The sequence below is a fragment of the Chrysoperla carnea genome, chromosome 3 (genome assembly GCF_905475395.1).
Source record: "Chrysoperla carnea chromosome 3, inChrCarn1.1, whole genome shotgun sequence".
Classification (NCBI taxonomy): domain Eukaryota; kingdom Metazoa; phylum Arthropoda; class Insecta; order Neuroptera; family Chrysopidae; genus Chrysoperla; species Chrysoperla carnea.
In genome coordinates, this window is record NC_058339.1 from 19,715,929 (window position 1) to 19,860,107 (window position 144,179).

General features: G+C 28.4%; 4 protein-coding genes across 6 annotated transcripts; 1 reads left to right on the forward strand and 3 right to left on the reverse strand.

Annotated features, from left to right (window-relative positions):
• Positions 1–7,806: 7,806 nt before the first annotated feature.
• On the reverse strand, positions 7,807–8,739 carry LOC123295810. Its single transcript, XM_044877270.1, has 3 exons — positions 8,671–8,739; positions 8,422–8,570; positions 7,807–8,195 (listed from the first exon to the last, which is right to left on the reverse strand). The coding sequence occupies exons 2-3, from the start codon at positions 8,563–8,565 to the stop codon at positions 8,052–8,054; spliced, it is 288 nt and encodes a 95-aa protein (XP_044733205.1). The 5' UTR covers positions 8,566–8,570; positions 8,671–8,739; the 3' UTR covers positions 7,807–8,051.
• A 12,339-nt stretch (positions 8,740–21,078) lies between these two features.
• LOC123294788 lies at positions 21,079–84,593 on the reverse strand. The gene is made up of 6 exons (XM_044875933.1): positions 84,301–84,593; positions 34,418–34,520; positions 24,620–24,697; positions 24,344–24,529; positions 23,938–24,132; positions 21,079–23,616 (listed from the first exon to the last, which is right to left on the reverse strand). Exons 2-6 carry the CDS (start codon positions 34,512–34,514, stop codon positions 21,578–21,580), a joined length of 2,595 nt encoding a protein of 864 aa, XP_044731868.1. The 5' UTR covers positions 34,515–34,520; positions 84,301–84,593; the 3' UTR covers positions 21,079–21,577.
• An 11,222-nt stretch (positions 84,594–95,815) lies between these two features.
• LOC123295593 (rab5 GDP/GTP exchange factor) lies at positions 95,816–108,109 on the forward strand. Of its 2 annotated transcripts, XM_044877000.1 has the most exons (7): positions 95,816–95,860; positions 104,268–104,379; positions 104,441–104,638; positions 105,126–105,450; positions 105,991–106,148; positions 106,225–106,481; positions 106,961–108,109. In XM_044877000.1, the coding sequence occupies exons 2-7, from the start codon at positions 104,286–104,288 to the stop codon at positions 108,104–108,106; spliced, it is 2,178 nt and encodes a 725-aa protein (XP_044732935.1). In that variant the 5' UTR covers positions 95,816–95,860; positions 104,268–104,285; the 3' UTR covers positions 108,107–108,109. The 2 variants fall into 2 exon arrangements, with proteins under 2 accessions (XP_044732935.1, XP_044732933.1); XM_044876998.1 differs by lacking the exon at positions 95,816–95,860 and having other exon boundaries at positions 104,064–104,379.
• Positions 108,110–108,761: 652 nt separating this feature from the next.
• LOC123295528 (NIF3-like protein 1) lies at positions 108,762–110,395 on the reverse strand. 2 transcript variants are annotated; one of them, XM_044876908.1, is made up of 4 exons: positions 110,365–110,395; positions 109,931–110,197; positions 109,477–109,763; positions 108,762–109,079 (listed from the first exon to the last, which is right to left on the reverse strand). In XM_044876908.1, the coding sequence occupies exons 2-4, from the start codon at positions 110,179–110,181 to the stop codon at positions 108,811–108,813; spliced, it is 807 nt and encodes a 268-aa protein (XP_044732843.1). In that variant the 5' UTR covers positions 110,182–110,197; positions 110,365–110,395; the 3' UTR covers positions 108,762–108,810. The 2 variants fall into 2 exon arrangements, with proteins under 2 accessions (XP_044732843.1, XP_044732842.1); XM_044876907.1 differs by lacking the exon at positions 110,365–110,395 and having other exon boundaries at positions 109,931–110,358.
• Positions 110,396–144,179: the final 33,784 nt, after the last annotated feature.

The following is a 144,179-nucleotide window of genomic DNA, read 5'->3' on the forward strand; positions in this document are numbered from 1 at the left end:
TTACAATTTTTATTTTGAATATTTTAATAAATTTTGAATAAAAAATCAAAACCCCTTTAATAATAAAATGAAAATATATTTTCAGTCACCTATCAAAAAAGAAAAAAAAATTAATGAGTTCGTTAACCTAGTAACTAGTAAGTGTTGAATGGACCTCGAGGTATCAATACATTAATACTTAATAATTGCTATATTAGTCAAAATATGCAAACATCGGTATAGTAGTGAACAAGCAATGAACTTGAATAAATTAAATTTTTTTTTTATTAAAATTTATGTCATATTCATAAAATATATTTAAAATTTATGTATAGCTAGAGTTCCAAAAAATGATCCTATCCCAAACCATTAAAGATTGTATATGTTCTTTATATAGACTCATATAATAATAATAATATTGGTGTTGGTGAAAAGCACATGCAAAAATGTCTCCACTATGAAGAAAAATATTCGCATCTGGTATAAGCTCCGGTTTAAGACAAATCTGCGAATCAAAAGTTTGAGGGATACATAATGAGATACATATGGTTGCTATACTCATCCTTCTCTATTCTTTTGCTCCTTTCCATCAAATGAACGATGGGGGATCTAAAAAAACTTGACACTCGACAGAGGCATTCACAAACTCATGACCATGTACCCTCGTGTTACCACGTCAAAACATTCTTGATCTCTTGTGTTTGATTCTACTTATCGTGATCTCGATGATAATTTGGCTTTTATCTCCGAATCTGGAAAAAGGCTTAAATACGCTATCACTTTAAAGATCATTGTAGTCGCGATCACCAAGATATATTTTAGCGTAATCTCTGGTAAAGCTCCTGATGATATCCTTGTTTATCTCAAGTTTTCTTTTCTTCAGTCAGCAGAATTTCCGAAACAGAAGACTTTGTCCTCACTGCTGTTACAGCTACTAATATTAACTACCAAAAAAAAAAAAAAAACGTAAGGAACGAAGCGGTGTCCACCAATGTGCAGAGCATGCAAATCTCAGTCGGTGAGAATGATGTACCTCATTTCGACATACCCTTCAGTTGTCTCGATCATCTACATACATCGACATAACATCGGCCGCTGTGTGCTGTAATATTTCCGGAGACACAAGTATAATGGTGGTATATGCCATCGGGCTGTGTACATCCGCATAAATGACCAGTTCGAAAGAATAGCAAAAACGAGCAAAGGATCTTAGCATCCCATAAGAATTACGATAGTTACACCTTGGTCAGTGGCCAGTAGCCAGGATGTAGTAGTTGAGAAAGAAAATATAATAGAATCGTGAATACTCAACTCGAAAAAATCGTGTTAATATACATTTACAGAAGCTTTGGTGGTTACATTTGTCGACTTTTTATTTCGTAGACTACTTTATTGTCGTTTTTCTTGGACATTTTGAAATGCAAGAATATAATTCAATTCCAAAATAGATTATATAACGCTACCTTCTGCTACATCTAGCCATACATACTTGAATCAAAAGTTGTGAAACAGGATTTTAATTTTAGTAATTACAATCAACACTATATTCATCATCTGATAGTTTATAGGCAATATACAAAACTTTTCTGTAATAATATTGCTTATATGTTTTACATATTGTATATTTTAGGTACATGAATATTATTGTTAAAAATACTACTTTTTAAAGTAATCGTTTTTAAGTAATAGTTTTTCTAGAAATAAAAATTTTTATTATTAGTGATGAATTGCATACCGCATTTAGATCGATTTTATTCCGTATCTCAAAAACTATTCGACTAGTCAACAAATGCACCCGATTTTTGTACATTTTGGGTCAAAATTACATTACATACTGAGTTTAATCGAAATTGGAGATTGAAAAATTTTCCGATTTTTTTCAATTTTTTTAAGGGGCCCCCTTTGAAAAATCGAGAAAAACGCAAAAGAAAATTTTGTTTCGGAATTTGATGAAACTCGGTGAGTGGGATAATTTTGATCCAAAAAGTATAAAAATCAGGTTAATTTAATGTTTGGACCTATAGAAAGTTACATTGTCAGGGAGTATCATGGGCAAAAACTTCATTTTCAAAAGAGTTCCTCATCGAAAAATTCAAATCCATAAAATTGTGAATAAAAGAGAGGGTAAGTGAGGGCTATAACGTGGTAGTTTTTGTTTTAAAAAGTAGAAATTTCCCAGCAAAGCGGGCGGGTATCTGCTAGTTTTTAACATAAAATTTCAATACCAATAAATTTGTTTTGAATTGAATAATTTTTAAACAAAGATATCAAATTACTCACTTCATTATTATTCATAACCATATGATTAAAATTTTTCTCTGCTTGTAATAAATATTAGGTATGTACATATAAATAATGCTTGCCGTAAAATAAATATTCAAATATTATTTATATTGAAGTAAATGTATCAAAATATACGTGCACATTAGTGATGTGTCGAATATCCGTATGTGCAGAAATCTGGAGAACATTCCAATAAATCCGGAGAATTACCACCGGAAAAAAAGCTAATTACTTAAAGCTATAGAGTATTTTTACCTTTACATCGAATAGTAACACTAGCATAAGGTGTTCTGCTATTAACGACTACTTTTTTAGGGGTTTACAAAAGTAATGGAATGGGAGAAGGGTTCGGAAAATTGAAAGCTGGAGAATATCAATAGAAAGTATTGATTTAAACCATATTACGGGCTTGACTTATTCTATACAATTATATAAGTAATATTTGTTAAATGTTAGCCTAATTTTGTATAATATTTATGTTATAATAATGGCCCTTTCAAATTTAAATTATCCAAATTTAAAAATAGCCTTACAATTAAGAATGCGTTCTTGACAACACTACAACAGCCTCTCTAATTTCTCTTCTTGAGATTCTTGCTATTCGTAGGACTTATTTATTTATTTTTGTCTCCAAACTCTCTAGTAGTAAAATGAATCCATTGATCGACACCATGAATAGAACCTCTTATAAACTTATAAACAATTTTTTGTATGAGGCAAATAAACTCAAAGTTTGGGCATTTTTAACCCAAACAAACGGTGAAGGAAGGAGAGCCAATATAATCAAACACAAGGAGAAGAGGAAAAGGCCCAAAGAAGAAGAAACGATTCCTCTTCTTTACCCGGTTCATTGACTTACTTGATCTATCCACTCTTTGGCTCTCCCCAATTTGAAGTCCGTTGATGTCAATGCACTCCTGTTGTTCTTAAACATCCTCAAATTGTTCATGTAGTAGCTAGAGATACAGCAATTTCTTTTTAGGTATCACAATGGATTTTTTGGTCTAAGTTTAACGGTTCTAAAGGCTGATAATTCGTACCTGCAGATCTAATAGATCATAAGCTCATGCTGAAATTTTTCAGGTGAAATTACCCACCAGAAATCCTGTCGAAAAAGATGATCCGATATGTAAAAGTAAGTTTAAGCACCATGGCGTTAGTATTGCAAGGTACAGGCGTACCCACTCTTTGTATGCGTAAAGAAATAAATCCGATAAGTTAGGTATCGGAAGTTACAAAAAAACTTTTGTCGCCCGTCAATTTCTGAAGCCCTACTTGTTTATTTTTGTACGGCATTTATGTAATTCGCTTCGAATACTTATGCAGAGTAAGTATCCAGCAACGTCGTATATATTTGCTTGTGCAGGGATAAGATATACCAAGAGGTATGACCTGTACCGCGTAAAACAGAACCATGGTGCTTAAACTTACTTTTACATATAGGAGCATCTTTTTCTACATGTTTCCTGGTGGGTCATTTCATCCAAAAAAATTTCTGCATTGGTTTCTAGTCTAAAAATGCTAATAATCCTTTTCCGTAACTATGAATACACCTTGTTGCCGATCCGGCAGATCTTTAAGACACATATGTAATAAAAAATATACAATAAATAAATAATAATAATATATTTGTTTATGTATAAGAATATTTATAAAGAGACGTGTAGTGTAGGGTATTTTATACAGGGAAGAGAAAGTAAATTTATAGTATGGGTATATATGTATGAAATAATATGTATCTGGTTATTATATGTATATTAGTATATTACATATCTACATACAAATGAGAAAAAGAAGTGTAAGTGATTCCAACACATATGAAGTTTATAATGTAGAAAGTGACAAGGTGAACTTGTGACTTGGGTGAGACATTGTATTAAACCATAGAAATGGCGTGTTTGTTATTCAATGCATTTTATAGTTAATACTTTTAATTGATTTTCAATAATTTTAATTAACTTTATAAATCCGTATGTTTTGCAATGATCCCTGGAATCTAAGATCTTCAGATCTGCAAGTACGCAACTCTAAGAAAGAACGCAAATAATAGAAAAATAAGAGGCTTACGATACACAGCTTATTGGTCAACGTGTTCGATTTTTGTATCTGGTGCCTTAGTTGTTTAACTAATACTCCGAAAAAATTCCAGTGCCAATTTGCTTGCGACTATTTAGAACCTTAAAATTCACTTTGAATAAAGGTTTCAATTATAATTTCATGAACGTATTTCTTTTTTTCTGATAGTAAGCCAATTCTTAACTACTAGGTTCCAGAAAATCTGAAACCCACGGTTAATTTTGTTTCTTCAATATTCCGAAGTATTCCGTCTAATCGACACAATTTTAGATTTAGAGTAAAAGATTTCTTCAAACCTTTCTCTCTCTAAAAACCTTAAATTGCATTATGAGTAAGCGATTTATAAGGGTTTTTCATTTGCAATGATAGAACTTTATTTTTTAAAAGAGTAATTTTTGCAGCAATTTGTGTGATTTAAAACCCACTAAATGTAACCCATAACTATACCGAGAGACATTAGCGAAAAGATACAATATTTCGATTACTTGACCACACCGATTCGCTTTAATTAAGGTTACTGATAGTGTTTGCGCAAACTTTCATGGACCTCCAATCAATCTTCACGTATCAATGGCTTTGACGTACGCATGCGGTTGATTCATTTAATTCATCCACTATTTAAAAAAATATCGTGCTAAGTGTGATTTCTACTATCTACTGGCTGGTGTAGTATATGGTATATGCATGAAGGAGATGCACTCAGCCTCTCAAAATAACTGAGGAGCTGATAAATGTAATTATTAGCGGAAAAGGTTGTAAAACACATATATGGTATCACAATGGGTTCTATAGCCTAAGTGTGTCCTTCTTGGACAGCCAATATAACCTAACAGCATGTGTCATGAGCCTTCTATGAAAACTGTTGTGCTTTTTCGGGCAATGCTATGTTTTTTGTGCAAACTCTAATACGAACGATGACTTCTTACTGATTTATACGTATTCTAATTTTTTTTATATAGAGCAATAAGAAGAAGAAGTCCAATAATCTAAATAAAAACCAATAAGAGCAAAAAAGATGTGAGGACATTTACGACCTTATTCTATCGGACTTCTCAATCAAATATGATGACATGTAGCAATATTTGTACCTACATGCATAGTTTCATGTATAAATAATTGTATGAATGTGTATGTGTATTCTAGGTATACGGGTGACTACAAGACAACAACTTTCACCCATTATTATTTTTTATTTTATTTTATTTTTATTTTTTTAAATATTAATTGCTTTTATAGATTGTTGACAAAAAATAATTCAAGTATAATAATAAAATGTATGTTCAAACTTAGAGATTCGTAGTGTCAATAATGATACATTGATTTATATTTTAAACAGAGTTAATCGTAACTTTTGTTCAGAAAAATCTTAAGGGAGTATTCTGGTGTAGAAGAAGCCTAAATTACAGGCCCTTGTAGTCATCTGAAACGGAAAATCGGCGATTTCAGAGTCATACATTGGGCCTTTTTTTACTTCATATGCAATTTCTTGCAAAGTAATTTCTGCTAATCGAGCTGTTTTGAAATAGCAAAAGTAAGCAGTTCAGAGGGATCAATACGAACTTCTATACCAGAAAATTCGCTGTATCTCCGAAATTAATTCGAATTTTGAATCCTTGAGGGGCTAGCCTTTAAACAATTGATTCTTACGTTTTAATATTTAGAAAAGACTAATATATGCACCGAGAAAACACTTTTTATTATCTTTTGTTCACCTAAGTATAAGTCCAAATTGTAGAGACTCGAGAGAATAATTTAATTTTATGATTTCATAGATTAACTCTATGAAATCACCACGGTTTGAGCCTCAAATAGGACAAAAATTCCTCTAACAGAGTTAGGAAGTTTGGCTAATAATAATATGTGACCGTTTTGCAGTTTTCATGTTAATTAGCCACTCCTGAACAGCATCTAGAGTTACAGTAACGTCCGACCTTTTTCCACCTAACCCAATTTTTTCAACATGTCGTCTGGCAAATAATGGTGCTTGATCTTTTTGTTTACTGATCAAATTTTATTTATTATGTATTCATAATAATTCATCTATAAGACGTATAATGTATGATTATTATCAATATTGTGTTTATTATATGAAATGTATGACAAATTCTAACAAACTATTCAAATATTTAATAGTTTAAATAATTTAATATGTAAATATTAAATTGCAATATTTATTTAAATTTCAACAATACTTAACTCATGAATAAATAGAACTCAAAGAGTAAAGAAATAAATAGTATGGATATTATAATAGTACATATGTAGCCTGAATAGAAGTTTGAAGCTCCGGGAAACGAGGACACATCTTCGGTGGTTTGAGTTTTCTTATCAGTGGCTTTTCACATATTCCTACTGCGTTCTCATCGATAATCTACGATGTATTTTACATAAAACTAATCGCGAAGCTATACGAAAAAGACACTTGAATTTTAGTAGTGGTATCAAGAGTCAGTGACTCAGAACAGATTAGTTTTAATATTTCTTTGACATTTTATCGACATATCGACAGTCGACAATTTGTTGCTCGAAAAATTTGCTATACAAATTTATTTATACATATGAAAGAATTGCTTAACGTCTAATATTCATATTGACAAACAACAAGGGAAAAAAAATCGACATAATTATGCCGGCCTTTCGTCCGCCATGTATTGGGTTGCCGAAAATTTTCAGAATTTTTCTAGAATGTTTTTTTGTTTTTCGAAAATGTTTTACAACACCAGTAGTTGAAGCTACCTGTTCCTTTCAACTCCTTATATTTTATAGCTTTGGAGAAAATGGACACCAAAATAAACAGTGATGTTTACGAAAAAATGTTTAAAACAAAAGTTTACTTTTTTATAAGGATGAATAAGAAAGAACTTTTTGTTCTATTTCTAAAGATTTACATGATGGGTCCTACCCATTTGACCGAGACTCAAGACTCAATTGACATATAATGCTCATTCACGAACTTTTTACGTCCTGAGCACGCTATATAAATTTCAGCTTGATATCTCTTTTCGTTTTTGAGTTATTGTTTCCACAGACGGACAGGCAGACAGATAATCAGAAATGGATTCTGTAGGTGATTTTATGGACATTTATACCAAAATTTGGTTCGTAGCATCAATATACAGAAAAATTCCGTACGGGATGGCTGTGTCGAAATCTTAATACCAATCGAAGCCAATAACAATTATATAACGTTTTGTTCAAAAATTTGGTGATAAAAGTCTCAGGAAGGCCATCGGTGCTCATCCGTTCGTGTTTCGCTAAACATCCTTGTCAAAAAAGATTCCTCAGAATTATTTCTACTTTGGCGATTTACATTTCCCCCGCGATTGGGGTTACGAGATCGAATCTATTTTCCCGTATATATGCTAGACCTTATTTTTAAAATAATAAAACTGTCACAATTTGATTTTAAATATTTATTTTAAAAAAATATTTACAATTTAAAAAAATAAAAATAAATTTGTTACATGTTTAAGATCAAAAATTGGCACTATAAGTGGAAGAATAAACAGGCAACAATACGTGAGGTGAAATCAAATGAAGACAAATAGAAAATCCAGATAAGAATATGAAGAGAAAAATATAAATAAGAAATAGAAGAGAAATGTAAATAAAAAGTTAAAGACGAAATGAAAATAACAAGTTTCGAAAGTACTACGATTTGCAGAGATAGAAAAAAAAAATAAAAATGAAAATTAGACAGTTTAGGAGAAGAATTAATTTTGACCTATTTTATCAATTTGTCCTTGGAGATTGTTGATTACTTCTGAAGGTACTTGATCACCTAAAATTTCGAATAAGTTGATTTTTTGATTTCCAGGTATTTGTTCATATGCAGCTAATTCAATTCCTTCTTGTACCTAAACAAAAATAATGAAGATAAATATAAAAAATTAAATTTTGTAACATTACAATTAAAATGAAATAAATTTTTAAATTATAGTAATAATTTTTTTTTATTGTAGCAATAATAATATTTAACTATATTTTTATGTAATTTATAATTTAGTTTTGTGGTAATTTTAATTTGTGGTAAACTTGTTATATAACAATTTAGGTAGTTAACAAAAAATATTTTAAACCAACCTTTTGGATTTCTGCATCTTTTGGAATTAAATATGTGTTTTGTGCTTGACGAATTGCTTCTTTACTATATACAGCCCCATCTTTTTGTGGTCGTGCTAAACTGACAGCAACAATTCCAAGTAATACCAATACTGCCAATTTCATTTTGCCTAAAACAGTTAAAATCCAAATTTCACTTTTTCTTCAAATTAACACAACTAATATTTTCAGGAACTAATTATTATTTTTGATCTCAAAAACACAACTCACCTGATTTAAAATATTCAGGTGCTCGATCGAATACTGAATGTAATATCAAAGATTAAATGAATCGGTGTAGACTTTATATAACTTGAGCCCCCAGAAATAAATAATTTCTGTCCCTTCTTACAACATTTTAATGTTTTTTTTTATTTTTTATGAGCATATTTTTACTCTCACTTATTAGAGATTCTTCATATTATAATCATATTTGAATCATTACCACCTCTTAATTCGGCCGCGTCTTTTTTTTTTTATTATTTTGTTTTGTTCATGTTTTAGTTTTATTAGAGAGTTTGTAGAGTATTGAAGATTTTATTTATTTATGTGATTATAATTGTGTAATTTACAAAAAAAAAATACATTTTTTAATACATTTATTTTATAAATTATCTGTAAAATTTACCTTGAGAAAATGCTTTAAATTTTTTAAACAATTGTTTTTAGCCATAATAAAATATTATATCGTGATTAAATACCAATTTCTTTAATTTTTTATGTTTTTTTTTCGAATAACTTTCATCCATAATTTCATTTTATCCGTTTCCGTGTTCATTTCTATACACTATAGATGAAATATGGCAGAGTATATTAAATTAAGTCCCAAGTTTGTAACGCTTAATCAAACAAGCGTTACAAACTCTAAAACGAAATGAGATATCAAGTAGAAATTTTTATAACGTTGTCAGGACGTAAAAAGTTACTTTTAGTTCGTAAATGAGCAACATAGGTCATAAGTTAGGTCACAAGTTATATATTATAAGCGGGTGGGTAGAGTTTAAAAACTATTGGACCAGTCATCAAATGCACCCGATTTTTGTATTTTTTGGGTCAAAATTACCTTATATAATGAGTTTTATCGAAATTAAAGATTTAAAAAAATTATCATTTTTTTGCAATTTTTTTAAGGGGTACCCTTTGAAAAAATCGAGAAAATCGCAAATGAAATTTTTATTTTGGAATTTGATGAAACTTGGTGGATGGGGTAATTTTGGTCCAAAAAGTATAAAAATCAGGTTAATTTAATGATTGGATGCAGAGTTTCTGAGATATTGCAATATTTGGATCGATTTTAGTCCGTATCTCAAAAACTATTCGACCAGTCAACAAATTCACCCGATTTTTGTACTTTTTGGGTCAAAATTATCTTATATACTAAGTTTTATCGAAATTGGAGATAAAAAAATTTTTTTTTTTTGCAATTTTGTAAGGAGTTTGTTTCCGCGAAGGTACTCATTCCGAAACTTTGGAAAACTTTAATAATTGTTTATAAATAATAATTTTAAGCCCAAAAATTAAAAACCACTAAAATCAAACGGTAGAATTAGGTAATTTTCAATATTTTAATGATTCTCAGTAGTTATTATTATTATGTATCTATATATTTGTGTACAACTAAGTACACACTTGTACATATTTTTGAGCGATTATTTTTAATCTGTAGATAAAATTTTCTAATTAAATTATATATTCCTCACTGATATACTTCGACTCAATTCGTAGAACAACTTTATTCTTCAATACGTATATAAATTACATCATGCCCGCTCTTTTTAAGTTCCATACCCGACCAAACAACAAAAATAGGCCATAATTCTCAAAATCGGTTCAGTTTGGAGAATGCTGTTAAGAACATGGTAGTGTTTTTAGTTATATTTCAAGTATGGGGTGGAGTTTCGCATCCAAGACATTTGCCGAGGGTTTTAAATTTTGTTAATTTCACTTATTAGTCATATTTCTCTTGAAAATATAAACTTATACAATATATCGACGGGGAGGATTGCAATGGTTTGTAGTTCTAGCTCTATCTCAATTGAAATTGATTCAAAAATTCATATTAGACATTATTAGACAAAGTAGATTAAATTAAACCTTTTCAATATCTCACCTTTTATAAGGGTGTGGAGGTGGACATAGCTTGATAATAAAAATAAAAATATACAATTCATATGCATTATTACTCTTTAATATAAGTGACCAAACAAGATCACAACTGTTGGTGGTGACCTGGTTATTCTGAGAAGAGAGTAAACCTAATATGATGGTGATGAACGATAAGTTGAAGAAACTGCTTGAAAGTAGAGATACGTTTGTAGACCCCAATACACGATTGTAGGTACAATATATCATTGATTTTAAATCTACCTAAAACATATATATTTTAGGATTCCAAACCAAATTTTTTTTTCCCTTTTTTTTTTAAATAAAAAAAAATATTGTGAAAACACAACACAATCACTGCTCCAAACTTCAGTTGAATTTCCATATTCCAACTTTCTTAAAGAACCGAAATTGAAGATGAATTTAAAACTTTGGGCTTTAAAAACATATCGAATGAAATACATTTTAAAAAAAGAGTGTGTGTACTTATGTACACGCGTTAGAAGTTATACTTCTTTGGCGTATGAAAAAAATTTAAAATAACTCAAATGCAGTAGTAATCAACAATAAATATTAAAATCAATCAAAAAGATTTTGTTAAAGATTTGTCAAGTAATCTGTAATATAAATTAAAAAGAGATGATTAAAATTATTCGATTCGATTCACAAAATGATAAAATATTATTATCTAAAGTAATAAATAATAAATAATAAATAATTAAATTTTATTATTATTTGATTATTTGTTAGAAAAATAATAAGTTCTTTAGAAATATATCTATATATTATACTTACAAAATTAACCTCTAATATTTGAAAACACTGTAACTATACACTGTACTGTAACTATATTCAGTGTTGATATATTTTTTTATTATTTCAATTCTGTGGCTAACTTCATCATGTCGTTCGTGCGCGCGCAGCTCACAAATTCACTCTCATCCAAACGCGCCAAAAGAAGTATAACTTCAAAAAAGATTTCCTAATAGCTTTCTAACGTTGGCCTCAAGAGGAACATCAAAGTTTTGAAAAAAGAGAAATTTGTTTGGTCTATACTTCCGGTTGGACCTTAAAAGATGTTGTATAAATAATTGTTTGATGAGAATCCTACAAAAAAAATTTTTGGTACATCTTTACATCCCAACATAAAAATATTGGACCTTTATAGCTTAGAAAAATTTTGATTTGATTTTTGCTATGCACTTATCTCCAAAACTATTTTTTAAAAAAAATGTAGAAAAAGATGTGTAAAAAGAACGTAAAATTCTCTATGAAAAAGTTTCTTTAAAAAACTCTAACATCTCTACAGTAACTTATGTTACTCTAGAGATGTAAACTTTTTTTAGTTTATCATATCCCACCAAACATTATATAATGTGTTCAAAAGTTTACTTTGTTTGTATGATTTGATTGGTTAATAAATAAAACATGATGAAGTAAGCTGATATATATTTCATTTGAAAATAATTTTTCCCTTAGTCACGTATACATGTAATTTACATATATTATGGAAAAGCTATAAGAACAGCTACGGTGGAAGCGACGGGAAGAACAATTTTCCCATTTTCAGCTTTCTTTTGATTAATCTTTTTAAATTCATAAATATAGTTCCATGAGATAATATTATGTACTTTTATAGAAATGCATAATTACTCTACTGAACTCTTATCGCGTCCAATTCATGTTTATCTGATATTTTATTATTTCAATGTTATTATTGTTTTACTTTACAAAATAAACAGCTTTTACAAGTTTCATTTTTATTATCTTTAGTTCCGTGTATTATTTTGTTTTTCTATAACAATTTAAACAATTTTAGCATCTATGGTTGTTATTGCTTGCTACTAAATGTTAGTCAATATTATTAGATACATTTAAATGCTAGCATATTTTAGTATTGTAATAAATAATTTAGGTTCTACATAATAATTTTAAGTCAGAAATTACTTTAAGGCCAAGGACAGTAGTAATGAAATACAGCCACAAAAAATTTCCTATTCAAACCAAATAACTAAATACATTGTAAAGCGATAATAAAAATAAATAATTGACTGAGTTAATTGTTGAAATACCATGTTTAAACAGTGCAATCGTTTGTTTTTTGGCGTCACTTAAGTGCAGAAAGATATCCACTCTTAGATAGCCACACATTCATAACTGATATTCCCATATTAATACATATTATTAATCCTCGTGTGTAAATAGTGAGGTTTACAAAAAAATATTTCAAGTAAAAGATGTTTATTTTTTTATAAGAAACATTCTTTACATTTAAACTTTTGTTCTATTTCTAACGGTTTACATGATGAGTCCAACGGACCCAAGACCTAATTGATCTATGTTGCTCATTTACGAACTCGATCTCACTCTGTTATTCATAGATATTCTCCTCTGTTTTTCATAGATAAAATGATTTTTTAACTCTATTTTTTTCATGACTAACTCTATTTTCTTTTTGAAATTATTTTCTACTTATTGTTCAACTAGTTACAAAATCAAGTTTAGCTAGTTGTTTAGTTTTTAAAAAAATATTATTTATTTTCTACTTTTTAGGTCAGCTAGCTATTTAAAACTATATTTAGACTGAAAATCATCCACACATATTTTAAAAATAAATGTCTTACTTGCACCATCACCATTTTTCTATTTACTAAATTTCTTAAGACTGAAATTTCAATTCAATCCGACGATTTAAAGTGGATGGAATCACGTTTAAAGATTCCGTTACATAGATATATACCAAGCTAATAAAAGCGTGTTTATAATTCGAAATCACGATTTTGTTTTTTTCGAATACGTTACAAAATTAAACGATCTCCCCATTGTTATTACTGATGACTACGACCTTGTATTTAACGTTAAAATTAATCATAATTATTTTAATAATAGTAATTATGATTACCTGTTTTTAAACATCATAACATCACAATAGGTACCTATATGTGTATTTATACCATGTATAAATGTAATATATATCAAGGTATACTAAGTTTAGTCCCAAGTTTGTAACGCTTAAAAATATCGATGCTACGAACAAAATTTTGGTATAGATGATCATAAAATCACTTCATTAGTCAATTTCCGGTTGCCCGTCTGTCTGTCTCTCAAAAACGAAAAGAGATTTGAAGATGAAATTTTTATAGCGAGCTTAGGATGTAAAAATTGAGGTCAAGTACGTAAATGAGATAGATCAATTGGGTCTTGTAAACCGTTAGAGATAGAACAAAAGTTTAAATGTAAAAAATGTTCCTTATAAAGAAATAAACAACTTTTGTTTGAAACAAATTTTCGTAAACATCACTTTTTACCCGTGAGGAAGCAAATTAGGTGCCAATTGTATAGTATGTATTATATGAGAATTCTCAGTTATGTATATGTGACATGTATGCATGTGTAATGTTACAGTGTAAAAGATACTGTAATCAACACTGTCTATATATGGTATTACAACAATTAACTCAGTCAATTGTTTGTTTTCTCTTGTCTTAAATTCAGAATAGAACACATCAAGTCTATCATATAATGAAGATGAAATAATAATAAAAATTAATATTTACTACGTTATTATGGCATTGTACTTTTAAAAAAAACCTGATTATTTCTTACTTCTTTTTTAAGTTATAGTTAGTTATTATTAGCTGCTGGCTGGCTGACTGACTGCTGCATTATGCAATTTAAAATATAAATTTAGTTATTCAATAATAATAAATGTTAAATAAGTAAATAAATCTAATGATGTTCATGTGTTTAGATGAATATTATGAAAATTGAAAGTGTTATTGTATTTGAAATTTTGTAATTATTTTTTAATATTAATTTTTGTCATTAGAATTACTAAATTTATGTTAGTAAACAAGTGAAAACAAACAATTGAATGAGTTAATTGTTTAAATACCATGTACAGATAGTTTTGATTACACTGCCACATTACACATACATAACTGTTATTCCCATATAATACATACTATATAATTTGCGCCCTCACGGGTAAACAGTGATGTTTACAAAAAAATGTTTCAAACAAAAGTTGTTAATTTTTTATAAGGAATATTTTTTACATTTAAACTTTTGTTCTATCTCTAACTGTTTTCAAGATGGGTCCGTAGGAAGATTCAATTGACCTATGTTGCTCATTTACGAACTCGACCTCAGTTTTTTCGTCCTAAGCCCACTATAATAATTCCAACTTGATATGTCTTTTCGTTTTTGAGTTATCGTGATGACAGACGGACAGACAGACAGACAGACGACAGACAGGCGGACAACCGGAAATGGACTAAATAGAGGACTTTACGAACACTTTTTTCACCAAAATTTTGTTTGTAGCATTAAAAATTTTTAAGCGTTTCAAACTTGGGACTAAACTTAGTATACCTTGAGATATATTACATATATACATGGTATAAAAACTTATGTTCAAAATTATCCACAATTAAACGTTTTTCAAATCAAAAAAACACGGCAAATAATCAATTCTCTGATTTTGGGTAGTCATAAATTAATCGCGATATTTTGTAAAATGCTAGAACTACTAAATTTAAAAAAATTCATAAATAATTCACTCATAAACTTGGTTACTTATTTTACAAACTCTATAAATTGACTATTATTCTGCATAATTAACATAAAATGTTAAGGAATTTTTATTAACTACTTTCATTAAAATGAATACAAAGGTGATTCTCCTTTTAGCTTTTACTTTGAAACAAGCGCACCCAATATAGCAAAATGTGTATGTCTGTTTGTGGCATCGTTGCGCCTAAACGGATGACCCAATTTTAATTTTTTTGGTATCATTTGAAAGGTAATTTAACGGAAAGTGTTCTTAGCTAGAGTTTCAAGTGCAAGCTTAGGGTTCCATATCCGAAAAAAACTAAAAAATTGGTGATGATCTTCAAAATCTATTCAGTTTGGAAAAGGCATGACATATAATTTTAAAATAGAAATAATTACTATGGAAATGAATTGTCAAATAAACCTGGCTCAATTCATTTCGAAAAGTGAAATGGTAAAATAATTAGGTAATTCAAAACAATAATTCAAAAGAACAAAGTCAACTCAAATATTTCATTTTCAATTAAAATATTTCCAAAAATTTGTCCCAAAAAATGATAGCTCTCTAAGTATCCTTTTCATCTCTTCGGATGTCCTTGACTATCACTTTGATATTGATTTAACAAGGAGTGTTATAAGTTTAAAGTGTTTATCTGTGCGTGTGTATGTTTCTCAGTGTCATCGTAGCCCCTAAACGGTCGAAACGATTGAGAATATTTTATAGCTAGGTTTCCAAAAATCGGTTTAGACTTTAGAAGAATAAATAGTATTTGTCGGGAGTTTTTTTAAATTTTCTAATTTCCACTTGTTCATAAAAATTTAGGTAAAGTAACGACTTACTGAAAAAAAAAAAAAATTATTTTAAATATTAAAAGTCTTTATTTGTTCATCGACATTTACAACATTACTTAAAATTAAATTTATAATTATAATAATACTTTGAAGATGATTTATTTTAATCTATAATAATAATAAGTTCTTACTTATCATATCATACATTTACAATTAACAACATCTTGAAAAAAAGATATGGCATTTCTATTTATTGGTTTTCAATTATTTTTTATTATTTATAATAAAAATAATCCAATTGTGAAACAAAAACAATATAGTTTTTAAAGCAATCGTAAAATAAGAATGTCAACTTATTAATCAAATAATTATTTCATTAAAGACGCTTTTTGATTTTAGTTTGAAATATAGTATTAAAAAAAAATTATAAAATATTTTAATTTATGATCGGATATCAGAATCCTATTCGATTCCTACTTTTTACAAGAGTTAATAATTCATCGTATTTTAGTTTGTTTTTCAAACAAACATGGATTGTTGTTTTTCTTATTGATCCTTATTCATTTTTAAGTTCTACACAAAAGGGTAATTGCCGTTAAAATTTTATTGCTTCATAGATTCATTTTATTATAATTATGTTTTAAGGACCCCGCAATATTAGATAGGAAAATATTTAACACTGCTTCTTCTTTGAATTTCGTAACATATTCTTTAAAAAACAAAAATTTAAAAACAACACTCTTACATTAAAAAACATCTATATGCATGTAGTTATACATATCTGTATATGTATTTGCCTATACACACATAGGCATATATTATACAAATAAGTACATTTTCCAACTTTAATTTAGCTATAACATGAAATCCTGTCATTTTCATGACTTGTGACCATGAGAACTTTTCTTTAGGATGACTTAAACTATCATTTGCCAAAGTTTGAAAAAGTTCAGAAATTCAGATTACATATAATTTGTGCGAGGTCTAACTTGTTTCAATATTTCAGTTTCAGTAAACTCTAGCGATACTGTTAAAATTAGTTTCAATAGTTAAATTTTCATTATGTTTCTGTACATTCGTTAAAAGGCATTAACATGGCATTTCATTTAAAAATAAAAAGAACTTAAATGAAATAAAAAAGAACTTAATCATCATTCAATCGAAATGTCTAAAGTTTATTAATTAACTCGCTACGTATGAAGAATAAAGTATCAATTAATATGAAAGTTCCAACCGTAAAATTTGAGAATTTACATTTGAAACCCTATTAGCCATACCTTTCCATAAAATAAATTATTAATAAAAACTACCGAATTCAAAAAACTAAACTTACAAATAAACATATTACGCGATACATCTACTCTTTATAGCTCGAATCTCAATAGGTAACTCGCATTCCCCCAATATTTTCAAATCACATTCTTTTCTCAGTAGTGTTTGCTCTTATTGTTGTTACCTCTACAAGTTGCACCAGGCACCCGGTGCTAGTAATAATAACTTTTCTATTTGACACAATAGTAATCTTATCCCAGAAAAAAAAAAACTGTTTATTCCGGTATAACGAAGCCACACAATAAATTTCAGCAGTGTGGACTTTTAAGAAGTAAATAGCCTGCCTAAAGCTTTAGGGTTTCAATTGTAAAATTCCAAAACTTAAAATTTGAAAAGAATAATAATTTATTATAAATAAATCCAAATTCATTTTTACAATAAATTGACGGAAGACACTAAAATGAATAATAATAAATAGTATTTTATAAATATTTAAATTAATACATGTAAGTATATATCAATCAGATATAAACTTAAATTACGAGAAATAATTCTTAATTAATCTTTTTACAACGTACACTTAATATAGATAGAGCTTAGTAACAATGGCGAAATAATTAAATTCTAAAATAGCTAATATTAAACTCAAGTCGAACGTATTTTCTATTTGTTATTCCAAGTTTCAATTAATTTATATGTAAAATAAATCGTGATATTGATGTAAATACTTGCATTTAATTTTCTTGGGCGTAAAATATGCCAAATGAATAATTAAATTCTATAAAATTCCAATATTCTCTTCCTCTAGTCTAGACAACAAGCACCATTTTGTGAACAAACCTGATATCAATCTCGAAAAATTATGATCAAGATGTCATTTGATTCAGAATTACGTTTAGAAACTATTCGGACACAAATGAAGAGGAATTTGGTCCAACAAGCACCATTTTGTGTACAAACCTGGTATAAATCTCGAAAAATTATGGTCAAGGTGTCATTGGATTCCGAATTACATTTAGAAACTATTCGAAGAAGTTTTGGACACAAATGAAGAGGAATTTGGTTTTTTGTAAATATCTCGGAAACTACTAAAGATATCCGAAATTTAAAAGATCTTTAAAGAGGAGGAAATATATGCTACGGAAGAGTCCTGCCTCCTGAAATTCTACCACCCATATTCATAATTTAATTTTAGAGGTGAAGATAGCGCTAAAAGATTATTTTATTTATCATTATTGTAAGTATTGTTGCTAAAAAATAATGTATTTTGTCTGTGAATTGTTTTATTTCCGCGCTATTTTCATCTATAAATTAGAGAGTTCCGGAATGCTGGATTTTAATTAAGCAAATTTCCCGCTCTTTAAGTATCTTTTTTTAAATTTCAGATATTCTTAACAGTTTCTGAGATATTTACAAAAAGCCAAATCACCTCTTTTTTGTTATTAAATTGTTAAAAACTTTCGTAATTATTAGGTACCATAACCTCTTCATTTGTGTCTTAAAAATTTTCTAAACATAAAGTGGGAAATTGCTAGCGGTACAGCAACTTTATTTAGGGTTGCCAGTAGAAGTTATTTCTCTGGTAACGTAGGTTATTCAGAAAAAATTCTAATACTATATATCGAATAATAAATTTTGACTTCCTGTTCTGTCCATGTTACCCTTTGACAAAATTTAGAATCAAATTGATTTTCATGGATTATAGAATGTAAACTTAGAATAACAAACGAAACATAAAAAAAAATCACTAAATCTTCCTAAGAATTAAAAATAAAATTATTGAGGTTTTTGATGCAATAGCTGTTTTGTTATTAACATTATTCCTTAAATAATTATTAATTCTGTTCTAAAACATAATGAGCAAATTACTTCTTTTAGTTAAAATCTAAATAATTAAAAATAAAGAGATTAATGTTGTATTATATACACATAAATAGATTCAATTTTTATTTTAAATCCTAATCATTTAGGATTTCAAAGTGCATTTAATAAATATTTGTTGTTTATTTTAAATTTTTTTTTACTAAATATTTTACTTTTTTCTTACTTTTACTACGTTAAAATTTATTACTATTTCACATAAAAATGACTAACATTTTATAATCAGTTTTGTTTGTAGTCCTTTTACAAATCCAACTGTTAGATTGCTAATTGTTTACGAGATACTAAAACCCACTGGAAACACCTTATATTTCAAACGAGACTTATTAAAAATCGACCCAACATAGCTCAACCCTTTATAAATTGGTAGACACAAAACTAAATCAAATGAGATCGAAGTACCTTTTGAAATAATCTTTTAAAGTTAAAATGTTTCTCTATTATAAATTGTCCTATCCCAATTCGAAACTGTCATAATTAATTATCCCATCTTTTCCACTATTCTAATTAAAATGATATATAAATTTTCCGCTCAATGTTTTCCTCCCTTTAATTCTATAGTATAATAGAATTCCGGCGAAAGAAAATTACCTATTTTTCGATACCTTAAAACCAACCCGTGTGCGTTTAAGAGACACACTTTTATGATAGTTGAGTATGGTCGAGCTTGAAAAGGTGTCCGTGGCTTTTAGCATTTCGTAATTGTTATAAACTGTATATAGTTTACTTCTTACAATATTATTCATTTATCCACTCTCGTCACAAATTTTACAGCGCTGACTCGGAGGGCTGAACTCTTAAAATTTCCCCATTTTATGCTTGAGCAACTATGAATAAATAAATTAAAAATTTCATAAAACCAATCTTTTTTTAAAAATATCTTTTCGCTTTTCTTTTACGACGCCGTGTGTGCTGACACTTTGCCAGAGTCAGCGCTGGTTGTTTATTTGTGAAACAAGGCTATCTAAAATAATATACGATAAGAATTAGTCTTTATACAGAGTACCTTGGCTAAATCATATATTTTAAAAATATATATTTACTAAAATTTACTTATGATTAAAATTTTATAATTATAGAATTTCCTATAATAATCATACATAGAAAATCACTTTTCAGTCAAAATAATATAAAATGTGGGCAATATTTTACCATAATACATTATTCTTAGTCCAATCAATTTTCATTTGCTGTGGCTACCTTTATAGCTTGTAGGTATACATGTTTTACGAGTATACTTAACATTAAGTATCGAATTATTTGTGACTTTTTAAATTAAAATTTGGATTTTAATAACAAAAAAAAACTTCACATTGGATGTCATGCGTAAAAATATAATTTCTCTAATCCTATCTTCAAATAATCGTGAGTATATAAAGTCAGTGAAGATATATTCATTTTAGTTCTTAAGGTCCGATTTCATGGTAACGCTTAACGCTAACTTTTAGCGTCAAATTTAGTGCCATCTAAATAAAGGCTGCGTCAAACTGTATCGTCTAGCGTCAAGTTGACTTATCGATCTATGTTATTCCCTAACCTATTTGGATCAACAACAACACATAGTTATATTAATTTAATATGTCTTTTATTATAATCTATTATAAATAATTATTAAGTAATATCTAACAAGCGCAACTGTTTGTCTGGAGTATTTTAAAACTGTTTCATAATATCGATTGTAATTCAGTTCGATATAACATTTTTAGCGTCAAGTAAATGATACCAGCGCCAATTAATTGAACCTCAAATGTATTCAGTTTTATCGCTCCTTTTTAACGCTAAAAGCTAGGCGTCAAGTGTCACCACGAAATCAAACCTTTGAAGCGATTGGAGGCATTATTATTGAACAATTTACAAAGTTTTAATTTATTTTTTGTTTACATAATATTTTGATAATAAATCAACTTAGAATCGTTCAAGTTTAATACATTTAATTAATTCGAATTACCTAATTTATTCTTAAAAAGACAAATCAGATTCATAAATCAAATTTATAAATCTTATTTAAATATTTAAAAATCAATATGCCAACGGAGACAAAAAAATTAAAATTCAGAGTGCAAGACTTCTTCAAGGAATTGTTAAATTAGCTAGTATATTCTTTCCTATAAAAGAAGTAGTTTTTTGATAAAATTCATTTAGCTTACGTTCCTTTATAAATACCCCGATGCTGTCCCGTATGATAACGCGCCTTCGTTGATAATGCTAAATACATAATAATGAAGTGAAAAACCGTTAGCAGATGCTGTAAACCATACGGAATTCAATAAAGTAACGCAACCTTTCGATAAAATTACTTGCAACGGAGATAATTTTAGAACTTATTCTAAGAGAAATTGGGACAAACAAGAGGTCAACAGTTCATATAAAACAAGTTTTTTGTATATTTTACAGCTCAACTGTCCACAAAATTATTCTTCAATTCCAATAAATGTGAGTTTCATTATAAGTAATTCACGTTATTGAAAATCATTCAATATATTATCAATTGGACTAATCAACAGTTTATAAATTAAAATTTTAACAAAATATGCAATTACTTAAAACTTTTCGCTTGTTTATCAAGGAAATCTTTTAAAATATTTAAGACATTAATATCCAATGAATCTGTCGATTCATGTAATTTAAATTTTGATATTGCATCACTAACTTTCATTAACAATTCATTTTCTTGACTAGTTCTATACGGTACTACTTCTACGGACGATTGTGTTCCGTTTTCAGCGGATAAACCGTCTTCTGATGATGATACAATTTGGCTACTATTGTTTAACGATCCATCATCAGTGTTTTCATCGCTACCATTTTGAATTGCTTCATAACTCTTTGTTACAAGATCAGTAGAACTGGTGTTACTTGTTTCAAGCATTTCAACGTCTTTTAATTCATATGAATTATTACTTGAAACTTCTACTGATTTTTGTTCACTTGCACTGTTTTCATCGTTACTTGATGTATTCGGACCTTGAGTTACCAATAATTCAACATCACTAGATACTGCTGAGTCAGGATTATGATGCATCATACTTGCATCTTCGTAAGACATGAACGAAGATAATTGTGTTTTTTCTGTTACTCTTTCACCGCTATCTTCATCTTCTTCCACAGTTTCCTTCGATTTTAATAATGTATTTTCTGTGGTAATTGTTTCGAGTAATGAATTTTTTGTACTTATCCCGTCAAAGGATGAAATATCACTATTGCTGCTGGCTGTTGAGGCAAAATCAGAATAATCTTGTGTGCTTATGTCGAATTGTGTTTTATTTTCTTCATTTTGATCATTATTCGTCGTATTTCCGATATAATTTAAAATGTCAAATATATCAGAAGTTAATAAAATTTTTGAATCATCTGATTTCGTAGAAATTTCATTAACGGCTGTTGAAGAAGAGATTTCTTCATCAGTTATTTCATCCACAAAGTCTGTAGGAGCGTGGGTCTTCAACAAACTTAATGGTAAAGCAGCTTTCGCATTAATCAGAGGATTATTTGATGGGACGCCATGATCAATATGAGATGTTTTGTAAGAATCCAAGTCTTCTTCATTTTGTTCGTTTAATATGACGTCTACATCATCTGGTAATGGTGGATATGCTGGATTTCGTTCAGCATTTTCATTAATTTCATCTTTCGATTTTTCATGTTGGATTGGATTGTTATTATTTGATACCTCATCAACGTGTTCACGTTCCTGTTTCATTGACGATTCAAGTAATAAATCATCCTCGACACTAGATGTTGATGAATACCCTTCAAAGGAAATTGGAATTCTTGTTGGACCCTCTGATGTTATTTGATCTTCGATAATTCCATCAATCAATTGTTTTTTAACTGAAGTTATTGATGTCGGTAGTACTTTTTCTTGACTATCCTTGAAAATAACATCTGTATTGAGCTTAGCCATTTCATCAGTTTCTTTTAAATATGCTAAATTTTCCGTGGTTGGAGTTTTATAGGTTGATTCGGATGATGAAATTTTTGGTTCTTCTGTTGATGAACCAAAATTATGAAAATGTTCGTTTTGTACATCGTCAACTCCACCAATTTGTAAACCTTCCGCACCAATAACATTGATAAACGAGGCAGGTGTGCTACTTAAATCATGTCCTGGTTTTATTTGACCACCTTCGTAAATGATTACATCATTACCAACACGAATTACAGATGCCGGATGTTCATACGATTCATTTTCGGGATATTCGTTTTTAATTTCTGCTTCTGTTCGTACTTTTTCTACATCGTCTTTAATTTTCGGTGAATTATCACTGTTTTCGTTGTATGTATTAGCAACATTAATTTCACGTTTTGGTGGAGCAATTACTTCTTTGATTGTAATTTTTGGACGTGATTCGATTGGCAATTCTTTTATTATGCTTTTCGTAGAGCTTTCCTGAATTTCAGCTGATTGTACTGCTGACGCATCTTCAAAAGATGTAATTTGGCCAGATTGTGCAGATTCATAAGATGAGTTTATTATTTCGTCAGAAGGTATTTTACCTGCATTTGATTCATCTAATTCAAATGTTTCACTGCTGCTACTACTTGGTATCAATTCTGTTGATGATGAAACATGATCTAAAACATTATATTGTTAATTATTAATAAATCGTGAATTTTAATTAAGTCCAGGGGGGGGGCTCGTCAAACGAAGCCATTTACAAAGTTTCAGTTGGATGTTAATTATTATTTGTGACTAGCTGAACTAAAAGGTAGAAAATAATTTCTTTAAATTAAAGAAATCATTATATCGTAAAAAAGCGTGGGGTGCTAAATTTCAATTGTTGTAAATATTTTATTGACAGATATTGGTAAAAGTATTTAGTAAAATTTAAAGTAACAACCTTAAAAATTTAGCAGAAACATTAAATTCACTGTTTAATTATTAATTATATTTACCTCTTGGAGGACAGTTATCATATTTAGGACAACATTGACCTGGAACTTGAACTGGTTCACAATCATCTCTTGTATAACATCCAACGTCGTTGCATTGAATTTCCCCACCACGGCAATAACAAACTTTGCATGGGCCGTTTGGAGTTTCTTCTAGTCGTTCTCCATTTGCATATGTTCGATTTCCAAAAGTACATTCTGCACAAAAACATGGTAGAGTAAACAAATTTGAAAAATGAAATAAAAAAAACTAAAATTTCGCGATTTATTTGAAGTGGTGAACTGAGGGTGGTTAGTGCGGTTTTCAGGCAATGTAATGGCTATTTTGAGAGAGTATCGCACAAAGACTCTCAAAATTCGTGGTTAATGGAATGTAGAATTGTAAAATTTAAACAAATATTATATTTACCACATTGATAACTTGGGCAGCAAATATCAGGCCGATGAAGTGCTCGACATCCTGGATTCGGAGGTGGACATTTCATAGGACTACATTCAACACCAGGTCCTCGACATTCACATTGTTCACAAGGGTCTGATGATCCAACAGCTTCACCCGTTGCATATACAACATCTCCCACCAAACAATAATTAGCTGTAATTAGTGTTAAAATAATAATTTTTATTTGAATTGTAAAAATTATATAATATCAAACCCCTAAATAAGTATTTTATATAATATTACCTTTTGCTTGTTTGACAGTTACTTCTTCCGGGTAAATTTCTCGTATTAATCGTGATGCTCGTTCTTCCGTAAAAACAACTGTAATAAAAAAAAAATTAATATTAAAATATATTTATTTATTATTTTTGTTTTCAAACCAATTTTATTTTATTTAAATTAATTTTTAAAAATATCGTTTAATATTCGTGAATAGTAAGAAACACTTGTTTCCGACCAGGGAATGATAAAAAAGAATATAATCCAAATTATTCAGTAATTCAAGATTTTAAAGAAGTTCTAAACTTGAAACTTTAAGTATTTAAATATTAGACGCTTATAAGTACTTGTTTCTAACAAGGTTTGCTTTTTGGTATTTTATACAGCCCAACTTTCAGATTTTTTAAATTTAACAATTGTGACGCTTAGAAATGTTTATAGTAGAAACAAAATGTACAGTATTCGCACCATGCGTGAGTTTTAATTTAGGCGTTTCCATTGTAACGATACACTACTTTAATTATAGAATTGTATGGATGCATATATAATTGTATGGATTGCATTTATGACTTACATTGAAAATTTAATATTATTGTCTCACAAATTTAAATAAACAATTGTGATAATTTACATTTGAAAAATAATATTTGTGCAATTTGATTTCTGATTTTCACAATTTTTAATGCATTAAGTTTAATTAATTAGTGTTTTTCAATAATTTTAATGTGACATTTTCTATAACATTAACATGTAAAGAATTGCAAATTAGTAACATAACATAACAGCCTCCTTTATCGCAAAAATTTTTCACTGGAAGCGCTGACATCGTTTTTATTGTCTCTACCATGACTACGCACACAATGAATTAATAAAATTGCTTAATTAGTGCATTTTCATATATCTGCTCCTTATTCCGTCGGCCAATCTGTTTATCCATGCATTTCATATCTCAAAAACGAGAAGAGGTAATAAGATAGAATTTTAATCGCATTTTCTATATTTATATATTCTGTAAAAATAAACTCTGTTTCGAGCAAAATTAGACTATAACTCAAGGTGGAATCCATAGAAGTTTATTTTTCAAAGCGCAAGACCTAAATCAGCAGTTCAAAGATATAAAAGTTCGTTTTTAAACCTTGATATAAAGCTTGGAACTCGTTAACTCTATGGATTTACCATAATTTGAAAGTAGTTGATGAATAAGTTCACAATTCGCTTATTTGGTAACTACTTTTTACAGAATATATAAAAAAGGTGTTTCAACAATTAACTCTTCCAGTTGCTATCTCCACTGGTTATTTTGGTAGTTTTAGAATCATGCTGTTTTGTTTATCAAACATCTTGGGTACATTTTTTTCTTTTCGTGGTGCGAGCAAAGCTATTAATTTTGTATAATAAAACCTATTGTGATTGTGAGAAATGACTATTTTTTACTTTTTACATTAACTATATGGTTAATAAAAATTTAATTATGGTTAATTGTTAATTCTGAACTACTTATCAGGTAATAAACAGATTGCATTGTTACCATTTATAATTGTTTAAACAGTGAAAGTATTTCTGTTTGTATACTAACAATTTAGCTACATTTAACTACTTATAAAAGTTTGTATACGATAACTTTCATCAAAATATTATTAAACTACTTTTCGGTGGTTTTTAGTAAAATGCTTAAAATCTAATTCTTTTTGAAGGTGCGCAATAGCCTTTTTCGACCGGTCGATATTTTTTTACTAAATATCAGAGACATTTCTGTCACCCATTTTCGAAATATTTCAAAAGAATCAATTGAGTATGCAGTTTATATAATAAAATTTTAGAAATACTCTTTTCATGACATCAAATTTTTCTTGTAAATGTAAAGCCAATGAAAATCTGTCGAATAGCCTTTAACATCACAGTGCTTGAAATGAAGTTAGCTTGAAATTGTTTTTTCGGACATTGAGACTTTTTATTGGTGCCAAAAGATTAAAATTGTTAAATATCTTTTGTTTTTGGTTATTTCTAAGAAAAATTATTGAAAAACAAATATGTTTTTAGCTTTTTCGACTATTGGAATTGTTTTTTATTTATTTTTTATCCGTCAAGTGCATTAAAGCTGAAAATTGTTTGACTATAGAATATAGTTTACCTATATCTCAATATAAGGTCTGTGTTGGTTAGACCATTTTGGCCAACAATTGGCTTCAATATCACTACCTGTGTGACATAGTTTGTTCATCCTCTGCACCCTCTAATTAGTGACACAACATTCTAATTTATTTGTAATTATTGTAAATTTTGTGTTAAGGCCAAGGTTAAATTATAAATCATGCTTAATCGAGTGTTAAATTGATTCAACTGTGTTATATATGTGCTCGCTATTGTTGATTTTTACTGACAAATATTTAAATATCTGCAATCATTTTATTTGGTAATTTTATTTTTTTCACATACATCAAATTAAATAAAATTTTAGTCACTTAAAAATTTCAAATTGGTACCTATAATATTTGTATTATTTGAATTGAGAATAGGCAGTATCTTAGGCGATATCTTGTTAACTTTATTTTATTTTCCATCCCTTTTAAATTAAACTTAATAATAATGGAAGTGGATTTGATTAATGTGTTGATGTACCTATCGATGTATGTCAAGCATATGTCATTTTTATATGTCATTTATTGATAAAAAAGTTTCAAGCAAAAAATACAATCATCCATACTAACAATATAATACCTAATAATGGAAGAGCCAGGCCAAAAAGAATTCGTTGAATTTACTAAAGTTGATCGTTTGAGGTTTGGTTATAGTAGTTGTGTACACACACATACTGCGGTCAGTCAAGCGAACGATAGAACAGGGATCAGATATACGCTATCGACACGGTGCAGTTTTACGTGGTACTAAAATGAATTTGTTAAAGCTGAAAATTAAAGCTGACCAGCCTTGTTCTAAGATTTTACTGACTGACTGTCAGAACTGTTATCTATATGCAATATTCAAGCTGTATAACAATTTTCAGCTTTAATAAATTCATTTAAATACCACGGAAATCAATGGATTTTATTTTTTTATTGTTAATAAATAAGGGCTGACTGACCAGCCCTGTTCTAACGTTTAACTGGCTGACTGTCATAACTGTTATCTATATGCAATATGCAAGATGTATAATAATTTTCAGCTTTACTAAATTCATTTTAGTACCACGTAAGACTGCACTGTTTCGATAGCATATATCTGACCCCTGTTATATCGTTTGCTTGACTGACTGCAGTATGTGTGTGTACACAACTACTATAACCAATCCTCAAATGATTAGCTTTAGTAATTTGAACGAATTATTTTTGGCCTGGCTCTTATATTAATGCTTTATTAGCAAATTAATGATTATTAATGAATTTGTATTTTACTATGATTTTGATTGTTCTACAAAAGAATTAATATTATTATTATTGTTCACATTTTTATTATGATGATAGATAAAATTTCCATGACCTACTACTACAACTGCCAAATTAGTACAAAAAATAAAATAATATTATTTTGTTATTAATAATAAATATTTAATAATAATAATAATATCCAATACAAATAATAAAAATTTTTTATTATATTTATTTAATAGGTTATTAAATATTTATTTTATTTCAATATTATTTATACTCGCACAATATTAGTGACTATATTAGTTTAATAATAATTAACAAACAATGAGTTTATAAAATATTGAAGGAGAAATTGTCTATGATTTTAGAAATGAGAAAATAACATTTCGGAATTTATAATTTTTCAGTTTGTGTGACGACAATGAATTAAAAGGTAGTAGAAATTGCATAAATATTATTTGTATACCCTGTTTATATGTAATATATATCAAGGTGTACTAAGTTTAGTCCCAAGTTTGCAACGCTTAAAAATGTTGATGTTACAAACAAAACTTTTGCGTAGTTGTTCAAAAATCACTTAGAGAGTCGTTCTTTGGTTTTTTGTCTGCCTGCCCGTCTTCTTGTCTGTCTGTCTGTCCGCCTGTGAACACGTTAACTCAAAAACGAAAAGAAAAATCAAGCTGAAATTTTTTTAGCATGCTCAGGGCGTAAAAAGTTAGTGTTACTAAAACCTATTAATCGGTTAATTGCAAACTTTGTTTCCACCTAAAATTCAAAAGTCTCGGTAATAATTAGATGTATATTATGTAGATCAAATCAATTTAATAATTTCTCATAGAATATCTTTTGTAAGAAATAACATTAGAAATAAACGATAGTGCATAATTTAGAATAGCTTAAATGGATATTCGAAGAAAAGTTGTAAAAAATAGTTTTTAAAGCTGTTCTTTTAGAGATTGGTGCAATTTCTTATAAATTTTATTTTGAATTTTTAAATATAAAAATGATTCCACCTTGAATATTTTTAAAACTTTTTATATGGTACATTAATTTGTAGAATAAAATGCGTGTGCATTGATATCAATGAAACATTATAATAAACTGATGTTTATGTTATTTGTTTATGCCCATTCATATGTTTGATTAAAATAAAAAATTAAATAAGTTCGTCTCGCAGGAACTGCGTAAATTAAGCAAATTCCCTCTTTCAAGTAATGTTGGTGCGTCAGTTCGTGGTGATCCCTTCCACCTCGAAAAGTGAACTCCAAGCGTTGGTCAAAGAAAAGCAGAAAGGCTTTTTGGTTGCTTACAGTTTTGACGCTCTAAACGGGGTAAACCGGACTTGAATGACTTGACAGGACAAAGAATATTTTGTGGTGATATTTGTTTATAAAATTTCAAATGGCCAAATTGGACGGGTAACAGTAAGTTAAAACTAAAATTATCACTCGGGAATTCCAAGAATAAATAATAACTTTAACTGGCTTGCATGAAATTACCAAAAAAAAAAAAAAAAAAAACAAGGAGAAGTAGAAACCTGTTTTATGTATTGCTGAATATTATGTAAATCGTTGAAAATCATTTTGACAAAAAATGGGGAGTTTGACTGACGATCAAACATCCGTGAACTCGACCCGAATCAGTCCGAAACAGAATCGGCCATAAGTGGTTTTATATACTTTACAAAGTCTATATGTATATTTATCTAATAAATATGTGACTTTTCTGATCTATAACTTTACTTATCATAAAATTTTCTTTTATTTGACCCAGAAACCACCTGCTTATAAAAAAACCTGATATCGGGAAAAACATTTTCTACATATTCTGCTTTCGACTGATACCTTACGAAACGATGTCTGAACAAAGCACCATCCATATGCAATTTTAAAAAATAGCTAGGGAAAAATTTGGTTGACATTATCCTGCCGTTTTTAACTACACAATTCTAATACATAAAATTTTATAATCAATAAAATCAATAAAATTAATCATTAAAAATATAATTATGATTGTCGTTGTTCTTGATTAAATATTAAAGCCTTGATCTAGAATGTATGGAAACAGTAATTATTTCTTACTGTGACAAACACAAAGTTTTAGCGTTATATTACGCATAAAGTAATTATCTTGTTTATTATATTTTATAATAAAGAATAATAGATGTACAATATATATACAGAGTGATTCATTGATTCATCGTACAATCATAAGAAGCAAAATAGTTCATGTAAACATTTGGTCTGTTTGGCACATTGTAAAATTGTTGGTTGAATATAAAAAACATTTTTTTATTTTCATTTATAGTGTGTTCATTAAAAAAGTATCCACCCATAATAATTCTTGATCTGCTGCGATTGTTGTTTTCTTCAACTCCACCCATGTCAACTTTGAAATTTCAAATAGCACCCTCTACCATGTAATACCTCATATAAAAAGGAATACAATTATCTCTTCAATCATGGTTCTTAAGAACTACATAGAAGATGAAAAGTATGAACGGTGAAGGAATAAAACAAAAAATTTTCTAAATACCATTTTGGAACATCTCCGGCGATATCTAAATCGACATGTTGTCACTCAAAACAATCGACATGTTTTTACTCTTTACATCAGGTTAAAAGTTGTTAAGGGTGGATACTTTTGAAGTGAACATACTGTATATAAAAATATCGTGGCACTGTGTTTGTGATCGCACCCTCCGAAATGGCTCGATCGATTTTAATGAAATTTTTTAAACATTGGCTAGGCATGAGAATAGGTCGTAAAGTATTTTTCACCGTTCTGCAACTCTGGTGATTATTTGTCTAGTTCAGTAGCTATTGTAGCTTATATACAGCAGCTGTTTCTACTTCGATATGTCAGCCATAGAGCAATGATATACTTGCTTAGTGAGATGAGAGTGTGGCGTTGAGTGTTTCAATTTGGCTAACTTTGGCAAGTGTACTAGGAGAGGATACTTTGCGATATTGTGAATGGAGTGTAACAAAATTGAATGTTTATTGATGGTAATAAAACTTGAAATTATAAAAAATAAATAATATTGAAGTAATAATTTTATTTTGCACGTTACTTAATTTAATGGTTGCCTATATAGACATAGACATGGCTAATGCATAATGATTTTATTTTGTGGTATATTCTCTAAAAATAAATACAATTCACGGTACACTAGTCAAGCACATATCCTATCCTAGCTCTCTATAGTTTATACTAGCTATAGCAAGGCAACACAAACATATAGTACAGGTAGTAGCTACATATAAGGACTAAAGATTAGTTGCACTTTTTTCAAGTTCACAGATAGTCTTCATCAATTTTCACTTAAAGAACACACGTTTAGCGGATCAAATTCATCGTACAAAATTGGTTTGAAGTGATTTCAATTTGTCAGGAAAGTCACAAATGGTCAATAAATTTTGTAATTGGGTCAAATTTGACGTCTAAACGACCACATTTTTTATAGAAATGGGCTGACATTTTCAGACCCCAAATTTCGCAACTTGGGATGATAAAAAAATGGAGCTACGATATAGGGCAGGCTTTGTTATGCGACTTTTCCTCTAAGTTTATAAAAATTTTCTCTATAAGTAGGGTGTTTTATACCCAAAAAAACACGGACTTTAAGCATAGTAGTATTGGACTTTCTAGTAAATTATACATCCAATTATCTATGTAATTTTATATTAGAAAAATTTTAATTTCATATTAGAATCAACGAATTTGTTTCGGTTATGTGTAGGAAAACTTTATCTTTATTTTGGAATCGCTTTAGTGTTATTGAGTTAGGTGATATAGTACTTAGAATACTTTATCGCTCTGTCTTTTGAACAAAATTCGAAAGAAGTAGATAGGGTCTACTTTGGTGCTGGGAAACAATCGTTTTTATATAATACTAGCTGTTTCCCGCCCGCTTTGCGTGGCGTAAAATATACCCGCTTTGCTGGGCAATATCCCCACTTGCACCCCTCCCTCCACATTTCCTTGCGTTGGATAACAGTTTTGTAATGTACACGTCATGCTCTTTTATTTGATACCCCACTTAGGTATATTTGTAAATATTCGATATTTCCTTCCCACTTTCTCGCTACACCTTTCTACCTTCCGAAGGTTAAAAAATTTTCTAAATGTAATTTAAAACATTCTGACCAGTTTTGAACTATTAAAAGCCATAATTGAAAAATATGAATTTTTTATTCATGAACACCCCCGCAACCCCCCTTGTGAGTGGAATTTCGTAAAATCCGTTCTTAGCTGACCTCTACTTGGCAAAAGGAATATTCCTCCCAAATTTCAAGTCTCTAGGTCTTATAGTTCCAGACATATCGTGATGAGTGACTATCTATATCTATAGAAAGTCTCCTATATATATATATAGATAAAAATTGCCTTCCAATAAATCTATTAAACTTAAAACATTTAATTGCATAATACTTATAAACAAAATAATAATTAAACACTAACTCTTGGACTAAAATTCATATAACACTTTAGGATGAGGTTTTTTTGTTATAATTATAATTACAAACCTATAATGACATCGCGCAATTACTGCATCGCGATCGGGTCATATTTATAGTAAAACCTAATTATAATAAATACTGATTGTTGAAGATTTGTTACAGTAAGCGTTTGCTTGCCGGTAAATACAGATAGATCTTCACCAGCTGAAATTCATGGGAAGTTATATCTTGTGTATGGATCTACCGAAATTATCAGGTACGGTGAGAAAAGGTGAGACACGACCTTGCATAAGTTCGCATAACAATTTTTTACAAAATTTTGTAATACGTCTGTCGACACAATTTTATTTCTTCGTTAAATATTTTCTTCCACTTAGAGAAAAAATTACGCATAGTTGGTAAATTTGGCTACCCACAATTTTTTGCGTGCGTTGCGATTCGTGGCCTATAATTTGACCACCATTGGTCTCAAACATGACACTTAAAAATAACAGCAAAAAAAATTGTATGGTGAAAAGGATCTAGCTACCTGATTAGACCTGCAGAAAAAAGTCAACCTATCACAACTATTAATTAAATTAATTTTTATTGTGACGGTGGAAATCGAGCCCCCTACCCTAGGTATACCGCGAAAGGAATTGGTTACGCCTTACCCAACTGAGCTACTAAGGTTGACATATTAGAGGTTAAAATTTAGTGTTAAAAAATTATATACGTAAGCCCACGTATTAGCGTTTAATGTGATAATTGTATAAATATATTAAAATCAACAAAATTGCACTAATTTGTATATATAAAATTAATCATGAAATTCACATAAAATAAATTATATTTTGGCTGATTAAAAATTCCAATGACCTTCTCTCATTCAACAATAATAATAAAATTAAATCAAATCAATTTAAAACTACATGTTTACAAACGATGCGTTTTATGTGCAAAAAAGTTTGAAACCTTGATTTACGTAAATTGTATTAATTAGATGAAACCCGTTGAAAAGTTAACGGCATTACCAGAAATCTTTAAAAAGAGCTAAGAAATCGTCTTTGCATTATTTTTAAACAAAGATTTATGAAATTAATTTCAGTTTTATAAGTATTGCACGTTTGGAGATTTGGAAAGGTATCCGACCATCGCACTTAGTACAAGCTATATAATTAAATGTATAATGTTCCATATAATTAAATATATGTATAATGTACAAAATTTTATCAAATTTTGTTAAACCAAGTATGTAATCCTACTATATTTATGCGATATTTTTCAAATTTTTGATCAAAATTCACCTAGCTTTAATAGGTTTCAAGTCCTGGTCCCGGAATTCAGCAAATAAGTGGTAGCTAGGGAAAAACTGACTTCGCAGCTAAAAAGTTTTATCAAAAAAATCGAATTTATTAACTTTGTGACGTTATCAGAATCCAAAAAATTCAATTTTGCTCTATCACATCCAAATTCTAACCAATTTTGATAAACCAAATTTGTAATCCTACTAAATTTGGGCAATATTTTTCAAATTTGTGATCAAAATTCACCTACTTCTAATAGGTTTCAAGAATGTGGAGCCCTGTTCCCGGAATAACAGCGAATTGTAATTTTAAAAGAAATTCTGTAGTTTTATAAAAAAATTCGCATACTCCCACGAGATAAAATATATATATCTACGTTAACGAGTATTATTTATTTGTTTATATTTTTAACAAATTCAGTGTTTATCAATAATATTTTGCTTTTTGTTTGTTTATCTGATATGAATAAATTTTATACATATAACTAACGGTTAAACATATTGATGTCAAAATATTTGTGTTAAATAAAAAAAAATATTATTAAAAAACAAGTGAAAACAAACAATTGACTGAGTTAATTGTTGAAATACCAAGTATAGTATATTTACATTAATTTTTAGTCATGTTTTTCTCGAAAATCTGAGCCTATGAACTGTATAGTAGGTTATTATAATATCTTAACGAACGAATAAAAAAAATTCTTACCTGCTCTTGTGTCTGCAAATTTTATACTTTGTAAATATATACATAGAACTAATAACGTGTGTATTGAACTAATAATCGAATTTCTTCGTAATATCATTTTGATCTGAAAAGAAAAAATCTAATTTTATTAAAAGTATAATAATTTTGTCTAGATTTATTAAAATTTAGTAAACGAAGCGAACGTGACTGAGTATTACATTTTGTACATGGTCTTTAACTCGAAATATTTTATCAAGCAAAAAATTATTTTATCGGAACGTTTTATTGGCAGATATTGGCCAAAGGAAAGTCTTATATATGTATTATAAAATATCTTAAAAAGCACCCCATGTTTTATCATTCAATTTTTTTTTTTAATTATAGAAATTATTTTCTTTATTTTAGTTTACTTTGCTACGAAAGCGTGTTTTTTAAACTAGTATTGTCTAGTTTTTTAGATCGATCAATCATTAAAGCATGAATTTTAATTTTTAAAACTTTAATTTTGTGCGTGTGTGTAAAATATACAAATTCCTCAGTTGAGCTTGCTAGTAGTCATATGCTCGTCTCAAAGTGTTTTCAGATATGAATCAGCAAAATTTCACCGACATTTTGACTTGGGTGAAATTAATAAAAGCGTGTTAAAAAGTAAAGTTTTTTGGACAGGCACATTCTTTCCAAGTTCTTATACTTTAAGAAAAATTTGATTCAAACCGGTATTGGAATAATTAAAACGATATTACAAAATAATGATATAAAAGAAGGTATTAAGTGTTTTAATTCTGTTGTTAACAGTAAGTAAAAACTATAAAGAGTGAATTCCCATAAAAGAACGTTAATTTGTCTGTTGTCTGGATGAAGATACCTATGGCTTACAATTACACTTATACCATCTTTAAAAAAGGTATGATGATGATGATATACTACTTGCTGTTGGTTGCTTACTTGCACTGCTACCATGTTAATGCTAATAATAATAAGCCAAGTGGAACAACATTCCTACATGATTTTAAATATAATCAATTATTATACGGATGAATAGCATGGATATGATGCTGTGAATTGACGATGAGTGTTGTTGGTACATTGTAATCTTCTTCTGTTGCAAATAAATATTGTAGTAGGTATTTAAAGGGAGTTGTGACGAAAAGGTTTCTAGATAACTTATGTAGTGGAGAGCCGTAAGATTTATACCTCGGAATCCAAGAACAATCAATGAATCTTTATAAATACTGTGCGACTGCATTGTTTAAAGCTAACTTAAAAAAGTTAAAAACAAAAATTTTTGCAATCTTGGCCAGGGGGTGGGAGTCACTTATGCTGAAAATGACAACGGGAATCGATAAAGGAAAAAATTCTAAGCAAAAAGTGTCGTTGAAATATATTTCGAAAAGTCAATACTTTCCGAGTTACTGGCAATTGAAATTCGGAGTATTTAACGTCAAATAATAGAATAATTTGACGAAAACTTTATTAAATGCTATAAAAAACCTTGAAAATGAAAAAGTTTCAAGTCATTTGCATAAAAATTGACGGAGTTGATGATGAAAACAAAGTGTATGGGATCTTTCCTTTTATGTTTTATTCAGTACAAAAACTGATGAATTTATCACGGGAACAAAAATTAATACTTGCCGCTTTCCAATTAACTTTCTTTAGGTACTGGCAACAGGCTCAAGAAGGTTTAGCAGTTTCGGATAAATGTTTTTTGAAATATTGCAACTTAAATGCAAAAATTGTTTAGAAAAATACAAAAAAATGTCTTTATCGTTAAATAAGTCGAAAAGTAATAAATAAACTTACAGAAAAATATTTTATTTTCTAAACTTTTTTTCGTAACTTTAATATATTGGCACCCATAAATTTACGAAAGCATGGAAAACATTAAAAATTTTTGCTACGATTTTGCTTTTCGTACGATAAATAAAAAATGATTTGCCTTGCTCGCATGTATTGCAACTGTGTGCCAGAACTCTCTTAAAACAAACAATCTTAAATATAGTTAATACCCAATCTCATCTTAAATGTTTGCTGTTAATATTATTTTATAGTAAATGAAAACAGTACAACGTGATACAAGAAATTGTGCAATTTGTGTTTGGTTAAAGTCAAACTTCTATTTTATGTCTTATTTCCTATTTTTCGGCAATACACTTAGCCTTTTTTCTTTGCTTACTAGAATACGTCGTCGATGTATTTTAGATTGAGTATCTAATATATTTTCTACAGAAAAAATCATAAAATTATAACATAGGAGGCACCAAAACAAATTCGCTTATATTTCAAGTTGTTATATAGTTTTATTTCTCTTAAGCTTTATTCAGAATCGATTTTGAGCCCAATTTAACAATAATAATGTAAGAATTAAGATATTCAAGCTTAAAGAAATACTAAATATTACAAGTTTATTGCAAGTATGGTATAAAACATATTATGGTGGAAGCGCACGGTATATAACATTCTTGTTACAAATAGATATGTATAATGTACTGACTTGCGCTTCCACCATTATGAAGACTATATATTTTATTGTTTTAATGGTTGTATTTAAAAATTTTGAAAATTCCTATTTCCATCAAATTTATATTCAGTCTTTGCAAGGCGGGTAGGACTATTGTTAAATATTTAATGTATCGCTAAGGCTAAAAAATCATATTTTCTGTGCCAAAAGTTCTTAAGACACTGAGTACGCACATAGTATAAAATATCTACGTGAATCACACGACTATTTAGCCAGACTGTTTAATATTAATTGTGTTTCTTGTTTTATACAATTTTTTGTTTGTTTTAAAGTTAAATTGAAACTCATCGATCAGTCGTCAGCGTCACATTACAAATAGTTTTAATAAAATAAATACTTAAACCTAAACAAATATAATTTACAATTGATTTTTTTTTGTTTTTTTGTATTTCATCTCGATTCAAACTAGTTATCTTTAAATTTACCTTGGAAATTTATGGAAGTATGTGCGTTTTTATAATTATAAAAGATTCTCGTAGTTTCAGAAGCAGGGTAGTTGGTCACAATTCAATATCGGTTAACAATTATGAATATTCTTAAAATTTCTTATTGGGGTAATTTAGTGAACAGTTATTTTGTACTGAACTATTTGATTAATTTTTAAATTAATTTTTGGGAAATTTCTAGTCGAGAAATATATTTCTCATATTACAGAAGCCTTATTTTAGTCATAAGGAAAAACTTTACTTCAATCAAATAAACAAAAATGACTTGAAACAAATATACATTAAAATAAAGACTTTGGATCTGAAACGTTATGATCGCTTGAAGAAGTACTAATTAATCCATTTTTGCTGATCCGGCACATCACTATAACATATACACCAATTGAAGAAGATTTGCATTATTTGAGAGCGCCAATTCATCTTGATATGACACTACCATTAAATGATAAAAAATTAGAGGCTAAATTCCATAAGTCTGTTAATTTTGAATACCTACTGATAATAACCAAACTAGTTTGCATTCTTTAGCTACAACGTTTGTTTTGTTTTGTTTTTTTTTTTTAGGTTTTTAACTGTTGTTTCTCCAACAAAATATCTCTAATAATATAATAGGCGCCAGACATTTATAATATAATAAAAGATATGTGTATTTAGTCAACATCCAACTTATAATGAAATTGGTTTCGGTACAACAAATAAAAATTAGTGAAATGTAAGTAATTATCTACACACAACAATTATTTTAACCTATACAAGTTAGATAAGGTAATTATTTCACATTTGTATGAAAAAATTTTCGATTTGTAAATTTAAAGACATAAATAGTATAGTACAGGCAGAGGGATTTTACCACGGGATAATTAGGATAAAAATAGTTGTTTTAAAGAAAACATTTTTGAGAAATATAGTATAGAAAATTATTTCAAAAAAATCGGAAAGGTGTGAAAAAGTCGGTTTTTTCCATTAAAAAGACGCATTTCATTTAAAAGCAAGAACCATTTTACTTAAAAAAAAAAAAAACTAAAAATAACCATTCAAATCAAAAGATTTGAAAGAGAAAAATTTGCAGGAAATCCAGTCTCTTTTAGCTTTTAACGGTATGCCTAGGGTAGTGAGTTCGATGCACGCTGTCACAACAAAAATTAATATAATTAATAGATGGGATGGGCTGGTAGAGTGCATGGTATATGCATGAAGGAGGTACAGTCACCCTCTCAAAATCATTCACGGAGAAGTGATAATATAACATGAATGATGAAAAATGGTTAGTTTCTCAGCTAGCTTTCGCTATATTAAACGCAAATTTCCATAGAAACCAATTGGTTCACAGCCTCAATGGAGGTTAATACGTCACTACCGTTTTATTTATTATATTTGAATTTGTGGCAAAAAAAATTAATACAATTTTTCTATTATTAATCTTTTTGATGCATAATGGAACCGTGAAAATGCATATAAAAACGGGAATTTATGGGGCTATGGGATTTTATAAACTCTTAAAATCTGATTTTAACCACCAATATAAACGAATAATTTTGGATCTAAAGTCCCCAAATTTTCGTGTGTGTCCCCACATACGAATCTGTACGAATCGGAAAGTTTTCGCCCTATCTAAGAAATTAAAAATAGATACATGTATTTATATAGATATATAGAGAAACAAATACTATAATTATTGCAAAGCGTATAGTTTATAACAGTAACGAACGTGATTAAAATTCGCAGAACATAATAATGAAGAATTAATTCAAGGAAGGGTACTCTAATATATCAACTTTCATTAAATAATACAAATAAATATATTGGTACCTCGCGACTAACTACTTACTTAGGTACTAACTATACACACAAACCATACATTTATTATTATAAATTATTAAATTATATTATTTAATATTTACTGTACAGTTAAATTATGTTATCATGTCAGTTTTATATTCTAAATTATATCTGGGAACAATTAACGAATCGGTCAAATTATTAAGATGTTAAATTAGCCAAGCTGTTCAAAGAAATATGCTTTCATTTTAATGATTTTTAATGATAGAATAAGACTGAAAATTATAATATTAAAGTATCAATTCGATTTATTTTATTTAGTTTTTGAACCATGTATATATGTAATATATATCAAGGTATACTAAGTTTAGTCCCAAATTTGTAAGGCTCAAAAAAAATATTGATGCTACGAAAAACATTTTGGTATAACTGGTCATAAAATCACCTAATTAGTCCATTTTCGGTTGCCTGTCTGTCCGCTTGACAACACGATAACTGAAAAACGAAAACAGATCAAGCTGAAATTTTTACAGCGTGCTAAGGACGTAAGGAGGTTGAGTTCGTAAATGAGCAACATAGGTTTAAATGCAAAAAACTTGACTTGAATGAAAAATGACGAAATTTCAAGATATTGCATTATAATTTTACCGAATTTATTACATTTACAAAAGAATGTTTTTAATAATTTCTTCTATCTCTTATCAGTTTTGAAGTTTTCATCAATTTCTTCTCAGTTTTGTTTATATGAGTTGACTTTAAATATCAAATTGAAGACTAGAACCATTTTCCTCCCCAGGGACCAAATAGCTTTTTCTTTGATCATTATTATCTAGTGTACTCAATTTCTAAGATTATAGGTGGTGCTGATATTTTTTGAAAATCCAGTAAGAAAAAGATATTATGACAAATGACGTATTTTCAATAGTTAACTGGTTAAACTGTATATATTATTTTAATTCTAATATCATATTTTTTTCAATAAATTTTAAAGAAAACAAAACTAGTTCAAGAAGGTTTGTAATAAAAATTCATTGCGCAAAATGATTTGTAATTAAAACACACATTGACAATATCCTTTATGAACCAAATTAATTAACACTTTTTTTTTGTTCTTTTAACTTTGTCTTTGATAGATAATTTATTTTCAAATTAATTATTGTAATCAATATTTATTTATTAACGTATAAATTTATTATTATATTAATTATAATTTATTTTTATATTCAAGTAAGGTTATACAAATTTTTGTGGTATATTATAAGTAATCATAAGGAAATAAATAAAATTATTTAATTTATTATGTTCAATGTTCTTTTGTGTAGGTTTGTAATAGATTTATTGAGTTATAACTTGCACTAGCTTGATACCCGCCCGTTTCAATGGGTTCAAAAATACAGACCACCAAACTTTTATAAGCCTTCACCAACCTTGCTCTCACTTATCTTCCTTCCATAACATTCGAAATAGGTATAGAGATTGTTTTGTACAAGTAAAATATATGTACAGTTTTCAATTGATAAAAAAATGTAAAATAGTCATAATTCATTAAGTATATCAGATGGCATAAATTGTATCTCGTGCACCAATTTTACAGAAATGTTTAATTTAGCTCAAAAATGATGTTCAAGACAGCGCAGTAAAATGTCAAAGACAAATTTAATTGTTTTATTTAATATATCTTTATAAATTATAGCTTATGAGTTATTCTTATATCTTTGTAAATTGTAGCTCATGTGTTATTCAGATGTACGATGTATATTATTGTTTCATTCAAATCTATTCAGTAGTTTTTGCGTGAAAACGTAACAAATAAACAACCAACCATCCTTACTTTCACATTTATAATATACTAGCTTGATACCCTCCCGATTCACTGGGCTTAAAAGAAACAACCATCGCTTTATAGCCTCCACCTCTTTAGATCTAACTTATCCCCTTCCATAACACTCGAAGAGATTGTTTTATTCAGCTAAAATATATGCAGTTTTCAATTTTTTTAAGTGTAAAATAGTCATAATTCATTAAGTATATCAGAAAAGATATATTGTTTGACGTTTACTATTTTAAATTTTTACAGAAATCTTTAATTTATGGTTTAAAATGATGATTCGATTCCCGCCGTCAGTGTCGTGCATGCTATATGCATGAAGTAGGTGCACTCAGCCTCACGAAATAATTGAGAAGCTGATAAATGAAATAATCAGCGGAAAAGGTGGTAAAACGCATATATGGTATCACAATGGGCTGTATAGCGTAACCTAAACTTTAGTATAGGCACTACAAATACCTTGCTGGAAATACCTTAATCACTTTTCCGTTGATACTGGGATAAAATCAAATCGTCATAAAATTTTTCTTGAAGCTTGGAATGAATTTTAGTGATTTAAACAAATTTCTATAATATATTTTTTATATAAAAAATATACCGGAAGAAATTCATATAACATATGAAAACAAGCATTTATTTATTTTCAATAAGATACATAATAATAATAAATTTATTTTCTCAAATCAATATGAATAAAAATATATAAAATGAATTTGAATAAAATGTGAAAGTAAATGAAGAATTTAAATTTAATGAAAAAAAAATCCTTATTTGAATATATAAATAATAACAGCCCTTGAAATTTATTTTATATTAAAGAAATGCAGATCATATAGTTGTTAAAATAAATATACAGGGTGTCACCAGGGGTAAATATACAGAGTGAATGAATACACAAACTAAGTTTATTTCTTAAGCAATTTTAATTCGATAAAAATCTTGTATACAGGGTGTTCTGTTATTGATAGCAGAAAATTATACCAATAAATTAAGCTTATCAAGAAAAATGGAAAAGCTCTTTACCAAATTTCGATCTGTGGCCTGATTCGGGAGATATGGCTATGGGAAAAATAGAAAGACTTATGAATTCACAGACCTATCAAATTCATTAAATTAGTAAATATCACTTATAGAATATACAGGGGACTATCATAAAACAATAATTGATTGTAAATTTCTTTAATTGGGTAGCGAATACTACCAGCTAAGTAGCCGAAAGAGTTAAGGCGTATTTACTTGCTTTGACTACTGGCTGGGAGGTTGAAGAATTCAAATCCAGGCAGCGTTAGTATGAACAAAAGTAGTGAATGGGTGGTAAATTGATCACACTGTTGTCGCTTGGATAAGAATGAAGTAACCGACTCCATCCACATCATAAAATTAATTGTACAATCGGATGTAGTTTAATAAATAAATTAAACCCCATTATTATTATTATTAAGTGTTACTTACCTAACATAAGAAATACTTAGGGATTGAGTTTTAAAGACAAGATTTCAATTTCACAGAAAAGTCTCGATTTAATTAATTGAACCAAAGGGAAATATTAAGATAAGTGACGTCACTATACTTGAGAGCTTCACAGTAATATTATAAATAATAAAAATATGATTAGAGTATTTTTGCATTTAATGATCACTTAAAGAATTTCTATAATGCAAATTATACTATAATAATGAATCCGTGTTGAATGTATCATATTTTTCGTATAAAAATAATTTCAAATAAGATCTTTATAATTTTTATAAATAAAATATAGGTTAGGTTTGATGGGTTATATTATAATTTTAAGTATTATACCTACAGTTAAGTGGGCACTCAGAAAACATTATCAATATTATGTTTTTCAGGTCAAGTATTCTTATAATTTAACTCATTCATTGCAGAGCAACTACACCACTACAGGTACCTATTACAAGAAACAATTTTAGAATACAAAGAATAATAGAGAATGTTTTTGATTTTTCCTCTAGGTAATTGTAATTTTTCCTTCAGGTATATTGAATAATCCGGGAAAAATATAAACGAATAGATAAAAAGCATTACGTTAACCAATACCTAATTAAATTGTTAATTGTAAAGTCCTTGTTCGCAGTATATATAGAGTGGTCTTTTTTCAGTGAGTCGGTTTGTTGAAACACATTTCTTTCTTTTCTAGTAGTCGTTATGGAGATATTATCACCCTGGGCGTTACAATAACGCATATTCGGGATGATTGTTTCCTTCGGAGTGGCGAGTCAGTGATTTTACTATAGTTTAAGTTCATACATTTGAAACTTAATAGATATTCTATTTAGAAAAATGCCCGTAAACATCTTTAATGAAAGAGTTGCCTAAAAGGTTTAAATTACAGATATACTAAAAATACTAGATAACTTTTTCTTGTTTATTATATTCATGAATTTATTTTTTTAATCAAATCTTTAAACAGTCTAATTATTTCAAAATGTTTGTATAATAAAATATAATTTAGGAAAACAGCAATTTAAATAATAATATTTGCGTAGGTTTTAATAATTACAGAAAAGGATAGACTAAATTTGTGTTAAATATATTTGAACTTGACTTTAAATATAATAAAATGAGAGGAATACAAATTCCCAATACAAAAATATATATAAGTAAAATATATAAGTAAAATGGTTAGATTCTCAGAAATCTATCGAATTTAGATTTCATTAGGTCGGTAGGTTTCTTTCAACTGTGTATATGTTCAATGGTCGTTTATTAATGTTTTTGATCATATTCTTGAATATAAACTACAAATGTGTATTAGTTACACTATGAGTTTGAATTATTTTAAGCTTTGAGAAACGTTTATAGCCTCTAAAACTCAATTATATATCGATAATAACATTTCATGAATCATAACTTTCGATACTTTTTTTAAAAAAACTTATTAACCCGTTAAATTCAATCAATTGTATGCCAACGATTTTCCCAGTTTTTTAGCTTTTAAGTATATTTTTTCCCAGCTTTCAGGTAAGATCACTTAGAGAAAACTAGAAAAATATTTCTATCAGTTTGAAAACATGAACTTTTATAGCTCTTTTTATTACCCACAAATAATATTCGTAGAAATAGTTAAAAAATCTTTCTGTAATCTCTACGCGATCCCACAAAGACTCAAACAACGGGGCCTTGGGCAATCGCTAGCTCGAAATAGGTTGATTTTTTTGAGCTTTTGGGGAAAAAAATTAAAAATAATAATTCATGAAAACATCCATATTTGAGTTTTAAAGGCTCTAATCGTTAAAAGGCTTAAAATAGTTCCAACTCATATTTTAACTATTACACCATGTCAGGGATGACTTTATAGTTTAATTTACGTTTATATTCAAAAAATATGATAAAAAAATGTAAAAATATGACTCTTAGATGTATCAAGCATCCCGAATTGTCGTGAGTGCGCGTTAGTCATATTCGACTATCTATAAGAAATTTTGAGACATATTATCGGATTATTAAAAAAATAACATCAACGGTAAGTATAGCTTGTCCTTTTTTATTATATTTTTAATATTTCATTATATTTTTAATACGGATGTTTTTATTAAACAATGTTAATTTAAATTTATAATTTTATTATAAATAAAATTTTTAATATATTTAGAAGCATTATTTATTTATACAAGTAGGCATAAAGTAATGTGTTATATAATGCTACCCAGTGTACACAAGAAAATTCGTTTAGTTTAGTTTTAATTTCTCTGATTCACATCAAAAAAACTTCTTCACTGAACTGAAGTATGCTTAAAGAGTATAAATTAAACTCATTTTTTCATATGTATAAAAGAATAAATTTGTTATTTGTTTTAATTTTCAAAATTTTGTATAGAAACTAAAATTTTATCATCATAGAGCCTCAATTACGAAAACAGGCTTTATTATTTGATATTTTGTTAAATTTTTTGAATTCTTTACACACAGTATATTCTTAGAAAATTTACTGCCACTCTCTCATGGAAAACTTCTTTCACGTTATTACCAGTATTTGTTTCATAAATTCATGCTCTTTCGAACACGGAAAATTCCAGGTATTATGGCCAGGATTTAATTTCGAATGTAATGGAAGTATCTCATTACTTGTTTTAATCTTTGAGTCGGTTACTTCGTTCTTACCCAGTGACGACAGTGTGATCAATTTTACCGCCCCATTAATTATAATTGTTCACACTTCCGCTGCCTGAACTCGAACCCGCAACCAAAGTCTAAGTAGACAAACGGTTAAAGTCGAATGTACTTTAACTCACTCGGCTACTTGGTCTGTATGTTTTTTGCCTTTATTTTATTAAAAAATTTACTCAATCGAAAATGCATACTAAAAAGCTGTTATATATTGTTTTTATATTGGCGTAGAAATTTCAGAACTGGGGATTAATTATAATGACCCTCCACATTCTGCACCAGCGCGAATTGAATACGAATCATATTTTTCTATGGGTTCACTAGGTCAGATAAAGAATACCATAACATTATTTTCAAATTTTAGTAAACTGTTTTTGTAAAACTGTTTTTGACTCCAAACAAAAAATTTTAAAATTTGCACTGTGCAAACTTCTAGCACCTAAACAGGACATTTTTTTTACTAATGTTGGTTTTGCGATAACGGTCTGTTTTGAGCATATTGTTTTAGAAACCTTTGTAGGACGCTCTGTATAATTTAGTATGTATGATTGTAATCGATGTAAGTTAGATACGCAATAAATTTTTGTAAATTAGGAACCATATTTTCTCTTGTTTCGTTGATATTGATATATTTTTTTAGATTTCAGTGTACCTAACAAACAAAGTACTCATATTATGTACGGATATAAAACATTTTACGACTCATATTATCTCCTGTTGCTATGATTAAAGAAAATCGTTTTATTGTAGCGCAGAAAAAAAACTAACAAACAACAAAATTATTTTATAACACAATTAAATTTTATATATATTTTCACAAAGTAAATTATTTAAAAATTGTGTTATAAAATTAGCAATTATACTTATTTTTCTTAAATTATTACGTTGCTCCATTGTGTAAAATATTAAAATTTTACGCGCAGATTTCTCATAAGAATCATTATTTATGGAAGGCCTCAGTTTTGATTTTCACTTCTCAAATTTGATTTGCCGTTTTTAGTATCCGAACTCATTTCCGAGTAAAATTATGCATATGCCATAGAAATTTCATTCAATATACCTATTCACATGATGTATCATGATTTTACATGACACAATATCCCCGAGTATTTATTGATTTGTGTGATTAATCAGTATTTATCGATTTGTGTGAATATGGAATACAAATTCTCCTATGAACGATTTTCGTGGAAAACCACATATTCTTTGTAAACAAATTAGCTTAATTTATTAACCTCCGGCCTAAAAAAAGGGATGTTATAAGTTTGACCGCTATGTGTGTGTGACTGTCTGTGTGTCTGTCTGTCTGCCTGTCTGTGGTATCGTAGCGCCTAAATGTATGAACTGATTTTGATTTTCTTGGTTTTGTTTGAAAAGTAATTTAATGGAGAGTGTTTTTAGGTATGTTATTTTATGTAAGTGCAAATTTAGGGTTCCGTTACCGAAAAAAATCAAAATTGGCGATGATATTCCAAATCGGCTCAGTTTGGAAAAAGGCAATTTAATGGAGAGTTTTCTTGGATATGTTTCAAATGCGAGTTTAGGGTTCCGTACCCGAAGTTTATATACCCGAAATTTGTCAGGGGATTTTTAACTCAACTCTCCTCTACTACAATTTAATTTAAATGTAAGATAATTTTATTGTAATTCGAATGAAAGACGATCCACTTCATGTATCTTTGTAAAAATGAATAAAGTTTTCTTGGATCAAGAAAACATTTCTTTTATTAAAATACGTATTTTTTTCAGTGCTTTGTATTAATTAATCTGTTAAAAAAATCACTTTAATCTCACTCGTACATTAGATACAAATATTATATTGCGTATAATATAAAAATAAAAATATTGTTTATACCATATAATTGTTATTTAATTAGAATTTTTCTGTAATAATAATTAAATATATAATTATTTAGTTCAATTAGAAACTAAAATCAATTAAACTTTATGTGATGTGTTATTATTATGCATTGTAGTAATACAAATGAAAAACCACAAAATCTAATGGTTGGTACACACTATACCATTTAGTATGTACATTATTAATAGTACTTTAATTCATCGTATTGTATAGAACAATTTTATTGCAGTTCTAGTATCAAATTCGAATAAAATAGTTTTTTAGATTTGGAAAAACAGACTTAATTAACAATAAGAAAACTAACAGAATTTTTAACCCCCGAAGTAAAAAAAGGGGTGTTATAAGTTTGAGCGCTATGTGTGTGTGTGTGTGTGTGTCTGTCTGTGACATCGTAGTGCCTAAGCGGATGAACCGATTTTAATTTTTTTTGTTTTCTTTGAAAAGTAATTTAACGTAGAGTGTTCTTAGCCATGTCAAAAACTAAAAAAATGGCAAAAATTGCATATAATTTTAACATATAAATAATTAGTATGGTAATGAATGGTCAAATAAACCTGGCTCAGTTCATTTCGAAAAGTGAAATAGTAAAATAATTAAGTAATTCAAAACAATAATTTAAAAGAACAACGTCAACTCAAATATTTCAAGTTCAATTAAAATATTTCCAAAAATTGGTCCCAAAAATGATAGCTCTCTAAGTACAGAAAGGATATGTTTATAACTCTCAATAGTTTTACGAACTCATTATATATATATTCGATTATATTGACTGCATTAAATATACATTGTTGCAGCAATATTCAGTAACGAAATATACATTTTAACTGACAATATAAATTTTATATCTCTATGCAGTTATATGTTATAGTTTGCTGGGTCTAAAATAGTACTAATAGTTTTGTAAACATTGAAGGTGCATTACTAGAATCTGAAAATTAGTGGGTTTCAAAAAATTCCAAATAGTTTTGATCAAATTTGGTTGTATTGTCAAAAAATAGAATTTTTTTACTTTATGACGTCATCAGAATCCAAAAAATTTAATTTTGCTCCACCACATCCAAATTTTATCCAATTTTGATAAACCAAGTAGGTAATCCTACTAAATTTGGGTCATACTTTTCAAATTTGTGATCAAAATTAACCAAGCTTTAATTGGTTTAAAGAATGTGGAGTCCTGGTCCCGGAATTAAGTACATAAGTGATAGCTTGTGAAAAACTGACATGACAGCTGAAAAGAATTACCCAAAATTAGTGAATTGAAACGCTTTAAGCATCCATGGTCATGGAAATCACATTAGAGCTTATTTACAAGTATTTCTTCTTCAACTTTAACATTTTCATGAATGCTCATCATAACATTATTTGTTTTTATATTTCATAGCCATGATAGTATGGTATATCTCTCTCCAAATGTGCTCTACAACAATAATTACATTTCAAGTTTAAAATTTAAATTGCGCATTAGTTTAGTTTTACCATTAATAACAATTGTTTAGTTTTGAAAATTTATTTCTATGATGCATTTGTACATTTAACATGTTTGTTTTAAATGCAGGTACAGTAAATGGAACAACATATTTGTACCTATTCGTTGGGTGCGTAGTTATGATAGGGACAAGCAAATAGACGCCAGTGCTTCCAGTGGATAAAGTGCTGTTATGATTAATTTTCAATTGTTTACATGAAAATGGAATAGTTAATGTTAAATTAAAATTATAGAACATTAAATTAAGCCTGTTGCATTTGAAATTGTGAAAATAAGACATCGAAATTACATAAATAATATAAATTAACATAACTAATTAGTAATTAATTATTTAAATTTGCTAGAAAATAATATTAAATGTTCAATGTAAACCATATATGCAATCCATAGAATTAAATGTCCATTCATACAACTAAATGAATAAAGTAGTATATCGTTACCATGAAAACAGCTCGAATAAAACTCATACACGGTGTGAATATGTAAAGTTATATAAGACCAAATGCTGTGAGTTTATGTGGTTTTGTAAATGTTTTACTAAATTTATAAAATGAATATAACATCCCATTTAAGTTGAACCGTGAACAATTTCGGAATTCATGCATATCACTTTCGACGTAATTCGACGATGTTTTTTCGACTATCGTATTTGTTTAGATAAAAGCTTTTGGCAAATATTACGCAGAAACAAAACTTAACATATATGAAAATTCAAGCCATTCCTAAATTCGAAAAATTCAATTTCCATAAATTCGACACAAGACCCATGGACCCAAGACCCATCTTTATTACCACACTTGTTTTTACCAATCCTCCAAATGGTGGGTAAAAATAAATTTTATAAATTTCGCTCCATAATTATGGGCTGATGATCTTAGTAGTTGAGAGCGCTAAGTCGTTCAACGTCTACACCTTTTGATTGATTAAAACTAGATGGCTATGGATTGAAATCTTAGTAGCGACAGCTTTTTAATTATGACTATTGAGACGATTAATCAATTAAACTGTGGATTTATGGATGGGAGCGAAGTAATTGGGCATCTTGTTTGGGAGTATGTGGTTCTGTAATTACGACTCTCAGATACACAAATTTGATGCGTTTCTAAATTTTTTATAGAAGAAAAATACAACATGTTTACCAAATAGCTTTGCTTATATAAAAACAAAATATATAATGCGATTGAATTTGCCTAAAGAGCTATGTTGGTACATTATATGGAACCACTTTGTTTAAAAATGCATTTTTAACTGGTGTATGCAATTACAATTATTATTATTATTATTATTATTGTTACTCTTGCATAGTTTTACAGACTGATCATGTGACTGTAATTAAGAAATATTTTTTGTTAGTTTTTTCATTTTTGTTGTTATTTAGATGGTTAATTTTCAAATGTAATTACCTATGTATTAAAATGTTGTACATTTTACACTAATGATTATTTTTTAAATAAATAAAGAAAAAACTACATGGCTATCGTAGCTTCCAAACGGTGTTATTTGTTAGAACGGTTATTTTAATTTTATAAATAGTGTTCTTAGCTAAGAAAAGTTTTGCCACAAACAGACACAATTAATAAGACCGAAAGTTGGTAACAGATTTTAGTACTTCATTTTCTGGCATCTGCCTCTTCTGGCATGTTGAAATGAATATAAATATCCGAAGTTTCCACGTAAATAATACTTCAAAAAATTTGCTATTATTTTCGAGATCCTTACATGAAAATTAGCAGACATAATGCCAATATTTTTGCGTACCCCATGATATCCATATAAACCCCATGAATTGACGAATCGATTTGTTTTTAAAGCAGATACTTTTTTTACTTAAGCCAATATTTTCTTGAAAAACATTAATTTTTAAGAAGTCAAATACTTATTTTATTGAATTAAGGAGGTCCTTTCGCCGCTAATATTAATTTAAAAAAATATAAAATTTATTTCCAGTCAATGAAAGGACTACCTTAAAAAACTAGCTCCGATGTTTAATACGCCGTGTAGTCGGAGGTTTTTCAGTTTACACAGTGTAGAATGTCCGAATATACGCCTTATTGAACACCAGAGTCAGTTTTTTTAAATTCCATTGATAATTTTGATAAAATAAAACAGTCCATTTTTGAAATCACCTTCAATAAATCAAAATGAATAAATAATATGTTAAAATCCGTATTAAAACATTTCAATTTTATGATAATAATTAACCACAAATACAATTATACATAAAATGTCATGAACCTGCTGTCGATACTAACAAAATTCAATTCATTAACTTTAATATTACCTACATGTAACGAATTATTATTAAACGCTGTATAGGAGGCTACACATACTACCTTTAAAAGGACGTAGCACAATGCACATATATATGAGCATGAACAGTGAGAGTATTAAAACAATTTGGCAGTATTATTTCAAACGATTTTTGAATATTAAACATGTAAATATTGATTGATTATTGGCTTTGGGGGAAATCAACTATTGATTGTTGTTTTTAACCATAGCACGTTGTACGATATAACGCTCACCGGTATAGCAAGAAGCCGTGGATAGAGTCTGGTCATCATTTTTTGTTCGAGCGGTATCGGTCATGAAAAATTTCAGCAAAACTTTGCCCGGCTCGAAACGACTCGATCGAATGTTATGAAGTTCTTTTCGGATCATATTGCCTTAAATAAACATCGATCGACAATTCAACAAAGGCGATATCATTTTTGGTTCGCGCGATATCGACGACGAAAAAAATGTACACGGACGACGTACACACACACACACATACTTTTTCTACAAATTAGGGTTAATGCCTTGTCCTAACCATGAAACGTAAACATATGTTGAAAATTTCGATTTCGAAAATCGGACCAATTACAATAACTTCCTATAGTGGGAAGTTAAAAATGCCACTTCAAAGTTCCGGTAAGTCAGGATAAATACTAGAAAATAGGCAGGTAGTGGCATAATAATCAAAAAGTATCTTTTTTTACTGAGCCCTAGAGAATATATGTTGATATCGAGATTCGGGAGAGACTACACGATTACAGGAGTCTCCTGATCAATTCTGGATCTGGTAAGTAGGTACCCTACACTCATTATGTAAATGGTTTTGTAACAAAAGTAAAAAAAAAAAAAAATAAGATTAAGGAAAGCAAATATTTTATTAGGGTGAAATTTAAGAGAAATAAGAGGCACACTATCTAGCGTTTTCAAATTGGTATTAATAGTTTTTAAACAACGCACTATGGGTAAAGAGTTTGGAAATTGATAATATTCTTCTACTGGGAATATCACATTTGTAATTAATTTACAAAAAATGTCAATGAATTTCATTGAGTAAATTTTGATAAAAATTATGTGTTTTGGATGACAAATATTAGTCATGCACGTTTTTAAAAAACTTTATTTCATTCTTAATTTCCAGTAACAAAAAAGATTTATAGCATCTTTAATTTCAAACGTAGACCAAATATTAATATTCCAGCGTCGCGACAGCCAATGAATATTTTCAAGTACTACCGCCAGTGCCAGGAAATTTGAATAATTACTTTTTAGCCTTTTGGACAAAAGGAAATATTCATGAAATTTAAATTTGGTTCAAATATTTTTTTTCCGTAATCTTTTTGGCTGGACATTTGAACTAAACCAATATTTTAGTAATTAATATCTTTTTAATTACTTAAAATTAATTAAAAAAAGTACATATTCAATTAGAGAAATTCAAATTTCTAAAACGAAAATTCGAATTTTAAAACGGACGTGACTTGTCCTAGCATGTGGCTTGTCAGACTTGTTGACATACTGTATGGTTTTAATTATATTTTGTATGATATTACCATAGATATATACTATAATTACTAGATACGTGGGTATAAAACCTGTAGTAAACAGTGCGTTGAACTGTCACCAAATGACAGCTCACATATTAATATGTCATAAACCGAGAGCGCCAAAGGACTGTGTCAAAAATACATAAATATTCCCTATTACTACTATTTTGTGTTTTTCTCTTTTGTGTGATATTTCAAGTCTATTAAAGGGCGAGACATAGCTCAACAAAATTGAGCTGGACAAATTATGTAATATATTACTACCTAAAAAATAAAAATCGTAATATTGCGTAAAGTATCCAATTATTGTTATAATTCCAAATAATATTACAAGTCTAGTTCAGCAAAAAAAATAAATGATTAGTAAATAGTTAAAAAGAAAGTTATTATAAAATCAATTTTAATAAAATTATAATAAAAACAATGTTTGAATACGCATACAATTTAAATAAATAAATCATCATTTTATTTTTGCTAATGTAAGTAATGTATTATATTGTGACATAAATTATTATTGTCGATTAAATATAATTGAAGTTGACAGATTTTCCTGCTCATAGTGTGACATTATAATATACAAATAATAATGAATTATTAACAATTATTTGACCTCCGATATAGATGATATTCTTGTGTATTATATATGTTATTTATATTTATTTATAGTAAATATGTATAGGTATGGTACAACAAATGCTTTGTGCTCCAAGTAAATATGTCACTTTAATTTAAAATAATGTGTTATGAGATTATGGAGAAAATTATTATTAATAAGTTTCATATTTCTTAATATTTAAGAGCAAGAAAATAATAATTTTTTTCATTGTTCGCCTTAAATGAGAATATTATTATAGGCAGAATAAATACAGTAACATGTTAATTAAGATTATTTTGTAAATAAAATTATCAAATTCAAACTGCGTTAAATAAAATCTGAAAAGAAACAAGTCCAGGAGTATACAAATAATAAACTACTGGATTTCTTTCTATTCACATTTTATTTAACGGATTTTTTAACTTTATTTTATTTTAGACGTTTTTAGTGTCCCGGCACTAAAAAAACCCTCCTCTTATTAAAGTCAGAAACGCAATTGAAGCTACCTTAACATTTAGTTTATAGCATGTATAAATGAAATATTTTAAGGTATACTAAGTTTAGTCCCAAGTTTGTAACGCTTATTGATGCTTCGAACAAAGTTTTGGTATAGGTGTTCATAAAATCACCTAAGTAGTCCATTTACGGTTGTCTGTCCGTCTGTTCGTCTGTTAAGACGATAACTCAAAAACGAAAAGTGATAGCAAGCTGAAATTTTTAAAGCGTGCTCAGGACGTGAAAAGTAAGGTTGAGTTCGTAAATGAGCAACATAGATCTTGGGATCGTAGGACCCATCTAGTAAACAATTAGAGAGAAAACAAAATTTTAAATCTAAAAAATGTTTCTCTTAAAAAAATAAATCTTTTGTTTGCAAATTTTTTTCACAAATCTCACTGCATTGTGGGAGATAAAATATATCTCTTGCATTGTGTATAAGCTCAGCATAGTTGTTACATTTATTGCTAAATTATTATTATTATTACACTTCTCGTATCGATCATCTTGTCTGTATTACCAAGCATTTTTTTTAATGTTATTTAAATTTACTTAATCATAAATAATAACAGTTTGTTCCCCTTGTTCGTTTCAATTAGCGAGAGTTTTGGCCGTTCATTCACTTTATATGCGTAAATTGATATAAATGTACTTTTTGAATCAGGAAATGTATTTTATAGGACGTTAACTTTTCTGCAATCATTTTAATTTTAAAAGTAGCATTAGTTATATGAAGTAGGAATCTTGAGAAGAAATACATATTAATTTTCTGGAATTTCTATTAAGAAATCTTCCTGTTTTTGAAAGAATTTCAAAAATTCAAGATAGTTATTGTACTTAATAAAAGGAAGGACGTGACGAGTTCATTCCAAATATGTTAATTATATAATAACGGTGTACCAAAAAAGATTTGAATTTTACGCTATTTTTGTGGCCAAAGAGCTTTACAAAATGGAGGGCTAAACGCAAAAAAACTATGCGTTTTCACTGCTGAGAATGGTTCGCCTTCCCACACCAATAGAGGTGTATTTTCTACAGCAGTTTTGCTTGACAATCTACAGCGCGCAAAATTTGATTTGAATAATAATTTATCTTCATCGAATGTGAAAAGCAGAAAATCTTGATCATAATTGACCATCTAAACCGTGAAGATAATAATTTTCAATGATCTCCTTTTTAATATTTAATTCTTGTTTTCAGATATTGTTTAGTTAGATTTTAGTTTGAGAATGATTTTATTAATCCCGCGTTTTTATAAAGTATAATCAAATAAATAAAATTAATTTTTGACTAATCACTGTCATAACAAATTCCCCTGAATTACTCTTTGCAACCTTTATTTTTACGAATAAAAAAATATAAATAATAAATAAACAAAAGTAAGGACAATAATTGCGTAATAAAGTAGAAATTTTTACTGAAATATGTAAAGAAAAAACGAGAAAAATTATTGTGTGATAGTATTATAGTATTGATGATGATTTCATCATAACATTACATTCATTACATTATATCTGTTTTTGTAATAAACTACAAAATAGTACAGTTAATTTATTCACATTCGTGCATTTGCAGATTTTATTGTTTTTAACCCCCGAAACAAATAAGTCTGAATGCTATGTGTGTGTGTCTGTCTGCGGCATCGTAGCGCCTGAACAGATGAACCGATTTTTATTTTTTTGGTTCATTTGAAATGTAATTTAACGGAGAGTGTTCTTAGCTATGTTTCAAGTGCGAGCTTAGGTTTACGTACCCGAAGAAACTAACTTCAGTTTGGAAAAGACATGACATATAATTTTAACAACAACATAACATAAATAATTACTATGGAAATGAATGGTCAAGTAAACATGGTTCAATTAATTTCGAAAAGTGAAATAGTAAAATAATTAGGTAATTCAAAACAACCATTCAAAAGAACAAAGTCAACTCAAATATTTCAATTTCAATTAAAATATTTCCAAAAATTTGTCCCAAAAAATGATAGCTCTCTCAGTATCCTTTTCATCTCATCTGATGCTATCACCCTTAACCATCACTTTTTTATTGATTTTAGAAAGAGTGTTATAAGTTTAAAGTGTTTATCTGTGCATCTTTGTCTTTTTCAGTGACATCGTAGCCTCTAAACGGTCGAACAGTCTTGATTGAGAATATTTTATAAGTTTCCAAAAATCGGTCTACAAGGAATAAATCGCATTGGACTGTTCTACAGGTACAATTTGACTGTACTACAGGAACATACTACAAAGACATTATTAAAATTAACACAATATAATAAAAAATGAATTTAATGAAGGTTAAATATAAAAAATAATAATATTATATATTGTAATAATGTTTGTTAATTTTTTTAAATATACTTTTATTAAGTATATTTTCTCCTTCTATTATTATTTTATTAATTTTTTGGTAAAAATTCATTACCAATTAATTAATATTCGACTCATAAACAATTTAATTTATATTTTAAAATGTATGATTCATAAATATTCCTACCAATGATCATAGTCTGGAAAATTTGCGAAATAATTATAAATAATAATTCTTATACAATGAAATCTCGATAATCCAAACTTAATAAAAATCCAAGGTTTCCGGATTACTGGATTTGTTCAGATTGCTGGGAAGTTTCAAAATAGTATATTACACAATGTCTCCCTCGTTTGTCACTCTCGGCTTCGTCTCGGGCGATAAACATGAGACCTGAGACATTCTTTACCTGCTCCCGTGGTGTGTATACTATTTTTCAACTCAACGTAGGCAGAAAGCGGCAACTTTATTTTGCAGAGTGGGCAGAAAGTGGACACTTTCTGCAAGTAAGTGAGAAAAATGTTTGTTGTGAAATTTTGTTCACTTCTATTTTATGTGTTTTTCCTTTATAATCCTCTATCAATTTCTTTAAAAAGTGTGTGTGTAAATAAATGCCACATAGCCTTTAACCAGCAGGCGATCAAGACGCTTCTAACGATACCTCATTTGTCAAATTATGATAAGTAGTTTAGAAGCTATCATATTCGCATTTGAGTAACGTAGCGGATGAGTAACGATTAGTAATTTTTAAAATTTTGTTTGTGTTAATTCAATTATGATTAAGAAAAGATACTTTTTTTAACAAGATGAAATCATATTTGTATGTATAAATATTACTTCATTCTGTACAAAAAAAAGTGAAAAGGTATGAAACGTTTATTTATTCAAAAAATTTGTAACTTTAAATTATAATTTTGTCATTTACACAACAAAACTACACACCGTGTCCTTAAAGGTCTTTAAACAACGTGCGTGGTATTGAAAAAAGTATATAATTTCTGGTATTTATCAATATTTTTTGTCAAATCCTTGTATTAAACGGATTTATTAAATTTGTACACATAAGCACAAGCACATTAGGTATTCGTATGTATAAGGTATAATTTTAATAACTCTAAATATATACATTTTAATAAAGAAATTTCATGGTCATTTCATTTATTGTTAAGTACATATTGAAGATTTCTTAATTATATATAGACTAGAGTAATACTAACCCGCTTCGCTGGGTTTTTAAGTAAAGATTGATAAAGATTGCTCTCGCTTATCCCCTTTCTATAACACTCGAAATAATGGTAAGGATTGTTTTACACAGGTAAAATATATGTATGGTTTTCTATTTTTTTAAATGTATAATAGTCGTAATTATTCGTTGAGTATATCAGAAAAGATGGTCGTGAAATATTTTATATTGACTATTTTTACAGAAATCTGTACTTTATGGTAATGTCAAATGACTACTTTTACAAAAATCTGTAATTTATGGAAATGTCAAATTAAATTAATTTTTAATTTTTTTTTTAAATTAATATATCTTTATAAATTATATCTCATGTGTTATTCTGAAGGATGAGCTATATTGCTGTACAGTTTCATTAAAAACCATTCGCTAGTTTTAGCGTGAAAGCGTAACAAACAAATAAACAAACAAACAAGCATGCTTACTTTCGCATTTATAATATATATATAGGTAAGTACAGAACATCAATTATATAGAGATAAAGAATTGCACAGTCAATTCAGGAATCAAGCTTTTCTTCGAAAGAGCTAATCATTTTTCTGTCGATAAAATGGGAAGGTGTACCTAGAGTCAAATGTACCATGAATTATGCTATGTTTCTCGGTAGATCTTGAAATTAACTGGGCAGCATTTGTAGTTAAATGAGGACATTTTATCAGAAAATACATAGGCTGGAAGACTGGTTACTAATATGGTTTTGTTTTCGAATAAACTAAAAATAAATTATTTTACCATGTATATATGTAAAATATATCAAGGTATACTAAGTTTAGTCTCAAGTTTGCAACGCTTAAAATATTGATGCTACCAACAACATTTTGATATAAGTGTTTATAAAATCACCTACAGTCCATTTCCGGTTGTCTGTCTGTCCGTCTGTGTACACGATAGCTCAAAAACGGAAAAAGAAATGAAATTGAAATTTTTATACCGTGCTGAGTCTTAGGTCCATAGGACCGGAAAAACAAATCTTCGGTTCTGCTCAGTGGTAGTCAAGCACAAGTCAAGAGGTAACATATTGAGCTGATTTCAAGAATTGAAAAAGTGATCTATATTAATCCATCATTGGCCATCTTTTTTTACGTTATACCTATCTTATTTTCTTAATCGAACACTGATCATAAGTAACATTATGTATTTCCAAATGTACTATATTTGCGATTTATTTTTATTTATTTAAAATAAGTGAAGAAAAAAAATTAGGCATTTTTACTATTCTTATTTTACATGCAAACTATATTGCAATTTTTGCTAAGCAATATCATCTATAAATTATGTTGGGAATTTCATTTTCTTTGTTGTTTCAGATTCAATTAAATATCACCTTGATTGGTAATAATCGGTTATTTACCCACTAGTGTCTTTCCATATAAGGGATGTAAGAGTAGGGTAGATTTAGGGTTGAAATTATTTTTATCTTATTTTCAACTTTGATGATGAATTTTGTTATAACATTATGAATATAGACGAAAAATGAGAATAAAATATCCAAAGCTGAATAATTAAACAAAATTTTCAATTTTCGATATTTTGAAAATTACGCCAGATATCAAAAAATTGTATTATTACTTTTCGTCTTTTATCGTCAAATTTGAAATAATATAATTTATCATCAAAATTGAAAATATATATATTTCTCAAATTTGTGCCCCACTACCGTGCTCATACATTCTTAAGGTAATACTATCGGTAATAGACTTTGCATTCAGAATTTAATGAAACTTGGCATAGTTGTCCAATATTATATCATAATTAACCAGTTAAATTTTTAGCGGTCTTCGGAGAACTGAAAAAAAAAGATATTTTAAACATATTTTAACATTGATTCTTATGGGAAATCACAGATTTAATTTTATTACACAAAACTAGACGTTCAGATTTTCAGTTCTCTGAAGGCCCTTAAAAATTTAACTGGTTACTTATGATATAATAATGGACAACTATGCCAAGTTTCATTAAATTCTGAATGCAAAGTCTATTACCGATAGTACTACCTTAAGTCAATAATCCATTACATACCAATTATATTTCAATTTCTTACACATGGTTTTTTAATTTTATTCTTTGGAAAAATGCACAATTCGAAACTTCCGTGTTTTCTAAATATAATCATTTTTTTAAATTAGATATACAAATTTTGTTCTATACTAAATATTTTATTTTTTAACCAGATATCATATACCCATTTATGAGATACCAATAACAGTTAGAAATACATATGCGTGTACCAATTAATAATGTTTTATAGCACTCATTAATAATTATCAAAGCATTTAATAGTATAAATAATATACCTTGATTTTATTGATTAAATTAATGGTTGTATATTATCAGGATACAATGACAAAGGTGAAGGTCACAATTTTTTTCATTATTTCTTTTTTTAAACATATGTACTTATTTATTAATTAATTGATATCTACCTACATATTAATTTAATCATTTTATAGTAATATTTTAGTAAAATAATTAATGACATATTTATAAATTGGCTACTAATTAAAATAGAACAATTATAATAAATTATAGAATTTTTATTTTATTAAAAAATTTTTTTATGTCGATTAATCTTTGAGTTTATTTTATCTATGATTAGTCAATTTAGAGAACTTTTTCCAATCATAGGTATACAAATAAGTGGCAGACTTTAAAAAGGTTGGTCTTCAAAAAAACTGTCGACGATTTTTATTAAGAGTTAACTAGCTTGACCCGTGCGATGCACGTGGCTAAAACAGGTTAGAGAAATAATGCATAGTAATTCATTTTCTCTTTATTTATAGGCAATGTTATTACAGATATGATATACAAATTACACAATGAATAAAATTAGTCTTATTATTATGTCTGTAGCCTGTTTTTCCTAAGCGGTACATTTTTAGATCGTGAGTCTATTTTTCGTCATTAGCCAGCACGATAAGCTTAAAAATGGGGCTTAAATAATGAAATTTAATAAAGAAATAAGGTAGATATCGGTATGTGGCAGTCAAACAGTCTAGAAAAATAGTATATAAGATACTTACAATAAATTTTTTTCCGTTTCTAGGTATACAATTTTCAGTTTTATCAGACACTGACCAATGAATTCTTGAACGTTTGGAAATCATTAAGTGTAGGTTCTGAAGTGGTGAATGATTAAATACAGGGTCTGAAGTGGCCTTTATAGCAGGAGGTTTGTGGGTACGGTGAAATTTGCAGTAAAAAACTGCCTTCTTGTATTTTGGGTAGTGGAGCATTTTCTTATCACTGGATTCGCAGCCCGTTAACCATTTATACAGGAGTAAAATTTTATACGCCAATACAAATTTTTCTAATTCATTAATAATGTGAGTGTATTCATTTAGATGAACAGTAAAAAAATAATATAAAATCTTACAGTAAATTTGCTTTTTTATTTTTACATGTAAATAATTTATTATAAATTTCTTTGATGTTTTAAGTTCGTACATACATTCAGTTTATTTAGCTCCATGTTTTCAAACCAATCTAATAATTGATTGTGTACCCACATAAACCAACTACAGAGTGGTGCAGTTATTGGTATTTTCAAATTGTTTTTATCTTGTTGCATATTTTCTTTTTTGGAATTGTCTGTTTTTGGATAAAAAATCGATTACAAATTGCATTTAACAGTTTTAAAAATATAGACAGAAGAAAATAGTACAGAATTGTCTAATAAAATTGAACATGTTCATTTATTATGTACGTAGATACGATGGGAATATAGTTCCTACCAAGTGTCTCACGACATCTCTCGTTCTTTTTTACTTTGTTGATCGACTGTATCTTCGATGACTGTGTGTCTTTTTGATTTTGTTGACCGACACTCTTATTTTGATGAAACATTCTGCCTCACCATTTTTTCCTGGAAAATCTTAGCTTTAAAATGAAGAAGCTTTTTCGTATTTGTATAACTGTATCCAATAACTAACAGACACACTATATCTTTAAAAGCTACCTACATGTCAGTAGTTTATACAATAATACGTCATTCTAATATAAAGATAGATGGATAGATATAAATAATTATTAACAGTGTTTATGTAAGCAAACCTAATACGATTACCTGCTTATAACATTAACTAATAGATAAAAGGTATTTATGAATTAATTGACTGAGAGATCATATACTTGTTTATTGGTCAATACTTTATGTTATTCCAAACCGGAAGATTCAGGAGTACTAACTTTGTATCTATATAATATGCAGGAGCGTATTATAAACCTTGAGCAACATGTTTGTTTTTAAGTTAGGTTAGGTTATATTGGCTGTCCACGAAGGACACACTTAGGCTATAGAGCCCATTGTGATACCATATATGTGTTTTACCACCTTTCCGCTGATAATTTCATTTATCAGCTCCTCAATTTCACAGACTGAGTATACCTCCTTCATGCAATCCCATGCACTACACCAGCTCATCACAACTATAATTAATTTAATTAATTTTATTGCCTTAACCAACTGAGCTAATAGGGCGACTTATTTTTTAAGATAGTAACCAGCAAAAATTAAAAAATAAAATCATTTGGAATCAATACAACAAATTAATTTCTTCGATTGCTTTTTCAAAATACCAACAAAGCTTGGCTTCAAACGATTAAAATTGTTTCAATGAAAATACCTAAAAAGATATAATATAATGTAGAATCTGTTTAAAGCAAAGGAAATTAATTTGCTCACAAGTGAACCAACTGATCAATATTTTAAATCCACTTTATAACAACATAAAATTTAAATAATCTAACAAAACAAGTAATTTGAAAGTCTGTTTGTAGATAATGATTACATAAGTAAAACATCTTCTTTTACAAAAGCTTGTTTGTTACGTTTTCATGAATTCTAATAAAGCTGTTGTATACATATAATAATAAAGCTGTTGTATCTACATATATTTACATACACTTGATTATAGATGTTTATCTATTCAATCTTACATGTAAAAATAAAAATATTTCACGTATTTGTTAATAAAATAATAGCTTTTTTGGGATGACTTAAGGAGATATGAAAGGATTGAATAATACTAGGGATTTCAATAAAACTTTATAAATACATTTTTTGATTTGAACAAAGTTTACAAAAATCAAAAAAAATTCTTAGGTCATCGGGCTTTTTATTATTATTTTAACGTTCAAAGTTGGCTAAAAAAATGATGAATCATATAGGTTATCCTTTTCAATTGGACATTTCTATATCAAAAAATCTAAAGAGTGTGAAAAAAAACTATCTTAGACAATCTTGTAGTTTATAATAATACCAGAAAAATATAAAGTTTTCGATGGTATAAAAACAAAAATTAAATTTAATTATGGGTTCATCGAAGATTCATCATTTGATGAACAGAGATGACTATATTTAGAGTATTGATGATTGAAGAGCGATATCTATTTTATCAAATTTATAAGCTGCACTTGCACACAATATATTATATATTTTTGTAGGTGCGTGATGTTGTAAAATAACACATTATTTGATTACAAAGCATGTATTTGGTTTATATGTATATACCGTGCAATAAACTAAAAATTTTTTACAATACTATAGAGAAGAGGTAAGAAGTACCTTGACTAAAATTTAATTTATGATTGGTCTACATCATTAAAATTTAGTCTTATATTCTTTGTAGAAAGAAAAAAAGGATAAACATAAGTTTTTAATTAAAAAAAAATGTATTAAAATCCTTCAATCCTTTACTATGAAAAGGGCTGTTGATTTTTTTAAACGGACGCCTAGATTTTACACAAACATAGCTAATATAAACCAGAAATCAAAAAATTGAATTGTCTTGAGAACCTACTAGCAGTAGTGCTATTATTTTCAAGTGAGTTATTTTGACCAGTCAGTTCAAGTTTGTCGAATTTTCTAGATGGGAACAAATAATAAACATTTATTTAGAAGTATTACATACCGTTTTATTAGAACTTTTAATTTAAACATCGTTTTAACAGAATGTCTTGTTTAACAATATTACATAATGCAATAAAATATTTTTTAAATTGATTAAACATAAAAAATTATGCTCGATTTTTTTAATAAAAGATATGTTTTTTTAACTACAAGAACGCGTAATCATCACAGACAAAAAAAAACAAAGGATTCAATCACAAGAAGAAATATTATTCAGAATAATAAAATACATTATTGTCAATCACTTCTATTTCACATAATACCACATAATATATCACACTGAAACAAACAGCCGACTATTCAAATCGCTTGAATTTCATTTATTTCAAACGTTGAAATAAATAAATATAATCACTTTCACAATTTTATTTTCTTATATTTTACAATTTTACATTTCAATAAATATACGCAAAATGTATTTTCTATGTTCCAAAAAAAAAAAAGTATAAACAACAACAAATTAATGAAGGTGAAATATTAGTTGTCATGGCGACAGAAAACAAAGTTCGTTTGATATTTTATTTTCCACGATGATTATTTCAATATTTTCAAACGTTAATGTTATACATATAAAATAAAATATATTATATTTATATCTATCTATAAAATACCGGGTGTTTTAGATGGCACGTGCATTCCCTTTAAAATCTAAAATACACTCTTTTTATTTTCGCCAACTTTTAATTTTCAATAATTTCAATAATTTAAGGATGTTCCCTCGCCAGTAATAGAAAAAAATAAATTAGTAGTTAAGGATCCGAATTTTTACTGTGTTGCAGTTAACGATACATATTATTAAATCAAAAAAAAATTTGGGTATCTTATCGATCAATTAAGAGATTTTTTATTAATTAAAAATACACTAAATAACATACCATCCTCATATCATGCTATGTTATTTAGTGTATTTTTAATTAATTAATTACTCTCTTAATTGATCGATAAGATACCCAAATTTATTTTTTGATTTAATAATATGTATCGTTAACTACAACATACTAAAAATTTATTTTTTTCTATTACTGGTGAGGGAACTTCCTTAAGGCTTTTAACTTTGCTATCATTGATCCTTTAAGGATCTACGACGTCTAATTTTAAGGCTACAGAAGTGAACTTAAAGATCCTTTACTCGAACTTACTCTGATACTCGAATATTTGTCCTTCTATTCCTATTTGATTCAATATTTGTCCTTTTATGAAAATCGTAATGCTCTTTAAAAAGACCTATTTTTCTCCTCCAATTTGACGTGCGTTTAATTGCCGTACAATTTTTTGTTGTCAAATTATGAACGATTTTGTAAGAAATTATTAAATATACCGTAACTTTCATCTCGAATTGCCTTCGAAAATACGTAAAATACGACAAAAAGTACCGACATAAAAACCTCACAAGTACTCACAAAAAGTGAGGATCATCAACAAATTTTTGGTAATTTTCTAAGAAACAATTTTTTAATTTAAAGTGTCTTTCAAAAAATTTAAAGTTACGATAAATAGTTTGAATTAAGCAATTTCGGACGAAACCGAAACCGATTTCAAGTTACACACTCAAAGATAGAATTGTTGAAAATGTGTGCAGCTGGTCTAAGATACCCGGTATATTATATATGTATCTATATTTGAATACTGGTAAAAGAGGACAAGGAAATTATTTCTTGTCGAAGTATCTACAACTGTATTATGTAGAGAAGGAATCCTTCAAAACCTTGTGTATGGAATTTAAGATTTTGTAGGAATGTAGAAATTCTAGTAACAATACATTTTAAAGATGCATATACAATATGTACAGGATTACAACAAAAAAGGTAGAATCAAAGGTATTCGCAATATTTTTTTTTCTATTATTTATGGAAATTAAACCTTTCATAATAAATTAATAACAACACAGTAGAGATAGTTTATAAATATCTTTTTTATATAGATTTAATAACTACCAAATTTATTTTTGATCTTCCAAATTTTATATACACAAAATGAACGAACTTGTAAATAAATAAACTAATTTTAGAAATCAAATTATTTATTAAATTTCATGCTATCTGGCGTAGCCTATTGTGGAGGACACTGACATTTTATTTAACCTTTCAAATTCCTAAACAAAAATTTTGTTTCCGATTTCTCGATTTTTTCAAAGGGGTGTACCCCTTAAAAAAATTGCAAAAAATCGGAAATTTTTTTATCTCCGATTTCGATAAAACTCAGTATATAAAGTAATTTTGACCCAAAAAGTACAAAAATCGGATGCATTTGTTGACTGATCGAATAGTTTTTGAGATACGGACTAAAATCGATCAAAATATTGCGATATCTCAGAAACTCTGTATCCAATCATTAAATTAACTTGATTTTTATACTTTTTATGTCAAAATTACCTCATCCACTGAGTTTCATCAAATTCCAACACAAAATTTTTTTCGTTTTTCTCGATTTTTTCAAAGGGGTACCCCTTAAAAAAATTGCAAAAAATCGGAAATTTTTTTTAATCTCCGATTTCGATAAAACTGAGTAGGTATATAAGGTAATTTTGACCCAAAAAGTATAAAAATCGGGTGCATTTGATGACTGATAGAATAATTTTTGTAATACGGACTAAAATCGATCCAAATATTGCGATATCTAAGAAACTCTACCCACCCGTTTCGCTGGGCAATCATTCGCATGGTTTTGAGTCCCTTAGGGGATGAATTTCCAAAAATCTCTTCTTAGTGCTCACTAATGTTACTTAAGGAACGTATGTACAAAATTTCAGGCTTCTAGACCAAGCGGTTTCAGCTGTGCGTTGATCGATCAGTCAGCTTCCATTCTTATATATATATAGATTAATGCTATGATTATTACTATCATTATTGATTTTAGTTAAAAAGTTCATTTAACTAAAAATTCTATTATTGTTTGCGTGATTGTGCATCAGTTTGATAACATAAAATTTTGTATAAATTAAATTATAGAAATAAATAAATAAATATTTTGAATGTAAAATCATTATTTAAATATTCATAATATTAGACCTTGAGCTCATAATAAATCGAAAATGCCATAATTATATTTATCTACCTTTTTCAGAGTTCATAAAAATAAATTTGGTATTCAAAAAACTTGATGTTGTAACTGCAACTCGAATTACTTTAAAAAAAAGTATTTGGCAATACAATACGACAAAAAAATGGCTGGAAATGTCGAAAAGGTTAAAAAAAAAGAGTGTAATTGTAAAAAGCAAACTTTTTTTCAACATTAGCGGCCCATTTATTTTTCTCGTACTGTATTATAAATAATTTTCTTTTCACGTATTCAAACCAAAAAAAAATAAAAATAATCAAAAAACACGAATTCCATAAATTTGACACTCGAGCCATAGTTAAAAATTTAATTTCTTTTTAACCAAACCAAACAAAACACCATGCACATTTCATTGCAATATGATGGCCTTCCGGCCTTTGTATATACCTAGTTATACATAATAGATATAATTTATGCAAATATTTTATATAAATCGGTAATAATATCTTTGTAATTAGTTTTAAAACTATTTATTTATTTCTTATAAATAGGTTTATGAAATGTAAATTACTTGCACACTCGTTAAAACATTATTATGCTATTTTCGTTAATTATGCGGGAATGAATATTTGCACCCATTCAGTACACGAACTAATACTTAACTAATTAACGTTAAATTAGATATACTTTATAAAACTACAAAAAAACGATCAATTAACATTCGTGTCCAAATAAAAAGCATGGAATGCTTCTGTTAATAAACCTGTTTCTTTAGTTTTTACCCTACTATCAAGGAGTGGTTTTATTTTTCACGTGTTTTCAAAACTATATTTTAAATAAGATTAAGAACTCACACTATCCATGCATTTGACTTCCCTGCACCGCCACCATTCAAATTTTTGTTTCATATAAGATTTTCTATGAGTTGCTGAATGCTTAGAAAGAGAGAAAAGTGTGGGGAAAATAGATGAAAGTCATTACGCAAGACTATTTGTAATCAAATTTTTCTTAAAAAGATGCAAATTGTATCCCCTTATTTTTACTTAGAAATACAATCAATAATTAATACGAAAAATTAAAAAAATAAACCTTGAATTAAAATTTACCTACGAATTCTGTAAATAGCAAATACAATAATTTTGAAGAAAAATAATAATTATTGAATTTCCTTTTTTGTTAAAATTTTAATGATCATTATATGAAGTAAGATATATATAATTAAAACTTATAAAACAATTAGAGTTTTGCAAAAATATTGGTTAAACATAAAAAAAATTTAAGTTAATTGTTTTATTTAAATTGGTACTGGTAGGTGGTTTATTTTAGTTTATGATCGAATGAAGATGTGCTTAACTCATAAAATCTGTCAATTTATTTCAACTACCAATAAAATGAAAAATTAATGAAGATTTAAACTACCATCAAAACGAAAGCCTGCATTTTTGTATATAAGTTTTGACATAAACTTGAAGTATACATAGTTAAAAAATATTAAATTCTATTAGGGAGGAAGAAAAATACTCAAAACTACCCCCAAAATCACTTTTTTGAAAATTTCTCAAAAACATTCGATGATACTATATTAGATTATATATTCCTGAACCTGTCTTCAATCCGTCCATGTACCAGGTATTATCTTGGCTTTCAAAGGGAATAGCGTTGTTTTGCCATAACGAATTACAAAATATTTTGACTTCATATGGTCTTTATAATTCATATACTGTAGGAATATGATCATAGACCATCACTAAATTAGGATTATTTTAGATCCAATTGAAGATAGATTTTAAGCGTTTTGAGAGCCACCTAAGACCGTTTGTCAACTTTTTCTGGAAAGCTCTAGCCTTGACATCACCTACAACAAAGTGTAATTTTCAACCCCCGAACCAAAAAATGGGAGCTATAAGTATAACAATTATGAGAGTCTGTCCAAAATGTGTTCCAAAACGTAGCTCCTAAACGGATTAACTGATTTTTATTTTTTCTGTGATTGAAAGAAAATTTAATGAAGAGTTGTCTTAGTCATGTTTCAAGTTCGATTTTGGGGTTCCGTACCGAAACACACAGATCTTCAAAATCGATTCAGTTTGGAGGGAGCTATAAGAAAAAAGTAAGTATTCTTGTGTGTCAGGTGCGAATTTAGGATTCCGTACCCGAGACATTTGTCGAGAGTGTTTTAAATTTTGTAAATTGCACTTGTGAAAAGTATTATAGAAAACTGAAAATGAAAAATTTTCAAATAATACTATTAACAATGTTCAGTAATTTTATAAACTTTCCTTTAAAGCTGAAAGAACAATTACAATAATAAATTTTATTAGCTAAACAAACTAATAAATAAATTTTTTGATCGCAAGGTTCACATCAGCTAGAACATAATAAGAATGAGGTCAGTGGTCTTTATATATATATATATATAGTTATTAATATCACTATACTTCACAGTAGTAGGTATAGTAATAATATTGCATATTAAAATTCAAGTTGCATCGTATTGTCGCCATTGTCGTCCTGTCAAGGCCACAACAGACGATGACCACAAGAAGACATGATAAAGTTTATATATTTTCTAGCGGCTTCACAACAAAGTCAAGGATATTATTACCTACATTTACTATATTGTACTTACTATAAATGTATACTTATATTTTAGATATCTATAAATAAATAAAATATGATAACTATTCACATTGAACGAACCAATCATATACTTAATATAATGAAACAAGAAGGAAATACTGACATCCTCTTTCATAATAAATTTCGATTTTTGTCCCAATTTCCTAGAATACTCTTATTATGTATGTTACTCGTTGCTAATTTGGTGGCGGACTGCACATTGATATTTTCGTGTACCCACAATTATACTGTTCATAGTATCTGAGAACAGTATAAATTGTAGGTACACGAAAATATCAATGTGCAGTCCGCCACCAAATTAGCAACGAGTAACATGCATAATACGAGTAATTACGATTAGCTAATCCGTACTGATGATGACTTCTTGGTCGAAATACGTATTATAAAATACAAAAATCTGATCTAGGAAATACGGGCAAAAATCGAAATTTATTTCGAAGTATCCTAGTGTTCTGATTTATTATTTTCGATAGTATTTATATCCTCTTTCCTGTCAAAATATTTTTAAAATTAACCGTTCCAGTATGTACGACTCTTACGCATGAGAGGAGCCAAAATTTTTCTTTGGGGACTATATTAAGTTTTCATGACTCAGACCAACTTCATATAAAAAAAATCAAGTCTTTTGGTCAATTTTACTTAATGGTGCAGTAAATTGATCACACTGTCGTCGCTTCGATAAGAACGAAATAACCGACTCCACCCACATCATACAAATTTAATTGTATGTATTCAAATGTATTCAGTATTCAGTTTAAATAAATAAAGATTTAAATTAATAATGATGTGAGTGGCCTCTGTTATCCCTTTTCTGGATATTAGATCTTCATCAGTAATAAGGATATGCTGATAAGTTGTAAGCTTCCCGGAATATGGAAGTTCTTGTAATCGGTCCGGAAATTCAATTTTTTTGCATATCTTTGTGTCATGGTCAGGTCAATCTATTATCACCACTTTGAGTGTGTGTTCGGGGAGATTTTTTCCTTCAAAAAATCTCGTGAATGATATGAATTGAATTCTAGAATGTAAACAGATCACTTCAATGCAAGAAAATTAAGCTGGACTCCGGAAAGAGAATAAAAACTTCGATTGATTCAGATTAATATTGATTCAATAAAATGATTAATTCAAATACTTTGTTAATATCCCAAAAAGATCTTATGTCTGCGTCATGGAAGCTATGTCTAAATTTAGATTATTTGTAATTTGATAGAGAAAAAGGGTTTATATTCCTATACTGAAGTTATATTCTTTTTAAGTGCTTTTAGTTAATTTTTCTTAAACAATATTCGACAATTATTATTAAAATTAATTAATTGAGTGTTATGAAAGCTGTAATTTAAGAATATTTAAATTACGAATGACATTGATGAAGGTCCGACACTTTTAATTTAAACACATCTTCATACATTTATTTTATAAATTGTATAAGGAAATTTTATTTTACGTGGGCTTTGAGACTGATTTAGACACATTGACATAAAACGTTTCATGTAGATGAAAATTCTTAATTTTAGTTGAATATCTCTCTCTATAATCAACTATTTTACAAGTCACATCCTAAATTTAAAATACAATCTTCTTCTTCAATACAAGTAATTTCAAATTAATGCAAAAAAACATTGTTCTTATAATATAAAAATATCGTTGCGCAGTTGTAGTTTCAAGGATGCTTCATTTTAAGAAAATTCTTAAACACGCAAACAGTAATGTATAATAAATATGGTTTTTTGAATATACTTAAATAAAGTAATTACTTTAAATATTTTTTACTCGACAAACGGAAGGTCATGGTAGGGACAATAAAATCGATGCCAGCGCTTCCAGTGAAAAATTTTGTCGATAAAAGACGCTGTTATGACTAATTTGCAGTTCTTTACATGTTAATGTTATAGAAAATATCAAATTAAAATTATTGAAAAATACTAATTAATTAAACTTAATGCATTAAAAATTGTGAAAATAAGAAATCAAATTGTACAAATATTATTTTTCAAATATAAATTATTATAATTACTTATTTAAATTTGTGAGACAATAATATTAAATTTTCAATGTAAGTCATAACTGCAATCCATACAATTATATATGCATCCATACAATTCTATAATTAAAGTAGTGTATCGTTGTCATGGAAACGACACTCGCGCACGGTGCGAATTGGGAGGCCAAAGCGAATGAATTATTGATACTTAACAAAAATAGATGCCATTAGAATCATGATGACATACTATAAAACTGTAGGTCGGGGTCAGTCAGTTTAAGAGATAAAATATTATCCATTCTATATTTACAGTAAGTATACCAAAAGAAAGCTTTTTTCTGGGCAAAAATATAATCGAATATTATTTTTATCGACTACTATTGAAAAAACCACGTACTTAAGGCAATATTTTCATTTTCTTTGTTTCAGTTTGGTGTACATTTTTAACTTCTAAATCCTGCACGCCGAGTGTTTTAAAAATATATTATATAATTGAAAAGTTTAAAATGATACATCTCTGTCCACTATTGGTGAGTGTAGGGTACTTAGACATGCATGCCTACATAGTAAGTATGTTCACAGTAAATGTATACATCAAGTTTAATTCGTATAATTGTCTATATTAATTAAAGAAGACATAATTTATATTATAAAAATATTCACCAATTTTGTTTATTTATTATTGTGCGCTAAATCAGGGGACAAAATTAAATGTTTTAATGCATCGAAACTGAACTGCCTTGTTAAATACTGTTGAACATTTTGACGAATAAGGGTCAAGACCTCGGCATCAATGTCAAGTTTAAGGTGAATGGTCAAAGTCAAGATCTTTACATACATTTTGTAAATCAGGTACCTTTTACGTTCAATTCAGAAATTTTACGTGTATTTTTCATTGCGAATCGAGACACTTTTTGATAATTAACAAACTCATATCAGACAAAATAAACTACATACGAAACTCACAAAATACAATTTCGAACCCTATAGATATCATAAACATAATCCAGCCCTGAGGAGACCTAGAGGAAGTCAAATTTTCATCCTATTATTGACAATTTCATTAATATCATACGCGGTATTGTATAAATATTTTTTTTTAAATTTTAAACTTTATTACTTAAACCTATACATATCTAATATAAGAAATTGGTTAGACATCAAAAAAACTAGTAAAGAATGTTACTTGTTTGACTTTGTAAAAACTTCAAATCAATAGATGGAATCAAACTATATGTTATAATGTGTAGATGATAATCGAACGTAAAATATTAAAAAAGTTTTATCTAAGGTACAACAATTTATAAGAAAAATTCTTGTTAGCTGATCTTAAAACTTTCATGTTAAAAGCTCTCTTTAAGCAGCTTTTTATATCTCTTATAGCTGACCGAATCGGTAAATATACTTAATATTAGAAAAACATGTTTTTTTATATACATCTTTTTGTGGAGCATTTTATAGTTGCCCTATAACCTGCCAAAAACGGGTAACTTGAATATTACAGTTGCGTTAAAAGATCAAATTTTTTGGAAAAATAAATTAGATTTTCGGGAAAACCATACTTGATGGCGCCAACCTCACACAGCTTATACTAAGTTATATGAATAGCAAGCTGTATGAATCATTATTTTCCTAGTAAAACTATTTATTGATTTAAATACAAATTTTTTAGAGTGATTATTTTTTTGATGAATTGATTTTTCATTATAACTGAAATTGAATACAATAAAAACTTTATTAGCAATTGTAATTGAACATAGTTAAAAACTGTGATAACCATTAAAGAAACAATTAGTGAATCATACGAAAGGTAGGTACCTACTCATGAGTGATAACAATTGTACCTTTGTTTTGCTAGAATAGGTATTTTTTTAAACTATATTTACAGAAATAAATGATTTATTTGTTTAGTTTCCATGAAAATGATGATTAAGTATCAAACATTTTTAAAAACAAGTGAAAACAAACAATTGACTGAGTTAATTGTTGAAATACCATGTATAGGCAGTGTTGATAACTCACATACATACATATCTGACATATTTAACTGATTATCTCATATAATGCGCAAGTGTTGATGCGCAATCGTTTGTTTTTTTGACGTCACGTAAATAACAAAAGATATTCACTTTGATATTCCTATATTAATACATACTATAAAATTTGCACCTAATTAACGCCCTCGTGGGTAAACAGTGATGTTTACAAAAAAATGTTTCAAACAAAAGTTTTTTATTTTTATATAAGCAACATTTTTTACATTTAAACTTTTGTTCTATCTCTAACGGTTTACAAGATGGGTCCTACGGACCCAAGACCCAATTGACCTATGATGCTCATTTACGAACTTGACCTGACTTTTTACGTCCTGAGTACGCTGTAAAAATTTCAGATCGATATCTTTTTTCGTTTTTGAGTTATCGTGTCCACAGACGGGCGGACGGACGGACGGACAACCGGAAATGGATTAATTAGGTGATTCTATGAACACCTATACCAAAATTTTGTTCGTAGCATCAATATTTTTAAGCGTTACAAACTTGGGACGAAACTTAATATACTATGTATATTTCATATATACATGGTATAAAAATCTTTTATACTAAACACACTTTGAATTAGTATTTCAGACGCCAGTGTTAGTAAGTTTATAGGAAATTTTTTTAGCAGACCACTGTTACTAATATAATTCAGTTTTTGTTCAAATAGTTTAAGCAAGTTAGACATTTCATTACTAAAATTCTGTAATGAGCAATTTTGCAACGTAAAATTTATAAGTTCTAAAAAGTATTTTCGAGACCCCTACTCTTGTGCAACGTATACACATAATTTATGGGAAGAACTGACAATCGTTTTTTTTTTCGATTCATTCTTGATATTAAGCGCCTCAAGCTTTTACGAACTGTCTGATATGATTGACTCATAGATAAAATGCTTGTCCCTTAAAAAGTACTATCAGGACGCCACAACTTTACCATGTATTGTCATCCAAACTAAATGTGCATGAAAAATTTCAGCTTATTCGGAAACCGGAAAGTGGATCAAATTTTACTTGCAACATTTGATTACAGGGGGCAGGTGAAAATAACGTTAAATTTGTACACATAAATTACGCTCGATACATTTTAAACCGTTGTAATTTAGAAAAAAAAAAATTAAAAACTGTGTATACAGATTTATTATGAATTAAGTGTCTATCTTCAAAATGACCTGCTGAGTTTTAATGTCTATTACATCTTTCACATGATTAGTTATAATACAAGTAGACATGTTATGTATCCGATACAATGTATTCCAGAAGTACCTGCACCAATCTACTTTTCGTAGCCGACATATACCCATAGGTACACGAAAGTTTGTCTTTGGTACTTTTATATACTGGTACAGATTTTTAAAGATTTTTGACTTTTGAAACTGGATTAACCCAAAATTCTTTTAAACAAGTAAGTTATTAAAAGAGCAGTTTACGATTTTAATTTAAAGTTTTATATTTACAATATATTAATGTTTATATATTTAGCCTAAAAGGTTTGAAAATCATGTGATATTAACTTCTCAAGAAAATAATTCGACATTCGGAATTTATATTGCTACAGCGATTTGTCTCACATTAAGATTTATAAATAAATGAAAAATATAAACACAAACTGGTCAAGGTTCTTTTGGAATCAAGTTTGAAACTTAGATATCTGCCATAACTTTTGCGTCAGGAGAAAAATGATAACGAGTTCAACGAAAATAAAAATGTCTATCTGTCGATTTTATGGTAGAACACTGTGTATGCTAAGGGTTGAAACTTTTATCACTTATCTCATTGTTTGGGGTGCCTTGTAATGAATCTTTAAAAATATAACTAAGATTCAGTGTCTGTCTTTTGGCAATTATTGCCCCAAATGTACTATCTCGTAGGCGTGTGTGTCTATGTTTCAATTTTGATCCCAAATATATCTTGGGCTCATTGACTCAGATTTGACCGTAAAAAAAACTATGTAATTAAAAAATAAGTCCTTAGTTAATTAATAAAAAAAAGCATGTCGACTATTTCATTGAGTGGTAAAGTAATTTCAGGTATACGTTGGGTGCGCAGCCACGATATGGACAATCAAATCGACGCTAGCGTTTCCTATGCATAATTTTGGGATAAAACATGGCTGTAATGACTAATTTTCAAGTTTTTCAAATGCAAATTAACGTAATTACTTAACATTTTTTTGTGGGAATTTAGACAAAAAAAAAGAAATAAAACAATTAAGCTATTAGACGAAAAGTTTTCGGTTTAATTATTCATTCTTCGGTATTTCGAAAATTAAGAAAGGTAGCGAAAAATGTTATTCTTACTTTTCGTCTTAATTCATTAAGTTATACAAAACTGTATCATAAAGTTGAAAATTTGATTAACATGTAATCCTAAATATATCCTGCTCAAATTGATTATAATTTTGAGCTACCCGATACATCTATGAAGCGTAGTTGTATATAAATAATAGTAATAGTTATAATAAAAATAATAGTATTATATTGTAATTAAAATCTCGATATAAACCTATGATATTATAGTTGTTATATTACATTATTTTAAAATGTAGTTTTATTACATGAACTAATGGAATGCGTTTTGTATATTCAATAAAAATCTTTGTAGTAAGTAATAAATAGTTAATACATATATTGACAGATGTTATACATTTTTCAACAAAAAAAAACACCGTTATATTTTTGAAACAATTAAAATTAAACTGTTCATATCAAAAATTATTAAATAAGTAGATACATACATAGGATGCTTTTAATTTTGTACAGTATGAATCACAAATAATCATTAGAGGAAATCTTATTATTACCTCTAGGTTGTCAATAAAAAAAAGAATTGATTTGATTTGAAGATTGATTTTAATTCAATTATGTTTCGCATCGTAGTAAAGATGGGTTTTGCTATGTATCTAATGAGCTATATTGTTCTATAGTATCATTCAAATCCATTCGGTAGTTTTTGCGTGAAAGCGTAACAAACAAACAAACAAACATTTATAGGGAAACATAAAAAATATATAGGGATAGCAATTGGTTCATTTGGTTAATAGCCAAATTATTGTAACTCTCAAATGTGACATGCCTTGTATGTTTAAAATATATACCTATGGGTTAGCAGTTATAATTAGTTGGATACATTCATTCATCCCCACAAAATTTCACATTTATAATATATCTGGTTCAATTTCAATTTATAAAATCTTACGTACCCACATAAGCAGAGGAACAACTTTTGTTAATCCTACCTTCCCTCACCCCAATTTTACGTAATTAATGAATGCCTCTAATGGGAGGTAGAACGAAAACGCATACCTTTCAAAAATATATAGATATTTATTAGACTCCAGATAACCACATAAGCAGAGAAATAAATTTTGTTAATCCTACCTTCCCTCACCTCAATTTTACGTAATTAATGAATGCCTCTAATGGGAGGCCTTTCAAAAATATTTTTTGATAATTATTAGACTCCAGATAAGCTATCGGAGGGTAAAAATTGAGAAAAATAATAGACCGTGAGCCCATAGTTAAGCAAAATTTCTATTATTCTTTTTATATGCCTTCTTGAGCATTGGTAAAGTTAAGTTTGGTAATAAAATAAGATTTTTTCTCGTTTATGGCAGGCAAAAAGAGTCATGATAAAACTTCAAAGTTTTTTGTTGTCAAAGTTACCGTTATCAATCCTACAAAAGAATTATGGAAATTTTGCTGCATTATGGACTCACACACAGTCTTACATAGATTTAATTTTTATAAAACAGCTGTAAGACATGCATTTAGATAAATCTGACCGAGGTCTATACAGATATAATTTTCTTCGCCAAGGAGACGATTAATTTTTCGAAATTGATTTATTATATCGAAGGAGGACTAGGCATAGCGAGTATTAAAAGATTTAATTTGAAAATTAAATAGGTAGTATAATTATATTATAATAAATTGAAAAATATAAATAAATCGAATACTCGAATTATCAAATCCACAGACTTCTTAGAATATCTAGAAACATAAGAACGACATTTCTTAACTCTAAGAAATCTGTTAACAAAAATAAAGATTAAAACAAAAAAATATACATAGCTAAATATTTAAAGGGCCAAAACTTTTACACGAGGTTTACATAAATTTCTCTCTACGAAAAAACATCAAATTTGGACCAAAAAAGCTCATTTGCTTTACCTCTTTAATATTAGAAAATCTATTGTTTGAACCCGAGCAAGTGTATCATTTTTGCATGCTTATATTAATGTTTTCGGTAAAAAGCAAACTTTAATTTTTTTTTGTCAAACTATAGGTTGCTTCCGTATTATAATCAATCCTAAGTAATAGATAAATCCATTACTTTTATTAAATTTTTCATGCGATTTTTATTTTATCATGATTACTAACAATTGCATGTCTGTACGTCTGACAATTAGATATCATGTAACTAACTCATTGTAAAAATTACTTAATTTTATAAGTTTTATAAAAGAAAACAGCAACAAAAACAATTCAAATAGAAACCTTGATATTGATTGAATTTTTTTTTTGTTAAAATTTATAAAAAAACGACAGAAAAAACTGACACGTGAGTTTATTATTTAAGTTTAGTATTATCATTTTTAGAATTGAACGAAAAGAAATGCGTCTTTAATGTGAACAAAGCTTACTTTTAAAAATCATTTTTTATCAAATTAAAATTAGAAAAATACAAAATTTGGGTTTTTTTTCATCACTAAAAAATTTGACTTGACTTCTATTTGACCTTGAAGGTCAAGGTGGAATTCAAGGGCATTCAATAACAAGCTTCTTTTAAGAGACTAAAGTTAAACGACTGTAATTCCTTTCTAATCACTCTATACATAAAAATTTAAAATAATTCTATGTTAAGTTAAACAAATTATCCGTTTAGGTACTCTACCAATATTTCTGTCTTCGAAGTTCATACGACCATTTTTCTTATGTGCAAGAAATCTCACATAAACTTTTTTTACAATATCAATTATAAAACCATGATTTAATTGATGAGCCACTGACAGCCTCATGATATCAATTATGAAAACCTTAAATGATTTAATAATTGATAAAACAAAATACTTATCGATCTACAGTCACGAAAATATTAAGAAGCTTAAATGATTATGTTTTAACACCTAATTAGACAACGAACCGAGTAGTTATAATTAAAACATTATTGTTGCTTTTCAGGGCAATATTGTAACGATTATAGTTAGAAGGTGACCAAGAAATATATAGAATTTTAATATAGATCGGAAAATGATAGCCATAAAGATTGCAAGTGACAAAAGGATGAAAATAAGAAACTGATATTTTTAGGAAATAATTTCGTTCTTTTTTGATGAATTTAAGAAGTGTTCTGCTAAGAGAAGTAAGTAGTTCTGCATCCTTTTAAGCTCCTCCGAGACAGAAGCGAGAAATCTTGTCACTACACACTCACTTATTGTCTGAAATATTTTGGTCATAGCTATTTCAAGTTGGATCATTTTTTTGAATTTACATATGCATATGATTAAACGAATACTTCTCCAATAATGAGATACTTCTTTTAAAAGCATTTGGTGACCTTTATAATATGTTAAAAATTTGTACATTTTAATTTAAATACATTTAGAAGTATAATGCTAATTTTTTTTTTTGAATTAAAAATAAACTGTAATTTTTAAATTAAAATATTTCTATAATGGAATGATTTTTTTTGTGTAAATCTTCGTAATAATATCATATTCAGAACACAACGTACATCAGACAGCTAATTAAAAAATTTCTTCTTAAATTAAACTTTGTGAAGGTTTTGCATTTCAATAGAATCTAGTACTATATTCTTATAGTAATCGTCATCTACACTCATCAAAATTTATTAAATTTATTGCAAATAGGACTTGCTTCAAGATATAGTCGAGAAACTGCTTTAAGACGTTGGGTAATTTTTTCATTAACTCCTTAAAATTGACAACCCATTTTCCATACACAATGAAACAATCAAATGCTACTAATGCAAATTTAATTTAATAATTACCAATTTAGTTGGAAAATAAAAGCAGTTGCGATTCGCATCGCATCTTAGGCACTGCTCGTATTTGATTCGTTGATAGAGTGTTTTAGACTACGTGACTTTTGGGAACAAAATTATTAATTTTTCAATTTTTATTTATTGAAATAAAAATTTCACATTTAAAAAAAGTTGGTAAATACAGTGAGTTTTAATATTTATTTCATAAGATGATTAAATATTTACAACTAATAACTAATAATAATTTTCGTTTATTTAAACGGAAATAAATTTAAAAAATTAATCTCAATAGGAAAGGTCCTATTCTAGTTTGATGGGTTTTGGTTTTTTTGTTTAGTTTCACAATATGAAATATGCAAATTATTGATTTTTTAACCCCCAAACTAAAAAAGAAGGGTGTTAAAGTTTGACCGCTATGAGTATGTTTCTGTCTGTCTGTCTGCCTGTCTGTAGCATCGTAGCGCCTAAACGGATGCACCGATTTTTTTTTCTTTCGTATGAAAGTTAATTTATTGAAGAGTGTTCTCAGCTATGTTTCAAGTGCAAGTTTAGGGTTCCGTACCCGAAAAATTTGTCGGGGGTTTTTTAAATTTTGTTCAGTTAAGTAAGTTGCTTATGGGATACTACGTAACTTTAGTGAAATATCGTCTTATATGGTCGAATTTTCGTCGTTTTACAAACAAATTAAAATGGTTCCAGAAAATATTCACATAGCATGTCATTAAAATTTGAAATCTAAATCGAGCTCGATCTTTATGGTCGAGTATCGGAGAATTGCATTTTTTCACGTAAGCTTTGCCCAGTGAAATTTTTATTTGGCTGGTGTGATAAAATAGAATGGCATACTTTTTCAAATAAAAAAAAATCGAGAGGTGTCGTGGGACACGGAGTAGGAGCTATATTCCTTTCGTACTTGCTTTTTTTTATTTACAAGATATTTTTATGAAAATTTAAGGTATTAATTTTAAAAGTCAAATACTTGTTTGATAGTTATAAAAATATTTTTGCATTTTCTTACAATTCATGCCTAGATGTCGGTTTTTGGTGTCTGTTGCAGTTTTTTTGGTTTTAGCTCCCAACCAGCAAACAAATACCGTGCGATAAGGAACATAGTTCCAAAAATTAACACACCTTGTTTAATTTAAGTTTAAAATTCGAACTCTCTTATTTGACAACCCTTTAAAAACAAAAGGATTACTAATTTATAACTACTCATCTTTCTTTACATAAATTAATAATTATTAAACACCTTGATTTTATTAATTACCTATATAATAATATTAATTGGTTATTGACATTGTAGAAAAAAATTTAAAATATTTATTTATTAAATTTTATTTATTTTTTTTCATTATGCGGTTAACCTTAACTGCGCACATATATTTTTAATTATTTTATTATCTAAATTCTTATGATTAATTCATATATTTATTTTATTAAGATATACATTACCTACATACATTAATTTTTAAGACAATAGTTTTTAAATAAAAACAACAATAATTTTGTGATTTATATTAAAACATCTTTAAATTAGATGTACGGTAGAGTATCGTACCATGGATTGTTAGGATCTTTTATTCAAATATAACATCATCATGTACTTATTTCTTTCTGTTAATTCATCTTTTATTTTAGAACCTGATAAAGAAAGAAATTTATGAAACGTGCGTTATTTATAAATATTTAAAAAAAAATTTTTAATAAAAAATACTTTTTAAGGGACAAGCTTTTATTGTACTAAACAGTAGAAAATAATTTTATCTATGAGTCACTCATACCCGAAAAATGAATCGGAACGCCTCATCTACTCCACATGCCTAGTTATTTTTCAATTCATTCTTGATATGAAGCGCCTCAAGATTTTACGAATAGTAATAAAACAGTACAATAAAAGCTTGTATATAAAGCTCTTCAAAAGTATTTTTTATTCAAATTTTTAATTTAAGACTAAAAAAAAAAAAAAATATATATATATATATATATATATATATATATATATCAAATATGGTGGAAGTGATGGGAAAATCAGGGTGCCAGAACCTTACTATGCATTATCATCCAAACTAAATGTGCATGCAAGATTTCCGCTCAATCGGAAACCAGGAAGTGGATCAAGTTTGACTACCAAGATTTGATTACAGACAGACAACGGGACAGGTGAAACTAAATAAAAGCTTGTAATAAATAATATCCACTAAAACAGTTAAAATTTGGTTAATTAAAGTACCTATGGCTAGTAAAGAATATTGTTTGAATTTAAAATATAACACTAGAAACAGTCGGATAAAACCTAATTTATTTTTTATTAATATGTAATCCATGGTACACCGCCATAATTTACCATGGATCACACCCTTATCCATCTTGGATCGCCCCAACTGATCGTCCTTGGAGACATTCAATAAGTAATATTTATACTTCACTACAAAGACGTCATTGGAGATGTGAAAATGAAACATGGTCTTTTAAACAAGACTCTATTCGTTTAAAACTCGTTAGTCTTTTCTGATCAAATGTATGAGAGAACTGTCTAGTAAAACCCACTCTGCCAATGTGACTATATTGACTGCTTGACGTTAGTAGTGATTTGCTTAAAAGTTGCTGTCACATAGATAGAAATACCTTTCAAGAAATTAAATAATGATTCAAAGTACATTTTTCTCCAAGGTACAACACTTTACCGTAGGTATATTAATAATTTTGTTGTAAAACAATAGATTTTAATAAAAATTAAAATAGTTTTTTTGATTCATATTAAAGCATCTTTAAATTAAATATATTCTAAACTGAGAAGAAGGTTAACCATAAACAAATAATATTATGTCTTCCTTATTATGTGTTTTTTTTTTTTTTTAAGAATCTTTCTTTGAGATGAAATGAGTCAATGAAATGAGTGAGCAATTTTTTTTTATTAGTTTATATAATCAATTTAAAAACAAATAACGTTGAATCATCATTTGTTTCCTGATTATACCTGGGTACCAAGTTGCACACTTCTATATAAGACGAGTGATGTTTTTTTAACTCGCTTTTGTAGGTTTGAATTTTCTAAAATTTTACAGACGTATTACAAGCGGTATAATGTAGTATTGTCTACCTGGTGGCACAAGGATATTTGAAAATACGATAAGAAATTTGAATTTTAGAGGCTATGAAAATATACTTATAATTGGATATCTACCACGAACGTCGATGGAATTCACAATCTAATAAATACATATTATCCGATTTAAATTACGTGTTTTCAATAGGAAAATGGAAGGAAAACTACTAATAATAAAAACTACTGAAAACTGTTACAAGAATAACAAAATTAATAAATGAATAACATATCAGTGCGGGGAATCCCCAATTAACTTATTCACTACATCTTTATGTATGTAGTCGAGTTTTTCACCGAGTGTGAATGATTATTTTGTCTGCAAGGTTTTAATTTTTGTCTGCAAGGAGTTTTTAAAGAGAACATTTTCATAAAATAAATATATTGTTAAATAAATTAAAATCTAATCATTTTTATGAATAGTTCGAATCCGGCGAAGAAGAAAACAAAATTGGAATCACAGTCTAAAATTACAATGTAAAATCTCTCTCTTAGTCTAAAATCAACTTAGTTATAAAACGACTTATAAACGTCTTAGGCCATTGAACTTTTATGCATTCACCATATTAACATAGCATTATTATAAAAAAGGTATCTTAAATCTTCGAAATATAAAGATATAATGGGATTGATATCTCAATTTTTGAAATCACAGTCTCACGCCAAGGTCTTGTAAGTGCCAGCAAATTTTTTTCAGAAATTTTTAGACGATTATGAAAGATTTTAACTTGAAGACAAACACTTACAGAAAATAATGATAAAATTTGAGTCGAGTATAAATTTTATTAAACCAATACACATAAGATGGAGACATAAGCTTGCCTATCTTGCCGGACCGTACCCCGCCTATATTTGGTTAATCATTCATTGTAGATATAAGTAATTTTTTTTTGCTTTGTTCTATTTGTACTGAAGATTTGAAGGTCATTGATAAAAATATTGTCATAACTTCTTGTAATTAGGTAACCTAGGTAAATAAATGATTCTTAAGAAACATTTTTTACATGGTTAAATTTTTTTTCTTTTTATAATATTTTATAAAATTTGTTTTAAGAAATTTTCGATACGTCAAGAAGGATTAAGTTATATATAAAGCTATAAGGGTCCTTAATAAAATATTATACGTATATCGAAAAATAAGAACCGTATGTATGCCCGTATATTGTGTCGTATTATGACCCTTAAGAAAAATGATTTAAAAAAATACATTTCAAGAGATTTAGGTACTAGAAAGGAAATTACTGTACTTGCTTTATGTTTTAACGCTCCTTAAATCACTGAAAACTAGCTTACAGATGATTTTTGGTAAGGTAAATAGGTATACTTAAAATATTTCAAAAGAGGTACAGCGGCCTAGTGACAGAGTATTTGACTACGACATCGTAGGCTCGCGTTCGGGCCTGGCTCAAGAATTAAAGACAAATTTTTTTCTTTAAATTCATAAATTAATTCATTTAATTTATCACATATTTACATCAAATCGACCTTGGTACAAAACTAAAAATTAAATTAAAACTAAAAATTAAATTTTCTTGATAATGGAGGGAAAGACGCTATGGCGCCAAAGAGCTTTATTCATTGCCTAAATAGTGAAATCAGAAATTATCCAAAATCAAAAACCATACAAATATAACTTACACTTTCCGAAGTAGCATTCGTTCGAAAATCAAATGTCTTTCTCTGATAGTTTCAATCTACCTAGCGTACATTCCAAGCGTATTTAGCGAGTTACCAACAGAATTTTTCTTTTTTTTTGTACTTATTGGGTTCTCATTTTATAATGATAACCTTCGTAATCGATTAAAAGTTGTGAATTCTTATCAGAACCAATAAATCATCTCTACAATTAAGCATAAAATGATTTTTAACAAGTATTGTTATCAAACTTATCGACCTTGACATAAAAAAATGTCAAAAATCATAGCAATTGTTGTATAAATCTATTAGACGCGCGTAAAATCGGTTATTGAGCATGAAAAATTTTCAAATGGAAAATTTTTACAGGATTCCGTTTAAAAAATGCTCCTGAACATAAAAGTGCAGGTTGCCGATCGGTAACACGGTAGGATGATGTTAATCTAATTTTTTTAAACAAATAAATAATATTAACGAATCGCTTCGGAAATTTTACCATAATTGGGGTTATTCAAAAACCGAAGGATTAAGAAAAAAACGTCGAAGAACATTTTTTGTTAATTTTGACCCCAATTATATGATAAAATTTTTTCTGAAGCGATTCGGTCAACATTATTCATTTGTCTTTAAAAAATACTTTGAACACATCCTACCGGGTTACCCACCGGCAACCTGCATTTTTACGTTCAGGATAGCATTTTTTATGCGAGATCCTGCAAAAATTTCCCTTTCAAAAATTATTTATGTTCAACGACGAATTTTACCGGGTCTATATTCAATTTGCAAATACATAAAATACCATAACAATGAAATTGCAACCTCTTCGAATATAGAAATACAAATACTATTTTTTGACGACTTTCTGAGTTCTAAATAACAAATGTACTTTCCACAAATGTTTTTACTTAGAACTAAAAAAAAAATTTTATTATGCATTTAATAAAAAAAAAAATCAAAACTAGTTTAATAAAAAATTTTTTACAATGAATGCCGTTAGTATCAACAAGTTTCTCAAAATTTTTGTATGAAGAAAAGAATTTCCAAAAATTTATTGAATAAATTTAAATAATAAAGTATAATTACCTGATGTAATGGATACTGACTGGTCAGTGGAATGTCTGTGGTCAGGTAGAGTCTTCTTCTCAGGGCAGAGAGAAAGAAGAATTAGGTTGATGTTAATACTCTGGTGAATATAATATGCAATGCCTTCTTGTATAGTTGCTGCTGCACACTGTTTGGAATGTGATGACAAAACGTTAAACTTCTTCTACACTTCCTTTTTTTTTATGTATATTTTATTTTCTGAATAGCACGCGTTTGGAATTCAAAATATTTTTTTTTTGGTCTTTTGGCTTGAGTTTAAAATTTCACGTGTTTTCAACAACACACAATTACACAAGAATTATTTTATTTTTTTTTTATTAATTTATAAAAAAAAAAATATTAATTACATTCCAAAAAAATAAATTTTTAATAAAAATTTTATGTCATCAAAACTAAAAAAGAATTCTTTTATAATTTCTAATAAAAAAAAAATTGTGTATGCATTAAAAGTTTATTTAAAAAGTGCGGTATTTTTAATAATAAAATTTTTTTTATAATATTTATTTTTTATTTTGATGCGCGCACTCTGATGTCTAACAATTGACTGGTGGACGAGTCGCGTGGGGCAATCCACCTGCCCGCAATGGAAGTGCAATAGTCAGCTCAAACCTCTCCGGATCGGAGGCGTCGTCGTCTACCTTATACCTATAGTATATAGTGTTGTTTGCTGATGAAGATACAAACACTATATTCAATAATGTATGATATTATTACATACATGGTGAATATAAAGTTAATTGTAACATAATTATTTACTTCTAATTAATCATAATTATAAATTTAAATGTGAAATTCAGATGAATTTCATTTATTTAGGTTTTTCCTTCAATTTTAGTTGAAATATTTATCTAAACACATCTTAATATATTGTGGGAAAATTTTGATTGTGTAATATTTCCTAATTTTACTAATTATAGGTATCATTTTCTGAAAATTACGTTGAATCCACGGCTCCACCTAGTTTTAGGAATTAAAAATTAAATCAGAAAAATTAATATTTTTGAATGTTTTTAAGGTTTTTTTTCCCTTTTCTTAAATGTTAATTATAGTCCACAGTAAATTGTTAGAAAAATATGTTTCGATAATTTTCTTGTTCGATTAAATATTGAACAGTGTCGCATTTGTTTTGTTTCTAAGCTTTGATTAGCTCGAACTTGTGCTTCTTTGTTGATTAAGTATATACCAGGAGTTCATGATGAACTCCAGTAGTCCTCTCATGGAAGGACTAATAAAAATAAGCTTTTTTAAAAGACAAATTTTAATCGAAGTGTCAAATTTTTTTTTTGGGCAGCCATTATACAGCCATATTATGCCATTATTGGGCAGCCATATTATGCCACAGCATAATATGAAGAAATAAGAAACAGAAAGTTCCATTCAAAAAATCGAAAAATTTAATTCCATTTTTCAAACCCTCCGACGATTGTGAACATACTTTTGTTTCTGTTTTATGCTGCCAGTGGCCTTTTTTTAAATACAATAATCGAAAAATTTCAATTTTCATAAGTTTGACACTCGAGACATAAAAGTTCATTTCTTTTGATTACCAAACTTATCTACATCATGGAATTACGGTCTAATGGATAGTTTTGATATTTAAGTCTTTACAATGAACGATCAAAGAAAAACATTTAACAATAAAATTTTCACGTGATAAACCATATTTTTACCATACTAAAATGAAGCAAAAAAACTCAAAGAAATTAATGAAAGTCAAATTTTGTACTTCCTTGCAGGATAGATTGTCCGTGTATACCTATTATCTGTAATTTCCTACTCTCATTTTCAAATGTTAACTTCGTCAGGGTCTTTTGAAAAATTTTTCGAAGATATACAAACAATCTAGTGTCTAATAAAATATTGTTTCTTGATATATTTATTCTCTTCTACCATTGATGACTATTTCCACAGGAATTGTCGCACGTGAGAGCTTACTAGAATATCACATTTCAAATCATAAAAAACAAATTGATTGCAAATCCAAATTGAGTTTTTTTTTAATAAATTTAACACGTGATTTAAAATTCATGTAATGTGAGCTTCAATCTCGTTGATTATCAAGATATAAATATTTTTTATAAAAATCATTTTTTATAAACTGATTAGTCAGTACTTATCAATCTAAAACGCATCCGTGAAATTTGCTATATCAACTTTTCAAAAAATGTATAATCCATGCAGCATGTCTAGACTTTTGTGCATTATCAATTTATTTTAAAAAGACTACACTTTTTTTAAAAAGGGCAAAACGCCAAACGTATTAATCAATTATGATAAAACTAGCTACAATACTCAAAAATTAAAACGTTACAGAAAGAGTTGGCAGATTCTTGGTTAAAAACCTACAACGAAATTGTCTTCTTCCAAAATTTTAACGGCCTCGCGCTTTTTATACATTTGTTCAGTTCAGAGGGGCAATTATTCTAGCAAATTCTGTTATGTAAATAATTTTGACTAAAAATGACACTTTCACAACATCAACAGCTGAAATGAAAACGGTATGAGATGAAAAATTTCTTCATAGGCTTGATTAGGAGAATATACCGTCAGAAGCTACAGCCCGCGCAATATCATCTAAAGAGAGATGAAAGAAATCACTTGATGACTTGAAGGATATATACTTTATTTAATAACTTGAAGTTATCCACCTACGTTGCTGGGAAATTTTGACTTTAAAAACAAACACTGCCCATGTTTATACTGCCAATGTTACTTGATGATAATGTACCATTCTATAGTAGTTGCAGTTTTAGTGATTTCTTCATTTGGTAACTGAGGTAGTGGTATTTTGGTTGTATAGATTTTAGGATGTTTCCCTAAATTCATTGGCTGTTGATTGTATCAGCTGGACCTGATGTAACGTTTCTATGAAATTGAAATGTTTCAAGTCAGTTTTCATCCATCTTCCGGATATATGAATGATCTGAAATTTAGCATCTGTAATTTAAAACCAACGGCAGTATAACATTTTCGATAGTTTGTGAATGGTGGAGGTGCAGGGAATATATATATTATTACTTATTGTTGTTGTTTACTTATAATTATGCATACGATATTTACATCATGGTCTATTCGATTATTTTTGATGTAATATGCTACATACAGGCGTAAACTAAATATTGACAAATATCTTGTCTAGTAATTTTAAGTAAAGAGAATTGAAAAAAATACACTCGAATCAGGATAATAATAAATAAGTGGATAAACAAATTAAAAAATTCATTGAGTTGAAAAAAATTGCATTCGTGTCTAGAACTCGAATAGCCTAATTGGTAGGGCGCTTGACATGAATCCAAGATTCATGGGGTTCGAGTCCTGGTTCGAGTGTATTTTTTTCAATTCTCTTTAATTAAGATTACTATAAAACAAGATATTTGTCAATATTTAGTATAATAAAAATTATTCGCTACTTTTTCGTTCACATAAAATTTTTATATAATTGGCAATCATACATTTTTAATAAATCCGAAATATTATTTATTATATAATGAATGTAAAATATAAATTAATTAATGTCTATATTTTACAAAAATGTATAATACCTACTGAATAAAGCATTATTAGTATCATAGCATTATTTTATATTTGTATTAAATTAACATCTTAAACATGAAAATTCTTATGGTTCATTTATCTTCTCTCCATTTTTTGACGAAGAATATCTATAGAATGTTCTATATGAGGTTTTTTTTTTATGTGTGTTACCCCAGAACTTTCGACTGGGTGAACCTATTTTGATGATTCTTTATCTATTTGAAAGCTGGTTCTTCCTGTGTGGTCCAGTCATTTCATTTTGGTCCAGCTCTGACAACGGCATCCATGAGAAAACCATAATAGTCTAAAATTTGCATTAAGTATGCACGACAAGAGGACGAATAACTCAATAACAAGCCAACCGATTTCGATGATTCTTTTTTTAGTGTCAAATTAGTTATTGTTCATCAGATTCACTAAAAATCACCAAATTAAAAAAACCTTTAACAAAATGAAAACCGACATTAAAAGAAAAACTTTTCCAAAACAAATTAATATGCACTAAAAAGTAAAAAAATTACGAACATATAATGTAGATAAAATTATTTTTATTTTTGGAGTCGGTGTCAGCCAAGCTAATGTAGCAAACTGTTCTGTCAGAGTTGTTTCCTTGGCTGACACCGCCTCCAAAAATTACAATAATTTTAACTACAATATATTGTCGTTAATTTTTTACTTTTTAGTGCATTTTAATTTGTTTTGGAAAAGGTTTTCTTTGGAAGTCGGTTTTCTTTTTATTAAATTTTCTTTTTTATAAAAACATGTGTTTTATTTCATATTTACTCTGTATCTATATATATATTTTCTATTGCAAATAAATTGATACGACAACCACATTGTCAGGGTAAGCATGTTTTGTTTATTTAAAACATTTTCTGTCTACAAATCAAATGGAAGTAAGTAATTCCTCTAATGTTAATAATTTAAAATTCTATTGTCCTTGTATCACATTAATAATACATAAAATCTTTTCCGTTTTTGTAAATTTTTCAGGATTGCACAATATATCCTTACTAATATTATACATAATATCGGCAAATAAAATAAAGTTCGAAAACTAAAACCCCGACTCTCTCACAAAATCTTGCTCTTAAAAGTATTTAAAAACAAGAAAATATTTTCATCTGAAATTATTATGATCAGTAAAATCGTCAATACGGTCGGAGGACCTCTTAGATTAAACAGTTTTACTTTTTAGGTCCAAATTACCTTACTGAGTTTAATCGAAATTGGAGATAACAAAAAATCGAGAAAAACGCAAAAAAAAATTTTGTTTTTTAATTTGATGAAACTCAGTGGAGGGGGCAATTTTGATCCAAAAAGTATAAAAATCAGGTTAATTTCATTCTTGGATGCAGTGTTTCTGAGATATCGTAATATTTAGATCGATTTTAGTCCGTATCTCAAAAGCCATTCGACCACTCATTAAATGCACCCGATTTTTGTGCTTTTTGGGTCAAAATTACCTTATATACTGAGTTTTATCGAAATTGGAGATAACAAAAATTTCTCGATTTTTTGCAATTTTTTAAGGGGTACCCCTTTGAAAAAATCGAGAAAAACGCAAACAAAATTTTGTTTTGGAATTTGATGAAACTCGGTGGAGTATTCTCGGTGGTAATTTTGAGCTAAAAAGTATGAAAATCAGGTTAATTTCATTATTGGACCTATACAATGTCAACGAGTATCATGGACAAAACTTAGTTTTCAAAAAAGTTAGAGTTCCCCACCAAAAAATTAAAATCTGAGAGCTTTATCGTGATATTCTTTGTTTTTAAAGGAAAAAATGCCCAGCAAAGCGGGCGGGTATCTGCTAGTCCACTAATATAATTCTAATTAAGTTATTAATTACACATTTTATCTACTCAATTTTTAATTTTATTTTTGAGCATTAAATAATATCATAATTATAATTTATAAAAACATTATTTTATTATTATATCAAAATATGATATTGAATTACTACTATACTCATTATAGTATGTTTTATTATACTATAATACTTATAATAAAATTAATATAACTCTTTATTAATTAATACATGGTTAATAAATCCAGTAGTAATCAATAAATTCAAATTAAATACTTTATTGCACAAGTGTATTCAAAAGTACAATATTATTTCTGTATTAGTTGTGATTTTATATTTCAATCGGTTGACTTAATTCTATTGTATCTAGCTTTGATTGTGGACGACGCGGCATCATATACCCAATCTTGGTAGATTGACATCATTTCCAACAGATTGAACACCGCAGCCAAGAAAATTATTAAATATCTTCAACTCTGAAAAATCAAAATAAATGCTGACAAGACCGAAGTCATTTTTTACCAAAAGAAGACCTAGCCTTAATCACATTATTTATATCTAGACTCAAAATTAACTTTCTCTAAACACACAAAACTCTATTCCCGATATTCAGCTCTAAATCCATTTTAAGTGAAAAAATAAGCTTTTAATATTTAAGTATACGACCAAACAGAGCTCTGCAAATCGTAGAAAATTACCCAAGATTCATAGTTACTGGATTTATAGTTCAAGAATAATACACAAAGAACTGGACCATCCCTTTTTAAAGGAGGCAATCTATGATTTGACAAAAAAAAAATTTCGAAATGTCTTATATATCTAATAGAATAAAATAAATAATACCTGGATGACCGAGCTTTGCTCGAGCTTTGCTCGGTATTCTTAAAAAGACACAAATTTTATCACTAATAGAAGACCGTTTTAAATGTCTCCACACAAATACCAATTTGAATCATTAACTACGATATACACCAATAGATGTCATGAAGAGTTATAATTTGTATTGCCGGTTTCAGTTTTTCATGAAAAAACGAATAAAACGACGTTTTTTTAAAATGAAACCTTGTTAGATCGACTTATCGCCCCAAAAAACCCCTACATACTCATTTTCATGAAAATCGTTGGAGCCATTTCCAAGATCGTAAATATATATATACAAGAATTGCTCGTTTAAATATATAAGATTAAATCCACTAATGGTTTGTCTCAGATTTGTTTCACATTTACATAAAAAGTAGGGTGTTTTTTAATATTGTTGCATATCCATTTTTCCCTGAAATTATCCTTACGAATCCTCCCCTGGTAGAAAAAATATTTGAAAAAAGAATAAGTCTTAATAAGTCTTAGGAAACTCTGAAAAAGTCTTAGAAACTTTAAAAAAGTCTTAGAAACTTTAAAAAAGTCTTAGAAACTTTAAAAAAGTATTAAGAACTCTGAATAACTCTGAATTAGACTAGTCTGAAAACGTTGAGAAATTCCTAAGACTTTTTCAGAATTTCTTATTCTTTCTTCATATATTTTTTCCACCAGGGTCTGTAAAAAAAATTACTGTTAAATATATGTAATGATTACATGAATTTATCCATTCAAATTCATAAACAGCGTAATTAAATTTCAATAAAATTATAATTGTAATTAATAGATATTATTGATCATATCATGCGTAAAATACAAGAAATAATTACAATAATTGATAAAAAAAGAATCATTAAAGAAAGTACCAACCTAATGTTTTATTACAACTTATACTGTAACTGTGTAAGAACGATGAAATCAAACGGCATTATTATTACAATATAATTTTTATTATGTATAAAGAACCTCCCTATATTTAATTCATTTTGTTCATATCATAATCATAATTTTATTTATTATCATTAAAGATAATCGTCGTTTATTTTAAGGATTCAATAGCAAAAATTTTTTATTTTCACCTAAATTACCGAAATTCAGACTTCTATCTTTTATTAGAGTTGTTCAAGACTTGTTCACAAAATTTCAATTCTCTTTAATTAAGATTATTAGACAAGATACTTGTCAATATTTAGTTTACGCTGTATGTATCATATTGAAGATCATCAATTATAATCGAGAGACCATGATGTAAATAAATATCGTATACATGATTAAAAGTAAACAAAAACAAAAAGTAAATAATAATAATGGGGATTTAACCTCCGTTTTTGTGACGCATGCCTAATCACAGAGGCCACCCACATCATTATTTGTTAATCTTTATTTAATCAATTACAAACATATACAATTACATTTTTGATGTGGGTAAACAAAAAGTAATCTTTTCGAATGTCTCCGTACAGAATGTCCCACATAATTGCAAACAAAATAACACCATAACTTTTACTTTGAATCTACATGGATGAATTTTTAGAGTTTTTAAATTGGAAATACCAAGTGAGTTTTTAGACCAAGCCTCGAAGATATTTCGTATATTTTGGCACTTTACTGATAAATACTTTACTTTACTGATAATAAAAATCTTCTAAGCCTCAACATCCAAGTGAAGTTTACACTTAACCGATGCTTTTACTTTCATAGTAAGTGTTATTTCTCTATAATGAATCAATCATAATTTAGCATTAAATATAATATTTTGTAAAATTGCATTGCATTATTATTGCAGTTATAGTAACCATATATTGTATAAATTGAAAACTTTCAAATGTTAAATACATTTCGATTAATCTTAAATTTTCAAACCATAATTTCTTTTATTTGTTTTTCAGAAAGGTCTAGACCTTTTCATAGGCGTCCCTAGGATCAAATTATTCGGGGAGCACCAATACTAGAAAAAATAGATAGTTAAAAACGTATATTCATATTCATTGTAGATATTTTAAGCAAAGCAATAGGAATTCCAAAAAAAATTAGTCCAAATGCAATTTTTTTTAAATTTTATATTAATTACAAAAAGTATATATATATACAAAGAAAAAATGAATTGGTTATGGCGTCATTAGCTTAATCAGTTTAAAAACACCAGAGTTTATAATAATAACACGTGTAAAAAAGTCTTGTACCAAGAAACTGTTTACATATAAATGTTTAAAATATTTTTAAAAAATCGAAAATGATTAATAAACACTGTAAGTCAAGCGCCTTATCAAATCTATAAATATATTGAGATATTTTATCGCCAACGCAATCATTCTCGTGTAACTTTGTAACTGCGTATCTTGGTAAAAAGGCGTAACTCAAAAAAGTATCCTTATATTTTAAACTTTACATATAACCACTCTATGTGGAGAGATGTAGAGTTTAAAATAGAATAAATACCTTTTAAAAAATACACCATTTTATCAAGGGCTGTAGATAATACTTGTTTGGCTTTATTTCATACTTTGCAAGCATTAAAATTCAATGGATTAGGAAAGTAAGTTCTGTAGGTAAGTAAATGTGTTAATATAGGTAATCAAATTTTTGAGATTCTATTTAAGGATAATTTTATTGGTCAATGGAAAAAATTTGGGCTTTCATAATACATATTGTCATTAAATATTACGTTTTTTAGAAACCCTGATTTAATTTCTCAAATGTATACCATTATAATAATGTCAATAGAATATTGAGTATAAGTTTCGCTTGGTTGGCATTTTATTGCTAATAAATGCATTAATAATGACTTTATAAACTGATATATCAACGTAATATAATCTTTTATTTCCATTAATTACTAAAGTAAATTTTTGATTTTATAGTTTTAAACCTTAAAATGTAGCATGTAACAAAGTGAACCCTAATAGCGAAAAGTATAGATAAATTAAGAGCCGTGAATAAAACACAGTTTTGTTTTCATTAATGATCACTTCTGACAGCTTCAACACCAAGATAAGAACAAATTTATTTATTTTTATATGGACCCCGGTCTATAATGCTCACTTTTCGATAGAAAAACTATGATAGGAGCGTTTAAAAATCAATAATATTAAATTTCATAAAAATAAATGTCTCATCTGGTTATCAGATGGGTGAAGATCGACCTTATACCGTCTCTTTGTTTGTATGTTTCTTTCCATATGTTTCCATGTGTTTCTTTCAGTTCCACTGTATTTTAACTTCTGAGTTTTTTAGAAGTGATTATTTTACGCGCGTTAAATGCCACGCTTAAATTGGTAGTTTTTTGTCTCGAACTTATAAACTTATATTATTTATATCTTCAAAAATAATACGAATTTTGGTTTTTTAATTTTTGGAGGATATAAACAATCTTTAACTAAAAAAATTCCTTAAGAAAACCTTAAAAACGTTGAAGATAGTACTTAAAAAAGTTTCGTAACATATTATGCAAAACAACTCGTGCACACACAAATCTAAAATTTGAAAATTATATCATTTCACGTAACATAATAAAATCGCTGATTTTTCATTAATTTTTAAAATACCTAGTTAATTATAAATTAAAAATGATTGAGTAATTGTAGTAAAATACCTACCAACAGGTAATAAATCGATATAAGACACCAAAATCACCCGATATTTTTACAATATATACTTAGTTCAGCAAAAATGTACGAAAAACGTTAAATTAACTAAAAAATCATTCGTCAATATATTTATTATTTAATCAAACCGGATGAATAAAATATATGATAGGTCAATGCTATTGTACTAAATATAAGTACACTTGAATTCAAAATAAATGACTTACCTACATGAAATAATATCAAATTTTAAGGGAATGAAAACTAATTATAGTATACCCTGCCAAATAATATTAAATTATCAAAGATAATTGGCTTGATGACTTTCACCCCTTCAAAACATCGGTTTGAAATTTCACACACTCATCAAGGACCGATGACAATACAATAATTTAATAAGTTTGTCTGATTATCCTAATCAGAAACTTCAAGATTAACGATTTCCATATCTATCTAAAAATATGTACATTTATTTGCGCTCCCACCATAATTAAACTGAATTTATAAATAAATAATAATTTAAAAAACACGCTTTTGTTTCTAGCTGAACTACAAAATAGAAAATAAATTATCTAAAAGTTCAAAAAAAGAATATAGTGATTAGAAAAAAATATTTTATCGTAAAAAAGTGGGGTGGGGGACTGGGGGTGCTTTTAAGATATTTTATAATGACTTTTACCAATATCTGTTAATAAAGTATTAACAATAATTCAAATCTGGCACCACACGCTTTGTTACAATAAAATATTTTCCTTTACTGTGCTTGTTTGAACTTATTTTCTACTTTTTACGTTTGTTCGCAGTTTGCTGAAATAAAATTTATGCACAGAGCGAATATACAGTGTAGCGAGTATTCTGTGTGACTAAGATTGTTGGTTTACTAACGTAAACTTTCTTATTTCTTCGGTTCTATCAAAAGGGTAACTTTAATAAAATTAAAAACTTATTTATTATTAAAAATGTTTCAATTTTAATGAATGCACCTATACAATAAAATTATGAAATATTTTGCATACCTTTGCCAATTCAAATAATATAATACATAAATTTGTATATATTAATTTATTAAATAGATGCATTTTATTTATTTTGCAATTATTTAATTTTTTGTACTTATTATTGCATAAAATTTTTAAGCGAGTTTCATTTTATCTAAAAATATGCTTTGATTCAAAAAAATTTTTATTAAAACTTATTTAAAATTGACTAAAACACTGAAGATTAGTATCGATTAATATTGAAGGTTTCAGCAATTTGTTTTTAATATATTTTTATCATATAAATGTTTTATAAATTAATATCGCATTTTGAATCTTGAAATTAAAAATTTTGAACAACAAATAAGTTCGCATTATTTGAAATTTGAAATAGAGCTGCTTTTTTATACAGAAATTATTTAGTAAGGTCTTCTGAGAATATTATTAATAACTTCAATAATATTTATTTTACACACCTATCAATTACCAATAAAAAATTCTATGTAATAATTATGTAATTATTGATATTTAATTTAAACATTTAATCAAGAGACAAAAATATACCAATTGTATATTCATAAAAATTAATTTAAAAAAAATTAAAATTTGAATAATAAATAATTCCTTTGGCCATCTATGAAAGAAGTCACAAAGTACTAGCATATAGGACAGTCGGTAATACATTGTAAGCATGTTGAAACGTCAAACATAAATATTTTTTACAAAATAAGTTGTATTTTGATGATAAAAACTTGACAAGTGATAAATTTTCTAAAAAAGTAAGTTATATTTATATTAATTCATCTTCAAACCATATCATGTTCGAGACATCTCAATTTACTGAAATAGCTTAAAGTATATTTTAATCGAATTTGAATGTACACTCACTGTCAGAAAAAGTGCCACAGTTAAAACCATTCTAAGCGTACGCATCATATGTTATGTTATAATAGTAACACTTAGAATGTTTTAAAACGAGCATTTTTTGTGACATTGAGATACATAACAATGGAAGCAGGAGTTAGGTTGTACTAAATAATCTTAATTTGCTGGACGGTTTTACAATCATTATTTTAGTTTTCTCTATTAATAACATAAGATAAGATACCTATGTTTTTTTCTGTTTATTCAAGAACTGTCTAGAAGTCAACAGTTGATTAAACGTATATTTTATTTTTGAAATATTTGTGTTACATATTTAAATTTAGTTTAGGTCAATTCATAAGTTATAACAAGTATTTATTAGGAAATTTTCACTTCTAGTAGAAAAACAGAATTATCGTTTGTGATAAGTTATTTTTGTGACGCTCAGTAATATCTGATGTTTACTTGATAACATGATAAGGATTTGTGGAAATGTATATACCATCTACTCTTTTTCTAGATTTATCTTCTAATTAAAACAAACATTGGCCTTTTATAATTTAATTTACTGTTTAATTTACACCTTTCAATATTATTATTAGTCATAATTCAAAAATTTATATGGGTGGAGCCAACACTTTTCCTGAACAGTGTCGTAACAATAAAATGTGAAGATTAACATACCAAATTTTATTAATTAAAAATCACTTTTTGTATACTAGGCATATCTAGTTTCTATAATATTATTTCATGTGTCATCGTCTAAGATATACTTAGAATATCTCTTTGAACTTTGAAGCCAATCAGGCTTTCATTATCAATTTGGAATTCTGGCTTGAGAGCTTGAATTTTTGACTACTTTTTATTCAATTTCTCTTTATTTCTCCAAAGTAATTGCTTGGTTCGTGGTTCCAAATGTGGAAAATCATTCGTTAGGTGACAGTTCGTAGTGGCATACGGATTTTCTAGATTATAAAATTATTATTAATTAGCTAATTTTTGTAATTCGCACGAATCTATTGAACCAATCAGAACTTACAAAAGCTTTTTGATTTCGCCTTTTTGATGTGTATTCTTTACATAAGATTACTTTTTTACGTTAGATGCATCTTAGTTGTTTTTTTTAAAACGCTCAAAACATTTTTTGAAAGTTTTTGACCATTTTATTGACTGGTTAATAAAAAGTCGGATTTATAATTAATTTCAATCACTTAAGCTTGTCTAATTCCGACCAAATGCACTAAAAGTCAAGGCCAGAAAATACTATATTTTTATAAAGCTTCTTGCTCAATTATAGAGATTTTCGAGAAAACTAATAACGGAACTCGGGGGCAATTATTAACAGTAATAGAGGGTTATCGATTACCCAGTTTTCGTTACTCTAATTAGTTCTAATAAATAAAGGTCAGTTTTTAATGTTGTTAAAAGAAAACAGTGTTGTTTAATTTTATATCGGACATCCTTTCAACTAAAATTTGAAGTGTTTTATTTAAAAAAAATGAGGTAGTTATCTGTTTGTATGTATAGCTACACGTTGAAAATGATTCATATTTAATCACCTTTAGCTTCAGCATATTTTTCATAAGTACTTGTGCTTAATTGCTAGCAAGTACGGTGAAACTAACAGCAATTCATAGCAAAAATTTCTTCACATGACAATGTTAGTAGCTCTTTAGGTGCAAAACATCTAAAAAGTACAAAGCCCATGTATATATAGACATTTAACAGTACTTTAATATTATTTTGTTTGATAACGTCCTTGGCTGTGTACAGCAAAACTTCTTTAAAAGAGATATAGATCGGACACATATTAATTGAGAGATTTTGAAAGAAATACGTGGAATGACTGATAGGTGGTATTTGCGATATTGAAAGGAATATCGATTTGAAATTATGCACAGTCATACACGGTGATGGATCACATATTTTTAGATATTTAACCGAAATCTGAACTTTAAACTCAGCTTACTGCAAATTGGCAAATAGGGTCGATTCTTAATATTTTGTCTAGCGTCAGAGATGGTTACATAGATCGAAAAAAAATACTAGAAAAAGTTGCTTAGAATATTTTTTATGTCCATATACCTACCGATTTTCATAACAAAATTGGCATTTTTAATTTTTCCATTTTTCAAAATTATTACAAGTTTTTTGAAATATTTGACTACATAACACTATTAAATATCATTTAGTCCAGTTTTTACATTCCAAAATACGCTACTTATAAGATTAAAAAATAAACTTTTTTAACTAGTGTTCTATGGAATGTAAAAACTGGATAAATTGATAATTTAATAGTGTTATGTATTCAAATATTTCAATAAACTTGTAATAATTTTGAGTAAAGACCTAAATAATGAAAAAATGCGAATTTTGTCATGAAAATGGAAATATGTGTCGACAATTTTGAACTCCGCTTATTAACATAAAGAAATAATAAAGAAGTTTCACTATTCAGTTATAATTTTAAAAAACGATTTATTAATAAGGCTATGATTATAAAAGTTAATTGATGGATTATTTTTAAAAAATGAAGTGTTTTTTCTTAGATATTAATTACAAGTATTACAATAGTTAGATAAAATAATTGTAGAGCATGATAACATACATTATTTGCTAATGTAGTTTTTTTTTACTTAATCCCTTCGTTATACGAAGGAATTAACTGCTCGTTCTAATTTTGTATTAATGCTAATTAAATCATTTAAAAAACAATGTTTTTTTTCAAAAGGAATAATAGAAAAAATATGCAAATTTAAATTTTTTAAGTTATTTAGACTAAAATCCACAGAATGATAGGATAATATGCTATAAACTTGTATAAAACCGTTGTTTTGGTATTTGAAAAATTCCTTCAAAAATCTCATGAGATATCGGGTCCACGTCTTAAAATATTTATGGTCAAAGGCCGTAGAACTTACTTTTTGCCAATTCTCGCTTCTTTTGCATAAAATTAGAAGTTCTCAAACTTATAACAAAGCTTTAAATGATATTCTCATTTATTACAAAAGTTCTAAAGCATAAAATACTCAAATTTTTGAATCCATTATTTTACATAAATTCCTTATAGTAAGAAGGTAACACAAATTTATAGCTTTTTTAGTAAGAAGGTAACTCGGGACTTTTCGCTATCACTTATAAATGTCACAGTTTTTAAACCAAGGTCAAAAAACGTATAGCATAATACTACCTACTAAATTTTCTTTGTTTCGAAGCTTTAGTGTAAATTGCGATTTTTATCTAGAAAAACATCAAATTAATTTTTTTAAATTGATTTTTGATTACATATTTACGTTTTTGATTGTTTGTTCGCTCCTTTGTCTTGGATATATAAATTTCGGCCATTGTATTTTAAAATATTTAAAAATACTTCAATTGATAAAATAGTCTACGAAATTGCATTGTGCATTACCACATCATCCCCAAAACAAAAGCTTTTTCATGATAATAAATCTGAAAATTATTCGTTTGATAAGATAATTTAAACAACCTTTGTTAGACTATTTTTACGAAAACTTTATATGGATAAGAAAAAATTATATTGCATTAAATAAGTACCAATTCAATTATAATAGTTGCCCAAATTTTTAGCAAATGTAGGTGTTCTACACTGCGTTCATTTCAAAAGTATCTACCCTTAATAACTCTTGACCTGGTGTGATCATTGTTTTGTGAAAATACATCGATTTAGATATCGAGAGGACGTTCAAAAATGGTACCTAGAGAATTTTAGGTTTCGTCCCTTCAACCTAACCCACCCCGACTTTGATATTTCAAATGGCACCCACTTCTTTGTGATACCTCATTTGAAAAGGCATAAAATTCTCTATTCAACCATAATAAAAAAAATATCGTATGATTGGTTGTTAAGAAACTGCACAAAAGATGGAAGGTATCCACCCTTAATAACTCTTGGCCTGATGTGATTATTGTTTTGAGTGAAAACACGTCGATTGGGAGTAGTACCTAGAAAATTCTAAGTTTCATATCTTCACCCTAACTCACTCCGACTTTGAAATTTCAAATGGCACCCACTTTTTTGTGATAACTCATTTGAAAGAACATACAATTTACTCTTCAACCATGGTAAAAAAAGCATAAAATTCTCTATTCAACCATGATATCGTATGATTGGTTGTTAAGAAACTGCACAGAAGATGAAAGGTATCCACCCTTAATAACTCTTGGCCTGATGTGATTATTGTTTTGTGTGAAAACACGTTGATTTAGAGTAGTACCTAGAAAATTCTAGGTTTCATCTCTTCACCCTAACTCACTCCGACTTTGAAATTTCAAATGACACCCACTTCTTTGTGATACCTCATTTGAAAGAACATACAAATCTCTCTTTAACCATGGCAAAAAAAATGAAATCGATCGATTGGTTCTTAATATAAACTGCACAGAAGATAGAGGTTTGATTTCCATCTTCTGGACAGTCTATCTGAAGAACCAATCGATCGATTGATTGGAGAGACAATTGTGATACCCCTTTCAAATGGGGTATCACAAGGTAGGGGGTGCAATTTAAATTTTCAATGTTGGGATGAAGGTATGAAAATCGGATGTATCGGAAACAAAGCGAGTTGCCATGGAAACAAAGCCATTGGACATGAAGATTATTTATTAATCACAGCTGAAGGTCGATATGTACTAAGCGATGAAAGATTTTTTGGAATTCATAATCTAAAATAAATACAGCCCTTTGTATTAATAATATGAAAAATACTTTTGCTAAGATTTGAACAATATTAGAGACTTAAAAAACGATAAATGATATTTCATAGTTCAAAACAGATAATCTTCAAAGTTTGTTTTAGATAAATACATATTTAATTAAAAATAGAAATATACTTTGAATACAAAAAATCAATATTTATTAGCGCTCTCCATTATTTATTTATTTGTTTGAAGAAATTGATTATTATGTTATATAAGTCACAACATGATATGAATGATAATAGCGTTAAAATAAATTGTTTAGTTATCAATTCTAGAAGTAGTACACGTAGTGTATATTAGCATAATAAGTTGTTTTTCTAATCATTCAAAATAACTTATTAAAATCAGTAAAATTTTATTCAGAAGGTAATATTTTCACGTGTGATTTTATATCATAGAAATTAAGGACGTTGAATTTTTTTTCTACATCAATATACAGGGAGTCCTCCTAAATCACCGGATTAAACAAAAACTATGAATTATGTACAAACAGAAAGTATGCACACAAATTTTTTTTCAGCTGCGATGTCGGTTTTTCGCTAGCTATCACTATTGTGCTTAATTCCGGGACCAGGACTCCACATTCTTAAAACATATTAGAGCTAGGTTGATTTTGATCAAAAATTTGAAAAGTATGACCCAAATTTAGTAGGACTACGTACTTGGTTTATCGAAATTGGATAAAATTTGGATGTGATAGAGCAAAATTAAATTTTTTGGATTTTAATGACGTCAGAAAGTTCAAAAATTCGATTTTTTAGATAATACAGGCAAATTGGATCCGATGTTACTGGAATTTTTTTTGAAACCCACTAATTTTGGGTCATTCTTTTCAGCTGTGGTGTCACTTTTTCGCTAGCTATCACTTTTGTGCTTAATTCCGGGACCAGTACTCCACATTCTTAAAACCTATTAAAGCTTGGTTAATTTTGATCACAAATTTGAAAAGTATGACCCAAATTTAGTAGGATTACATACTTGGTTTATCAAAATTTGATAAAATTTGGATGTGATAGAGCAAAATTAAATTTTTTGGATTTTAATGACGTCATAAAGTTCAAAAATTCGATTTTTCGGATAATACAGGCAAATTTTATCCGATGTTACTGGAATTTTTTTTGAAACCCACTAATTTTGGGTCATTCTTTTTTGCTGTGATGTTAATATAAATAATTACGTTTGGGTTCATTTTGGAATAATATCCGTTCAAGGATCAATAGTAATTATTTAAGCGCAATTGATGTATATAACATGTAAACATTTAATGTTGACATTATTTAAATAATTATTAGTTAATAAGATAAAGAATTAGGACAATATGATTTGCGCGGTACTTTTTGGTTTTTTTTATTAAATCAATATTGGCTTTTTTTGATTTTGTTTTAATGTTTAGTACTTAATACATCAGCATTTTACCGGTTAGGGTTAATAAACTGAAAAATAAGTGTTAGTTTTCATTTTATTAAAAATTACAACACATTTTCAGTCAAAACGTTAAAAATTGTGTGTTGGTGTTACTATGTTAATTTTAATAATTATAAATTCGGCCTTTCTTTTTATTAAAATTGTATGAGTGAGAGAACAGGTCAGTGAATTGAACATATCATGTTGTCACTAAATTTAAAGTATTCAGCACAATAGGGTACACGAAAAACTGTTTACTACCGGAGCCACAGATATTTTTTCCTATAGATACTATTTTTGATTAAAAAGACCAACAAATATTAAATCATTCTGGGAAACACATCCTTCAATTTCAAAGCACGTTATCCTGTTTTAATTTCATTTTTAAAATTTGTCAAATATATTTTCAACTTGTACAACACTGCCACCAGACTTGGGGACACTAGCAAAACTAAATCTTAATTTTTACGAAATTTACTACTACAAAACCTTACAAAGCATGAGATCGGGCAATCTGATGGACTTCTTTTTTAATTTGTTAATTAATTAATTGTTTTAATTTATAATTATAGAATAAATAATATGTATTGACAGCATCTAATGCAACTTTATTCTAGTTAGAATTTAAACCACTAGACGTCAAGACCAAAATGGTCAGTTGTCATACCTGAAACACCTGAAATAAAACCCATGCACGGTTAATAGCTAATTATTTCTAATTCTCACAGTCCGATATTCTTTTGGGTTTTTCTCGCTTTCTATGAAATTATCACTAAATTTTGAAATTCCAAAATTTTAATAAAAACATAAACAAAATCAAGAATAGGTCCTCGAGTATATTGAACAAGTGATTCATTTTAATTGAAAAATAAACAAATCCAAATTTTATAAATTCAATAAATTACAGAGAAAAGTAAAATTTATTTTGCTGAAAATCAAAAAACAACTTATTACTAAACCAATTAAATGATTGATTACGTAAAACAATTTTTAAAGTAGTTTTTTTTTCGATTTCGGATTAATTTAGAATAAAAATAATGTAATTACATCATTTCTAAGACAAAATAATACAACGACAAAAAAACAACGTCAGAATTGTTATCATTCGTTAACATGAAATAATTTTATCAAAAATACTTAAGTATTGTTGATAACAAGGATTTGATTCCATTGTCTCCAGTATATAAACGGTATTAATTTAATTACTTGCAAATTCTAATTATCGAATTCCTAGCGAACGTAACTAAATTTTCTCTTCAAAAATTGTTTTCTTACGTAATTAATTGTGTAGTGCAAGTGTTACCTATGTTTGGGACTAGTTTTTACTTATTTGTTGCTTAATTCTCAATTTATACGTGAAAACTTATAGTGTTGCAATCAAATTCCTTACGAATTACATATTTTGTCTATTGTGTTATTCGCAATCCATAAAAATTTCATTACGTAGGGTTAAAATACCTCCTGATGGTCGATAAAAATAAACTTTTGTTTTCAATCTATGGATACAACTTCTCGAAAATATATACAATTTTTGCATCTCAGTCGATGTCAAAAATTCGACGTGTACATTGCATGGCATTGGATTTGTTCATCACTCTCAAACCTCCACAAGCATCCACGAAATTATTATTGTTGCTCGGAAAATGTGAACATGATCACAGCTTTGTTCCTCCATGGTAGAGAAACATACTAAATAAAATTTGGCTAAAAATATATATTAAACCTACATTAAACTTATTATTATAAAAAAAAACTGAATTAATTAAATAATTCAATTTAAAAATATCTAATTAAATATAAAAGTTTAAAAAATTTTTTAAATATTCAAAGGATTGAACTTTGAATATACTAAAACTTTTATATCGATGGGTGAAATTCTTTGTGTCGTTACTTTGTTGAGAAAGGAGTGCGAAAAGTTTTATACAACAAAAATATATGAGTAACTCAGAACTTTAAAATTTTCCCAAAAGTGGAAAATTTGTATACATATTAAAACATTTTAAACGTGAATGGGTTAAAATAATATTTTTCTCAAGGTTTAAAGAAAAACCTTGTAGAAAAAACTTTGGTGTTTTGGGTTTAATGGGTTAAGTTATTAATATTCATATTATCATAAACTTTGGGTTTTGGGGTTATATTTTTTTCTATTTTACATTTATAAATAAAACATTCAAGATGTGGATCTTAAATTTACAGAGGTCGTACAAATATATCATGTACGCCACAAAGAGTCCAACACTTCGCATCGATGAATCGGATTTGAAATGTCGGAATGGCTGTGGATTTTATGGAAATGCAGAGTGGGATGGTAAATATTTGACTCTTTAACTTTTAGTTGAAAAATTTTAATTTTAAATTTTTATCAACAGGATATTGTTCGAAATGTTATCGAGATGTTGTAATGCGTGAAAGACAACGTAAAAATGGGTCTGGTCATAAATCGAATTCAACTTCATCACCGGCACCTTCGGTGTCCGGCTTTTCAAAATTTGAAAAGAAAAAACGTCAACAAGTGCAAAGAACTCAATACTTAAAATCGGTTTTCCAGAAATCGTCAATTTCTAAAGGTAATTATACGTCCTTATATGGTTAATTAAACTAATCAAGTAGATATGTTTGCCTCAATAACACAAACAACAAAAGTTACGAAAGATTACGGGATCCCCGGCATTTTCTTACAATTATTTTACGTTTCTATTATTATTTATTACATCTAATACATTTTTTAGTAAAAAGGAGCTTTGCATCAGAATACATAAAGTATGAACACTGCACGTGAAAGTCATCTCACACTTGCTCGATTTACATTTAATACTTACCGTAAAAAAAATCTTCTTAACTTAAAGAACCATAAAACTCAACAAAAAATATGAACTAAAAAAATAGAAATTACTATAATTACATAATCGAAACCCTGCATGTTCATAGTTTTTTTCGTAGAAGACTACGAAAGCTTTTTTAAATATTTTTTTTTATTTTCGAAACTATAAGCCCATTAACTATGAGTTTTTTGATTGACAAATAGTTTAATTCTATTTCGAAAAAATATTACAGAGAGTGGACGGTCCGATATCCATTTAGAATTACACCAACCAAATCCAGATTTAGAAAAATTAAAAATTGAATACTTGAGTGGTTTTTCTTCATTGAGTAGAGAAGTTCATAGCGATATCCGACAATGCATTAAAGTATTCACAAATCGTATGATCAATTCATTGGAAAGTCGCAGTATTGATGAATTAAGTGAAATTGCACAAAATTTCTACAGTAACTTTGGTAAACGTTTGGATAATTCTCCAATTTATCAAGATGTTACAAATGAAATGAGAGAACAACTATTGGATTTTTTTGAAAAGTATTCAATAACATCGTTATACAGGTACAGTTTACGTTCATATTTTCTAAAATGTTTTTCTATTATGGTTAATTTTTATGATAGTCAGTCATGCTTTGGTAGACATTGGTAAAACCATTCTTTCGTAAACTAGTCGTTTTAGCCCATTATTTCATTTGAAAAAAATGCTCTGTAACTATAGAAATTAATCACTCTAATTCAATAGACAGAAACACGTGTATAAATATCATCTTTCATTAGCTTCTGCTAACTCATCTTACCTAGCTTTTTGGATCTTTGGAACATAGAACAGTCCTCACATTCAAAAAAATATAAAAAAATTATGCTCAAATGTATCCAAATATTCAGATCAGTTTAATGATCTCAATAAGTGGTCCTTGAAATATATCAATTTTCCCTAAGGGTGATTTAAAGTTCAATGTTCACAAAACACAATGTTCACGTGACAGACATTTTGTATACATAATATCATTCGTGCCAACATTCACTTTTTCTGTACTTCCAAGACTAATCAAGATTTTAAAATTTTTTCCCAACTATAAATAATTTCATGTTTAATTTTAGGCATTTATTCTGCCCTCCATCTACGTCCGATGAAGAAAAAGATTTAGCCATACAAGATCGTATTCGTACATTAAGTTGGGTAAATGCATCGCATCTCGATTGCCGTATTAGTGAAACAAATGCCGAAGTACGCGATCTTGTGTACACAGCTATTACTGGTAAGATTATTACTTAACGATTTCGAAATGAAATTGAAGTATCACTATAAAAACTCCAATACCTTGCGATTTTCAGATTTGTTGAGCATGGATTCTGTAAAAGCTCCTCAAGACAAACTACAGTGTGTTGTGAAATGTTGTAGAAGTATATTTTTATTACTTCGACAATGTCAAGGTGGAGCAGCTAGTGCCGATGAATTTTTACCAGCTCTGATATTCGTTGTATTAAAAGCGAATCCAGCTCGATTAAAAAGTAATATCAATTTTGTCACAAGATTTTGTAATGCTTCGAGATTAATGCAAGGTGAAGGTGGATATTTTTTTACAAATTTGGTAAGTATTCTTATTGTTTTAATTGAAAAATGAACAGGCGAAGTGGTTTTATTGCCCCAACGCTACCATAATCTTGAAGATCAATTCATATACAGTTTTATCACGCTAAATAATACTCTCATCGAGTATTTTTCCTTCTATAAATTCATTTTAACACGAATAATTCAATTCAAAGCTTTGAATAGATTTCAATAAATATGAATGGGACAAATAAGATTTAACAGGTTATTATCGGAATAAATCCTGTTCAGTCCGGTTTATTTCAATTTGATTTTGAACCAGATTACGTTATCTACCTGACACATATTATCCAAACACAATTGGATCATGTCATTTCTACAAGTACCCCTATTTACAACTTGCTGAATTACAAGTAGTTCAGGGACCTTCCTTAACAATATGATAAAATAAAAAATATTTATCCTACATTTATTTTTAAAAAAATTTGACTAAATATTCTATTTTCGTCTGTTTTTCAGTGTTGTGCAGTATCATTTATTGAAAATCTAACAGCTGAATCATTAAGTATGCCAGATGATGAATTCGCATCATACATGTCTGGTCAAAGAGTACCAACTAGTGCTTGGGAATCCGCTCTTGCGGCTTGTGAAGGTATGCATTTGATAAGTGAACACTTAAAACTATTAGATGAATTATCAACGAGAAATGATAAAATAATTGATGGCTCAGCAGAATTGAAAAAGAAAATGTTACAATTTCAAGAAGATATTGCACAAAAAGTAGCAAATGTAATCGAACGAGTTCCATTAGAGATAAAACCTCGAAAAATACCAACAGATTTAGATACCCAAGATAGTGAACTATCCAAATCATTACCTTCACCAATAATTCCACAAATTGTGCCAGTTACATCGGCTGAGAATAATAACACTGAAACTCATTGTCAATTTTATGCACAAAACTTACAATTGCAAGGAGATTTAAATTTTTTAGAGACAGATAAGAAGGGTAAATTAGTAGATGATACTATACCCGAATCAAAAATGAATCCATCTTTAAGCTCCGATTTCTTATCCCCTTCTCCATTAGAGTTTAAATCGTTTGATACTCACAGTTTAGATGATTTGGATACTATTACACCTGATGATGGTAAAGATAGTTTTATGTCAGGACTTACAAATGTTAACTATGACATTGATTTCTCTGATATCAGTGCCGACAACAGTATTGCAGACGAATTAGACACAAAACAACAATCAATTAAGAATAATGAATATGTGCAGAAAGATCCTTTTAGTCCAGTACATGAAACTTACGATTTGAAACAAAAATTACAGGAACCATCACAAAAACCACTTGATCCTATTATTATGTCAGACAGTTTAAATGCCGGAGAAACAAGTGAGACAGACAGAAATCAACCTATTCCAGTATTTAAAATTGGTGAAATTGTAACAAATCAAAATATTAGTGATCCTACAGATTCAATAATAGATAGTAGCGAATCAGATGAGGTAAAATTACCACCACCGATTAAGCCACAATATAGTGGATTCTCCAAACAAGGTTGGCAAATACCAAGTATTCCTTGTAGTACTGGAGATTGCAGTTTGGGAGTCTCATCAAAAGATGAAAAAATAAAAGATGGGTCCACTGGAACTTAAATTTTCAAAATACATTTTTATTATTATTCTGTTTATGTTAAATAGTGTTATATTTTTATGTATTTAAAATTTTGGAATTATGCAATAAAGTATTTAAGTTCACAATATGCTTTCGTGTATTCAATCCCCACATATACATATGGACTTGTCCGTTTTGCTAAATTAATGCTTACGGTATGTGATATCGCACGATAAGTTGCGTACAACACTTGATTTACCAAGAAAAGCAGTGTAGGTTTTAATGGGTTAGTTTTTATAATAACATAAGTTGCCAAATAGAGTTTTTTTTGTAATAATTTTGCATTTAAAGACGCCATAAATAAAATACATTCTCTATTTAAGTAACGTTTTATTGGTTTCATTCAAAATTTTATTGACCTGTGATTCGATAAAGATATATTAATTTATTTTGTTAATTATCTCGCAAAGTAGGCTTCAGATCCAAAAGTGGAAAATAACTTTTTCCTTCGTCGTTATGAGCTTATTCTGCAGGATGACAATCTGCAGTCAATAACAGAACGCCCTGTATATGTACATATGATAATGACAAGGACACAGAAGAACTCACTGACAGTCTTCTCTCTCATTCATATGGTATGGTCTAACTATGATTCTTAGCAAGAACTACTAAATGATAATGATATAAAATATATATTTAATAAAAATAATTCAATATAAATGTTGTTCAATTATACAAATAAAGTTTAGATAGTTGTTATAGGATCTTCATCACGAGAAGATACGACAACCTTCACTTCTGTGGCAAACCAGCTTTGTAATTTTTGTGCAAAATGTTTTAAATATCCTCTTTCAGAATCGCTATGATTACACATTATAACATGTGATCCTATATGAGTTGCATCAAGAATATCATGATGAAGCATCTCGCCGGTTACATATAAATCTGCTTTAACTCCAGCCAAAATAGATGCACCACTTCCAGGGCATACAGCCAATGTATTTATTTTACTTTCTGGAAAAATATATAAATAATGAAGTGATATTACAGTCTACAAGTCAACCAACAATCAGAATATAAAGTGAGATGTTAATCGTGTCTTTAAGGGATGTTTTTTGTTTAACTGTACAATTTACATATTAGGAAAAAAAATTGATTTGATTCACTGCATCCCATTTAAGTAGGTATTTAATTTTCATACAATATCAGATGCTACATAGTTAGAGCCTGTAAGCTGCCTTTATTAGAGTGTGAGTTAGATGAATTGGACAAATGTGTTGTCTAACGCCAGCGATGATAAACAACAAGTACATGTAAACATTTGTTGCTATAAGTTTATATATTATGCACGAAGGATTCTGGTTGCTAGGTGGATTAGATTACAGATTCATCTCAAATATTCGATACCTACCTAAAGATTTTCCTCTGGCTATTGCTAGACGTAGATAAGGTACTCCAACATGACATTTCACTTTTTCCACAGCTTCTTTAAGGGTCATTTCATTGGCTAACTCGCATATACGCCCCATGCCTGTATTTGGTACGGTACCAGCCTGTATTGGTATGCATGTTTTAACAGGTAAACAATGCGCTAGCCATTCGCCCAAACCATTTTGAACACTATCCCAACACGTATGCGGAGAATATAATGCTATACGATTTTCCAAGCAGGCTGATACTATACGACCTTTCCAATTACTTTAAAAAATTCAAAAAACAGTAATATTTAAATGTAATTTTAATAATATAAAGGTTGAATATTTCAAGAACTTCTTGTGTCTTAAAAATCTCTCTAGCCACGTTATTCAAAACAACAGTAAAGGCCTTCTCTTGGTTTAGGTATAAGAATTCTTATACAAACGTACCTGTTTGTGATTGATTTGAGAGCTCTAAAAATTGGTGGATGATAAGAAATTATCAAATTAGCCTTAACTTCCAAAGCTTCTTCCATTACATTTTCAGTTAGATCATTTGTAAGTAAAATAGTTGAAATCTGAACAGATGATGGTTCAATTAAAAGTCCAACATTATCCCACGATTCGGCTAAGGTTTGTGGAGCAAAATCATCTAGTTTTTTAAGGACCATTTCCAGAGGTAAACCTTTTCTATCTCCCATGTTGCTAAGATTTTTACTTAACAGAGGATAAAATGACTTTAATGTTGTAGTTTTAATATAATTGCTAATACGTATAGAATTAACTATCATAGTAATAAATAATTAAAATTTGTGTTATATGGTACTTATTTAAACAAATATTCTAAATATTAGTTCATTTTAGTTGGATAAATTAACACTTACTCGTTATTTTCTATTTTGACATTACAAGAATAGAACCAAAGAGCATAGGATCAAAGAGCATATCCTATAGTCTTTGAATAGAACCTCTAATATTTGTTGATATTTTTACCGCTGTGTAAACTACCGGGTCTATATCGATATAAAGGAACGTAGTGTGTAGTAACAGTTACAAATTATAGATGGCAGACATATTCAACTTTTTAAAAGCAAGTGAAAGTAACAATTGATTGAGTTAACTGTTGAAATACCCTGTATACCCTGTTATAAGGTAATTTTGACCCAAAAAAATACAAAAATCGGGTTTATGTACCGATTTAAAGCATAGTTTCCGAGAAAATCGCTCTTCGTGTCTAATTTTGGATTATATTTCAAAAGCCACGCATCCAATCATTATATAAAACCGATTTTTGGATTTTTTGGGTCAAAACTATCTCTTATATAATGAATTTTATCGACATCGAAGGAAAAAAAAATTTTTCGATTTTTTGAATTTTTCTTCAGGGGTACCCCTTAGAAAAAATCGAAAAAATCGGGAAAAAATTGGTGTTTCCGATTTCGATAAAACTCTATATATAAGGTAATTTTGACCCAAAAAATACAAAAATCGGGTTTATGTACCGATTGAATGCATAGTTTTCGAGAAAATCGCTCTTCGTGTCCAATTTTGGATTATATTTCAAAAGCCACGCATCCAATATAAACCCGATTTCTGGATTTATAAGAAAAATCTTTAGGAGTACGAAGGGAAAAGTCGGATTTATATATTGATTAGATTATACTTCCCTTAAAAAATTGTCGAAAACTGCTAAGTTATACCTAGACACCATCCAAAATTCCTGAAATTTTACCAAAATCGACTGATGAATTCTTTCTAGATTAGGTACTGTGCTAATTTCAACTACGCATTCCTATACATATATTAGTTGTAGTTAAATGAAGAAACCTACCACGAAGGTTTGATATATTATACTGTTAAAATTAGGTTCATGATACATCATCAACATTCTTATTTTAATGATTCTTCAGATAGCGTTTAAAATATTATAATAGATATAGTGTTCAGTTCAATAGCACGTTTAGCTTGGTTATACAAAGTAAAACTTCAAGACCTTACCTATTAAAAGTACTTAAACTTTAAAACTACAAAAGTACTCAAACTATAAAATAATTAACTATATCAAAGTGCATTTGTTAGTAAAGATTCTCTAATTTCTCGGATAATGATTATATAATCTTAGTAAATATCGTATCTAAGCTGTTGTCATAAAATTCTTTTTTGAGGTTCATTCATATAGGTAATTAAAATATACATAAAGCTTTTCAACACGTTTTTATTAGTTTGATATGTGTCTATGTGTACTTATCAAGGACCGATGACAATTAAATAATTTAATAAGTTTTCGAATTATCTTGACCAAGATCTTCAGGATTGATGATTAACTAAAAAATATTTGATGATGGAAACGCAGTTAACATTCCATAATATCTTATTTGATCCGATCTTTTAGGAATATTTTTTGAAACCCATTAAAGTTGGGCTAAACTTTTCATTTCTGATGCTACTTTTCCATTTCCATAAACCTATGTGGAAAATACCGGGACCAAGGCTCCACATTCTTAAAACTTAGAATAGCCAGATTAATTTTGACCACAAATTTCAAAAATATGACCCAAATTTAGGACGATTCCATGCTTGGTCTATCAAAATTGGAAAAAATTTAAATGCGATAGAGCGAAAATCAATTTTTTGATAACTAGGCAAATTTGATCCAATCTCAATGGAGTTTTTTTTTGAAACCCACTAATTTTGGGTCAAAATTTTATCTGTGATGTTAGTTTTTTACTACCATTCACCTATGTGCTAAATATCGGTTTAATTATTTAAAATATCAAGAGGATCATTATTGATGAAAATATCTCTACATCGAATAATATAGCTAGTATCTATCTATCCCTATTGTGGTTTTATTAACGATTATCGTTTATTCGTTTATTCACAAATTGGTTCATAAGTTTGCATTAAGTGATGTAGATAGATAATATCGATTGAATGTATGTAATAATTAGATTCAGGTAGAATACAATACTTTAATATAATGACCAGTAGTTAAAAAAAAAGTAATTATTCATCAATCATCATTAACGTTATCTGAAATTTTTGTGAAATAAATAAGTTCATTGCAAAGTTTTACGATTTTATACACAAAAATTACTATCTAATAATTAATTTATTTTATAGCATTTTTTATGAGCATTTTAGATTTAAAAAACTTAATTATGTTCGATTTTTAATTTTTAAAAATATTTATGGTGGTTGCTGGAGGACGTGATCGGTAAACTTCTGGACCGTTCTAAGCGGGGGTGTAAAGGTTGCATGATACTCACAAGGACCTAGGGAACGCAAGCCGATGCTAGTTTTTGAAAATTATCTAACAAACTATCATTATATGTAACCATAAAAAAAAAAAGATACCAATATTGTTGACACATTCGGCTTGCTGGGTTGCAACTGTGCAACCTAATTTAGATCTGATAACTAACATAATAATTAAATTGATGTTGCAACAAACATAGCTTCGATTTGTTAATAAAAATCAATAAAAGCAACTAGAATATAAGTTAAAGATTTAAGTAGGTTTGAATTGTTAGAATAGGTAACTGTAAGTTTTAAGGATCACTGATTACGACTCTGAGGAAAGTTTTCCAAAATAATGATGTAGTAACTAATGAACTAAATAAATTACGAAAATTGGTAAAAAAAGATGATTTTTTAAGGGCTTACTTTCGAGAAGATGGGTAAATAATTCGGAGGGTGTAACAAATATTTTACAAAAAAATAATTTTTAAGTTCAATCGCTTCATTTATTTTTCTTTCGTTTACTCGGCTAGTAAGAAAACGTTGATGATTGTGATTTACATATATTTATTAATTACATAAAACAAAAATGAGTTTACATATCAAAAGAAAAATTAATAAACGTTATCCTAACAGAATACTTATTATGACACTAAAATAGAAAATTATTTATATATGTTTTTATTAAGATATTGAAGTAGTTTGAAGTTAATATAAGTAATATACTATACTTAAAACTTTTATCTTATTTTATATCTTATATCTATAATTCCATCCATTAGTTTTAATGATAAGATAAATAAATTTTTTAAAGTTTTGTGTACAAAAGATTATATTTGAAATAAATAAAATGTGCAAGTATGAACTTAAAGCAAAACCGAAAGAGCTAAGTAGTTATGATCTAATACGATCATGCATTCAGAGCAAGGATCATTGTTGCCTATAGATTGTATATAATCCTTTATTGCACAAAAACTTTTTTACATAAATGGAAAAATCATATAATGGTCAGATCATATCAGTTTTAAAACAAAACTTTTTTTAGTTTTTCAAATTGGAATTAAGAACAAAAAAAATTGTTTAAATAACTTAAAAAAACCAATTCCTGTGTTTTATACGCCGTTTAGGCGGAGTGTACACAGCTTATTGAATCGTTGCGTATACAGAATACTGAACAACGGTATCGTTTTTATACCAGGGAAATATGAAATATGTCAAGGTATGCTAAATTTAGTCGCAAGTTTGATGATATCAAGCTGAAATTTTACAGCCTTCTCAGGACGTAAAAATTGAGGCCTAGTTCGTAAATGAGCAACATAGGTCAATTGGGTTTTGGTTCCGTAGGACTCATCTTGTAAACTGTTAGATATAGAACAAAAGTTTAAATGTAAAAAATGTTTCTTATAAAAAAATAAACAACTTTTTACCCGAGAGGGCGCAAATTAGACGTAAAATGTATAGTATATATTATTTGGGAATATCAGTCATGTGTTTGTTTACTGTTTACTTACATGATAATCAACATTGTCTATACATGGTATTTCAACAATTAACTCAGTCAATTGTCTGTTTTCACTTGTTATTTAAGTAATTTAACTTTGGCTTTGACTATATCATTTTTTATAAAGAATTATTTAAATAGGAAACAGTAGCTTTTCTTTCAGTTCATAACCGAAAAACGATTAAAACAGATTGAAGAAAGAAGAAACAGATTAAACGGACAGTGAAAGCTTCCTATATTAACAGTAATAATGTTTATTATTTATTTAATCACAAAAAAAAAAAAAAATTATTCTAAAAATTATTATTACAAATTAAATCAACTGTAAAATTATATCTCGATAAAACGTAGATGAAAATTCAGCGATTTAATTTTAAAGCAATATATTTTAACATTTTACAAATTTTTATTGATTTAGAAATATAATATTGGGTGAATATTTATCATATTTGTTATTGACAAGATTTGTTTATAGCTTTAATAATTCTTGTTGGAAAATTGTTTTCTGTTTTTATTTCAAACTCACGAAGGCTTGACGATGAGTAAGCCTAAGACCAAAACTAAGGCTGTATCTGACTACTTTTATTTAACATACTTAATGTAACGGGTTTAGCGTGAGTGAAAAAGAAAGATCAATTGTGTTTTTGACTTATCTCTTACTAGTATCCCTCGTCGCCGCTTTTTCCAAGGTAAAGATCAATCAAACTTACTGAACTTATCAACTTCGATAACACTAAAAAGATAGAATATGGGGGATGGAAACGGTGGATAGAAAGAAAAGCGGCTCGGGTATTAGGAAAATATAAAAAGTGATTTTATCGAAAATGGTTTATATTTCGGCCTGAAAGCATGGTTCTCGATGCCCTATAAGAAGGTTCAACATACGCAACGAAAAGTAAGCTACCTATCGTAAGGAAAATGTAGCGGCAATGAATTACGTTCAACGAATGAGTTTAAAAATTACTAGATTTTATTTTATAATTAAATTCTTCGTACTCAATGGGACACTTCATATATTCTTTCATCATTTAATTAAAATACATGATTGAATCTGATAAATCGGATAGAATATAGGGTGGTAAACAATGATAGTAAATTGTAAAATATCGAATTGATTTGTTTATCATCAATTCACCTTTGTAAATGTACCTAACTATGTTGTACTAAATTTCTCGATTGTACAAATACCTTTATTTAAATAGGTATATTTGCCTTACGTAAATTGTATTAAATTATGTATACAATCTAGGACAAAATCAGGATCAGTTACAAATTTTTTATATTGAACCAATATTATTATGCTTTAAGTAATTACATTCGAACGTTGATGTTTTATACTTCTGTTAATTGCTCACAAAACTGAAAAATATTTTCTAATGCATTTATTATCTAAATTAGGATATTCATTCTAAAAAAATTTATAAAGAGCAATTTTGAAGAAAATTTTGCCAGATTTTTTTTAGAGTTTACTCTTTAAGAATGTATGACAAAACTATTAGGAGTAAAATGTTCAAATGACCTCATTACGTTTGTGGTGCACACCTTTTACTTTTTATTGGTTGTCGACAAAGCTTATGTTTTTTAAAACTGACAATAGCTTGACGGACACAGTACACCGTGTAGTTGTTACTGACTGATACAGAATGACTACATAGCTACTCAGCCATCGTACATAGTACGCAAAACAGACAAAGCATATATTGTTTGAAACTGACAATAACCTGACGGATACAGCACACTATACAACATTTTTTTTATTATATCACGCTATACAACACAATTTTTTTTAAAATGGCACTTTAAGTCACAAACGAAATCTTCTCTCCATCCTCTCAATACTTTAATTATTGTGAAGTAAAAGATTCGAATTTTTAAGCTACCTATATCCAGATTGTACTATTTATGAAGCTTTGGTTTCCGGTACTGTATAAGCATAATACGTATATATTAAAATGAATGTAATAAGTGAAAACCTATAATAGTAAGCTTTAACCTGTAAGTTTGAAAACATGTCACAGAATTTCATTTCCCCACATTAACCATAATAATTAACCTAGTTTGAAACAAATACTTCAATTCATTTATTTTCAAATATAACATGATTTAATTGGAATTGGTCCAGTGTTGACACTGTCAAAAAGTTTTTAGTTTTGAGTTAATATTGATTAGACAATTGTAGTATGATGGCACTCATCTAATAAGATATGTAAAATGGATTAGTAAATAGTAATACATCAGAAGATGTATGACCTTCTAGTTTTATTACTCGGATTATTTATAGATTCTAAATAATTGATGAATCTAAATATTTGTAAAACAATGAATATAAAGTGACTGAAAATTAAAAGTTGGTGATTACATTTTTCATAAAAATTTGCTTTTAAATATTATCGTTCAAAAAACAAGATCTCTTTTATTTCCTGCAATTTAACGAGCCTAATACATTTCAGATTCGTAAGACTACAAATGCTGTTTATGTCCTAACGCAGACCGTCAACAAATTAGCAAGTAACATACACTATTTATAACAATTATTGCTTCACCTTGTAACAAAATATATGTACAACGTATTTCATAAAGAAAATAAGACACAGAAAATAGCACTGAAAATTATTAAGTATAGAATACCGTTATTGCTCGTTATTGATTAATTTTTGAATATTTCTTGTTCAATTATTAAGATGAATTGATTTATGAATATTATAATATTTTTTGCATAATTTTCCGCAAGATAGGCATTCTTGAGTAATATGTTTGGAATATATAAATAGTTTAAAAATAATGATAATTTTAAATTAAAATATTTGCTTGTTAATGGTCTGTCTTTATCTAGCCCCAGAAAAATGGCAATATAATTTGATTTATTGTATCCTCCAGAAGTAGAAAAATAGATTTTATCGAGAAAAATGTATGAACGAACATATTGGTAAAAAAAATTACTATAACCAAAAACCTAGACTAAAAGCTAGGGATAAACAATTTTTATGGCCTTCACTATAATTTAACAGAGTGTATGATTTGAATTACTATTTACTATCTGGATACCGACCCACTTTGCTGGGCTTAAAAATAAAGACCATCGTGTTATAGCCTCCACCACTCTTGCTCTCGCTTATCCCCTTTCCATAACACCCGAAAAAGGGGTATGGGGGTTTTTTTACACAAGTAAATTATTTGTACAGATCTCAATTTTTTTAAAGTGTTATATAGTCTTGATTCATTCTAGTCGTGTATCAGAACAAAGGGATTTGAATTGTATCTCGTTCACCATTTTTCAAACGTCATAAAGAAAATATATATCTTTACAAATTATAGCTCATGTGCTGGTCTGATGTATGAATTATATTATTGTACAGTTTCATTGAAATCCATTCAGTAGTTTTTGCGTGAAAGCGTAATAAAAAACAAGCAAACAAGCAAACAAACATCCTTTCATATTTATAATATATAGAGATACGGATAGGAATAAAAATATTGTTGCTTTAAAGTGACTTTCAGTTTATGAGCCAAGTCTTTCATAAGCTCTCGCTGTAATTCTAGATCCAAGCTGAAATATTAATACATTATATAAAGCGTATTCGCACCTTGCGTGAGTTTTTTTGGAGGCGTTTCCATCCATCCATATATAATTGTATGGATTGCATTTATGACTTACATTGAAATTTTAATATTATTGTCTCACAAATTTAAATAAATAATTATGATAATTTACATTTGAGAAATAATATTTGTGCAATTTGATTTTTTATTTTCACAATTTTTAATGCATTAAGTTTAATTAATTAGTGTTTTTCAATAATTTTAATTCGACATTTTCTATAATATTAACATGTAAAGAATTGCAAATTAGTCATAACAGCCTTCTTTAACGCCAAAATTTTTCACTGGAAGCGTTGGCATCGATTTTATTGTCCCTACCATGATACGCATACAACGAATACGTAGATGCATTTGTTTATTATCTATGGATGATATTTTGTGTAGTTTAGTTTTCGTATTAATTATTATTACCTATATGGTTCAAATATTGATATAGAAGCATATGTAGAATATTTAAACAATTATCCTTAAGCTGTACCTCTCGTTACATTGTTTTACCAACATTTCTGTTTATATTTTCTGCAATTGGGTTTTGTTGAGTTGTAATTTTTGTTAAACCATGCATTAACTATAAACTATATCTAAGTAAAATTGGATTAGAAATCTCTCATGTCACATTAAATATATCTGTTCATGTAAATAAAAATTAATTACATTTCTGGTCGACATTTTTTTCAACATTTTTCTAATCCAATGTTATATATGATACTCGAAGTAACACAATATCTAACCATGCAGTCGTCAGTGTATATATATGAGGAGAAAGCATAAAAATAAATTGCATTCATTGGGTAATTCAGGATAATGTTTACATTTATATGCAAACATTAACATGGTATATAAAAAAAAAATTAAACTGAATACTATAACATTTGACATACTTACATAAATAAACGGAAATTGTTGGCGACTTTCTGATTTTAACTTGACTGACTACTAGTGACTACCCTATAGGCCTTCACCTTTTATCTGAACACATTACCAACGTCATTATTTTGTGTTGAAATGTCTATTAAATGAGTTTGTTAAATATAAATTGAAAATTTATTTTGCATTTTATTTGTAACTACATTCGTAGGAGAGAGTGGGGCTAATTGTAACCAATTATAAAAATACTTATTAGAGATCATACGGATATCCAGCAACTATCCGGTATACGGTCTATCCGGATTGTTCTCACTATCTGGTCGGATACCGAATATTAATTCAGTATCCGACCGATGTTAGTCTTATTAATTATTTTAGTACTCAAAATTAACAACTGGCAAAATTTGGCGAATGAATACCAAATTTTCCGCCAAGCAGAGTCGCCTCTTCCAAAATGGGTAAGAGGCGACTCTGCTTGGCTACGTATATCAGACCAGTGTCACGAGCTTCAAGTTGGATCCAGATTCATCGTATAGTAGGTCATGAATACAGCGATGATCTGTTACTGTCAGTCTGTTACCTTCATCACCTCGAGAAATTTGAATCTGACGCAATAAACATGCTGTAATCTTCACTGTTTAAATCAAAATACTTTTGTCACTGTTTAAATCAAAAAAAGGCATTTCTTGTTAATCAATCAAACATGAAGCCACGACGATAAGTGAAAAAAAGTGAAACTACCTGGCCGAATATTCGATAGTCGGATATCCGCTCCTCCGGCCTCGTATCTTGCAGAATATCGGATACTCGGCATCTAGCCAAACCACTATCCATTTCATCTCTAAAACTTATTCTTATACTTCCTTAACGATGGAATCCAGGTTGGTTTATCATTAGCTTACCAAATTTTGTTTATGCCTCAGTCAATGCTATTAAATCAGGTTTTGCTTGCGCCTTTGCTAGTGTTTATCCAAGCCTTGCTCTGCCAGTCCTTGCCCAAGTCTTGATTAAACTTAATAACTCAAGTCTTGAATGGCACAGCCGTTGTCCAATATTCAGATTAATTTAAAGAACCAAGTTTCCACCCATTTTTCAACTTTCAGTAATCAAGTATACGAGTTTAGTTAGTAAAAAGCTTTAAATTAATAATTTAAAAAGTAAAAGTCGTTGAAGCCAATACTTTGTATTACTTCATCAAAATGTCGTGTCTACATAATCACAGGATATAGGATAGATGTCGCAACTTTCCCCTGTAGCAACTAGTTAGACTCTTGTATATAACATATACCTAACTATTGTTGGTTTATTGAAATTGATGCTTTTCATTAACATTTAATTTACATGTATTTAATAAAGTTAATTTAAGATATTAAAAAAATTCCCACTCACTTATGGCCCACACAATCTATCTAAATACATTTCTCTGAGAGATAAATACGACTGGATGAAAATTAATGAAAATCAAATAAGATGTAGTTATGAAAATAGTTATTTATCTGCCAAATGGTAAAAACCGTCTGAAAAACAAAAATATTTTAACAGTAATGCAAAATGTTATATTAACAAGTGAAAACAAACAATTGACTGAGTTATTTGTTGAAACATCTTGTGTAGAAATTGTTGAATATCATGCATTATTTTCGAAGCCTTTGGTTTGGTTTTTAAAAATTTCGTTTGGAAGGCTTCGGAAAAGCCTTGCGCGATCGTTAACGAAACATCCTACGGCAATAAAAAAATCATAATCAGAAATTTTTGTTAAAAGGTGCCCTAAATCCTCTGTATAATTATTATTCTTGAAGTAATATTCAATTTTTTTTAAACAAATTCCTAAACTTCGATTTTTTCAAAGTATGTTTCCATAATAACTATTTTTTTTCTAAATATCCCGTGGAAAAATCGGATGGGATAATTATTTTAAAATTGGAGGTATTTTCTTACGTATTTCCTGTACTAAAAACAATTAAATGTTGATGGGAATAGGATTGACCAAAGTCTTTAATTTCGAAATAATAAACCTTATTTAAGCCTCCTGTGGCTCTCGTCACTAATATTATGCGTAGGTCAGTACACATTATAGAAACTTTACCTCAATTTTTATACCCTATATGAAATATATATCAAGGTATACTAACCTTAGTTCCAAGTTTGTAACGCTTAGAAATATTAATGATACGCACAAAATTTTGGTATAGGTGTTCATAAAATCACCCAATTTGTCCATTTCCGGTCTGTCCGTCCTACTGTGAATACGATAACACTGAAATTTTTACAGCCGTCTTCTTAACCGTTAGAGATGGAACAAAAGTTTAAATGTAAAAATGTTCCTTATCAAAAAATAAACAACTTTTGTTTGAAACATTTTTTCGTAAGCATCACTGTTTACCTTTGAGGACTCAATTTAGGAGAAAAATTGATTTTAGCGTTCGTTTTCTCCAAAAGTATAAAAGATAGGGAGTTGATAATTTGCTGGTAACTTTAACTAATGATCTTGTGAAACAGTATATCTTATACGGCTAAATGACGACTGAAGGGCCACAAATTGTGTTGCGTAAACTTTTCTAATCTATTAAAATAATGAAATTCAATTTCTAAACAGGGTATTTTAATAATTAGCTCAGTCACTTGTTTGTTTTCACTTGTTGTGTATATAAAATAACATAATTCACCACGTGTATGAAATATTATTTATTATATAAACAACAAACGAGTTATTAATTAATATTGTAAACAATACAACACCCTGTTTGGGTATATCCAACCACGATTAATGTGTATACGTTTAAATAAATATACCACCGATATAAACTGAATACAACAGAGACATATATGACTTTTGAGGGCCAGATCAATTTATTTATGATTCAGTAAACTTTTGTATTGTGGTGTTAACAATTAACCCGACAATATAAGTTAATCTCTAGACTATTCTAAAAAGAAACAAACAATATCGTTTTATATTACTTAAATAGAGGTAGAAACATATACAAGTAAAATATATGCAATGTTACATACGTGACAGTTCTAGAATTTGCTAGACTGTACGGTAACAATTGATTGTAACTATATAAATAGAGCACAGTGTGCGATATCGTCAGATTACAATACAGACTCTTCAAGGTAACTACATTATGAGTCAAGTTTTAACATCTATCAAAATAACATTAAAATAAAAGTGTTGTGAATTATATTGTATTTGTATGTATTAAAAAAACCTAAACCAGAGGTAACACGAGTGCTTGTCGGCCTATTTTTAGGAAAACTAAAACAATTCTGGGAAAATAAGACTGCTTTCCGAATCAAACAGTGGTCAACTAGTATAGGAAATAAATTTTCTAGATAAAAATTGTTTTTCGATGAAAAACAACTGTACAAAAAATTATTTTATGAGACCATTTTTCTTGGCGAAAACTTGTTAAATTTTAAATACCTGAAATCAGGAGCCTAAGATTGAGGTCTAGAAAAAAATCTCACAGTATTACCAGTGGAATGGAGACCCTGTCTTGACGAATCCAGTGCTTCAATATTGCTTGGATAAAGAGCTTTTGGAACTTATGCGTAGGGCACAATCGTACACTCATATATTATGTTTTAAAAAACAAATAGTTCGCCTAATGAAGACTTGCAGACTTATAGGTTTGCACAATATCATTAGTGATGGTCCAATCAAACGTTAAATACCAGAAATTTTTCATCACATTCTGATATAAATACTAATGGATATATGAAATTCGACTTTACTTTGAATGATACTTTCAATCGACTGTAGTCCGGAAGTATCTATTAATATTAAATTCAATTAGATACTTATACTAACATTCCCGATGGGTCGGTCATACAAATGGCATCACAATGAGTGGTGTCGAGAATTGTTTTTTCCACTCAAAAATCGCATTCACTATGCATCTATTTGGTATCAATCTGATGGGATTGATAAAACCATACCAGCAGTGAAAATTTCAAATTGATTGGTTTTTAATTGGAAGTCATCGCGTGACACACATTTTGCGATGTACTCTCCTATCTTCATACACACATAAAAAACAGGTTTTGTTATTATTTTCGATTACACTTTTCGGTATGAAAACAATCATTTCCTGTTGGAGAGTTAAAATAAAATATACGAAATTGTAGGTATACAATGTACACATATTGTTGGGAATATTAAATTTATGGATATATTATATGTTTAATTTAGGGATGAACTGACAAACACATATCACATCACTTTTTAGACCTTAGAACATCTATTACTATAGATAGGGCCATCGTGTACCAAGTATGTACATTTTTACTTCACAGAGAAGATTAACAAAGACAAGAACGCAATATTCAAACAGATGACAGAGAAACACAATAACAGAGCATGGTATTCATTGCGCAGGATCGTATTTACGGAAGTGAGCAGCTTCAATAGTTACTGTTTGTTTAATTAATTCTGTATGAAAGTTCTAAAAAATGGTTAGACAATGTTTTATTTTCAAGAAATATTTTAAGTAGACATGTATCACAGGTTAGTAAAGTTTAATTATTAAATGGTAGTTATTATGCTGTAAATACACGCCAGGATAATATATTGTACATTAAGACATGCGCATTAATAATCATGCTTTGTCATTTATTATCCTTTTCAATCATCTTTGATATGTGGTTCTCACTCTGTTGCCAATTCCAGTTAGTATATTTTCAAAGTTTTAGTCTAACATTGAATAGAGATAAAAATACTAAATTCAATATTATGTTATTAAATTACTAAATGAGATCTTTTAGATGATAACAAATTTTTTGACAAAATAGTTTAACTCATGGTCGCTAAGGCATCAGTAATTGAGGAGCATAAAGGACGTAAGTTTACAAAGTGTAATTTTAGAAAAATGCTACCTCATAAAGACCACAAAATAAGCTGAGCTTTAGCTATTTTTGACCTCAAAATGATTCTAGTCGAATTCCCATACTAGAAATTTTCAACTTTTCCCATACTGTTTAGACGCTCTTCTTCCAAAAAAATTAAATTACATTCATACGCGTTGTTTAAAATGTTTTTTGTCACTGAACCTTACGTTCTTTGAAGATATTTTGGAATTTGTGCCAAAAAAGTTCTGAATTATTTGCTTCATTTACTAAACTAAGGCTTGTTTTTAAATAAATACAGTGTAAACTTTATTAGGCATATAACAAATTAAATGAATATACAAATAAACAAAAAACCGTTTTCTTTGATTCATTCATACTTTTATTTAAAGAAATATGAAATATTAAATTGAAAAAAAAAAATCAATTACTTGTGTCGACTGAAAGCGAAATAAAAATTAATTAGCTATTTAATAAAAAAAATTATTAAATGGAAAATTGAAAGAAAATAAGAATAAAGCAAATATTAATAAATTTTAAATTATTTTCGAGTACCTATAGAAACAAATAAAAAAAAACCCGACTTTGTTAAATAAAATCTGAAAAGAAAGAAAAGTCCAATACTTTACATACTGACTTTAACAGTCGGGGTCCATCGTTGGGAAGATTTAAGCCGGTCTTGATTTTAATTGATAAGCTAGATGGGAAAAATGATCAAATGGTAAATTTATAGTCAAAAACTGCTTGAATTAAATTTAATCGATAGATTTGAATTAGGATACTATGTTTCAACCTCTTTTTGCTTTTTGATAATTTCCTTGAAGACTTTTTTTTTGTCGTGAAAGAGATTATGAAGCGTAAAATAGGTCTAAAAATAATATATGTTTTATGTATAGTAGTCAATATTACTATTTTTAAACATGACCGCTAAAAAAAATTAACTGGTAAAACGAGCTCATTGCTAAAATTATTTAAAATATAAGTAATTTAATTAAAAAATCAATCACGACAAGAGAAATACGCCACTGTTGTAATTTATAAATAATTTTTAAAATAATTTGATTCAATTATTAATCAAATTAAAATTTTAAAATGCATTTTTCAGGTAGGGTAAACTATTATCATCTATAAAAAACATTTTGAGAGCAGAAGCTGCGTTAGCTAAGCGAATTCCTACAGAGTTAGAAAAAAAACACATTTTTCTTAAAATCGAATAATGTATTTGTAATTATTTCAAAAACTAAGCATAAAGAAACAAAATGTTCACGAGTAGTTTTTTGGCTTAAAAATGATCCAAAAATACAAAAATTTTTTGATTTTATTAGAGAAATGGAGCAACATATACTCAAAATTCGTAGGAAAAGGATTAAAAATACAGGACGATGTGTTTATATGCAAGAAATTCAAATGGATCTGGAGAGGACATTCAAAGGATCTGGAGAGGAATGGTTTCCGATGGAAGGCAAAAGAAACAGACGAAGACAATTTACAAGATGGGGCGATCGCTTTAGAAAATACGCTGGCGGCTGGAGGAGGAGATTGTCAACGGAAAAAAAACCTTCAAGCATGTTCTCAAATTGTTTCCTGTACTGCAAGGGTAGACCTTATACCTAGAAATGGCAAAATATGAAATTTGTGGTACAGATTTGCCACGGCTGCTTCAACGTGCCGCACACGTAGCTCATATTACAGAGAAAGTTGTGAATAGTGGTCAGAAGTGGGCGGAATTTAATAAATTCATAATTACAGTACAAACAATTGTTTTAATGACGACACATACAATCATGTCTATGTCTATGACTATCATTCGTTCATTCAATAAAATGAATGACTATTGTAAATGTAAAAAGGTTTACGTAATTATACATAGTTATAGACACTACAAAAACATTACTTTGGTGTAAAATTTTATAACACTAGCATGATACCTCTCTGCCTTACTTTGCTCTCAATTATCCCCCTTCCATAACAATGGAAATTGAGAAATTTACGAAAAATTTTCTATAATAATTTTTTAGTTTTTCAAAAATCTTTCTAGAAGCTCACTATAGTTGATGCTTCTTAAAAATTTTCAAGTCTTTATCTTTTGTAATTCTGGAGAAAATTAACACCGAAATTTTGCCCAAATTTGCTCCTTTATGGAAAAACAATGATATTTACGAGAAATGAAGAAAAACCCAAAACCTTTTTTGCTATTCAGATCTGCATTACCACGAAACTTTGACCACATTTTCCTTGATTATCATATTAAACTTTTATTCATTCACCAAATTGTATTATGAGGAATCACATAATTTTATTTCATTATGAATTGACAAATTTTGGTGATCTAAAATCAATGAATTAAATAATTAAATTTCAGAAAATATATAGATTTGGCTTCATAGGGTACAACTTGCTCTAAATTCAAACATTGTAATAACACAACGAACAAATTATATGCATGTTTCTATAATGTTGTTACCTACTACTATTAATTATAATTAAATTATTTATACATCGATAATTCTATATAAATTTTAAATTTATCGTAAAATTGTTAATTTAAATGTCGAAAATGTCAGTATATAATGTCAATAAAATATTCATTATATGAATATATTTTGCAATCGAATTCTAAATGATTTATTCTTGCAATAGTTAGTCACTAGTATGGCAGAGTGTTGTACCTACACGGTAAGAAATGTATGGCGTTTACTACAACGAAGATATGGTCTAGACTATAGACACTGAATAGGGCTTTCCACCAGAAGTATTGTGATATCACTAACCAGTATGTCGTCCGCCACAACTATTGCTAACGTTAGTATTCCCTCAATGGATATGTCAGTATGGTGTTCACACCGATACTGACATAGTGATATTAACAAAAAATTTCTTACCTTGTACAATCAAACCATTGATATGATATTTAAAACATTGTTTTTAAATTATGTAACAATTTAATAAATTGCCTCTCTTAGTAACATCATTATTCCTGTACACTATTTTTTTTAAAGAATTTAAATATTAAACAGTTATCGAGAAAAGCTATACTAAAATGTTATTACTATGTGATCCTTAGTTCATATGCCTAGTGTACTTTGGATCACCACCACCTATTGCATTTGATACCTCTTTCTCAACTGTAAAGTTCACTTTAAGGAAGAGGTCCCATATAATTACTTTGTTCTGGTACAGGCAGGTTTTTGATTCTTTTAGGAATATTAAATTAAATCAGCCCACTGTTCCCACAAGTTCCACAGTTTAAAATCGAAATTTTGTAGGTACTATTCAACCTAATTAATAAGCCTCACTAAGGGAGAGGTTTTTTACACTATTTTCGTTAACTTTTATTAAAATATAAATCGTATTTTCTTTTACAGCTAGATTTTGTTATTTTATTTACGAGGGAGGAGGGCTAGGGTTCCGTTGTTGTCTGGGAACTTCTACAGTAGTCTGTGGGGGTGAATGGTCTTTTGGCGTCAATTTTTGGTAGTGCATCGACAGCATAGGAAACTAACTTGAGCCGAAAGACATACAAAACAATCTATCAAAAACGGTTTTTATTTTTAAGGACCCAGTCAAACCTTTCTGTACTAAACACTATAAATACTAAACATTCTCAATTTATCAAACAAATCAAATAATATAAAACACATTACACTTATTGATTACATGTAGCAAATATCAAAACCTCAAAAGCAAACACAGCTTACCACAAAACCTCAAATAACGACAACGCAGTTTTATTTGAAATGTAACAGTGTTTAATTGACACTAAATTAAGTAACAAATTTTAATAGCTTTGTAAACTATTATAGTGCCATACAGAATGTTCAATTTACATTTAGGCATATAAATAGCGCGAGTATGACAGAGTACATGCGTTAAGCAATGCATCTAAGTAAGAAGCCCCTTCAAAAGCACTACTATTCGAAAGACAAAAATGTCCTTCAAACTCTTTCATTGAGTTTTGTAAAATAATTAACCTGTTGAGTATCCTGGATAATAGGAATTATTTGAAAGCTGAAATTTTCAGAATCTTCCGTTCAATTTTCTGAAAAAAGGAGATCTTTACAAAATTTGTGTGGGTTTAAATTAGATTCATGTGTTTCAAGAAGATATAATTTGTGTGGGTTTCAACTCTTATTGAGACTTTTTTTTTATTTAGACTAGAAAGGATAATGAAATATTGAATATTGAATTGTTAGAATACTAAATGAACTTTCTGATAGAAACCTATTATTTACACGAAAATCGAAACAATGTTATAGCATGTTTTGAGGGGTCTACCATGCAGAAATATAATTTTTTTTTTAATATGTTAGTTTGTATGCATTGTTCATTCTGTATGTAAGGTAAAACTCTGTATGAAAGGTAATTTGGACCCAAAAAATACAAAAATCGGGTGTATGTCGATTGAATGCATAGTTTCTGAGAAAATCGATCTTTATGTCCAATTTTGGATCATATTTCAAAAGCCACGCATTCAATCATTATATAAACCCGATTTTTGGATTTTTTGGGTCAAAATTATCTTATTTAATGAATTTTATCGATATCGAAGGGAAAAAAAATTTTTCGATTTTTTGAAATTTAATTTAGCCCCTTAGAAAAAATCTAAAAAATCGGGAAAAAATTTTGGTTTTCGATTTCGATAAAACTCTGTATTTAAGGTAATTTTGACCCAAAAAATACAAAAATCGGGTTTTCGTATCGATTGGATACATAGTTTCTGATAAAATTGAACATTAAAATAGATGAAATAAATCAGTATATGCATCAATCGTCAAATCTTAATCCGAATCTCTTAAATTTCCCAGATACCAGATTCAAAATGTTCCAAGGTACTTGTTAAAAAGTATGTACTTATATACGGGATAATGTAGAACTTAAAATGTTAATATACCTATAACTGACCAATGAATACAATTATTTACCTAGCAAGGTTTCGATCTGGCCCCCAAAGGCCAAGTTCTCCGTTGTTTGTTATTATTTTTATCAGATGTAAAAAAATAATGTTTTTATAAACAAAAGCTGTGTTTACTTCTGTACAAGTATTCACACGACATTATCAATTACATTGAATTCAGTAGAGCATAAATAATAAGAAAGTATACTAGTTACAGGATGCTTTTGAACAAACGTTCAATAATCAAGGGGATAAGCCTGGAAACGCTTAAAATGCCTGGAAACGCTTCCATTCGAAAATATAACTCTGCCAAATTCTTGAGAGTTAAAAAATGTTCCAATAAAAAATTGTTGGTATTTTTTAAATTTTTATCGGAAACTCAACAGCAAGAATGCAACATGGTTTTGTCGAGCTCCTTCCAATACACAGTCTAACACCTTGTAGCGGATATTAATGGCTCAAGTTATTTAAGTTCTGACTTGCCTCTTAGCAGACTTAAAATATCTAATTGTTTGAAAGTTTGTATTTTGGAACAAAACTATGATTTGAAATTAAAACAAAACAAAAAAAAATTAAATTTATTTCAACTTAAAGCGAAATTAAGCGTTTTTTAATTTTTTCTTTTTAAAGGGAACTATTTAATCGTAAAATTTAAAAACAATTTCTTTACTTATCACCAGAAAACTTCTCAATATACTATACTGCATAAATTTTCTAGAGATCAGTAAAAAAAGATATTTTTTGATTGACCGACTATTTCCAATTTACTTCGATAATAATAATTAATTGTTCATATTTATAATTATAGAATGAATCCTATGTGTTGAACGCATACCATGCAACTTTATTATAATTAGAATTTGAATCATCAGAGGACAAGAGAAAGGGGCCAGTTGTAAGTTCTCGACAACTTGTAGATTAAAAAGGGAGCATTCCCAGGCGCATATTCCTAAATCCAAAAGTTATGTTTCAGCATTACTTATCACCCGCGCCTCCTTGATTGTTGATTATTTGTTCCGATACACGCTGTAGGTATATGTTATGCACATAAGACAACGTGTGGTGTTGCAGCAACGGTATTGGTATACGGGGGAGTATGTCAATAATGGAACTATTTTTTATGGATTAAAAATTATTTAATATGACATTATTTGTAATAGATGTATAAGAAGCCGTGGTATATACGGTTTCTGGAGGCCAGACCAGGAAGTTTCAGATTAGACAACTTACATTCACTATAATATTACACCAACCTTGTTATTTTTAGGCCTTTGCCATAACAACTTTTGATAGAAATATTTTTCCGTAAATACCTTAAATAATTTCCCGTATGGGTTTATATCAGGGCCATTTAAGTTGCTATTCTATTTCCTAAAAAACTATAAAAGATAGAGAGTTAAAAATTTGTATGTAGCTTCAAATAGTGAGTTATAAAAAGTGGGATAATTTGACCAAATTAAATTAAATAGTTTTATACTTTTTTTAAAATCCCTTCCATTATTAAGTGTTTACTAATATCTACTGATTATCATTGGCTACTGGTTATCGAATGATAGTCAGTGATAGTGGTTTTTTATTGCTTTTGATGAGCTTATTTTAGTAAGCTGAGTTTCTGCAGTCAAAAACAAAACACGGTGTATATCCATAATGCCATTCATATCTGAAATAACGCACATACATTTGAAAAATATCTTAAAAACATACAAAACTTTAAAAAAACAATAGTAAATTATTTATTTCGTTTTTTGAGAGTGTACAGAGAGAACTTTCTATCAAAAAGTGAATAAATAAAACATAAATACAATGAATTTATATTCTACAACAATATATGTAAACGTTACATAAATTGTTACATTTGTTATGCTTGGTTATTACATGTTGGTGTAATGTATATATATATATATATAGTGGTTCTACATTATTTAATTGCTGCAGTTTTATCGCTGAAAAAGTATTTACAAGCATGGAATATATTATATCAATTGAATACTAAGCACTTAAAAAGTTGGTATAAAAGTTTTATTGTTTGTCATAATTTTTCAAAGTTGTTTATTGTCTTCTGTACAATGTCTGTACAATGCTTTACCAGATATAGTACAGCTCAAAATAAGTCAATTAAGCTGAACTTGCTTTGGTACCAAATTGCTTTGTTTGAGAGCTTGGCAGTTCTAAAGTTGAAATTTTGAAATCGTGTTTTGTAATTTACTATAAACACGAAAATTTATATTTCTCTACATTGTATATCGGCATTGTTGAAGTTATACTTCTTTTGGCGCGTTTGGATGAGAGTGAATTTGTGAGCTGCGCGCGCACGAACGACATGATGAAGTTAGCCACAGAATTGAAATAATAAAAAAATATATTTTCAACACTGAATATAGTTACAGTACTGAGTGTTCATACTATACACTACATAGTACTTATATCCCTGAGCCAGTTCAAGTCGATGGTTGTGAAATATAGTATTCATATGAATAATTAATTTTGAATGAAAGAAGTATAACTTCTAACGCGTGTACATAAGTACACACACTCTTTTTTTTTTTATAGGATAAGAAAGCTTGCAAGAATTTCTCATGGAAGTAAGAAATTCTACTCGAAATTTGAAATTTAAATTTTTAACGAAGTTCGATGTTTCAGTTTTCAGTTTCGAAGCTTGATCGAAGCTTGAAAACTGATGCTTCAGTTTTGTTTTTGTTTGTGCGTTTAGTGGAAAATCGGCATTAGATATAAAGATATGGAAAAATTGTACACTGTTTAACAGTCAATTTTTCGTTCAAATTGCTACCAAGGTTCAAAATTTCAAAGGACCCCCTAATTTTAGATAGGATTAAGGCTTTCTGTGAAACTTTTTCTAACACATCCTAAAATGTTCTTTGGTTCATTCGGATCAAAGCTCTCAAAGCCACTAAAATTTTTAACGGGTAGTTTTCGAGCTACGGGTGATCAAAGCTACACAAACATAATATGTAGTTATACAGCTCGTAGCTCGAAAAGTACTCATCTAACAATTTTGTGACCATGAGAGCTTTTGATCAGAATGATCCAAATAACATTTTAGGGTAGATTAGAAAAAGTTTAACAGAAAGCCATCTATCTATCTAATATTGCAATCTACTAAATTCAATACTTTACCTTCACGGACGTTGAACACCGTGTGTTTGAAATCTAAAACTTCCATGTTTTTGCCAATGGATTGAAGATAAACTTTACAAGTCAACACTCGCGTCAAAAGTTCGGTAAGCTTTTGTCGCAAGATGAGAGATTTGCAACTATGCACATGTAATCACTATATAATTCATTAAATTTTTTTAAACTCTAGATAGATTGAAAAATCTGAAAAATTCATAGCTCGAAAATAGATAAAATTGTATGAAGATAGAAAAAGTTTCCATCACATATACCATTTGAAAAATAAAATTTATTTATGTTTTAAATCGAGCGTAAGCAAAATGCTCATAGCGCGTTTCGTCGAGAGCTGACTGGTTAATTTTTATATGTTTTTTTTTTTTTTTTTTTTTTTTTTTTTTTATATTGTGTTATAAAATAAAATTTTGGACTTGAATTGTGTATATTGATTAGAACTAGATAATGTTCTACACTATGAAATTGCACCAGGCGTAGTTCTACTCTTATTTGACCCATATCATCCATAAACAAATTTAATCAATCTACGTAAACTAATATAATGCAACAAAAAATCTTAGCGTAGGAGCTGCGTTCGCTAAGCGAATCCCCTCAGAGAATGAAAAAAATAACACATTTTTCTTAAAATCGACTATTGCATTTTTAATTTTTATTTCGAAAACTATGCGTCTAGAAAAAAATACGATAAAATACAAAATTTTATACTTTGTGGATCCTTCCACCCTTTGTTTATCGGTCGATTTTTCTCATTAACGAACTTGACCTTTCAAATACCAAAAACCCTTCTTGATACCAAATTTTATTCAAATTGGACTTAAATTGCAACCACTAGAGAGTTTACAGAAACATAAACGTATTACATTTTTGACATCTAGTAGGTAGGATAGATGAACATTTGAAGAAATTTTTCCAAAATTCCACCATCAGTACAGTAGCAAGAGTTCCATTTCCTTCGGCAATTCGCTAATATGCATGGTATATATTTTTGCAATATATGAGATTTGCATACGATAAAAAATATTTTTTCTCTACACAACATTTTAAAACTATACCTTTACTTGTGTAGTGTAAAGTGTAGAATAAATATAATAAATTGGTCACTGGTTACAGACTTTATTGTGCCTGAGAGTGTTCGTGGTATTCATTAATGTTTCGTGATAAAAAAAAGGGAAAATATTTATTGTATGCAAGTTAATTGCCGTGTTCGTTTGTTAAGGACAAGCTTTTCTTTTTTCTGCCACGTAGCTATTATTAATTATTGTGATTTTTTTTTCCTGATAATTCTAATTCTTCTATGTTGCATTTAAATCAACCTCCTGTTATTTAATACGAAAACGTTATATGCCAGATAAATAACAGTTAAGTGATCAAGTATGGTGTATACTAGAGGAGTGCATAAGTTGTTCCACAGGAAAAAAGTAGTAGTAATGGAACTTGTCTAGTTCATTAACTGAAATTGTTCTAGGAACTGGAATTGTCCTGGTACAATCTAACTTCATTATTACGCGCGGATGGGATCTAGAAAAAAGTTTCCGGCTACCCGATTTTATAGTTTATTGTGTTTAAATATTAATTGTTTTGTTAATAATTCCATGGTCTTGTGGCTACGGTGCTTGCTTTTCAAGCGGAAGGTCGCAAGATCGAACCCCACTCACGTCAATAATTTTTTTTAAAATCTTTTTTAAATAACTATTGTTAACGTTAGAGCTAGCAAATGAGCATATAGATGAATTGGCTACCTACATGTTATCCTTCTCAATGAGGTGTCAAATACACAAAGGAAAAAAAAATTAAAATTATGTAGCGAATTTATAAAATAACAATTTCATATGTTAAGTTAAAATGTACAATTAATTTCAATAAAACTAAAAATAAACAAAGTTTTAAATGAGTTGAGGAAAAATAATGTTAAATTGTATACACCGGAAAATTTGTTAAAAATTAAAAAAGTTTGCAATAATTAAAGTTTGCAATTGATAAAAGTATTTTGTAAGTAATTCCTACCATTTGTTTAGGCGAAGGGAAAAAATTTCTATTCGAACGTTTAGAGAAAATTTTGTAAACATGGAAAGGAAATTTTAGATCCTTCATCCAAATATAAATTGTTAGACTAAGATATTGGTGCAACAGTACACATTAGTTTCAAAGATTATTGATGTAGGCCACCGACTACAAAATTTAAAGGTAGTGTAACGTTCAGACCTTGTGCACTAAACAATAAAATAAATTATTATTCAAGTATACAAACTTGTATAACATGTATCACTTATTAAAAAGGAATAGGAAATACAATATAATAAAATAATTCAATTTGCTTTAAGTTAATATACTCTTACTTTTTATTAGCGATAAATATCAATTATTATATCGTACTTTCATTTACCTACAGCTAACTGCACATTGGAAATCAAAATTTATTGACTAAGTTAGGATCGTAACTAAGAAAAACCATAATTATTTGTCTAGATTTGAGTTTTAAAATATTATATCAATAATTTTATTATTAGAAGCTCATACGTAATACCTATCCACTTTTAACAATACCTTTCATTCTATTCAGCTGTTCAGATTTTTTGGATAATACAGGCAAATTTGATCCGATCTTACTGGAATTTTTTTTTAAAACTCACTAATTTTGGGTAATTATTTTCAGCTGTGGTGTCAATTTTTCGCTAGCTATTACTTATGATTCCGGGACCAGGACCCCACATTCTTAAAACCTATTAGATCTAGGTTAATTTTGATCACAAATTCGAAAATTATGACCCAAATTTAGTAGGATTACATACTTGGTTCATCAAAATTGGATAAAATTTGGATGTGATAGAGCAAAATTAAAGTTTTTGGATTCCGATGACGTCATAAGGTTCAAAAATTCCCTTTTTTGGATAATACTGACAAATTTGATCCGATCTTATTGGAATTTTTTTGAAACCAAACAATTTTGGGTCATTCTTTTCAGCTGTGATGTCAATTTTTCCCTAGCTATCACTTATGTACGTTATTCCGGCTCAAACATTGATACCCATTCATAAGCAGCTATTTAAACATTTTACACTGATGATTGTTATCTTAACTTATCATAAATAAGGATTAAATGTAATACATTATAGTTTATGATTATTTTAAAAATGAATTTAAATATTTTAGTATTATAAAATGTTGTTAAAAGTTTCCTGCATGTACTGGGTTTAGTAGAGATTATACAGTTTGCTTTTATATAATTTACATAATTTATTTTGATATTAAGAAAAATAGATTAGGATATTTCGTATATAATATTATGCTGCAGTTTATACTTATAACTGGCCTTTAATGCACTTTACAGAAAATTTGCACTACATTGATATGATATTTATGAAAATGATATAGGTATTTCCATATTTGCATGTATACCGGGTGTTAGAAATGATCCAGAATAGCAGCCAAATTCGGAAACAATAGTTTAAGGAGAAAAAGTTTCATTGAAAAGTAATGGATTTAAAAGTATTGTAAAATTTTTGAAAACAAGTGAAAATTACAAAAAAGTAAAAAGCCCTCGACAAATTTTACGGGTTCGGAACCCTAAACTCGCACTTGAAACATATATAAGAACACTCTTTCCATTAAATTTTTTCTTAAAACTTTTTTCGGGTACGAAACCATAAACTCGCAGTGGATGCAGTTGAAACATGGCCAAGAACACTCTCCGTTAAATTACCTTTCAAACGAAAACAAATTAAAACCGGTTCATCCGTTTAGGCGCTACGATGTCACAGACACACACAGACACAAAGCGGTCAAATTTATAACACCCTTTTTTTTAGTTCGGGGGTTAATCAGGGTGACCTTATTTTTCAATATTATTAAAAATTGAGCTCTATCTTTAATTTGCTTGAGAAATATAGGACAACCTTATGCAGAAAAAATTGTTCCTCACAATACAAAAACAACAACTCTTGTTTGACATATTTTTCGAGGGCTTTTTGGAAATTGAAATTCTGTTTTTTTTATTGTAACGAAATAAGTTAGAAGCAGTAACAGAAGTTTTTTATATTTCAACCTTGGTTTATTAAATATTAAGAATGAATGGAAGAATGTAATCTGTTGAATACATTTATCGAAAACTAACCAGTCTTTAAAAACATTATTTTGTTGTTCCGGTATTTTTCCAACACGCCGTATATAGTATCATATATGTTCACAATATTATTTAAATTCCTAATTTAAATTTTAAAATATTTTTGTTGAAAAATTGCCAACTAATTGAAAATTAAAGCATTTGATTATTATATACAATTGTTTATTTTATATTTAAGTGCATAAAAACTTTTTTAAATAATTTAATTAAACAAAAATAATTTAATTAAGTAAAAAGAAGTTGGTACGATCGGCTACGATGATGATAATACTTATAGAACGGTTGTCCTAAAAAATAGTGTGACTTGTACAATTTCGTACAGCGGCATAACGATTTCATTCATAATTCTTACTAATTTCAAAACGGATGGAGACTTTTGGATATAAAACTGGTTATTATTCGGTCATTTTACTGTAATTATGTTGAGATTAATGCGTATGTTTAATGTGAGTATGTCTATAATAAAAACAATTTCTTCTGTTTATTGGAGTAAGTCAACCCTCTTGGCCCTCAGTTGGTTCAATCGTTATCAATTCCGATTCGATCCGCAATTTAATTAAGAATTGTGGTAGTCTGATAATAAAAGTAATAATAATGGGGTTTAACCTCCAACTTTCTGACATACGTCTTATCACAGAGGCAACCCACATCATTATTTGTTAATCTTTATTTGGTAGGTTACCAAAAAAGGTTTTCAAAAACTTATAGTGTATCACAAAATTGTATTTTCCATAAAAAATGGGTAAAAACTAAAAATTCGTTTATTGAGAGATATAATTTGGTTACTTTTAATTAGTAACATGTTTTATGAACTCGCTCTTTGTATGTCCGGGTGGAATTTTGTAATTGATTTTAGACTAACTTCTCGATGAGCTAGAGACTTGAAGAATGCTAGATGACTATGCATTCACACCCTTAAAAACAGAAAAAATAAAATTTTAAATAATTTGTATGTTTTTATAATGGACTAAAAAGTCAAAAATAAATTTTACTTTTGACATCCCACTAGTATAGAGAATATTAAAAATTATTTAAAAACTAGTAGATATTGTTAGTGTCGATATAATTAACTTTTAAAGCACACAAAAGCAGCGGAAACGGATGGATATAAAATATGGGTTATGCCCTAGAAATCAGTATAATCTATACTAGTTTTTATATATCTTTCAATATTCTCAGATGCATGAGTGATAAAATGTATGTACATATTCTTATCGCTACCGGGCGTACTTGTATATACAAAATTGAATTCTATGTGTAATGAGTCTTTGGAGTTTAGAACTATTTTATAGAATAAGAACTCGAATAGAATAAAATGTTCAATGGGAAGGAACTGTCTGCTGCATTGCAGAGACAAGAATGTGCGAGTATACATTCTATGCCGTTGGTGGTGTTTTTATTTTCATAGAAAATATGATGAAACAATTGCAACGCATAAAGATATTGTTAAGTATAAGTAAAGAATTGTTAGCAATTATTATTTGTAATTTTGTACGTCCCTAGGTTATGCACACGTTTGTGTCTATGATGTACATGTCACATTTATTATTATATACCTAATAGGTATTGTACAATATTATATATGTATATAAAATGCTTGTGTACATTATACAGGTATAAAATAAGTGTACGGTTTTAGGAATTATTTGCAACAAGTCAAAAATTTGTGTAAGCGTAGGTATTCTTAGAATAATTCACGCGGTTTGTAGTTCATTAATCAAAAAATTACTTGAATAAAAGTAGCAGAGTTTACGAAGAACATCATGCTCTGGCATCTAGAAAAATGCTTCATCCATAACTTATCAAATGGTAATTTGTGTCCATGATTTTGACCTGAAATTCTAGTTTCAAGGGCATTAACACAGAAAAATGAACATTTGTCTTTGATAACTTTTGACTTAAACATTTCTCAATAGCTGGATGTACTTTCTTTTGATTAAAGGCAATAATGACATATTTTTAAGTTGCATTTCCTCCGAAAGCTAACGATTTTCGAAAAAATGTTTTAATTCAAGAAACGTTAAATTTTTTTTATGAGGAGAAATTTTCGAATTTAAAGTTTTATTCTATCTCTTACCTTTTAGGGTAAAAATGGGCTATTAAAGCATCCCGTTGAACTAGGTCCTATCTGATTCCAAAACATGATGCCCACACCATTTATTTTTTTAATTGATTTCACTACTAAAGGAACCCAAATTAGCCAAAATAGATTAAAAGGTTCACCCTGTATTAGCACACTGTGCAAAGATGTTATTGAGAGAACTGTGCCTGTCAGTTTAAAATTGACGAAGAAGAAGATAAGCGATGCTCCAACGCAGTTACGTGTCCGTCGCAGTCTGACACATTTAAATTTCCGAAATTTCTTAATTTAGCCTAATTGCTTTGTTCAGTGTCGGAGCAAAGTCGACAATGTCGGCGAGTCGCTTATCGTGCTCGTCGTGGTTTGACACATTAAAATTTTCAGAATGTAGCCATACTGAATTGCTTAGTGTCGGAGCAAAGTCGACCAAGTCGGCGAGTCGATTATTGTCTAAATAAAAGATATGATTAGAGATTTAATTAAGAAATGATAAGAAAAGGTTAGAGATTTAATTACAAATACACAAAGCCCGATGAAAACGGTGTATCTTTCCAATAAAACCCTCAAAGTTAAACCCAAGGACAGTGGACAAAAATTTTTGATTTTTTTGCAAATAAGTCTAAAAAATATACACTAGCTTTATTCCTAAAACACATTTATGTCAGCCGGATGTATGTATGTTTGTATATTGTATGTACTCTACACATGCATGCAATAAACACAATGTATTCGAGCTAAGATCGACTAGGATTTAATGCCAGAAGGAAAAAGTGAAATATGCCACTATATTGTGTTTATTGTAATACTAAAATCCACTATATAACATTTGCACGTCCTCTAACGATTTATGTTGACCAAGTAATCTACATCATCATATTATAGACTTTTCATTTAGCTGGTTGTTTTCTTAAAGGATATAAACGAGTAAGATGTTCAAATTTACTCAACTTGTTCAAACTTTACGATCAATAAACAATTCATGTTTGTGAACTCGTTATTGGACGTAAAGATTTTTTATGCGTAAACAAAACAAATTGTAATATAACGCCTCCTAAAACGATTGGCCGATTTTGATGAAGTATTTGTGTGTGTTCAAGTGGGTGCGAGGATAGTTTAGAGTCATAATTTGGACCACCAAACAATATTTTTGAGAGTTCCGCACCAAAAAATTAAAGCCAATGAAATTGATGGTGGAAACGCATATAAATTATATATTACATTACATCTTACTATTTAAATGTATTGACTTGCACCTCCATCATATTTATCTAGAATTGTGAACAGCCATTTCAATATTATTGAGGTGTTATTTAGTATTATTCAGATATTGTGAATAGGTATATATTAAAGCTATATGCGAGCACAGCAAACTCCACTGTCAAAGGCCCCAGCCAGGCCAAAGACTGACTATCTTTAATATTATTTAGGATTTAATATTATGAAATGAAATTATAAGTTATTAATGATTGTTATTGGACTCTCTTTGGCGAAAAGTTTCGTCTCCGCCTTCTTTGTTTGGAGTCTCTATGACGATTCCTAGAAGTGACGTCATTCTATTATATCTCCCTCTTTACAAGACTACCAAAGACTTACAAAAACCATCTTCATATCCCTCTACGAGAAATAACTGTCGATAAATTTTATTTTAACGTTTTTTTTTTTCGATTCGATGCAATAATGATATGTTTTTAAGTCAAATTGTCTCCGAAAGCTAACGACTGTATGAATAATCGAAAGTTCACGACTGTATGTGAACCCTATAATGTAAAATGAACCGTAATGAACTAATTAAAAGTTTTTCAATTCATATAACATTCAAACATTCAAAGGTATTTCAAAAGTTCTTTACAAACTTGTTGATTATATCAAGATAAAAATTAGCATTAACGAGAAAGGGTTATTAAAGAATGTCAATAATGAAATTTACAATATTTGAATTTCATGCCACTTATAACTTTTACTGTTTGGTATTGTATAAGTTTGTTTGATCACTTTCAAGTTGTTACAGAATTATGTATATTTAAAATTAAAACAAGTGAAACAATTGACTGAGTAAACTGTTGAAATACCATGTATAAACCAGTGTTGATTACGGAATAGTTTGTTTTTTCACATCATGTAAGTAAAAAGAGACAGCCAACCATACATACGAGTCACACACATGACTGATATTTCCATATAATATATACTATACAATAAACAGTGATATTTTCGAAAAAATGTTTCAAACAAAAGTTTTAAATTTGTTTATAAGAAACATTTCTTACATTTAATCTTTTGTTCGATCTCTAACGGTTTACAAGATGGATCCTACGGACTCAAGACCCAATGTAGCTATGTTGCTCATTTACGAACTCGACCTCACTTTTTACGATCTGACCACGCTGTAAAAATTTCAACCTAGTCGTTTTTGAGTTATCGTGATGAGAGACGGACAACCGGAAATGGACTAATTAGGTGATTTTATGAAAACCTATACCAAAATTTTGTTCATAGCATCAATATTTTTAAGCGTTACAAACTTGAGACTAAACTTAGTATACCTTGATATATTTCATATATACATAGTATAATGATGGAAGGTAGAAATTAAGAAATTGTATCTAAAAAAACTAAATTTTAAGTCAATTTTCATGGAGTTTTTATTATTCATGTAGGTACAACATAACGATTTATGTATTTATGTATTGTATGTTAAAACATTTCTATCTATTATCATGCTTTTGTTTTCGACTATAATAATTTTCGACTAAATTCGAGAATGTATGAACAATGAGTAATAATACTTCATCGTTATATAAATGGTCGAATAACAGTATTTGATAATAAGTGTGTACATTGTACAAGGTAATAAACAATAGCTTTTAGTGATGACCAACCAACCTTCAAATCATCATTTATGATAAATGGTTTATGCTTGGCATAACGATGAAGAGTATTGCTGAACATATTGTTAAGAATGAAGTTTGTTGTGTATGATAATATGATATGAAGACTTTTTTGTTGTTGAAAGAATATAATATAATATCGAAACATCTGAAATCCACATAGTGAATGATAAGTAATAGCATCTGAGGCGGGTTTCGTATAGGTGGTGGTTTTGGCTTTATTTGCTTTCAAAAAAATCGTTCTAAATAGTTTGTATCCAATTTTGTTAAACAAAGTATGTTATCCAACTAAATTTGGGTCATCTTTCTCAATTTTTGTTTTGAGTCCTGATCCCGGAAGTAAGCTCATAAGTGATAGCTTTCGAAAACCTGACAACACAGCTGAAAAGAATAACTTAAGATTAGTAGCCTTTAACAAAAAATTCCCATCCAAGATCGGATCAAATTTGCAAGTGTTATCAAATGGAATTTTGAACTTGATGACGTCATCAGAATCCAAAAAATTTAATTTTGTTCTATCACATCCAAATTTTATCCAATTTTGTAAAACAAAGTATGTAATCCTATTAAATTTGGGTCATATTTTTTAAATTTGTGATCAAAATTAACCTATCTCTAATGAGTGTCAAGAATGTGGAGTCCTTGTCCTGGAACTAAGCTCACAAGTGATAGCTATCGAAAAACTGACATCGCAGCTGAAAAGAATGATCCAAAATTAGTGGGTATCAAAAAAAATTCCAATAAAATTGGATCAAATTTGAATGTGTTATAAAAAAAATCGAATTTTTTTACTTTATGACGTCATCAAAATCCAAAAAAATGTAATTTTGCTATATCACATCAAAATTTTATACAAATTTGATAAACCAAGTATGTTCCCCCATTTTTAATTTTTCACAACTTCGTACCGACTATGTTAAGTACGGTTTTGAAATCTGACGCTTTTAATTCCAAAACTGTTACAACATACACACACCGGCGCCTTTTTTACTGTAATTATTTAATAAAATACAAATTTAATTTTCCTTTTTAATTTAATAAATATTTCTGTTTGAATAACGGAATTAATTTGTAAGTATAACTGTTGTTCAATAATATTATTTTACAAAAATTTGTTTAAATTTTAATTATTTTTCATGGTTAATTATTTTGCATGCCACCATTTGTGAAGTCATATTAATTATTCAGAAACAAACAAACAAACAAAAATATGTTTACATTTGAATAATTAAATTGTCATTAGAATAAACGAAAAATTTTGTGAATGTAAAAATAAGGGTCGTATATCGTAAGGGAAAGTGTAATAGTTGGAATCAAAATTAACTTTTATGTTTTAAGGGCTATTTAAAAAAATACCACAATAGGAATGGCCTCTGTTTGTAGCTCTTTTATTCCTCAACACTATGTATTTTTTCAATAATTTATTTATGAAACAATTATCAATAAAAATCGTGGACCACACATACATATCATAATATACCATGGTTCATATCCTAATGTACCTATGATCATAGGATTAATCCTATGATCATAGGAACATCTTTAATTAATTATATTATACATTTATGTGATTGAAATTTAAAGCATTATCTCAACTGGTGGTAAACAAACTTTGTATTCATATAACTAATATCGCATAGACAGCTGTATTGGTCGAGAAATTACAGAATTAACCGAGGACATTGTATTCTTGGTACTACATGTTACCCTATATAATGGAATCAAATTAAAGATACTAAAGAGATAAAAAATACTAAAGATATACTAAAAATACAGGTTATTAAAATTATAGGTAAGCAGGCGTAGCTCTTTTGGTATAAAATTAATAAAAAACAAAGTGTTTCATCAAATGTTAGGCTTAATGATTTTGGCAATTATTTTTATTTCTTCTTATCATAACACCTCCACGGTTTTATTAATGCTGGAGACATTATTTTGTAGCACTATTAACGTTTTCCATTATTTAAAAATTTATTTTAAATCCCTCTCCCTCTGAAAATTCTTTTAAAGTAACGTGTTATGAAAAATGGAAATAAAGTTTATAGTATTTTGATTTTTTTCAACATAAAGTTTACAACCTGTGTGGAACATATTGGTTAAAGTAAATAGAAACAAGTGAAATACATTGATTTATTACCAACAGTAAATTTAAGTGTCTGACTATATAGTGCAGCACGAACGCGGAAAAATTTAGGAAGAACATTTTGAAAAAGTGTTTTTGAAATTCTGACCAATATATTTTCTGTGAACCCATGCTTCCAAATGGCAAAATTGAAAATCGGTGTACGTAAACTCTAATACTTAAGACAAACCATCCTTTAGATTTGACTGAACTGAGCCGTTTTGAGTTATGCATCTTACAATTTAAAATGAGAATTTAAAAGATTTTATCACTATGAATTAACGTGATAAACTTGATTTTTTTAGGTCCCTCCTATTCCATTAGGTCCCTAGGGTCCAAAGTATCCCTCCCGAAAATTAATCACCAAGTTGGTTCCACCGTAACCAATATAATTGTTAAAGTTAGATCCAATAAAAATTTCTACACACAATTTTCTGGAATTTTTGAGTATATTAAGCTGTTCCCGAGATATTCGTCATTTCGAGACAGTTTAAAATAAGAATTTAAAGGTCCTTAATTTTTAAAGTCTAAGTTAGAGCCAATACAAAATTTCTACTCACAATTTTCTAGACTCGTGGGCCGCTTTGTGCTGCACTAATTGTATTTATAAATAAATATACAAAGCTTTTATGTTAATGAAACTACTTACAGTAATTTTTAAATGCAACAATATAGTTGGATTGAATGTAATATAATTATGATGGATGACCGCATATTTGAATTGTTGCATTTTAACACTTCCAAAACATCGATCAATTATAGTGAGTGGCCTGCAGCTCCGTAAATATGTTAAAATAATTTAAGTTTCAAAATTTAATGCAATTTGGCAAGCACTAAGAAAGGAGAGCCAGTTTTGAAAAAGTCTCTACATATTTATACCATGTGTATACGAAATATATCAAGGTATATTTAATTTAGTCTCAAGTACGAACAAAATTTTGGTTTAAGTGTTCATAAAATCACCTAAGTGCATTTCTGGTTGTCCGTCCGTCATCTTGTAAACCGTTACAGATAGAAAAAAAGTTTAGGAATAAAAATTGTTCCTTATGAGAAAATAAACAACTTTTGTTCGAAACATTTTTTTTGTAAACATAATTGTTTACCTACGAGGGCGCAAAATAGGTGCAAATTTTATAGTTTGTATAATATTGGAATATCAATTATAGCCCAGGAGCTGTCGATCTAAAAAGTTCCCTCATACGTGCATATATTTTTTTTAAAGAAAATAGATAGTTTAAAACTATAGGAATTCGAAACGGTAGGTTTGCGTGGTTTTGCAAAGCCGAAAAAATGTTTAAAAAAATTAATTATTAAAAAAATCGATAAATGTTTGTCTCTCATGTTGTGAAATGGTTTGCCTAAAGTATATTCTACAGAAAATTTTCTTATCTT

Excerpts from the sequence above, each read along its gene's own strand:
- LOC123295593 (XM_044876998.1), top strand. The coding sequence starts at position 104,247 with ATGTGGATCTTAAATTTACAGAGGTCGTACAAATATATCATGTACGCC. Across the intron at positions 104,380-104,440 it reads TGGAAATGCAGAGTGGGATG|GATATTGTTCGAAATGTTAT; the intron begins GTAAATATTTGA and ends TTTTATCAACAG. Across the intron at positions 106,482-106,960 it reads GATATTTTTTTACAAATTTG|TGTTGTGCAGTATCATTTAT; the intron begins GTAAGTATTCTT and ends TCTGTTTTTCAG.
- LOC123295528 (XM_044876907.1), bottom strand. The coding sequence starts at position 110,271 with ATGATAGTTAATTCTATACGTATTAGCAATTATATTAAAACTACAACA. Across the intron at positions 109,764-109,930 it reads CTCAAATCAATCACAAACAG|TAATTGGAAAGGTCGTATAG; the intron begins GTACGTTTGTAT and ends AATTTTTTAAAG. Across the intron at positions 109,080-109,476 it reads AGCCAGAGGAAAATCTTTAG|AAAGTAAAATAAATACATTG; the intron begins GTAGGTATCGAA and ends ATATTTTTCCAG.
- LOC123295810 (XM_044877270.1), bottom strand. The coding sequence starts at position 8,565 with ATGAAATTGGCAGTATTGGTATTACTTGGAATTGTTGCTGTCAGTTTA. Across the intron at positions 8,196-8,421 it reads AAGATGCAGAAATCCAAAAG|GTACAAGAAGGAATTGAATT; the intron begins GTTGGTTTAAAA and ends ATTTTTGTTTAG.
- LOC123294788 (XM_044875933.1), bottom strand. The coding sequence starts at position 34,514 with ATGATATTACGAAGAAATTCGATTATTAGTTCAATACACACGTTATTA. Across the intron at positions 24,698-34,417 it reads ATTTGCAGACACAAGAGCAG|TTGTTTTTACGGAAGAACGA; the intron begins GTAAGAATTTTT and ends TTTTTATTACAG. Across the intron at positions 23,617-23,937 it reads TGATAACTGTCCTCCAAGAG|ATCATGTTTCATCATCAACA; the intron begins GTAAATATAATT and ends ATAATGTTTTAG.